Source organism: Sparus aurata, chromosome 17 (assembly GCF_900880675.1).
Source record: "Sparus aurata chromosome 17, fSpaAur1.1, whole genome shotgun sequence".
NCBI lineage: Eukaryota > Metazoa > Chordata > Actinopteri > Spariformes > Sparidae > Sparus > Sparus aurata.
The window spans coordinates 28,612,365-28,738,406 of NC_044203.1; the positions used below are offsets into that span (position 1 = coordinate 28,612,365).

Here is a 126,042-nt window from a genome sequence, read left to right on the forward strand (position 1 = left end):
TGGAATGTAAAACTCCACATGTCCCAGTTATCTCTTTCATCATAGCATTGCAAAAACCCTAAACTGAAGACAAACAGTGCTTTAAACGTGCTAAACGTTGATGTGAAGCTATCCAGTGTGGCCGTGATTATACATCAGGGAAATCTGATCTGTCTCGTCCTATAGCTCTCCTCCTCCTCCTGGTTTTGATTACCATGCACACAGTTCGACAGTAATGAAGCTGTAAGTTCAGGCCCATCCATAAGATCAACCCTGAATTATGAATGCACTTCTATGGACGACACTTCCACGCACACAAACTGATGGATGCCGGTTATTTGAAGAGCAGCCAGTTTTTTTTTTTCTTTTTTGTTGCTGTGGCCCCGGAGGAGCTCGTGTTTCAGGGCTGGAAAAGGACACACCCGAGTATTTAACACACCACACCAGAGCGGCCGATTGTTTGTGGAGGCGGCGCGGCTTCTTTCATGACCTACATGTGGGTCTGTGAAGGGCTTTGTTGTGAAGCAAACGTGCCAAACAGGGCTGTGATCGAGAAGACCCGGAAATGTAAGTTCATAACCAGACGACACAGGAGAGTAAACAGGATTCATTGAGCACTGAGGCAATGAAATGCAGTTTAACATCCAACCACAAGTGCAAAAAGCAGTGGAGTGCAGTAATATACATGTAAATAGGCAGGGAAGGGTTGAATATGTTAAGATATATAGAGTATGAACACGAGCAGCAGAGACAGAAGGCACAATATACAGTCAAGGTACAAATAATGGCCATAGTGAGACATTATATGCAGAATAAACAGCTGGAGGTATGATATGAATACACGTCATGGTCTCAGTACCTCTGTATTTAAAGAGCGTGGATGTATTTGCATAGTGTGATCTTACCTCTCCCTGGAGGTCACAGTCCAGCCTGCAGGCAGTGGTGGGTATAATATTCAGATCTTCCTCCTAAGCGAGAGTTTATCATGTTAATGTTGCCGCTGTTTGTTCAAGGTGGAGCTCGATTCAAATATTCATACACTGCTTCAATTCTAATGTTCATTATTGTGAAGTAAAATCTCAATGTGTAAAGTAACTTAACTTGACTCATATTTCCCTCTGAAGAGTAGTTAAGCGGAAGTATAAAGGTGCATGCAAGTGAAATAGTGATGTAAAGTACAAGCAGCTCAAAGTTATTTTAATTTGTGAAGTGTTGTTTAAAAGTATCCAAAAGTCAGACTTGAGTAAAGATATCAGGTTTAAAAATGACTTTGGTAAACGTGAAAGCCACCTATACTATACTTGCTAACAAATGCTGCTACGATTTTCATCACTTTAAACAGTGTTACACTTTACCCAATCGCTCCTCATTACTCATTTAGGTTGTACTTATTTTATTTCGATTTTGCACTGTGTATTGTTGTATATTGTATATACCTACGTTTTTACGACAATTTTGTTACATGTTATATTGAGTTGCTGTTTGATTTATGTTAAGTTATTAACTTTATTTTATTTTATTTTTTATCTTACTCTATTTTATTTTATTTATGTTATCTCTACTTTCTCTATTTTCTTCCTCCCACTTTGTATTGTAACTGTTGCACAGCAATTTCCCTCGGGATAAGTAAAGCTTCTTGAATCTTGAATATACAAGTAGCACTGGAGTAAAAAGTCTTAAAGTGTCTGATATTAAATTAACTTATCAAAAGTCCCAGTAAAAGTAAATTATACATGTATTTACATGTATGTACTGTATGTTATGCGTACTGCGTCTCTGATGCAGTATGCCACCTGCATAAGTAGTATCACAACATTGTAGTTAGTGCTTGAGTAAATGTTGTAAATGTTGGGACTCAAATAACGTGCATCTTTCCAAAAGATCAGTGAAGATGTTTGACAAAATTCCCGTCATAAATGCATTAATGCAATCAATTACAGTGAACTTAAATGTGTGCGTGTAAGCTGAACACTGGTGGGCATGAAAGCACTGACAGTTTCAAGTTGAGCGATCTTAGTTTTATGGATGTGATGAGTCGATGTTCTTGTTTTTAATCCTGCGGACATGTTTGTGTTTGTTATTCTTTTCTATTCCCTTTTTTTCTTTTATTTCAGCCACATCTTGTGTCCTATATCATCAGATTTCTTTATTGTGAGCATGTGTTACATTTCTGCCTACTTAAGAGTTTATACATAGTAGGAATAAAAGATACATATTTGGATTAATTAAAATTGTTTTGCTGTTTTGTTGTTGTGATTGCTTGTTAGGATGAATCTTTGCTCACCTTGAATCAAGGCCAGTTGTCCTCGCATCACCTCGAGGCTGCCACCACCTCTCTGTGTAATATCACTGTGATGAATGTTGTCCAGATAAAAAGCAAGAAACATCACATCCAGTAAATACTTTCACAGGTTGTAGCCTTAGATAACCACAAGGTGGCTCAAGAGTCCTTTCTAGAGTTGAACATCTGGCTTCGGATACCAAGAGGAGGTAATCAGTTTTAATACTGCAGGCAGTGATTATAAAAATTAGATTTTACTACCAGGAAACAGTTTGTTAATGTGTATATAAAGCAGTGATTATCTGTCATAACTTAGATAATCAGTGGCAACAAATACAATATGTGAAAAGGTGCCATTGCAGCAAACAGATGTTTATTAAAAGGGAATTTAAAGCTTGGAAAGACGCAACAAGAGACTGTGAGACATTGGGTTGCTGTTTGAAAATGTGCTTTTTCCATGTAGTTGGTGAAGATATCCAAATTGTGATTGCTTCATTTGATCTGAATTAACTTGATGTTATTTGGCCACATTCGTCAAAATGAATTATGGTATTTATTGCCATAACTACGCTGGTCTCTTGTCGGACATTCGACAGCATCAAAACCAAACACCTGTCACTGTTTCAACTCTTCCAGGCCAAAGCTTTCTGTGACGGTGGCTCAGTGTGTGTCTCACAGGTGTTTTCTTGGTTTCCTCGTATATTTGCATGCTTCCCTTTATGCTCCAGAATAAAAGGAGGTGATGGAAGGATAGTTTTGATTCTGAATTATTGATCTACAGGCTATTTCTCTTCATGCAAACACTACAAGACCGTTAATGAAACCTGATGAGACGAAAATAATAATAATCTGGGGTTTCATTCATGACAAGGACGCAAAGAACGATTTATCTTTGGTCGTTACTTATGTGGAGCTTCACAAATACATCCACATGATGTCTGTGTCCATATACAGTACGTCTGTGCATCTTGCCCAGCCTTCTTTGGTGTTGTGTTATCACCCTTGCCTCTTTCTTGTGACCACTAGAGGGTGACAGTGACACAATCCCGTGCTCCGGGCGCCGTGCTCAGGAGAGAACACAATGTACAGAACACAATGTACAAACGCATCCCAACGCTGTGTTTATCATATACATGCACATGTACGATAATGTCAACACGTAGGCTGGTTCAAAGTCAGCTGGGAGAGCAAGCAGCTGCTGAACCTCCTCTGAGGTCAGCCTATAGGATCAGCTGAATGTAAAGGCACACGAGCTGCGTGGTTCTGAGCAGACTCTGCTGCATCTTTAGAGTCTCACAAAGTAGTAATGAAGATTTTGGCATAGTGAAAGCTAATCCTGTGGAGAAAAGAAGTTTTCTGCACAAAGAAGGGTGAAGCAAATCAATTCAACTTCTTACACACAAGCTTGGCGCTCACTTACACAGCAGGGAGCTGGATGAGGAGGGTGAGGAGGGTGAGGAGGGTGTGGATGGAGGGGGAGAGAATCATTGCTGGCAGATTCTCCTCACCACTTAATCCAAGACCATGGAATATAACCACAGGAATGTCACCAGATGAGGACATTATCACTTCAGCGCCATGAAGACAAAAGCTGTCATTCATTGGGCTGAGTTGTGTAATGTTGCACTGGTCCATTATCAGGCTGACATCAGCGGTGATTAAAGCGCATGAAATAACGGAATCACACATGAAAACATAGATTTTTGTGAAACACAACCTGAAAGGAAACCTGTTGTCAGCTGTATTTAGATCCTTTTCTTACACGAGCAGGACAACAGAGAAAAGGTGCCGCGTCACACGTAGTCTGGATCATCCGTTCATCACTTTACTTCAGTAAGATTGAGTATTAAGTACTCACTGTGCAGAAAAATGTTTGATATTCTATATTATTTTAGCCTATATTTTTTAAACTGATGTATTTACATAGTGACAGATGAAGTGTTCAGAGCAATTAAAGGGTGAATCCAATAATTTTGCATATTAAAGTGTGTTTACAGGTCTTGGGGAGAACTACTGCAAATGTAAAAAGAAAAAAGAAAAAGAAAACAAGTAGTATGAAGCCTTTTGTTGCACCAGAGGAAGCTGCATGTGATCTGATGAATTGTCTCCAGTGATGCATTATGGGTAATATAGGCACCAAGCTTTAAAACGGATGCAGAATGTGTGGAGTAAACAAAGCGATACCTCTGGTTCTATCGATTTCAATCAATCATTTTTAAACTGCCCATAATGAGTCCAACAGTGTTACAGGAGTGCTGTGTTGGACCAGTGGACTGCTTCTTAAAACCTGTTCAAGGTTGCTTGATAAAGCTAAGAGCCATCTAGCAGCCGATATGCACATTGCAACCAACTGAACACACCTCGCCTCACCCTCCCCTGAGAAGGCTGCTTAAAACTTTTTTTTTCACAAAGCCCACTCCAAAGGCAGAGTTAGGTTTGTCCATTCTGGGCTACTGTAGAAACACGGCTTTGCAACGTGGTGGCTCTGCTCCCTCTCTAGATTTAAAAGGCTCCTTCTATGGTAACAAAAACACACGATGCATATTATCTGTTGATTATACACTCATGAAAACACAATATTTTAATCCCATTGTTGCCTAAATCCTACACACTGGACCTTTAGATTGAAATTAAGTTGAGTTTTGCATTAAACTTTAGCAAAAAGCTGTTAAATAAATGTAGGTTAAAGGTAACAAGTACAATGTTTGCCTCAGAAATGCAGAGGATACAAATATAGAGTAACACAAAATGAAGATACTCAAATAAAGTACACTTGGCCCAAAATTATTATACTATATTGGATTGCTTTTTGTTTCTATAAATCTTTGATCTTTGAGATGAGACGTCTTCCTCCTAAACTCATCACCCTCATCGCTAATTTTGAGTCGAGGACCTTTACAGCAGATAACAACTGTCATCTGTGCTCGTCCCTCCTCTCAGCTCCCCGTCTACAGTGTCCGACCCCTCCCCTCCCGCCCGCTCATGTCCACTGGTGTCCGCTCGACGCCCGTTAATTTATCCGCCTGTTGTTCGACCTCCTGTGGCGAATTGGATTGGACGGTGATATTCCACCGGCATGTGATCGGTTCCTGGACTTTATAAACCTGACACATGTGTAAGCCATCTCGGTGCAGAATGTTTCCACCCATAAATAGACCCGAATGTAAAGACGGAGCCATGGGAAGCACAGAGCCTGCTGAACTTTGCTCTACATACTCCGATGCAGTGTGTAGCGTCGTACAAACACAAGTTATTCAGCATTTCTGGTTAAAAACATCGATATCCACCTCCAGCTATGAACTGATCAGTGTTGATGAAATTTTAGTGTGCAGGTCAGTATGTCAGACTGTGGGACAGCTGCTTGGCCTGCATGTCCATCCTTATGCAATACGGTAGATTAAATTAATAGCTTGACATTTTAGAGTCAGATGAGAAGATTAATCCAACAATCGTGTCTGTACGGTGGACATGAAGACACAACCAGCAGCTGTTTGATAGGGAACAAACAGCTAAGTTCTGTCTGAAGGTAAGACTCCTCTCTCTAGAGGGTTTTATCTCATGTGTTTAAAGGGGCAAATTGTAAAAGATGGCTCGAATAGTTTGAAGAGTGTGAAGAAAGGACAGTGTTGACGCTATGTCGGAGACGTCCATGTATTGTTTTACAGGGATATCAACTGAAGTTAGCATGCTAACCAGCTAGCACTGGCGGGTCCTATCTTGTAATACCACTTTCAGCCGATAGCGTAATAATTCTACTAGTTTCAGCTGAGAAATGTGGGAGCTGCATTTCAAAAGTTTTCTAAAGTTTAAGAATTTGGCTGATTAAACTCACAAAATGTCGAGAAAGAATACACCTACATTTAAGTTTCTGAAGTTTTTAACACGGTTTAGTGGAGCCTTGGTGCCCACAGCGACTCCCCCTGTGACCCGAAGTTTTGGTCCAGGAAAACTCTTGGGTTACAGCTCCACTGATAACTGACAACTGAGCCATGCACTTATTAGCTAAGAATAGGTGGCTAGGATATTTGGCAAAAAGCAGGTAAAGTGCTGGCCCCTATTTTGTTGGAGCTACCTTTGAATTCAAGCCATATCTTACAAATTACACCAAGGTGTAAAAACCAAGGATCACAAATGATAGTGAAGTGGTTATGTGCTGTACTATTTCTTGCCAAAGCATATTTTGTAACCTTTGGACAGAGCCAGGATACTTGTTTCTGTGTCTTAGCTTGGGTTAGCATCTGTTTTCATGCCCACCTGCTGGCTTTAGCTTCATGTTTAACAAAAACAGTCAAAATGCAACCTAGGGTCTTTTTGTGAATGTACCAGTCAAACGTTCGTTTAAAAGCATAATTACGACGAAAGCACCACTTTTAAGATTGACCGTATTTATGTTTTTGGGTCAAAATCATTTTCATTGGAGTGCTATGGGCAAATGCTATGTTAGCATCAAAAATCGCCATTTTTAAAACACCAAGAAGGCTCGACACAACATGAAACTTTACCTCTTAACAACCTTAGCAGTTGTTTTGTCCACTCACCGCCGTCCTGCCGGTGGGGAATCTCCGAATGCAATGTTGCTTGGAGGAGAGTTAAAGCGGACCGCTACTGGCTCCCGGCAACAACTATCCACGCGAGATCTCACGTGACCTTTCCGGCTTTTGATTTTAGTACTGATTCTTATACGAGGCTCCTTTTTCAACTTCAAGGTCAATATTGTTTTTCGCTAAAAAAAAAAAACTAATTATTTTTGCATTTATGTGGAACTAAACTTTAGGAGTGTTCCACCTTAACTGTCCTCCATGCAGTGTTGGGAAGATTACTTTGGAAATGTAGTTGGTTACAATTACAAGTTACCCTGTTGAAAATGTAATAGTAGTGTAACTATTTCAATTACTTTCTCAAAGTAATGTAACTAATTACATTTAATTACATTATGATTACTTTTCTTAATTTTGAATGAAATCTCTCAACTGCTAACCATTTTCACATTTTAAGACCTATAGTGTGCAAACCTTTCAGTTCAAAGGTTTAACCATATATTATGAGTCTGACCTTTGGCCTGTACTGCGAAGGAGGCTCACTTCCTCACTAAATGGAGCGACAGCGGGCTGATTTCAGCCAAGAGGAGCAGGTTGTTTTAATGGAGAGAGTATGAGCGATACAAAAAAGCCTGATCACAGCCTGAAGCAACAGTGTTGCTGCAAATATGACAAGAGGAGGCTGATTTTAATTTCTGACAGCTCTACATTGAGCTGCTTTTAAATATGAAGCTTTAGAGCAACAACAACTGTTGTTTTAAACAGTTTTATATTGTTTTCATATATTTCACTGATCGCAATTATAAAATGCCAGTGTGTGTTTTATTGAAAGCGAGGCTGGTGTGTGTATGAAAATAGGTTACAGTGGGTTTTTTAGGTGCTGTAGCTACAAGCAAATCTCATGTTGTCTCTGTACAAAGACCTTTTTAAATGTGAGAAAACAGAGTAGACTACTCAAGATTTGCGTTTGGGCAACACGCGGAACAATTAATATATTCATGGCCACATTAAGTTAAATTATCTGTCCTGCTGCGAGCGCACAACTTCTTTCAGTGGTGACTGACTGTATATAAAAGTAAATAGGCTATAGCCTAATAAATGACCTCCTGAGGCGAGTCGGATCAACAGCTGAGCAGCGTATCCCCTCAGCTGAACATCTGTAGGCGGAGACGCTCAGAGAGAAAGTAAACAGCAGCGGATCAGCGCGATCTCTCCCTCCGTACAAATGCTCCGTTCTGATACAGCTCCACTGGACTTTCAAAGTAAAGGTCACGCCAGCTGTAAATTAGTTAAATAGTGAAACAGCGGCGCTTTTCTAGCCGATTTTATGATTAAACTCTGAACAGAACCTGGTCGGGACCAGGTTATGAGCTAAGCATAAGTTACCATGGTGATGTAGTCGGGCTAAAAGAGAGCCACCTTTGTAATACAGGGAAGCCTGGCTTCTGTCTGTATGAAGTGTTTTTTGTATTTCCAGCCCAGGAACATCTTGTGCGCCGCCGACACTGTTGCTGCTGAGTCTGACTGCCACCGTACGGTTTGTCGGTTGAGTTGAATGGCACATGACCAGAGAGAGCCAATCACAAGTGATAGTTTTGGAAGGAGGATGTTGATATGAAAAAAACTAAAAACAAACATGAATCCAGGGGGGCGAAAAACTATTTGATAAATCCGAGCTTTTGCGCCGATTTTTCAAATGTAACTTAAGTTGTAATCATTGATATTTCCAAAAGCAACTGTAATTTAATTACATATTTTCTCCCAGTAATGTAACGGATTACAATTACGTAAATTTTGTAATTAAATTACGTAACGTCGTTACATGTAATTCGTTACTCCCCAACACTGCCTCCATGTTATGTTGCATTTGGAGATCGACACTTCTTGGCTAGCAGGACGGCGTCCAGCGGAACAAGCAACTGTTAACTAAAGTGAGGGCCTCTAGTCGAGTCAATCAAACTTATTTTCCTTCCCTCTGTGAGGATGTACTGTCTTAAAATGTGTCAGGTGAAAATTGTCCAATGAAGTTTGTTTATGCAAATAAAGCTGAGGCCTAAAGGTAAATGTTGTGTGTCACATGGTTTGTGGGCTCATTTATTTATTTATTTAGCTTCGGGTTAAACGTGGGAAGAAACGTCCCACTCAAAAAGTAATAAGTTAACACAGACGTGCTAAATAATTTCTCATATGAAGTCACATTTTTGTCCTCAATAAACTAATCAAACATAAGTGACAAACCACAAGTCTTCTTAAAAATAACAGACTAGTGGGATCTACATTTGTATTAGTGTGTATGTGCAAACCATGGGTTTATTTATCTCTTTGTGTACTTGTAAGCATGTTCAAAAGCAGGCTGTTGGATAGGTTAATGGCAACCATGTTGCATAAACACCTCGACTCGCGCTGACATCACACATCCTTCTACGTTCTACTCATGTTTTACGAGGCCCTGCAGATGTGCCGGTTCCAGAATGGATGCTTCCTGTCATGCCAACTGTTGTGTAACGCACAATAAAATGCCCAATCTCAGCTCCTCTTACCTCCCAAAACAGGATTTCACTGTTGTTTTGTTTCCATCAGCATCTTGGCTTCAAACTATGCTTTTACGTAAGAACTCCCAAGGTTATTAGTCCCCTTTGTGTTTGCTGTGGTCATCATCTCATCATGCGCTATTGTAGGCACGCAGTTTAAGAAAGAAGGCGACAATCCTCAGGACAATGCTGATGAACGTTAACGTTTTCTTTCTCTGAGCACTTGAGATGTCGCTTTTCTTATTGTCCGACCCTTGATTAAAGCAATATGTTGAAGGGTGAAGGTGTTCATGTTGGAAAAAAAGTCAGCAGGGCACAGGTTTAACAATGTGTTTATTGGCAGCAGCATCATCAATGCAAATGACCATCTACTTACTCACGTTGCAGAACAAAGGAATGCAGGAACACAAATAAAACTGGGCTCATGTCCTTACAAGTGCATGCTGGGAGGCTTGCCTATACATCTAACCCCCTCTTTGTTTTATTATACATGCACTCAAGAGCTCATTGGTTAGGGACCAGTACGCCCTCTGTCCTCTTGATGTAACGTTAGCTAGTGTTTTGCAAACATGTGTCCACAAAGATCATGGCATCAGTATAATGTGACGTCACATTAATGTACCTTGGAACACATGTTGGTGGCCATTTGACCACCTTGTTAATTTGTTTTCTTTGTCAACATAGACGAACTGAGCGCACAGCACATATAAGTTTAACATGAGAAGGCAAAGTTCACCGAGTTCATCCTGGTACCAAGCTTGCTCAACTGTTATCAGAGCACACAGAATGGGCAGGACTGAGGAAGGGACACACTTGTCTTGTCCAGTGACTGTGAGGTACGAGATCAACACAGTCCGTCCACCAGCGTCGCTCAAGTCTTTGTTGCGAGCTGCGGCTTGACAGAGTTCCTCAGGTCCTGACCTCTGAGTTGTCTTTCAACACACAAACAAAACTTCTTCTCACACACAGGTTAGCCCTCCAAAAACACACCACAATGAAAGGTTGATCTCTCTGTAAATAGAGAAGCATTCCAATGGCTGACTTGAGACGCTCAGGTCTAAGACGGACCTGATTAAATCAAATCGTCCTTTCAGGTCAAGCAAACCCTGCTGGGCTTAGATTAGACGGTTAAACAGTGGAACTGATCAAACATTCTTGCTTTTCATGACTGTGTTGACGGTAAGGTGAAATTGGAAATGATCATCCTGTAAAGAGAGCTGGATAAGATAAGCTAAAGTGATCATGGTTCTGCTTTTAGAATTGAAAAAACATGTCATTAATCTCATCTACTGGACAGATACAACCTCAGATGAACTGACTTTTGGACATAAATAAAGCTAGAATATAAGAGCAACCTTGAATGTGTTGGGGAGGGGGGATCATGTCAGGTGAAGCCACGGTATGGTTTACAAGGCCTGATGGTGAGATAAATATATACAGACCTATAGTTGACTTGAGGTGATGGACTCACTGAGATGATTTACCGTATCAGAGATGAGAACAGATTAATGCTGTTACCATCACCAATGAAGGACTTTCACGTTGGTTTTGCATCTTTTAATCCATGAATTATAAATGACGTGAACATTAAACTTTTCATAACATTAATGGAGACTGGTTTCCATTCATTTGCACAGTCAAACTACACACTGTAGACTGTTATATGACTGTTATTGATCAGATGCTTGCAATGAAATGTTGTACACATATTCATGGTCCCTACAGGATGCATCTTACTGACATTGCTGATACCCTGAGTGACTTTACCTCCAGTGCCACCATGAGGTTAACTGTTTTTTAAGTTTAATTTGTGCGAGACACAAAACATACATCAAAATGTCCTGAATCATCGCATCCAGTGTGCTATGACTTTTGGTAACGATTCACCGACCAGTTTTCGTGAAAATCGCAAAAAAATTGTAAAAATCTCCCATAAGAATAAACAGTCCTTGAGAAATCACCATGAAATTAGCACGAACCCAACCCTCTTTGGTGCCTTGTTCCCTCACCATACCTTAACATAGAAAAGTGTTTCAAAGTTTAAGTGTCAGCAGGTGGCGACCCAACTGGTTTCAAAAAGGAGTCTGGTTGTATATAAGCTTATGATAAAATGACAGTACTTCTCACTTAATTTTTTACCTCTGTAAACATTTTCCAAATAAGTTTATGGCCTCAATCACTAGTTTTATTTCTTCTTTAATAGAGCATGATGTTCATTTCGTAATTCATGCTCCCTTATAGAGTAAAATAGACAATGAAGGTTCTGTCTACATTGTGAATGAAGAATCGCCACCACAAGTTCACGGGTGCCCAGTCAGATCCAATCAGCGAAATCCTCCCCAGCCCCACCCACTCACCCAAGCACTCAGTTATGACCGTAAATATCAAAAAGAAAAAAGGAATGCCCTCTTGCTTTCCAGGACTATTGACTGTGTCTATATCAGAGAGCAGAAAGTATGGCGGTGACATCTACATGCCAAGATAGCTCTGGATCAGGGTGGGAACATTTTAACAAGAGGTCACATGAGTTTAAAGGTAAGCAGAGCTGCTTGTGAGAAAATACTAGCGACAAATAATGCATTTGCATTTACATGTCTGCGCGTGCGTTTACATATAATTGCAATTTTGTATAATTACACGCTGAGGAGCTCTTTTTAAGGTGGTGCCCCCTCAAATTCCGACCCTCTTTCCTCAAACTGCATATGTGGCGTGTGCTTGTCTGTGCTCTTATTTTGCAGGATATAGCCTGTTCAAACCGGCTGTGAGGCGGTTGCACGCAGGTTTTTTTGTTGCATGGCTGGAGGCAGTTCCCCAACGACAGGCCTTTCAGTTTTCACTCAGCAGGAATTTAAAGTTCAACACCAAGAAGAAAAACACATGCACTGTGTACTCTCAATACTGTGATGTCGTGCAGATGTGACAGGCTCAGACATCCAAAGATTTCCAGCAGATATGAAGTTAATGGAAGCAGAAACACGTGGACGAGGTCACGATCATCTACTGCTTTAAGAGGTCATAAAAGGGAACATATATGAACGCAGGGACAGAAATCATCTCCATTCTTACTGTATAAACAGCACAAACTTTGTGATGTTGACTTTAACTCTCCCATAGTTGACTTTATAAAAACCCAACAGCAATACACCATAAGCAAAACCACACTGAGCATGCTCAGTCACAACCCATGGATGAATAACACCAGAGAAACAGAAATTCAGTCTGAATGTATGTGCGTGTTGTGCATGTATGTATCCTTGTGTGCATGAACATTTTTGTCATGTGTGAGCAGGTTCTGCAGGCTAACCAGCTGTGTTCATGACAAGAGCCGTAAATTATGTTGTGCAACAGAGTCAAGTGACCACAGCGACGCCCAATCGCAACCTCCCGTCCTGCTTTTGACGGAGCGTGTTCGACTGCTTCCTCTCATCCTCGCCATACCTCAAGCTTTGAACAAGAAGTATATCGATCAGCGGACAGCTATTTTGACCAACCAGGAGCCGCTTTTGGTCTAAAGAAAGGTTCACAAGGCTGTAAATCTTTCTGGTGCCAAAATGTCATGGTGGCAAAGTTTACGATCGGAATGCACATGCAGCGCCACATGCCTCAGCAGCCTCTCTCGCAAATAAGGAGTCTCTTAGATATCCATCCCTGACATCCATACCTGTCTTCAAATGTTCCCTCCAAAATTAACCTGCACTGACCTCAGTGAAGAAGAGAGGGTGGGGGACGCTGCCAGAGGAAGATTAGATGGAGGGATTCGGGGATGAGATGAGTGGATTAGGTAGTAATAGCTACCGTCCAACTCTGCATTCTCTTTATAGCAGTCTTGGGTGTGAAGCTTCTGGTGTGAGTGGAACTCTATCAGGTGCTGGATTCGTTATAGATACAGCAGTGACAGAAAAAGGATATAGGGTAAGGTGTGTAGACAGAGATAGTAAACAGAGCGGTGGGTGTTTTATATGGACACAATGAACTCGTCAAGCAGCAAACAAGACATGTGTCTAATGTAAGCTGAGTTACAATCTGTTTTTGAATTTGCTTTACTCACTAAATACACACTCGAGCATGCAAGCCCACTAAAAAAGCTCATGAAGGTGCAAGATGAGCAGTCAGTGACATTCTTAAGGGAGTCCGGAGAAACCAAACAATACCGAAGTTTACACACAAAAGCTTTGATGCCATAAATACTTGTACGTGTTACTTTGCTGGGTCAAATTCCTCGACCTGGTGGTAAAAATCTAAGTAAAGACTGAGAATATCTTTCTCAAGACACTTCTGAGCAAGACATTTAAACCCATGATTGCTCCCAAGGGGCAACTGCTTGGCTACTAGTGGAACACTGTTGCTGCACTGAGCAGGAAATGTGTCCTATAATCTACAACCAATGCTTTATAACCAGGTGATAACTCACAAAGCCAAAACCAAGTGGTTTATGCCATGCTGTGATGCTCTCCTAAACCTAACCAAGTGGATTTTGTGCCTAAACCTAAGCAAAGCATAAGCATGGCGTTGCGACAAGAAAGAAATAGAAAAGTCAACCTAACCAGGCGTAAAGTTGCAACATATAGATACGTCCAGCTGTGTTTTTGCATAAAGGTACTTAGTGATTGGGTTGTTAAAAAGTCATCAGAATGTAGGAAACACGAGACAAAAGGTCCCTGAAACTTCCCACTTTGTCCTACTTTTGACTTTGCAACGTTGGCATTAATGTGCAAGAGCTCTAAAGTATAAAGTCTAAAATATCTAGAGTATCTCAACCACAGAGTTATTCCTAGAAAAGGTGCTACTAGATTACGTGACATGAGTCAGTGATAAGATAAAAGAGTTTATCGTTAGTTGACCCAAGAAAACTTGTATGGGTTAATTTCACTGACCCAGATTTTTTTTTATTTATTTATTTTCTTTTTTAAAAAAAAGACAAAACAAAGATCAAAAAACAAAAATCTTTTTCTCACTTAATAAAGATTCATATGTAAGACTGCATCATTTGAGTTCAACAGGTGCACAGTGCATCTGTAGACATGAGTGCACGTGAGCACTGTGTCATGTCACAACTTACAGCATATAAGAGCCTCTTTACTGCTGGAAACTAGGCCACATGGCCTGTAGGTTATCATCAGAGTGTGTTCTGTATGTCTAGGCCTGACACTGACATGTAGCTGGGTAAGGTGATATATTCCTAACAAGGCGCTGCCTCCCTCAGAATGATAAACGATATCTGAAGAGCTGAACAAAGCTGAATAGATTTAAAGAAAGAGTGACAGAAAACCTCCCACGCACTTCCTCAACAATGGATGGGACTGTGCGGTTTAGAGAGACATAACTCTAAGACAGAGAGCAACAATGATGAGAGTATATTCAGTGTTAAAAGCTCAGGGACTCTGAGTCTGCCATGCCCAAACACTATTCTCAGACTCTGGCTCGCACAGCCGCGGGCATTCTCACAAACATCCCCCACCGACACAGACAGGAAACCAGCGGCTCACCGTGCCTGCTCCTCTCATACGAGCGGCTCAGCAGAAAAATGTGCCCATCAAAACTGTGCGGGGTGTTGAAACAACATTCTCAGGCCGTGGGTTTAGATTAGCACAAAGAGCGATCCAAGCTCAGATTGTGAGTGATTTTAAACAGGATACACTGATGCAGAAAACACTGAGACAGTTTCTTACTCCATTTCTCAAAATAGGTAGACACACGTTCTCAGCACAAACCACTTGTTAGAGGTAAATGTTTGACTCAAAAACAGCTGAGCGTGTAGGAGGAGTATTGAAAGACCCTAGCAAAAGATGCTCCTAAAAAGACTTTCACAATAAAAGCATTCACTTTTGATCAATGTTTTATTCTTTTAGTCTTTGGTATGTTGCCTCCTGTTTTTCAAATCATTCCAGTCCTTACCCACAAGGCTGAATGATGACATCCAACAATCAAAATACTGAACTCAACATCTGCCCTGAAATGAAATGTGTCCATGAATATAAACAGATTATTGCATCACACTCTGTCATGACAGTGCAGGCACCAGCTTTTGCGTGACGGTGCCACATAGCTGCGGCTTACCAGTCACTGCTTCCTCCCTCTGTGATTTCCACTTAAGTTTTGAAACAGGTTCTGCAAATGGTTTCCTCTATGTGTTTCCTAATGCCACGAATAAAGATGAGCAGAAACAAAAACTGTTCTGAAGTTTTAAACTACGGCCAGCAGCTCTGTGAGGCTATTCTACATGAGCTAAATGCATGCGTCTGTGCATGCTAATGTGCTCTTAATGACAACACTAATGATGTATGTCTTGTTAACTAACTCAGTTTAGCGTGTAGCTAACATTTGCTTACCAGCATTGCACACAAGTAACATCACCCTGCTGGAAAAACCAGCACAGACCAGCATGATTTCCATGCTGGTCTATGCTGGTTTGGTGCTGGTTGAACTGGTGGACCAGCAAGGTCAGCAAGGTCCCCAGCAAGGTCCTATTAATTATGCTGGCCTACCAGCATAGTCTTCCTGGTGAATTTGCTGATGAAGCTGGACACCAACATCCAATTACCAGCATCCCATGCTGGTGCTGGTATGTTGGTCACCAGCATCGCATGCACCAGCATGCTGGCAGGGAACACCTGTGCCTGAATCCTGTTCAATCAGCATTTTGATTTGCTACACCTGTCAGGTGGATGGCTTATCTTATTGGATTTTCACAAATGTGTGCTCAAAATCTGAAAGAAGTAATTATTTTGGGTACATAAAAAACTTCAACTGGGCGCAAATTGTTGCATTTATATGTTTGTATATTTGGTGCAGTATTTACAGTTTGTTTCAGGTGCCCTCAAATGACCCCAACATCTTGCTGGTTTAAAGCTTGTGTTCAATAAACTTGGTGTACTGTGACACCTCACTGACTCTGTATCCTGTATTGCGCTTTGACAGCCAACTTCACTCCTCCTCATACTCTGCAATATGAAATAAGTTGTAGACACATCCCAGGCTGGTCACCAAAACAAAACATATGCTAGTTTTGCTGGTCACCAGCTATGCTGGTCTATGCTGGTTTTTCCAGCAGGGCATCACTGATGTTATTAGCCTTTTCCAGCCAAAACCTGGATGATATACTTGACATAGTCCATCAGAAAATTAAGCTAAAGTAGCCCTGCTGGAAAAAAAACAACTGGTCACCAGCAAGACCAGCTTTTTTTGTGTTTTGTTGCTGGTTTTTCCAGCAGGGAGGTGCTAACTGTAGCTGCAGTTAGCTCACCTAGCCACACAGCTAGCCGTCTTTTGCTGGCTCTGCCCATACCAGGAGCTCAAAGCTTCAGCAGGGTCAGTTGCGTGGGAGCCAGGAGTCAAACCTGGCAATAAAACCACCTTGGTGTAGTTTGACTGAGGGCAGACGGGATGCTGAAGTCAGACAGGCCAAGGCCAGCTGGTTAGCATGTTAGCTTCAAGAGATATCTCTAACACTACAGCGTGCAATCATCCGGAAGTCAATGGATTTTTCTGAATTGACTGAATTTGAACCGATTTACACAAGCTTTAGAAAATGTTCAAGTTTTGTCCTGTGATATAAAATGTTTACATCAAACAGCGTTTACAGTTTACTGTTTAATTTGGAAAAGTTAAACCTTAAATCCTTGAATATATCAGTTTGAATGCAAATTTTTCCTTGCAGTACCCTTGTTCTACATTGTTTTCCGTTTCCCAGGATATTCATAAAGTAAAAGTGAAGCTACATTGATCTCACATTCGAGACAAGTTTTCAACATACGAAATCCACATATTCAAAAATAGCCTATATTTCACTGCACACCTGTCTGTTTTGCTCTGAAAGGATGACTTCAGCTAGCAACAGTCATGAAGAAAAACACTCATCATCACTGCCCTGTGGGAAAAACCTTTGAGCCCATAAATAGAGAAATAAACAGCCTTCAAGTCCGGAGATAAGCCGCTTTCAGTAAATCCTAATGAAAAGCGAGTCATGGGAGATAGAAAAAAAAAATAAATCAGAGTGCGATTAGGAGACAGAACATGGCGTCCTACATTACTGGCCCAGCAGGTTAAAGGGCTGAGATATAGACGCACTAACAGCTACAGGAAACCTATAAACCACAGCTTTACAACTGACAGGTTCACTTATAGAGAACTTTGAGTTTTACTTATTTGTTTTGAGGGCATGGCAGTTTTCACATGGATAACAATAGACTTTTAAAATAGATGTTTTTCTAGATATTCGGAGCTCTGATGATGCAGCAGCTGACAGTGGATGCTGCTGATTGTGCTGCAGGGCGGGGGTGGGGAGGGAGGGTGTCTGCCATCTAAGAGACATTGTGTTCTCTGCAGTCTGCACGTTGGACGCCAGTCACAACAGCGGCTCCCCGGGCAGAGGCCATCCCAAAGTGAACCTCCATGTGCTCCAGCCGGGCACGTGCACCCCGCCGTCTCCTCAGCCCGACTGTGCCGAGGATGCTGAGACGTGACCTGATGTGGTCCGTGACACATAAACTGGAGCGGGCACGGCTTGTGCTCGCCGTGCTATTTGTCTACAGAGAGTTATTTCCAACATGCTGTTCTAAGCGCACCAGCTCCACCCACCGTGTCGTATATGTTGATATACAGTACACAGGACAAATGTGTTAGGCTGACAGTATGCTATGCCCTCCTGAGGATTAATGATGAGTTTAGATAAGATTTATTACAAACTACCTTCTTAAACGACCTAGAAAATGACACTTCCCATCAAAATCAGCTGCAGCTAAACACAAAAGTAGGGCTAAGAAATGTAAAGGAAAAAAGAGAGAGAGAGAGAGAGAGAGAGAGAGAAGAAGAAGACAGTGGGATAATACTTAACAAGATGGGAAAATTAAGGACATATTTCAAGATCAGTGACTACTGGTGCTGAAAAGTCAACGAAGCAGCTTTCGGACGACGGAGCCTTGAGGTGAAACTAACAGAATTAGCTCTCTCACTGACAATAACACCACTGTAGTGGTCAAAAGGGTCAGTCAGCTAACATTAGCGCCCAGAACACTCAAAAATAACCTCCTCTCTTTTGTCAGAATTGAATTAAAGACCCAACTGCTGACAATGATCATGCTCTATTTTACAGTACACCCTACTGTACTGGATTTCTAGAAAACTTGAATGCAGGATGGGTCTCGGCCCAGAACAGACCCCATTAACTTTTGGTGCGGATTTCTGATAAAGGGAATTCTGAGATACGGCATATTTTTTCCGTCATTTTAGCTAATTTTTTAGGGAATAACACACGGAACTTGACGAAAATAATCTGGTTCATTTAGGTGTCTGGTACTTGTGGTTTAACTGTCATTTTCTTCAGCATGTTGGTCGCCATAAGCAGCATTTAAATGTTTTCTAGAAATAAACTTGACTTCTTTTGTGCCTCTAATGCCCCTTTTTCTGTCAGATTGTCTAACTGCTGTGCTTCTTAGCCATCTGTAGAATGGACTTGAACGATGAAGGTGATCTATACGATTATTCAGCAGTATGACAAGACAATAACACAAAACACACGATGCATATTTTACGTCTTATTGTCTTTATTGAACATAAGGCAGCAACAAATCATAAAATATGATCACTCATGGGACGGAATGCCGTGTGAGGCTCAAACACTTCGTCCCCATGAAAGGGGAATATATATATACACACAAGGTACTTTGAGACAGAAAACAAATCAAATTCATAAGATATACAATCTGCGGAAGGTGCTAGTATGCTTCATTTCAGTCAGCTGAATCAGTTCAAATATCCTAAACAATATATTTCTATTTCATACAGCCTGTCAAGAATAAGTTCATATCTAATATACAAGATGATACAAACAGGAGCTACAGACTCCTCTCACTGCCAAACAGCACAAAGATTTATAACTGCACACACAAGCTGAGCAGATTTCTCAGAAGAGCGAAGGATTGTGAACTCAGTGACCGAGAAAATTAAAGGTGACAGCTTCACAGCCCTTTTTGAGTCTCGCGTTCACACCTGCTTCTCCAAATTCCACCAATTCCTGGATAATCGTTTTGTTTTGTTTTTCACAAGAAGCCTCCCGGAGCCATCTACAGAGACATCTCATCTGTAGAAATTCCCTCTTTGCATTTTGTCGCCCTTCCCTCTCTCTGATCTCACGCGCCGTTCTGACAATTGTTTCGGCGATGATACAAAATAAAATCAAGCGAAAGGAGCCCCCACTCCTGTCCCCCGAATAACGATCCTCCTCTTCCACATTCCCCACCAATGACCTTATCCCCATCCTTTTGTCTCTGCGGCTCAGAATGAGGCCGATTCTGGTGACGCATCACCGGTTGGCCAATGGGCGCCTGTCGTTAAGGGTTGTGTCCTGAGCCTAGCATCACTGAAACGGCAAAGTGAGATTTTTGTGCAGGGGGGTGAGGGGGATAGGGAGGTTGACGGGGAGGAGCTTGTTGGCGTGGGCAAGGGGAGGGGGCACGTGGCGCCCAACGAGGTCTCAGCCTGTCACAGGGCATCACATCAGACGGCGGGCAGGCATGCGCACTTTCTAAACTCCACGCCTTGCGAGGGAAAAGGGAGGACGTGCAGAAAAGCAGTCGGCGATGCGCCTCGAGCCTCATCAGTGTGTGGAAATCTCTCGCACTTAGTGATGAACCCCATGTTACTGAGGAAATATAGAAATCATGGGGAATGATTCATGGATATTCTGGGAGGCGATTAAAATGGCTGTCGACGACACTAAATTCTCTCTTCAAAAACACTCCTGTCTGTATTGCTAAAAGAATCATGACCATCATGTCTACCCGGAACTAAAAGACTTTCTTCTACACCGTCCTGCTCACTCCTCGTGCCATCAGAGACGTTCATGCTCAAATGTCTTTATTGCTTGAGCCTCCTTCTTCAAACTCATCCCTACACAACCACATTTCTGCAAATTCACCACAAATGTGGGCTTGCGTGCGCAGCGGGCACGCTAGCATCAGCCTGACTGCTTCCTATCGCGTGCCGAAGCCACCGCAGATTCTCTGATACAGGAAATACTCTGCAGCTTCCAACTCAGGAAGCGCTGAAACTCTCAACTCGGTTCCACTCGACAGGAGAAGGTTTTGATTAAAAGGGGAGTTAGCTTTCGACATTTCAAAACCATAGACCACTAAAAACCTGCTGTAGATCTTGTTCAAAATATTCACAGCTTTATTAAATCATTACAAAATAAAGAAATACATTCATTCATCAATAAAAAACAAACGAAAAAAGACAGACTCGTGATTTGTTTTGCTTGGATTTAAAAGTCTGCACACCCATGCAAAGTTCAGTTAAAGTTAAATGTCTGTGTTAACATGTGTACAGATACTGCGGGAAGGGTTCTCATCGAGGCGGTCACACGTCTTATTAACAGGACTTCATAGATTAAATGTTAAAACGGAAGAAAACAAAACAAAAACACCATAAAAATAGGTAGTGAGTAGATTTTAGTCCCTTCGCAGATCTGACGTAACATTTTAAAAACCATTTCTGTGCAAATGTCCACTGAACCTCTGACACCTGACGGACACTTTTCACGAGCAGATATATTGACAGTTTGTGAAAGCGGCTCCCTACATGTTCACATGTGAAGGACAAAACAAATACAGATAAACTACAAAAAAAAAAAAAAAAAAAAAAAAAGGGTTGGGCTTACTTTTCATCCCCTTTAAATCCCATCCCGGGCCTGACATCACTTCGTTACAAGGTACAAGGTGCAGTCAGCCTTCCCTTTAAAAGGCGTCACTGTTCATGTTAAACTCCAAAGCTTTGAGCTCTGGCAAAATTCACAGTTATTTAAGAGTTTTTTCCCCCCTCTTGTTATCGATCAGAACAGTACTGAGAGCATCCTGCAACTATGTACCCTTGTAACGACTAATAATCAGACCCTACTGGCGATCAGCTGGTTCTGATCACCCTTCCCAAACCAGTCCAATGCACGACCCCGTATGAGTGAGCCATCCCCACAAACCCCTCAAGGTCCCGACAACAGAAATGACAGAAAACGTTTAAACAGCAGCCCTGATATCTCGGCGCGAAGTGAAAGAGGGATCCCAGAAATTCAGTGTCCGAGTGTGACTATGACTGTGAGGTGAGAAAAGTGCGGTCCTGGAAGACATCGTCTAATGTCTCTGCTTCTGCCTCCTCGCTCCACCTCCTTCGCTTCTCATTGGCTCGTCCGGTAATCTCCGGAATCGGAGTAGTCAAACATCTCTTCAGGGCGCGGGCTGGGCCTGGACCTTCTCCGTCATCTGCTTGGCACTGTAGTAGGACAGACTCAGGCCCATGATGGCCAGCATCATGGCTATCTGGTTGACGGCGCGGTCCTGCGGCTGCGTCTGCACCTCCCCAGCAACCTGCCTCTGTAGCGCCGGAAAAAAAAAACAGGACGAAAAAGGTCAGAGGTCAGAGTTCAGCTTTTAGTGGACACAAAGGGCCATTCAAGGCATGTTTCTTGTCAACAACATATACTGAAGCCTGGACATTTTTGTCCTTCATGGAAACATCTGCACCTCTGTGACCAAACCTTTGGCAAGAACAGACATTAAACATTTAAGAGGGGAAAGAGTTTAGCGAAGGAACACGATGTTCTCTGCACAGCAGAATAATAAACTTGTATTGTATAGAAACACTGCCCACAGTATTTGGTGTCTTAGTTTGGCTCCATGTCCTGCTTGCAGCCTCGGGCGGTGAGATAGGAGTGTCAGCATTTTATTAAAAAAAGGCTTCAGAGACAGCTGCCGACACTCACAACACCTCCTTCATGTAAAGAAACGTGCGTACACACCGCGACAGACATGACTTCTGCTGATGTTGGTAGAAAGCAGTGATGGAATGTAACCAAGTAGATTTAAGCAAGTACTGCAGAATCCTTTAGGTACTTTAATTGTGCATTTCCATATCCTGCTACTTTATTCCTCCACGCCACAACATTTTGATGGCAACTGACGTACTTTTACTCCACAACATTTATTTGATTACTTTAGTCACTAGTTACTTTGCAGATTACCTTCCGCATCAGCGCTAAAGGAGCACATTTTTAAAATGTATCTATCTGATCAGCTAACAGATTTATGAACACAGATTCTGATAACTTACATTTTTACTTCAACTGTTGTCAACACGAAATTTGAAAATACATTTGTCAAGTTTGGTTTTAGCGTTCCTCACACTTTTTTGAAGAAGTTTAGCGAACATTCGTCTCCCTATAACGGCGTACAAAGTCAAGCTGTATGTTCAAATCTTTGTCAAATCAAACCAGAGGCCTCTTTTCTCCTCTGCCGCTTAAAAATGAGTCCTGTTAGTGGACTCCCCTTTATACAGCAACAACTCAGCATTAACAAAAAGGAAAATTTACTGTCGCGCCAAAGTGTCAGATCTTATGTAACAGCCAGTCACTTTTCTCCGGTCTGTTGAACTTTCACATCATGTGACGGGACGGCTTTTTGTGTCCAAATTAGTGTAAATAAGCGAACAAAGACTTTTACACAATGGTGGGGACGTATGGAGGGTCACCACTGATGAGTGGATTATGATGACAGCAGGAGGAACAAAAGAAAGGGCGGAAATGATATCAGTGATTAGTGTCACCCCCAATTATACCGGTGATGAAAGCGGATTGTGGGTCACAGGAGAAGTCCGGGCCCCCCTCGTCGGAAAGCGGTTTAGTGTTAATGCCTAAAGTGAAGTCGACGGCACAAAATTCATCGTTGGTGGAGGAGGACGTACCTGGAGGAGGCGGAAGTATCCAGGAGTCAGTCTTCCCAGTCTGATGATCATGTCTGCAGTTGTGTTGGTGAGAGGTGGCTCGAAGAGGAGGGAAGAGCTGGGGAGGCTCCGACGACCTGCGAGGGAGAGAAAAAAAAAAGAAGAGAGAATTCACTTAAAATGTGCAGCGATCAGACAGACAAATGCTGAAAATGGTTACAAAGTTAGAAAACACAGAAATAAAGTCGGAAAACTAAAAATATCCACCAGGAGCGATCGGGAGCTGCGACTCCACAAGTAATGAGAAGGATAAATAAATTAAAAAGTCAAGCAGGAGATTAAATCAACTGTCCGTGTCCAAGTCAAACTTTCATTAAGTTTTTGCGTTGTTGCCAAAAGAGGAAGCGAACATCGCCTCCGGCCTGGCACATGAACTAAAACCATCTGATCGATGTATGAGGAAGGAACGTCTCTCGCCTGCAGCCGCTTCTGCGTTGCCGATCCATTCCCAACCCCATGCAGAGACCTCCCCATATAAGTGCCTATAAGAGACGCTTCACATCTGGATTTATTTTAGATCTGACCTACTTCGGCGCCACTTTCACCCAGAATGCCCTAAAAAAGTCCTCCGTTATTAAATTATTTTCTGAACCGAAGAGCAACAGAGCATCTTTTCATGCTGCGTCATGACGCGGCGCAGCAAAGAAAAGAAGCGATTTCATTCATCTGCGGATCGGACAATCCCATATTTAATTGATGAAGAATGTGGCGTTTTGCGCGTAGTAGTTGAACGCCAAAAGAAGCAGATGGAGGGATGGAGGTCCGCCCAACCATGAAATAAAAGAACACAAAGTACCCAACGGGGAGAAGCCAAGATTGAGCATGTTCAAACTTTACAGATGGGATCGTCTCTACTGGTGCAAAGATTAAGAAGAGATCTTTAAAAAAAAAAAGCCTCCCAGATAAACTGGAGGAAGAAGGTTTTGCAGGTTGTGCATCAATACACAAACTCAGAAGGTGTGAGCTTCATGAGCTACGACAACCAGGGAAGTCCCCTCCAGCTGAGACCGATTACTCATCTGTGATCAAGCTTCCAGGGAAGGGAAGGTGAGGAGAAGGAATGTGTGGCAGGTAAAACATATGTAAAGCATTAATGTCTAAACCTGGTTGGAGTTACAACCCCCTACGAGGAAAGAAATGTAAGCCAAGCTTCCAAAGTTGCTCCTGGAGTGAGAAGTCGGGTCTTAAATCGTGTAAAAGAAACCAACACTTTGTGAATCCTCACCTTCCAGAGGCCTTCTGACGGCGAAAAACAAAGACAACAGCCGGGTGCCGATCAGTACGACCCTTTTACTTCGCAGCCACGCTGACAATCCCAACAGATGCCAAACAGAGTGATGGTTTCAGAACTAGTGAGAGAGCGTGTGCCCAGCGCTCCGCCTTTTTATACAGCCCCGCTCTCGCCCAACCAGATCTGCGGGCTCGCCCACAACACACACGCCCACACCGCTGTCGGGACGCATTACTCTCAGCGGGTCGCTCTCCCCGAACACACCCCCTTCTCCCAAAACAGGAAGAAACCTTTGTGGACCGTCTGATATGATTTACTCATTTTGAAAATCGACTCGAGCAAAACAATACAAGCGTGACAGAGCGCTATTAAAAGGGTAGTGAGCATGTTAAAAGTGTTGAGTTACATAACAGCGTGATGCATCCGGTTAATCTCAAACTGGAGCAGCAATTAAATGTCACAGATGTCAGGACCGGCCGCCAAGAACCTGACAAACCGCCACATCAGAAACGAGGGCGGAAAAAGTTCCACCTGTGTAAACATTTGTTTGTATATGTTGGGTTTTAATTGGCTCCTTTAGCAGCATGTGTTATGTAACCTGCTTCCATTCCACTGAACTAATACCTGCACTGAGTCATCGCGCGTCTGTGCCAATGTTTACATTGTGCGATTTGATTTTTCAGAGTTTTGACAAAAAAAATAAATAAATAAAAAAAATCCACCGATCCTGAAGTGATTCCAGAGATGAGCAGCGTAAACACAGCGTCACTCGAGGTGATATAAGGATACCTGGGCTGTGTCCAATGAAGAGCTTGGTGTACATTAGCAGCTGCATGTCACACCTTGAACACACACACACCACAAGAATTTGGCTCGAATTCAAAGATTTCGCTCCAAATTGGTGTCTGATCCACAACAAAGATGTATCCATTGTCAAACAAGCACTGACTAAGTCACATTAACAGGAAGCTAAGCTCATTATCGGACGTCTTTTACGCACTGTGATTAAGAGATTAAGTAAACGCTTGGTATGTGACTCCAAGCAAGAAATCATTGGATGCAACAATCGGATTTTATACTGCAAATAAAGAAGACATAATGTGTTTATGATTTAAAGAAGGATTTCTGTGTTTGTTCGAGGCGCCTCGGGAGTTTAAAAACTGCTGGCAGTGCTCACCTGGTGGATTTTCCACCAGGTTTCACACACTGACAAACTGCATGTGAGCTCAGGTATCACCTGTGGCCCTTTTCCATACATGCTCTGGCTCGACTCTGTCAAGGACGTGCATTCTCATTATTAACAGGGTCACCCCACTTGAAAATCTTTAACCGACACCACTCGTGTCTAGTCCATGAAGAGCTGCTCCGTCTTTAGTGCCGTCCACCATGTCATTGTGTGACAGTTGTTGGTCGTCAGCTGATTCATCATCATGACTTTTCAGAGAGCCGCCACCGTTTTGTTTGGCATTTAACAGTTGAAGAGCAGAGACAGGATCAAGAAATGGATCTTGGCGAGGAAGCTACCAACCAGACATGATGCTTCATCGCCGGTGTCACTCAGCGCATGTTAACTGGTAATGGAGATGCAAATCAACGTGGCACGGTTCGACTTGGCGTTGCCATGAGTGCCGATGGAAAACCCCACTGCTGTGAACTTTAGTTTACTCATCGTGCGGAGCCTGTGAACAGAGTTCAGAGTGTGAAGTCCTCTGTAGCTTTGTTAAGTTGAAATAAGTTTGAGACTTGAGGCTTTGAACAGAAAGTTTTACAAGCATGGCCAGCTGGAGGTGTGGGGTTTGAGAGAAGTGGGTATTTACCAGGCATGGTGGGGCTGATAAAAGTCACTATTGATGGGGGAATTGTGGGAACTGTAGGAGCCAGTGCTTTTGTAGTTTGACGCATTAAAGTCAGGACATCCTGCCACCTGCTGCTTCACTTTTCACCAGATTTCCTTAGAAAGCTGTACCCCAATTATACAGATGTCCATTGCCAAAACACAGTAATGTAAATGGTACAATTTACAGATTTTCTGTGATTGCCTTTTATTCAGCATTCCTAAAAACAAAACACAAAAGGTGTCAGTATTGTCACTTTTGCAACAACCTTTAATACGGAGTAGAAAATCTGACTTTCTTTAACTGATGTGGAAATACTGGGGACTTTTATCATCTTTTTATTAGGTTCAGTACCAAACATTGTTTGAAACTTTTTGAAAGCTTGTTACAAATGCTAATGGCGTCTAAATGTTTGCGGAATTTCACGCTGAGAGATTAAATCTGTATGAGTAATAGGGGGTGACGGTCACAAGTTGCCCGTCTGAATGCAGAGAATCCTCCCTGCCAGCTGACCGAGGAGCTGACTCAGGGTTTAGGAGTGGTTCCCTACATGCTTCGGCAGGAGTCCAGGTGAATCACCTGCAAACTATTCAGGTTTATCTGAGGCATGAAGGCGAGAGGGCGTCTCCACCTCCATGTGTGTATCACCTGTGACCACATTTCAAAAACACCCGCTGCAGACAGACTCAAGGAGTGACTGTCAGTGAGCCAGACACTAAACAGCTGTCAGGCAGAACTACTTCCTACTCATCTTCAGTTTTCTGATCTGAAGCAGTCATGGCAGAAACATGACAAGCCTTTCCATTAAAGGGTTAATTCACATCATCTCTCTCCCACACCTGAGGGATGTCATTCAGTTCACCGGGCCCAACAAAACATCCATTTGGTACACCGTGTACTTAACACCAAGCAGCCAATGAAATATCATCAGCGCTCCTCTTTGCCACTCTTGGTCCCGCCTTCTCATGTCACTTTTTCACCTCCCCTCTGCTGCCCACCGCCTCCAGCCGGGGATCTCCTGCGAGTGAGCGTGGACGACAGCCCGAGAGAGAGGGAGGCATCCGTCGCTGCAGCGGAGCGGCCCATAAAGCCTCAGATCAAGATTACATCATCATCATCATCAAGATGATGAGCTATAGAGTTGCGCAATCGCTCCACGCTGCTGTCTGGGCACCCTTCACATTCATGACAGTGGCATGTGCATGACTGTTGCCATGGTTTGTGTGTGTCACCGGGGTGCTCAGCTCTAGCGCTCGTCATGCGATGCTGCAACTGAGAACTACTGAACAGAAGCCTGCTCATGCTCTCCAACTTGATATGAACACTAGACCCCAAAATCTGAACACACTGTGTAGCTAAACACTGTTGACACCCACCAGAGAGATGTCAAGATACGGAGACACCAGACAGTCGTAACGAACACCACGGACATGCATGACAAAATGATCCGAACATGTAGACTTTTTCCATCTTGCAACATAAGAAACAGACGGGAAGGTCAGAGGTCAAGTAGTTCATACAAATCCCCCTTTTCACATTAGTGTCTTGTGTACATGAGAATGAAACACAAGACACCTCCTCCATTTTGGGGCCCCAGCTGTTAAAAGAGCCAACATGGCTGATCCACAGAGACGAAAAGACACAAGTTGAATTTGGGAGAGTGATGCGCTGCTGAATGGAGCTTTGTCTGGTAAATGAGGCAGATCTCAAGCTTCTTAATTAGCATTGTGCTAAACCGTTTGACCACCTACTGTTAAAGCCCCCCCTGCTGAGATGACACACAAGTGTAAATCTAATCAAGGTGGGAAAGTGACCCAAAAGTCCAGACAATCCGATCCCAACCCTGTGATATGCAGATGCCAACAGCTGACTGAACAGTGCAAGCAAAGCAAAAAAAGGCTTTCTGTGTCATTTGAAATGTTAATTCAAAAATCAAAAATCTTCATCCAGACCAAAATCTAATGGACATTCAGTTCTTTTTGTCCCCAAGCGCAGACGGGCTGCACTTCCAAAAAACACCACTGAAGAGGGAGTCTGTTTCCCAGTCTGCAGACTGCCAGGGTACAAAATGTACAGATGACATAGCATACCCACACCACCCTGCATAAAGGTCAGATAACATCCAGCTGCCAACATACAGACAGACTGGATGCAAACAGCAAAGCATTTTTAAAGAATCAGGTTTTGATATTAGCAGGTCTTTAGATGAAAGAAAAAGCACAAAAGCACAAGGTTTTTATAGAATGTTAAGCTCTTAGTTGCAACTGTAACCATGAAAATCATCATTAATGATGGAAATATTAAAAATATACAAGGAAGATGTAACAATGATTGGAAAGCATAATTAATGAGCATAATTGAATCTATAAAACTCTCCCTCTGGTCTGTGGGGGCTCTGTCTCTACATGGACACTTTGTACAAGAGAAAATTGGAGAAAAAATACAAAGCTCACCTTGATCTGGTCCAAATCAGCTGCATAATATGACCAAATAATCTCAGTCCTGAATTATTTAGCTGCTTTTAAAAAGACACCAATCATTTGTTCAATTATAAACCTCTTGAGCGCAGCTCTTACTTTGAAAAGCACTCAGCTATAAATTCAATTATAAGCCAACAATTTGTTAATGCACGATTTGCTCATCTTGTAATTTTCTTTCCCTTCTTTCTCCTCTCCCAACCATCGCATCAGCAAAAAGATCTCCACAATCAACCATCTGAACAAACATTTCTCACCTTTAAATAAAAAAAATAAAAAAAAAAAACAACTTCACCAGCATTCACCGAAAAAATACCAAAAAAACTCAAATTAACAATATCCTGCTATTTTTAAAACACGTGGTCACACCCTAAATGTGAATGCTTCAAGTTTTAAACAAAATAAAAAAATAAAAAAGTGCTGCAGACAAAAACCATCATCACACAAGAAGAACAAAAAAGAGAGGACTTTCTGTTCTTGTTGCAAACTCACGCAAAACCCAGCAGCAAGACGCTTCCATCGATTCAGTTATCAGAGATTATTATCTAAAAAAAAAAAAAAAAGAAAGAAAAGTTGTAAAACAAAGCTTTTACCTGCAGCTGTTCGGGGTTCTGGTTCGGGTGGCGGTGCGGTTCCGTGTGTGTTGGATTGTACGCCGTGTCCGCGATGTAAAGGTCTTTATAGGAGGCCGGCCGGGACATGTTCTATACGTGCAGGGGGGTGGGGCTGCACACACAAGGCATGCCAGTGTGCATGCGAAGCACATGGACCCCTACAACCGCGAGCAGAATGAGCTCGTCCACTCTGTGCTCACGTGTCTCTCCTGCAGAAAGAGTTAATTTATTGTTTATCGCCACTTTTATAGTTTGTAGGTTGTTTTTGCTCTTCTTTTTTTTTTGGAGGGGAGTTGGAAATGTAGAATGACGTGTTGGGTATGGTCTGGATAAATGAACATCCAGACCTTACCCAACACCTCGTTCTACATGTTGGACTGAGAAATAAAATCAAAAGAAGGAAGAAGTGGTTCAGGTTGGTTTTACCTGCAGATGCACAGGAGTGTTTCCTTAGTGTTGACTTACACTCTTTCAAAAACCAGGATGCTTTTCCAAACTATATCTTTAAAAACAAAACAACAAAAAAAAAACTTTTGGTCTTTGGTCTTAGTTCCTTAGTCAGCCAGGAGAGATGAGCTGAGTAAGTCAAAACTGCTTGGGTGGCGGAGGCTCATCGTTTACAAGAGGGTCGTCCACCCGGTTGGTGGCCCGACACCTCTGACACGGCTGAGTCCTAAATCACAGCCAGTGGGCTTCCAACACTGTGTATGCATATGTGAATGAGAGGCACATTTTAAAGCAAAATGCTATATGTACGCATACGTTCAAAGGTGTAGCACTGACTTGACACCCTTTAGCAGGCACTGTTGTCTAAATCAACTTACAGGAGCTCTACATTCATACACTGATGGCGGTGGCTGCCACGCAAAGCGCCAACCTGCACATCAGGAGCAGTTTGGGGGTTCTTTATCCTGCCCAAGGACACTTTGACATGCAGGGGAATCAAACCAGCGACTTTCAGATAACAATACGCTGGCTCTAACCCTGAGGCACAGCCATCACCATGAAGTTCCACGCTGTAAACAACCAGAGCGGCCCCATGTTTGTTAGGATTTTTGTCCTCTACGCTTGGTATGGAAATGAAACTTTCACTGGGACTACAGATGAGGAACCACTCGAAGGAGGAACAGTTGAACCAAACAGGAAAATTACATCTATTCTCAAGGTGACTGTAGTAAAACACTCCATACTTTTGGTCATGGTCGGGCTGAGTGGACTCACATACAAACGTGAGGGAAAGCGACGGTGTCCTCCACACTACATGCTGAGTAAACACACACAGAGTTAACTGGTATGTCACTCCACATGTGTTAAAGCACCCGGGGGGGGGAAAGGTCACACGGAGCATTTCTCCTCTGTGTTGGCTTAAAAGCAATCTGTGTAATGAGAATAACTAGTGAATGCATCTTCTGGTGAGGCTGTTTATGGTCTTATTTATGCTTTTGTCCACATTTTCCGACATATTAAAGAATCAACCTGTATTTCTTAGCCGTGCTGTGATGCTGTGTCGTGCTTCTCTGGTGTCACCCCCCCAATCCTCACCCCCTTGGGTTACTACATGCGGAGTGACACAACAAGTAACTAATTTAAAGTATGTGTTAACTCCATGGGTAGGCTATGAGTTGGGCTGCATAAATTCTCACCTTGTTTAGGAATGCATATGAACTCACTGACCCCCCCCCCCCCACCCATCAGCACGGTGGGTTCACAGAAGGATGTTTTCTTTTTCTTCTTCTCAGTCACCTTGAATGTACTTTGCATTTACACCTCCCTCGTCTACTTGTGATGCTAAGCGATGCTATTTTGTCACCTATAGTTCCAATAAACCTTGAAATGGCTTTCTGTAGGAGCGAATTACTGTGGGGGAGACAACCGGCAGTCGATTTATAGGTTTTTTTATCCTGTTTAATTTGTGCCACGAATTCGCTTTCACATATTCTTTTAAAAGATCATTTAAAAGATGAAATTGCGAGTCAAAAACGCTGAAGTTCATCGTAAAGATAGTAAAAGAGAAGCACAAAGTTTGGTTGTTTGTAAGATCACTCAGAGAACTACATCATCTCGCTGACCATACGTAACCAAAACCAACATGTCTGTCACCTCGAAACAGAAATACTATTAAAAAAGTTGAAAATCACATTAAATCTGGTCATACTGACGGCCGCAGTTCTGTGAGCAAGCTAATATACAGGACAGGCTCTACAAGGTTTAAGTTATTGGTTCTGGTAAAACGAGAGATGTCATTTATGTGATTATTAAATATTTCACAGTTCTATTTCATCAGTTTTATTGCAAAATGCAACTTTTCCTGAGTTGAAAGCAACCAGCAACTAACTGCAGTTTCCAAAGTTGTAAAAATCACTGAGATAAAAGTAAGAATAGAAGAGAATAAGATAATTCTGTGCTGCCTACAGTATATTCTTCAACTTTATTAACAACGCCAATGTACAACAGACACAACGGTTCAAAAGATGATGGGAAACAAATACCTCATCAAAATAAATAACAAGCAAATTGTGTTTCAGATAATCTTGACCTTTTTGTTAAAAGCTTTCAAAGGATCCTTAAAAAAACCCTGATAAAACTCACACGCTATAAAATTGTTTGCAATTTGACGTTCGCACACAAAACAGGCGATAACAGCGTTTCTTTATCATACTTCCACCTGTACCTCACTCTATACTGTTTATTTGTATTAAAAAAAAATTACAAACACATTCAAATTTTAATTTGACACATTATTGTCACTATTGAATCTTAATTCGAGTGTGTGCAATGTTAAATAGACCTTTTAACATCTCACTCATTGATCTGAAACAAACACTCTCTCTGATTAAAGGTTTCAAAACAAAGCGTGTCATATTTGACCCAGTTTCCCAGGCTGCAGCTTGTTAAAGGAGAGAGTGACCCCCGCTGGAATGAAGACGAGTAGTTCGTGTGTCTGCAGTGATGTGACGCCGCCCTCTACCGGGGCTGCTAAGCAAAGACACTGAGTGTTTTCTCCACAGCTGGGAGGTCAGCAGGAGGAGAACATCTTTCACACATTCCCCCTGATGGGACACTCAGGTGTTACAGCCGTATGAGGACAGACATGAGCGCAGGTAAACAGAGAGAGTTAAGAAAATGAATAATGACAACGATCAGTGGATGAAGAAATGACCTTTGCAATGCCCTCTCAAGCAAAGTGACACAGACGGTGTTCTGTTCAGTAGCTGCAGAGACAGTAATGTATGAGGAATATGATGTCATCAGCTCCAACATCTGTGCATCAGAATATTATATCATGTGATTATGTAATTCTACGTTGTTTATATATGTACTTTCAGATATTATGTAGCACACAATGACATAAACTGTTGCATATTCCTACATAACTTTACAATATCATGTAGTATAATATAAAGTGAATAATTTTATAAAATATTATATATCATAATATACAGTAGCATATAGTAGATACTATACATATTGTAATATAGTACAGAATTTCTGTTTGGGAGATTTGCTCAAGACTGATTATTACAGAGACATTTACACCTGAATATTTCAATTTTTAACTTTATTTCAACTTTATTAATCACATCCAGTGTTTCTAAAACACTCATTAGAGTCATCTGTTGACACATACAAAGTGTACACTGAAAATATAAGTTACTAAATTATGATGCATTGGTAACAATTTGTACCAGGGTAGACAGATTGACCATCAACTAGTTTTTTTCTTTCATTAGCATGCATACTAGTAGCATACTGGCTCCATATTAGTTATTTTAAAGCACTTTAAATACCTCATTCTACATCTACATCTATATTTACTCTGTATGATACTGTATATTTTCATTATAATGTACATCAGTAGGGATAATGCACATTCTACATATTTTTAAAATCTTATTCTTGCTGTACTTTTCTAATTTTTAAGTTTTTTATTGTGAAATGTTATTCATAGTGGGAGGCAAAGGAAGAATTTAACTGTAAAGGGAGTTTTTTTTTTTTCTCATTAATTGTGTATCAGAAAATGAACCTTTGGACTTCAAATTCTAGGTCATTGACTAATAGATTTCCCACAATATCCTTCTAATTGCTAATTACTGAATAACATATTAACAACAGAATTCATATACAACTTCCTTCCCTATCAATAAGAAGTACTAGGAGGATATAGAGGGAAAATTCTAGTCACAGTCAGAATAGGGCATTTATGAGTATTTTATAGTTATAATTAACAACTAATATGCACTTATACGGAACTAATTAATGTTTAACATGTGTACTGTAATATCAAGTGTTTCTGATGATCGTCAACAACCTTCAGTGTGATAATCTGACTTTCACATCAGTAAATTCAAAGATGATCGTTAACGTTGGCTGACTAACTCCAACTACTGTGGTTTTTACCAAAGTGTTGTTTCATATGCATGATTTTTACTTACTTGGTTGAAGCATTTAAATAATTTCAAAGAAATTAAAATTTTTTATTTTATTTTAAGTCAATCAGCTTCTAGTCAAACACATTTATAGAATATATTGACACTTCAGCAGGTTGAAAACAAAAGCAAGAGCCGACTAGAGCCCACAGTGGTGATGAGTAAACGAAACCTTGGGGGTGTTGTCTTAAAATGGATGTCCTGCCAAGATGGAGGGGCCTGCAGTAGGGTTGGGGATGACAGTTGTCAGCAAAGATCATTGTCTCACAACACAATGGGTCGTTACGTCTATGTGAAACAAGGTTACCGCCATTTTTTTGTGGTGAGGTATTCACGTCACAAAAAAACTGCCAAAGACGACATTTTGCAAATTTTTATTCAAGAACATTTAGATCAACCATTGAAGTCAGAAAAGCTTCCTTTTCTTCTAACAGAAACATAACTTAACGTTTCATTAGATGACCAGGTTCACATCTTACATGTTTTTTGGGTTGTATCAAACTTTTTGACCTAATGACAGTATTTTTGCTGTGGCATTCTCAATGACTAGATCTCATTTCAACATACAGTGCTTCAAAACATTTGGTAAGCAATTTCTTATTAGTTCAACATTAAAATATAAAGGAGATAAATAGGCAAAATTCCTGTTCTCCCTCATATTTTAACAATATGCTTTAGCTGCCTTATAATGTTTAAAATTAGAATCAAAGTCCAACTTCTTGGAAAATATCTATCACTCAGCAGAATTAGACTAAACTAAAAATGCCACGTCTACAAGATATGGACGGTATCATTTTAAATGGATATGAATGTGACAACATAGTTTTGTTACATCAAGTGCAAGCCCAAAACAAACCTATAAATGACATTTGTAATATAAAACTTGGTAAAAAATACTTATTTTAAAACTGTACAATCACCAAGTACACAGAGTGAGTACATCAACTGTTATTCATTTGGCTTCAGTGGCGTCAGTCTTTGCCTCCTGGGGAGAGAAAAGGAAAGAAGAGGAAAGTAGCATGTTACATACATTGATAATTCAGGCAGTAAACTAGTACATACCCCTCTACTGTGATCACCACTGTGCTATGATTTCATCCACTTTATCTTATATGGTTTATTAGAGGGTACCTGCAAGTTTCATCAAACTAAACAGCCTTTCAGATCCTTTTATTAACAAACTTGAATGAAAAACAATTGACCAACTTTACTGACTTAGGGATGACACCAATTATGGATTACATTTTCAACAAAGTGCACCAAGAACCATAAATCCAGTCTTTTTTAAACATTATTTGAAGATGTATAATTGGTAATTATTATAATAAATTTAAGGACTTGAATTTGCAGACACCCTGTGTTGATTTTCAGGAACTTTTGTTTAAATCGGTACTGTTGATGACATTCAATCTCGTCCAATTGACACTCTGGAGATGGGTTAATTTAAAACATTAAGTATTCTGCTAAGAGCACAAATGACCTGCAAAAAATTAAGAAATATCATGTAGTGTAATATTTGTGATGGAGACACTTTCTCATAGAAGAAACAAACCTGAGCCTTGGCGCCTCCATTTTCGGCTTTGGTCTTCTTCGGTTTGGCTGCCTTCTACAATCAACATGACACATGGTTAAAAAAACAGATAAGAGCTCTCCAGCACATGCTTCAGACAATGAACAAAATGTAAGTGTACTGAAAACATCTAAACTGTTTCTCAAATGTTCCTTTCCCATTTGCACTGAAACTTAATTTCCCTTCAAGGAACTCCAGGCCATGAATCAGTTGATCATGTGACAAACAACATAAAAAACATCTGTTTAGCTTTTGTTAAGAGTTACATACCTTTACGGCCTTCTTCTTCTCAACCTGAGCAGGTTTAGGTTTCTATAAAAGGAAAAAAAGGATAGAAGTTAAAATGATATGTAAACAGTGTTAGACAACAGCTTTGTGGCCACCTTTCAAACTAATTTCTGTTTCATACTGTAAGCACAAAAGACAATAGAAAGAAAGGCAACTTTGATAAACTAAACAAATGCTGCATGCATGTCTGAGTGAAAATGATTAATTGTGTTTCTAAGAATCTTACGTTTGCCAGCCTTGTGGAAGTTCTTCTTTCCTATGGAAACAGAAGGAAGACAATCTTTAACAATAATTATACACGTAAACAACACATAACCCTAAAAAGGTATGATGTATACAGCCCTAAAGTGGGAATCAGTCTTGTCATAAATACTTAAAAAGGGTCACTATATAAGAAACTGAAACTCAGAATTGAAATATTTGCAATATTTATAAGGTAATAACACAAACTCAAAAGCCCCCCCTCATAACTGAAAAACAAGCTGTTCTCAAAGAAAAAAAAGTCGGCAGAACACCTTTTGAAGCTAGAAAGATGGCACGGTCCGTCACATATAAACAAAGTAAAGCAGTATGAAATCAAGTTGTCCTTTAAGGTCAGTTTGTTTATTCACTTTATGAGTCAGTCATGAAAACTGAGTTTTTTCAGGCATAAAAGTCACCTAAGATCTTACTCCTTTGATTACAGCCCCCCCCAAAACTACAAAGTGCACTTTTAAACAAAAAAGAAAATTATATCAAAAGCAACATTTAACCACAAATCGCAATTATCAGTCGACTACCCAATATACTTTATGAGAATGTGCAGGTGTACAATATTCTTGCAATAACAAAATAATATAAAATAATATAAATACTGTAAACAATTAGAATATGCTACATACCCCAAGGGCCGCGTTCTTCTGCAAGACAAAAACAGAAAAACACAATATTACAATTTGAATGCAAATATTTTTCATGACATGAAAGTCAAACAACAGCATAATCTCTTAATCACGGAGCATCAACATTTCTGCAATAACAAGGCTTTATTGGCAATAAACAAATAAACGCTAGACCTAAAGACTAGTAAATAAACTTAATTTTTTTAAACGTCTTCCCGCCCTTATTTGAATTCAAACTGGGGCTGTCCCGTCACCATGACAGCGCCTTGGCGCCCTGACAGCTTCCTTTGTTTTGTATCAGTGCGCGCCGACAGACAGCTGTTGGGAAACTGATAAGATTACTACTCTACTAATCTGTAGCGACCGCCTTACAATACGTGCAGCCAAACGCAGGTCTGCAGAGATTGCACATGCAATTTAATTTGATTTGCTGTCAAATTTCATTAAGAAAACGCATTTATAATTTGTGTCTTTTTTTTCCCACCATTTTTTTTTTTTTGTTAATTCGTTTTATTTATTTATTTATTAAGATAAACACATTTATTTATATACCACACGCTGCTTCGGGGCATGTTATCATCACACGCAAAAAAAAAGGGAAAAAAAAAAATCACGTTACTCCTAATTAAACAGATGGAAACAAACATTTCGCAGAGCTGCATTAAGCCACTCGCTGATAACGTTACGCACCAGTTAAACCTCCACAGCGCGTTAATATCTACGTTTCTTTTTTACAATTTAGAGCCATTGTTGATTTAACTCGAGAATAAACCTAGGGGTCGACGTGCATGAGCAAACGCCTGACTTTTCATATTCAAAACAGACTGAAAAATAAATAAATAAAAAATAAATTCCGCCTCCCCTCCCCCAACTCCTTCCTCAAATTTGCAGTTCGCGCTCGAACTTAATATCGCCAGAAAAAACACGCTCGTCTTCGGTTCGTGTGTGCGGCGGGCTGTGCGTTTATATTCAGCTGATAGCCACGAATTTAACGTAACTGTGTGTGTTGAAATTGTGTTGTTGCGTTTAGCCTAGGGAGACCCCCTCCCCCTCCACCCCCTCTGTCAAAGAGGGAAAAGACCAACGGTGCCAGACAATTTGCACAGCGCAATGTCAGCCTCTGCACAAGCCAGGGCTTTGGCGCAGGACCGTGGAAATAAACCCACGAACGCTATCAGCCTCGTTAAAGATACATTTTACGTTACGCCCCTGTGTAGATACATTATTGGGAGGATGCCCGAGCAGGTCTTTCCTGCCCGCCCGCCATGGCTGTACCGTTCGTTCGGGGATGATGACGTTCCTCTGATGCACAAATATCAAACGCAAGCCCAACGGTAACCTCAAGCGAACCACACAGACATCGCAGCGTTTGTCTAAAAAAAGCAAAAAAAATAAAATAAAACTCTTACCTTCGATTTGACCATGTTGTTGGCTGGGAATGAACGGAACGCTCACAAAAATAACCGTAAAAACGGGGTGTTTTTCGGAGAGATAACACACGGCGACCGGGCAGTTGCAGAGTAAAATGGCGAATGTATAATGCAAACGAATGTTTTTGTAGTTTATACACTGAAATATAAGAACGAAACCGGTTCGAACCAGTTTTGTGTTTCTGAGGCTGCCATTGGATGCGAGCGCGTCACGTGGTTACAGGCACCTCCCCATTCGTTAAAGAGGCAGGAAGCAGCCAGGAAAAATACCGCGCGGTGCCGCAGGGAGGCGCTGCGGCGAAGGTCCCCGTTGGATTACCGCTGATGACGGTTGAGAAAAGTAGATCCAGTTCATCACGTCTCATTTAAAATCCGATTTGTTTTGCCATATCGTGTACGTGACGATTTAAAGGCGCACTATTTAGTATTGGGGAAGACATTTTAATAAGAAGAAAAAGAGTTGTCATGTTTTATGTTGGTATTTAAAACGTAATAGTGTTTTTTTTTCTGTTTTTTGTCTTTCAGAAAACCGTCCCCCTTGAGGTACACCTAATGTTTACAGTAGGCAACTCATATTATTTTTTGAAGATCTGTTATTCTGTTACATTCTCAGAAAATTGATGCTAGATGTAGACTGATCATTGAGATTTGGGCTGAATGTTGCTTTTAATATATAGTTTTGTTTTATTTAAAGCAGCACTATGTCATTTATTCATTGACTGATTTTTATGTCTACAAGAGTCATAGTTTTATTGACTGAATAAAATGAATAAGCAAACGGACTTTAAAGGACAAGGTGATTTCATTCTGTTTTCACTTTGTTCATATGCGGCGGACCCTGCCACCTTTCTAGCTTCAAACAGTGTCCTGGGGACCTTATTTCCCTCTGAGAACAGCTTGTTTATTCAGATACGGAAAAAAAAGTATTTATGAGTTTGTATCATTACCTCATTAATATTGTAAATATTAAAATTCTGTGTTTGAGTTCCTCTTCTCCAAAACCGCATAATGCTCCTTTAATGTGTTATTTGGCTTCTTTACATTCTCCTCGACCAAATCAAAACTATCTAAGCTGTATATTTAGCATGTCAATTTGTGGAACAGTTACTCGTAGAAATTAGAGACGTTGATACTTGTATGGGGTGAAAGCTTTTCCATTTTTGAAAGGCCTCAGTAATCTAATGTGAAACCAGAACAGTGATTTTCTGAGATACTACACCTTAAGTGATATTTGTCTGCTGCACAAGTTCAGACATTCATTACCATCATATTAAAAGCTAGATGGAGGCAAGAACTGATGTCAGGCAACTGATAAAAGACGACCAAAATGTGCAACAGAAGTACAAAAGAAGTGGATCACACATTATTTAATCACATCTGACATACAGTTACCACTTTATTCTGTTTGAGAAAGCTGGTCAAAATCTAGTTATGTCATCAACATCACACTCAACAGACAACACCTCCTTTGGGACTCGACAAAAAAAAAAACGGGACTGATTTATATCATCTGGATGATTTCTTCTTTGCAAACATCTCCACAACACAGAATCCCTGGCGTTCACTCATAAGATTTGATCTTCCACTGGCATGCATTTGACAGACGAGTTACACCATTTAACTACATCTTGACCAGACATTTCCACGTGTTAGACTTTTTTTAAAATCTACAATCATAAATATCAATTATTCTACAGCCCCATAGGGGTAAAACTGCCCTCTCACCTTGCACAAACCAGTAACCCAAATGAAACCGTTCCCAGTTACTGCTCACTCTTCCCACTTTTCCACAAAAAGCCCTTTGGGGAAGAGCACAGGAGAGGTTTCATCCCCACTTCAACATGGGGTTCGCTTCTTCTGAGCCTTCCTACGCCACGACGGCTTCGCTCTCTAAATCATCAAAGAAAGAGTCTCTCTTGTGCTTCAGCGCGTCTAGGAAGTCCTGAATTCGTTCTTCCCGGCAGGTGGTGTAGTGCAGCAGCGCCTCTTGTCTTCTCTGGGCATCGGCCGGTTTTCCATTCCCATGGTGCTGCAGGTACTCCGCCACGCAGGCTCGATCCGCCTCTAGCTGCAGTAAGGCCTGATGCTCTCGATGGAGGTCTCTGGCTTTCTAAAATTCAACACACATCGACATTCCCTTTAGTCCTGTTTAAGTGGGAATTGCTATTCATCTTTGTTTTGGTGACAATAAGGAAGGTGTAAACTGAAGCCACATTACTGATTACATGCACAACAGAGAGTCTGTGTTGTGTGGCAGATGGTGGCGAACACAAACTGTTTCACTGTCACACTGGCCCAAGTTATTTCCCTCGTCTTTGAAAAACATGGCAGTGCTAAACTGATTCATTCAGGGTTTGAATCCCAGGATATTTGTTAGAAGAAAAACATCTACGCCATTTCACCAGCATAGTTAAATCCATATTGACTTATCACTTATTCCATCATCGATATAATTTTATTTTGTGCGCAGCAGACTACCATTTATTTGTACAACCCTCTGTTGTATAGTGACTATTAAATGAATCTTGTATCTTGAATAAACAAGGTAATAAGTGTATTTACGTTTTGCGACAGAATAACAGGATGACGTGCAGTGGTTGAACTAAATAATATAACCATCTTAGAAATGTGGGGTAATAAATGTTGAACCCTTAAAACCCTTTTGATAGTCAGCAAGCCATTTTTCAATCAGAAATGTCAAAAATGTGCTTGTTCCAGCTTCTTAATAAAGGATTTGCTACTTTTCTTTTGCTATCTATGACAGTCAAGGGAGAGACTTTGGGTTTGGCACCGTTGGTTGGACAAAAGAGGCAATTTGAAGACGTCACTTTGGGCTCTGGGAAACTGCGATGAGCATGTTTCACTGTTATTTGCCATTTTATATGTTATACGAAAAGAATCCATAGTTGTTGCCCTACTGACACAATAATAGCTGGGAATTGTTGGAGTTTGTTAGGGTTGTTGATTCAGTCCTTTTGGATGGAATGTGTAAGAATCTTAGTTTAAAACATTCAAAAATGAACTAAAATTATGAACAGAATGTGAAGAAATAACAATTTCTACATTATTTCAAAGACACCCATGTATTTTGTCATGTAGAGATATTTAACTGACAAGCTAGCCTCAAGCCTGAAAACCTCCTTCTCCCAGCGACATGCTCCTGTGCTGAACACCAACACCTCCCTGGTAGTCTGGTTAGCTGCATGGCTATCTGAGCTAACAGTAGCCAAAGTTATGGATGTATGACAAAAATACAGTTAGTAGTTACTCTGGTGATATAATGCCCTTATTTGTTGGGAGTATGATTTGAAGGTGGCCAATTCTGACATACTGCACTTTTAAATACCTTTTATTAATGTTGATAAATACATGTGACCGGTTATTCCTCATTTTCTAAAACAGTCCTGCATGTGTGGTTGCATTTCAACAGAGATCTGACAATGACCGTTTCATTGGTGAGCTTTCAAATCAATATATAGCAGGCTATGAAGGTTCAAGGAGGCCTGATAGGATCTGTGACTGTATGCTTTAGTACAGTCTGTCTAAGTTTCCTATGCACCACTGGCAAACAATGCAAAAACGTTCAAACGTGGCAGGGAGCTGAAGTCCCACACAGATCCTCACCTGCACGGACCCCAAAGACCCCGATGAGGACATTTACTCAAAAAAATGACGGCCCAGTGGAGTTAAATCAATACATTTGGCAGGGTGACAAACCAAACACTGTAATCTGAGATATTCTTGTTATTTTGCCCGTGTCCCTGTATACCCTTTCCAATACAACGTCCTTCACTGGTCTCGATATAAACCTTACCTGGATGGATTTGTAATTTAGTTGATATTGGAGAATGGCTTCACACAGGTTCCAGAATGAGTACTCCGGCCACAGAACTGACTGAAACACTATACAAGAGTGGGAAGTCTGCGGAATGGAAGAGAAAAGAAAATCAATACAAGTGTCAGACGAGGAGCTGTCAAGTGTCTGACAATATGATCAAATCATTATATAACTGTGTCTCTTTTGTGAACGTCGATCATAGATTGTACTAAAAATTGGTGGATAACCCTTTGTTGCTGTATTTCAGAACAAATAATCACTTTAAAAGAAGTTCTTTGATCAAAACATGATAAACTGGCATTAAAGCGAAATGTAAACTACCAAACAAGCAGCTGTGCTTGGTGACAGTCTTGATAAAGTTAAGCAGCCGAGACGGTCAAAGCTGACATGAATGAGCTTTTTTAAAATAAACCTTAACTAATGATCTAATTTACTGGTAAAAATCCAATGTTCAAATCTAATCTATGATGGCTGCTACATTACAGATAAAGGCAACGAGACACAGAGTTGCCACACCCGTGAATACTGAAGATCACCACAAAGTCTTACTCTAAACAAAAACAGTCTTGTATCACGTCATCTGACACTGTGGAAATCAATAATGGTGATCACGGTTACAGTTATCAACGGCTTGTATGCATCAAAAAGCCTGGGAAAAAAATCATTCTTATACAAATGCTCTTTATATGGTTTGTTTATAATAATCAGTTGGCCCACCTAGGGTTTTCATTTTGGGTCTTTTCATACAGGACAACATATGGGAAAACATTTTACACTAAAAATACTATAATGATCCGTCTTGCGGTACCCCGTTTGCTTCTGACTGAAGCTGTTGTTGTGTGCACACAGGGAGGAAGAACTGCAGTTAGCTGTACATTATATTCAGTACTGTATTATATTATATACAGTACTGTATTATATTATAGTGCATTTGAATTATAGACAGTACTGTTATTTAATTTGTACAGTAAAAAAATGTTTGACACAGCCTTACTTACTTTATTTATCAACTTATGCTTGTCCATCTTCAATGCTATCTGACTGTTAGCAAAACTGAAAAAAAGACCATGATAATATACAGAATATGATGACTACCTTAAAAACATGGTCTGTAATGTAGGGCTGCAACTGATGATTATAGTCATGCTCAACCGATTTGTTGACTGTTTTTCCCTGGGGAATCGATTGGTTGGGTCTGTGAAATGTCAGGGAATAAGGAAGGATGTTGATTTGCGCTTCTCTGAGCCCTGGATGGCGTCTGAGGGTCTTGTTCTTTTTTCCTCTAGACAAAATGCTGGTTTGTTTGTCGTTATGGAGGAGTGGGGAGGCCAGAGGGTGATGGACTGAAATCAAAGAATGGCAACTTTCTTTTGGAGGTCACTCGGGCCGACTGATCGGTGGTCGCCCGGTCAACTGAAAATTGCAGCTAAACTGTGATGAGTACCTTGACCATGTGTAATGATCATAAATGAAACTAAAACCACGATTAATAATATGAAGGAATAATAAGTATAAGTATAATAAGTATCATGAGCACCTGCATAATCAGTCAAGACAACACACATGTAGATGAGATCAAAACTAAGTACCAAGATAGAGATATTATTTGATTTGACTTTTCTTGTGAAACAGTCAACAAATTCCAGTAAAAAGCAAAACTAGTCATTTAATTTCTTTATATTTATGTAATAAATAAAGTCATCTTCATGAGAAAGAGATAACAAATGTCTACATAAACGAAAAGCCTTGTTTAAAAGGAATGCTTTGAGCTACAAAACCTGAAATACAAGTCTAACTGCCGTGGTTACAACGACTGCGTCTGTTTAAGAATTCCTTCCAATGATCTCCAAACACTCAAGCTTCGGAATTCTGACTCGGAATCTCCAATCTGACTGAGTGTGAGTTATGACTGAGTGTTTTTTTCTGAGTTTAAGAGAGATCTCTCAAGGGGGCATGTGAAAGAAACAATAATTTTTCCATGCAGTCATTCTCATCCTCACCTGCCAAAGAAGGAAGTCGCTGAGGCGAACCTCTCCAGATGTGCGGATGAGCAGATCAGGATTGGGGGAGTTATTGCTGTACAAACACTGACTGAGCAACGCTTCTGAAACATCGCTGAGCACAACAGAACAACACAAACATTAACTTATTAATGCATCAGCTCCCCCGGTTATCTTTTCACATTCTATGTTGCACAAGGGCTGGGCAACATATTGATATTATAATGGTATCAACAAGATCAGCTCAGTGCTTGGCCATCGTTTACCTTGCTTTGATCAGGCCCTGCTCCACTCCCCAAGCCATCTCTCTCACCGCGTTGGTGATTTCATATCTTGATGTGTAGGCGAAACACACATTCAGGAAACATCTGCAAAACAAGCATTTGTTTATCACTGGCCAGTTATAATCCTTATATATATATATATATATATATATATATATATATATATATATATATATATATATATATATATATATATATATATATATATATATATATATATATATATATATATATACATATATATATAATCTTCTTATGTTATGTTGTATGGATAATGCAGTGGCAAGATTGACTCACTAATGATAAGGGGTCATAAAAGCAGAACTACAGATTAAAGGCACAATAGGTAGTGTTGGGGGAGAAATTTTAATCAGAAGGTTTTTTTCATGACTCAATTAATTGAATAAACAAACACGACTTAATACTGTTTTACTCTGTGTATATGTGGCGGACCATGTCACCTTTCTGGCCTCAGTGTTCTTGGGACTTTACTCTCCTCTGAGAACAGCTTGTTCATTCAGTTATGAATAAAAAAAAAAGAGTTTGTACTATTACATCAACAATATTATAAACAATAAAATCCTGAGATGGAATTTCGTCTCCACAACTACAAAGTGCCCTGTAAATAAAACACGTACTTATTGTGCGCCTTGGTTGTGACCACAGCTTTGGCGATGATTCGCTGGAGGTCGAGTGGCAGCATGTTCAAGTCACCCAGCACACGGATACACACACCGTGTTTCTCCAGGTTTTCCCTAAAGACAGGGACAGACAGGCAAGGGGTATGGAGGAGGAAATGCATTAAGAAAAACTTGAAGACTAAAAGGAAGAACAAGACTTCATACACAAGGCATCCACACAAAGGGATTTCCACAGAGAAGTTGTTTGATACAGGCTCTCTGAAGCAATCTGTAGTCCAGCGTCTAGTGTGAGGCAGGTTTTTCAACACTAACCACATTTTTGCTGCAGGGAATAATGTACAGTGAGGAGGTTAGCGGGAACAACTGGCTAATACCAACGCTGACAAGTGACAAGTTACTCCCTTTCTTCAGGCTAATATGCTGATGAAGCAGCGTGGCAATGCAAGCCATCATTTTTCTTGGGCCAACATCTAGTGGCTGTTTGTGAAACTGCAGATAAGCGCAGCCCAATATTAGATTAAACATCTGTTGATTGGTTTAAGTAAGTGCTTTTGGCATCTGTATTTGCACTATAGACCATAGTTATAGGTCATATTTATAAGATTTTTATGCAGACAAATCATACAGCGATCAACAGTCTTGGTAGTTGCCAGCTTATGATAATGTAAGACTGCCTAAGTTCAACAGTATGTTATATATTGCAGGATGAAGGCAGTATCAGCCAAAATAGTGATGGAAATAATTGATATTGTGCACGCCTATTTATAATCAGCCTCTCCTCCTCTTGGCCGTTCTGGCATCAGTCCACAGCACATCTTACTCAATGGTCAAAGCAGCGGTAGGCGTTTCTGTGTCAGAGTTGGCATCTGTCAACTCTGTGTGCAATTTCCAGCAAAAAAATCCCAGTATTTTTCCTCAGTGCGTCTGATTTGAATTGCAACTGTAAAATATGTTCATGTTAAAGCCCATAGGAGGTCATTTCAATTCATTTTAGCAAGGCCCAGGACAAAAAGGTTTCAGTCTGACAAGCAGTGCCCGGGCACAGCATTTGGCTCTTGTCAACTTTACTTTAAGGAAGCTGTGAATCATTTGTGCAGAATGTGACAAGCAGAAACAGTGTTATAAGCTATTTTTAATCGTCAGACGCTGGATTATGGTACTTTTCTCTCCCCCTTGTGGCTGTTAGGTTTCTCTGCCATAAGCTCTATATAGTTGCTGTAGCAGCTTCCCCCTTCAGTTCTGGAATTCAGATAACAAAAAAAAAATGCAGCTACACCTGAGCCACAGACACAACATCTTAAAACTCTGTAAATACTGCAGATATAGGCTTAATCGGCCATGTGTGAACTTGTTTTGCAATGGTTTGAATATTAAAGATTTTCATTTGTGTGTAAACGCTCCATACTGCTGCTTTAACTTGAAAACTCACCTTTCATCCAACAGCCGCTCAAATTTCTGCTTGGCCAGCTCCATCAGCCCGTCCACCTCGTCTTTAGTGCGCTTGAAGTTCTCGATGCTGAAGGCGTACACCGTCACCTCTTGGATATTCAGATGTTTACACCAACGTAGTGTCTGGTGTGTGTAAGGGACAAGGGGTTATACACACATGATTATCCTACTTCCTGCCCAAAGGACATGTGTAATATCCTAAATGCAACCTCACCTCTGCCAGCTTGTTGAAGCCCTGCATATGCCCTTCCTGCCGCTCAATGTTGTTCTTCAGTGCAAAGCGGCGGTTACCGTCCATGATGAAGGCCACATGTTTGGGCATGGGTCCAGCCTGGGAGACACAATGCAGGAGATTTAGGAGAGTCATGTACATAAAGTTAAATAGAAGCATCAGGCAACTATTGTGATGATGGAACGGTCATTTTTCAGTTGTTTTCTTTATACCAAATTATTCTCTGAGTCCAGCTTAAAAAATTTGACGATTTCTCTCGCTTTTATGACAAGATACTCATTATTTATGTTCTAGGTTTTATTCTTGACCTTGGGGCAAAAAAAAACAAAAAAAAAAAAAACACTTTAGCACAAGGTCCACTTACAAGCTTTGGTTAGAGCTTTCAGCTGCATCTTTGGGTAAGTGGATGACATTTTAGCCACCTCCACCAGTTTGCTCAAATTAATCTTAAATCCTGATTAGACTCTCATCAAGACAGTGTGACATTGACAACATTCTGGTTAAACCTCCACAAATGTTTAATGTTTTTTTTCCCAAAAACATCTCTTAGTATTACTTTTAGGGAAAAAGTGATGCTAATCTACAGTTTTTATCGATTGCTTTGACCTGTTTAAACAAACTGGAATCCACTTGGTTTTCATCATCACTCTCTCAGCAGAGCCCAAGACACCTCTTGCAAATGTGTTAACCCCTTCTCATTGGATTGACACATTTTCCCCGCCCTTTTGCAGAACAGTTAACACGGATGTCATTCAAGCAGTCCAAACTCCATTGTTTTAGCTATGGTAACCAAACAGAAACCATCTGTTCCTAACTATTAGAAACTACCTATATCAGTATGAAATCACTAAAGCACCTGTTTGACACTCCTAAAAACAAATCTTCAATGAGCAATCAGTCTGCAGGCCTTAAAAAGTGCAGCGGCTGTGTTGTTTTTTGCCAACATGGATTGAAGAGGTCTAAGGCAGGTGAGAGTGAGAAATAGGTGCAGAGGAATGTCAAGGTTCGATGGCATGCAAGAAGATTTTTCCCTTGGTTCATTGCAAGAGAGGATAATGAATGTGATGTGGATGAGGCCATGTGGCCCCATCGTCAAGACAGAAGAGACTGAGTATCAATAGTGGCTATTTCTTATACTCTACAAAAATTGCAGCCGTTTCATCTGAGACAAGCGAAAGAAATACTGCTGTTTTTGTTACCTGGAGTTCGCAGATCCTTCCATCATCACAGCCAGAATTACTGGTCGTTCTTCCAAGAGAAGAGAACGAATTGCTGATGAAATTTTTAGTAGAGTCACAAATGGCGCTGGAAATGCAAATAACGCAGCTTGTATTTCCAGAACCAGAGCACAGAGTTAAGCTGCTATTTCCAGGACCAGGAACAGGGATTTAAGCTGTGTTTGCCACTTTCTGACAGAGAAATAGAAGTGCTGTCTAAATCAAATGAACAATCAGTTCAAATGATGTTCCTGGTTTTTCAAGAAACACATCAAAAATGTATGCTGATCCAGAGGTAGCGCTTTTGTATTGCAGAACAAGAGCAGTTCCTCCAGGATCACAGCTGTCTTTTCACTCAGTGTGTAAACGATTACTATTAATAATATGAAGATATAATATTAAGTGTAATGAGCACCTGGATAAAGGCCAAGATGGCACATATGTAGATAGGATCCTTCAGTACCAAGATGGAGGAGATTTCATTTGATATTGACTTTTGTACATTTGGGCCACAAGCCAAAATAAAAATTTAAAAACAGCCTAAGTTGACTCAAATGAATCTTAAGTCTTCATTAATTTTGGCATCGAGATGGTTTCAAGATTCTGGGTAAACCTCCACAAATGCTGCAAGTGTTCTTTAATGTTTATTCAAACATCTCTGAGTATTACTTTTTGGGGAAAATGTATGCTATACTAAAATCTTATGGCAACACATGGGAGGCAAACACTGGGGAGTATGTAAATGACAACCATTAATAATAGGAAGATATATCATTAGGTGTAATGAGCATCTGGATAATAAGATAGAATCATTCTGTGTCAAGATGGAAGAGATATTATTTGATGTTGTCTTGAGTTTTGTACTTTTGGGCCAAAAGCCAAAATATATATATTTTTTCAAAGGAAACAGCCCAAGTTGACTCAAATCTTATGGCAGCACACGAGAGGCAAACACTGGGGATAATAAGTATGTAAACGACTACTATTTATAATAGGAAGATATAATATTAGGTGTAATGAGCACCTGGATAATAAGCCAAGATACATATGCAGATAGAATCATTCAGTGTCAAGATGGAGGAGATATTATTTGATGTAGTCTTTGAGTTTTGTACTTTTGGGCCAAAAGCCAGTATAGGTAGTTAGGTAAGTATAGGTTTTTTGTTTTTTATTTTAAAGCAAACAGTCCCAAGTTTACTCAAATCTTATGGGAACACTTGAGAGGCACACACTGGGAGAGGTGAGGAGGAACACACAGATTCAGGCTTACCTTCAGGATATTCGCTGAAATCTTTTCCAGCAGGTTCAGTTCTCCTTCTCTTATCCACGACATTTTGTAAACGGTCTAAAAATAAGTGGGAGTGAAATGGTTTTTATGGCTGTCGACCTCGTGACCCACCCTACACTGGACAGAAGGGGAAAAAAATAAAGCTAACGTGCCGCTAAACCAATCTGAGTGTGTTATCAGAGTGTCATTTTAAAAACAACATCTCGTCTTCGATGCAGCAGAGTGCCTGACTCGTCCGTTAACGGGCAGCTCTGCCTCACGAGACATGCAGTCAACTTCAAACTGCTGCGAGGCTTTTTAAAAAGGCACGAGGCGACTCACACACCGTCCGCACAGCACCGACCGTGGACCGACACCGCTCCACTCATTCAAACCACCGAACCACACGCTGGTCTTAACGCAGAAAAACGCTACGATCTGATCCCATCTCACAGACCCTCCAACTCACAGCCTTTTTACGATGACGATCGCTTCCGCATCGGAGTAAAGTGACGTAGCGGGAGCGATGACGACTTCCTGTCACGGGTCGGTAGATTTTGAAAGTGTGTGGATGGAGGACGGATCAACGTCGGAGGGTCACAGTCGGGTATTTGACCCAAAGTGACACGAATAGTCCAAACAAGCGGTGGTACGCTCAATATTTACTGAGCCAAAGCAGTGAGGTCATGTCCTCGATATTTATTTCTACGTCTTTGATATATTTTTAAAAAAATATTTATAGTTAATTGAACTTAAATAGTTAGTAAATAGTCATTTTTTATTTTACTTATTAAATGCTTTATAAAAATAGAAAAGGTAAATTCTGGAATATTTTTAGTTTTTTTTCAAGAGCTGACACTAAATGCACATGGCTGGCTGTGAAAACTTTGTAAACCTGGCTGCAGTTCTGCCTACAGACACCACCATGTAAATAAACTAAAGCACTGCTAGTGTTGGGTAAGTTACTTTGAAAATGTTACATTACATATTACTAGTTACCCTAATTTTAAGTAGTATATTGCCTCACAATATTACTGTCTGCGTAGAGTAATAAATTACTTCCTGCACCACTTTTAAGTTATTTTCAAGAAAATGCACAAAGCACCTCTACAGAATAATTAATCAGCCTCAATCTTTTTAGATAAACAAATGGACTTGGACACAGGGGGTGAGCAGGCGGACAAATGATCAAAGTCTGATATACAATGAGACAGAAATAAATATATTCAATTGCAGGCTCAGTCATATGAAACACAACAGACCAATACCTTTAATAATGTAGCCAATAATGACATGACACGACAAAAAATAATTTTTCTATGCCTTTTAATGTTAGTCCGCAGAACAAGGACTGCATGGGCATATGTGATTCAAGAATGTAGATTAAAGTCAATCCGAGGATAAGGAGGCCTATGAATGCGGCTCATTTCAGACACACAGAGACTGAACAAAGAACTTAAAGGTTTATATTATTGGTAGTATGTTATATTACCCCATTACGGTTATATAATTATATTTCTGTGACACGTTGCTTTTGTAATGCGTTACAGTAAAAGTAACTGTACTGCAACACAGTGGCTATTTCATGGTGAAATTCTCAAAAACAAAGAAAACAAGCTGAGTTGTGCTGCTACACGTGTGTTGTTACCCAGGGAGACGGCTTATGGCCGAGCGGAGCTTCGGCTCTTTCTTCTTATTTAAACTTTTATTACCACCAAGGCAACAAAGCCTGAAATGTCCATTTTGGTGAACACACAATGAGTGACATCCATGCTGTGCAGCTGTTTTCGTGGCAGAACTCCTAATGATGAATGCATATGCAAAAATAAATGTGTGTGGCATTAGTACACTCATGAAAGGGAAAGGTGGATAAAGGTAAAAGATCAACTTAGAGCAAAAACATGCAAATAATCACAATTTTCTTAAGAGAAAATGTATTTATTTATGTAGGAGAAAGAAAACCCACAGTTGCTCATCCCTACGCCACCCTATGTTGTTACACTCCTGCTGCAGGCTTCTTCTCTCCTGACTGACTGATGGAGAGTTGCAGTGACAGCTCCGGTCCTGGAGAAACAGCTGTAGTTCTGGAAAAAACAGCTGTAGTCCTGGAGGAACTGCTCTTGTTCTGCAATACAAAAGCGCTACCTCTGGATCAGCATACATTTTTGATGTGTTTCTTGAAAAACCAGGAACATCATTTGAACTGATTGTTCATTTGATTTAGACAGCACTTCTATTTCTCTGTCAGAAAGTGGCAAACGCAGCTTAAATCCCTGTTCCTGGTCCTGGAAATAGCAGCTTAACTCTGTGCTCTGGTTCTGGAAATACAAGCTGCGTTATTTGCATTTCCAGCGCCATTTGTGACTCTACTAAAAATTTCAGCAGCAATTTGTTCTCTTCTCTTGGAAGAACGACCAGTAATTCTGGCTGTGATGATGGAAGGATCTGCGAACTCCAGGTAACAAAAACAGCAGTATTTCTTTCGCTTGTCTCAGATGAAACAGCTGCAATTTTTGCAGTGGGTCCTTCAAGAATCAGCTGCAGTTTTTGATCAGATTCTTTTATAACCATGATCAGCATTTGAAGTGATCGTTTAATCGATTCAGGAAACAGTTTTATCTCTTTGTGGCAAATAAAGCTCTGATCCCTGTACTAGTCCTGCACGCAGCCACATTTTGGGTTCTGGCAGTTGAAAGTCAAACTGCACTTCAGTGTGGCTGAATTTCTGGCTCTTTAAACATCAACATCAAACTTAAAACAGCAATTCTGTCTCTGCTCTTGGAAGAAAGGTCCGAAATTACCAATCTGTTCCTGGTATAACCTTCAATCTTGGGTTTTTCTGGTGCAAGGAGCTGCACATTCCAGGTGTAACAGACAGCAGTAATTCTCGCTCTGGTCCTGGAAAAAATGCCAGCCGAAATTTTTGCTACAACTGTGGAAACAATCGTTGTGATTCCCTCTGATGTTTATCTCATAATTTAGATGTATTTATCATTTCATTTGACTTTTTCTCTTTCAATTTCCACTTTCTAGTTCATCATTTGAACTTTTTAGCTCATAACAATGACTTTTATCGTGCATTTTGGATCCATTTATCATATAATTTGACTTTTTACCTCATAATTATAACTTTTTCTTGTGCAATTAGTCCAAGAGGTTACTGGTGATCTAGTAAGATTCAGAGAACTTTATTAATCCCACATGTTTGAACAGCTTGCCTTGCACTCATAGTAAAACATACAGTGACATGTAGATGCAAAAAATCAAACAAAAAAGAGATATAGAGATAGAAATAAGATAAAATAAAAATAAATTTAACTATGCCCAGGAGTTCAGTGGAATAAAGAATTAAAGAAAAAATAGAGTGGCATAGCAATGACGTAATTTGTAGACTCACCCTGAAGTTAGCATCGGATTTTCGAATATGAAGAAAATCACCATTACATTCTAAAAAGCTTGTTATGCATTTCTATGTCACAATGTTATTTCTCCCAGTGAATGTTTGTGTGAATGTACATGTCAGTGTGTGTGAGCAACATGAAGAGTTTAAAAACTGTGAGTCGAATAAAATAACTTGACATTTTTATTAAGATAGAAACAGTTCCTTAGCCATCCAGAATTTGATGTCCTGAAGACAGTTTTTTGAGGTCGAGTAGTTTGCTGTGAAAATTCAGTCCTAGGAGAAGAATGATCACGTCAATCACTGAATTTCATTAGCATAACAACAAAAAGAGAGCTTGCGTTTTTTTGGGTGATGTGAGCAGACGGGAGCATATGGAGAAAAGAATGGGACCAAGTATAAAACTTTAATGGAAGCAGGGAAGGATCTGTTAGATACATATGAAGACAACCAGTCTCGAGTGTCTGGATGACTCACATACGCTCTGTAGAGTGGAAGATACAATGAGTTTGCCACTTTGTGGTGCCATCTGAGTGTGTACATATTATAGTTATTATACCCTATATGTTTGACTCAAAGTACCCCACAGTGTGTCGTGAATTAAAGGATGTAAGAAGTGTGCTTGTAAAAGAACATCCCCTAACAAACAAACAAATAAACAAACACACAAACACACAAACAAACACACAAACAAGGAAATCAAAATCTCACTAAAAACAATAAAACAACAATAAAATGTGATTTAAAAAAAAAATATATCAATTAATAAGAACAATCAGATGACAATAAAACATATTTGTAAAACTAACAAAAATAAATATGCCCTCAAAAAAGGAACAATAGGAAGTGATGGAAAGTAACTAAGTACATTTACTCAAGTATTGTACAATTCTGAGGTGACTGTACGACTTCATACTTCAACTTCACTGCATTTTGGAGGCTTATATTGTACTTCTTACTTGCTACATTAATTTAACAACTTTGGTTACTAGTTACTTCTTTTATTTTACTTATTTGATCTAAAATCTGATTAAAATATACACTGATTCCAATAATCAGAAAAATGCTAAATATTGGATCAGATCATTGGACAGGCTGAAAATCAATCTACTCATACTCATACAGTAAATGCATGTATGTAAATATATGTATAATTTACCTTTAACTTAAGTTTATTTTTTGCTGGAAAGTTACCTTTAATTCTCTTTAATATCAGATCCTTTTAGGCTTTCACTCAACTACTATTGGTATGAATGACTTTCACTTTTACCAAAGTAAAGTTTTGACATGCACTTCATCTTTACTTTCACTCAAGAATGACTTTCGGGTACTTTATACAACACTGTAGATAGCTTGTATGTACCAAAAGGTGCTCTATGTAAGAATTGACCACCTGTTGAATTCCCACTCCAAACATAGCCGGTTACTGCTGCTAACTGTAGCTTCCATCAGCTAGTAAGCTAAGTTAGCCGTGCAGCTAGCAGTCGTCTGAGCTGACTCTGCCTGGACGGGGAGCTCAGATAACCAGGGAAGTGTTGGTGTTGTTTAACCCTCCTGTTAACTCCACAGACTCAGTTACAGACTCCAAAACAAACAAACACACACATACACACACACACACACACACACACACACACACACACACACACACACACACACACACACACACATTTGACTATTATTGGACGTGCCTTCAGTAAACTGCATTCAAAACAACTTTCTGCACATTTGTGATACTTTCTTGGGCTATACAAGTACTATTTCTCGATAAAAAAATAACAGATATGTTTTACCACCTTTGCAGTACCTTTAGAAATAATAATGATAATAAAAATCTCCTTTAGTAAAGAAAACATATATGACATCTGTGTTGAAATAAAATTGAGGGGTGTCCACTGAATGGATGCAGAATGTCTTTCTGCACTGTAAAAAGGGAAAACTCTGATATTCACACAGTTTCTGATGGATGACAGGTTGTTTCTTCATGCAAAATAGATTTGGCATTTAAAGTGAAATGAAATGGAAAAATTCTTACATAACGCGCCTTCAAACCTTAATTATAGGGAGGAAAGTTGCATAATATTTCATAATCATATAATTAGTTTTAATATATACGGAATTGTTTCCAGTTCTCTGGCTATATATTCTGTTTCTTGTTATTCACATGATTAATAATTTCATAATTCTCTGTTTTCTCCATCAGCTTCTGAACACACTTGTCTACATTTGCATATCTGCAGTGCAGTACCGCTGTCGGCCTCTGGGGTGTGACAGCAAGTTCATCAACAGTTCCAATGCACTTTTTTTAATGGCAAAGAAGAAGTTTGGGATTTTTCGGGGTGAGGGGCTGGCCTTTTTTGTTCCGCTGGAGAATCCTGCCTGAACGGTGAGCAGGAGCACAACAGACCGACGAGAAATCACAGCGCCGCGGACAATCGGCCAAATCAACGGCGCCGGGAGGGACCGCACCGCCGCGCGACGGAAGAGCCGTTAGAAATCACACCGTCTCTCTGTCCAGCTCTGCCGTTACCAGCTCCAGGGTCAGCGGGCAGACTGGCAACTGGCAGCTATCGCCGTTAGCCTCAACTCCTCTGCGGGTCTGGGGGGTTCTGGTTGGGGCAGGGGGCGGGGGTACACCGAGAAAGGAGAAGACTACACGCCGAGAGGAGGGGGCTGGAAGTCTGAGACGCTTCCAGCCTGAAGGGGCCGGCGGTTTGGCCACAGCACCCCGGACTAGCTAGCTTGTACCCGCGCGGCTAAGTGAATGGGATGGAGCCGGGACCGTCTGGCGCTGGTAGGTGTAATTTTTTTTAGTCATTTTTTGTACTATGTGGTTTCACATGCTATCAGTCTGAATAGTTATGGGTGCACACATAGACGGCGGTTATAAAAATCGGGGCACCGTCGCCTGGCCTTAGCGTCAGGGGGATGTACGGGCAGGCTTGGTGACAACGCCGTCTGTTGCATCGCAACGTGAACAGAAGAGGGAGTGGGAGATGGATGGGGCTCCCTCTCGCAGCCTGCACGCACAGCACTTCGAGGAGAAAGATACTATTTCCCCGGATTTATAGCTGTAGACAAGCCTTTTTGAGCGCTCACAATGTCCTCAGCCATGCGCGGGGGCAGGGAGGTCGTGGGAATCTCGGTGAGGAGGGACGAGGTGAAGCCCGCCTTCAAGCAGCGGCGGCAGCAGCAGCAGCTGGCTGCACCCCACACAGCAGACCAGCCTCCCCTTTCACTGACAGCTTACTGTTGCTGAAAGAGTGTTTAATGTCTACACCTTACATGCGCACATGAGGGACACAGGCCTAACATCTGCACATGAATTATTTATGTGAAACCAAAAATAATCCTCAGTGATGTCTGCAAATCTGCTGTTGTTAGAGGTGATATAACCAGTTTATAGACCTAAAGACTTAGATGCATAAGCAATGTGTTGCATTGGTTCCATGCTTCATTATCAGCACTTATCAGTGCTAGTGCTGATGTTTATTTGGCCGTTTCCTTGGATGACACCGAGGTGTGAAGGGAGGCCAGTCAAAGCACAAACTAGATAGTGTCCAACTTTATGCTCAGGTCTGAAGTCCATCTATTGTTGAAAATGCTGAACCCTGCTATTTATAATCCAGCCTTGAATCTGTACTTTTTGTATACAGGGGTTCACATATTGAATAGTTTCTTTCATACTGAGGTGGTGTTGTGAACTCGTCGGATATTCAGGCGGTTTCTATTTGCACAAGCAGGCCTGAGTTTGAAATTACATTGTCAATCTCGATACTGAGCCTTGAATTCAGTTGAATAGGCTTGTTTTTATTTTTTAGGATGGATGAAGGGCCCCCGGGGCCCCTCATCTCAAAAGTCGCTTTTGTGTTTGAAGTGTGATTATTCAACGTGCTATTTTCCAAGATTGAGCTGATTGCCATGTTTAGCTCATGGTCAACAGCCAATTAACCAGAGAGCCAACTAGTTTGGCCGAAACAATTGATGCATAATTGGCTGTTCCTTTTCATTCATGTATTGGCCTGATGAGAGAAGGGGGTCTCCCAGTAAACATCCACTACTGGGACTCATTTTGAGATTTTAATGGCTTGCATTGAAGCCTCCACCAAGGCCATTAAAGAACCAAAAGTGTGCAAAAATGTACGTATTCCCCCAGATATAACTTTAAAGTAGTCGATCCCATGTGAGTTGGGCTTATTGTTTGTAACGTCATTGTAAAGACAGTAAGTGGTGAGCGTCCTCATGTTGTGATGCAGCACTAAAGCTCAGCGTTAAGACTTACCGCCCAGGAAAGACTGCTATTGTCTCGGGATATGTGTGAGCGCTGGCTCCGCTTCTCACCATCTGCCTTTACTGGCACGAGGGCGAAGTGTGTGTGTGTCATTGTGTGAGTGTGCAACGATCACAGCGCACCCCAGACGCTCACTTATTCACGAAACATACATGCTTTCTTGCACATAGTGAGAGGATGTGTGTGGCCAGCACATGTCTGGTGTTTGTGTTTATGTTGTTTGTAGATAAGTGTGATTCAAACATGGATACACACACACACGTGCTAAGAAGAGCATCTTTCTGTGTGTTTTATGGCTAAAGTTACTCCTCCCGTCAGTTTGGCATCATCTGAAGACTGATGGCGTAGCATGTTTGACCCAAGGATTTCCACAGTAGCTATTTAAAGCCGGGCTTTTCCACTTCAGGATACACAGGCGCCTTTGCCCGATGTGGGAACACGCTCAGAGCAGGTCCAAAAAGGCCAAGGTCTCTTCAGCATGACCACAGCAGCACCCTGCCTCCTCCCATCTCCTAACACACACACACACACACACACACACACACACACACACACACACACACACACACACACACACACACACACACACACTGGTCCCCTGATATCCATGACAATGCTGTGTTGCCGTGGTGTCTCCATGGTGAGGCTGGGAATGTAGAGGGGGCCCCCTGTGTTTGTGTGTATGTGTGTGTGTGTGTGCGTTTGCTGTAGCAAGGGCGCTCCCTCCGTCACACACCCGTGTATTAGTGAGTGTGAGACGGAGGAGCAGGGCAGCTGGGGTCTTTGTTGTGGTGGAGGAGGGCTGGTCTCTGGGGACCAAGAGGTTAAGGCACTGGGCCCCTCTCAGGCAGGAGTCACAGCTAGCCTCACATCTAGCACCCAGTCTCGGACCCCCATCTGTAACACACCTCCTGACTGGCTCAGACTTGTTTTGAAGCCATGATGCTGGTAGGGCTGCAACTCGCGGTTCTTTTCTTACTCACGGTTCTTTTCTTAATGATTAGTCTGTAGTTTTACTGCGGATGATAAAAAGTCCAAAGAAAATTGTGAAAAATGCTCATCAGACACAAGTGCCCATCGTGACATTTTCTTTTGTCCAACCAGCATCAAAAACCCAAAGACGCTTCTTTTACTCTAATAAATGACAAAGAAAAGCAGCGAGTGCTCACTAATTTAAGAAACTGGATCCAGCAGATGTTTGAGATTTTTGTTTGCAAAATGACTTCACTCAAAGTGGTTGGAAACTTATTTTCTTTCCATTGGCTGATCCATTAAACGTTGCAGCTCTAGATGCTAGGGTGGACACTAATAGTCACTTAGCAGTGAGATCTCTGTATTCTGTGGGCTGACATTTGAAGTGTGCGTTGGATGAATAAAGTTTCAGAAATACAACTTATTTTGAAAGCGAAAATATGTTCAGCGCTGCGACTGATGATTATTTTCAATATCGCTCTAATCTATAAGATCAAGCTGAAATGTTAAAAGCTGGAAAAAGCTTTTTTTTTGATGAATTTCTCAACCAATCAATCAATTATCATAATTGCTGTTAATCTGTATAGAGGGGATGTGATCAGATGCACAAGATGAGTTATCCAGAAATCTTTGCTACTTTGCTACATAAAGAGGCATTTTTTTCCTAACTTGTTCCTTTTTTTTCTCCCTCCATAATTTCTCTTTTTGTCATCCTCCCCCCTTCTGTCCCTTGTCCCCCCTCATCTGACCTAATCTGGTTGTTTCTCCTTTTCTTTATTCCTCACCAATATCCTCCATCACTCTTTATCTCACCACTTATATAACATACTTCTTTTCCTTTCCCCCGGCCCAAATGCACATTTTGCTGTTTAACTGTTCCATTCTCATTGTTTCTCTGTTTTCACATCTTCCTGTTCCTGCCCCTCGCTCTGGTTTCCACCTATCGTGTCGTCTTGGCCTCTGCCTACGCTTCCTTCCCGACTTATGCCATATTTCTCGCCCTCTGCCCACAACCGCTTCCCCTAACACCTCCTTTCTTGACCGCTCTGTATCTCCTGTGCGCCTGCTCTGCCAATGCCCTGCCTCTGTTCTTCCTCTGTTCTCACTGTTGTTTTATGCACATCCAATTTCTTTCATTGCTACCTCCTCCCCCCCATCACCTGTCCCTGCCCATTGCTCCCTATCTTCTGTCTGTCCAGTGCCCATGGGGGTCTTCCCCCCACCCCTGCAGCAGGTGTTCCATGCCCCCCGCCGGCCAGGCATGGGTACCGTGGGCAAGCCCATCAAGCTGCTGGCCAACTACTTTGAGGTGGAGATCCCAAAGATGGACGTCTATCACTATGAGGTGGACATTAAGCCCGACAAGTGCCCACGGAGAGTCAATAGGTAACAAGACACGTGAAGGCAGCGGTCACGCTTTCATCTTGTATTTCTTGTCTGTGATGTTGCACATTACTCTGAAAGATCAGTACCTGTCAGTTGTCATGTGTCGTAAATGGTGAACTTGTGGCAGCGAGGCGTGCATTTTAAGAAGTCAACAAGCAGCTGAAATGCCTGCAGTGTGGAACAGTTTTGAAATTGGATAATAAAAGCCCAACAGTCACTGGTAATCACTGTGTTGTCAGTCTTTCAGGAGGCAGCAGCAACAGCCTCTTTGAACGTGAACAATGCAGCTGAGATTTAAATGTAATTCTTTGTAACAACTATTTATTATTCAGCTTGATTATCATGTTTTGGGGTGGGGAAAATAATAGACAGCTTAAGTGGAGCTCTCAACTATTACCTCGATTGGTCATGCTTCATGTTTTACATGAAACTCTGTTGGGTAGGAAAACAAATACTTCATTGGGGTGCACTTGAAGTAGCTATTTAGTCGTATGTTGCTCAAATTAAGGGCAAAAAAAAACTCAACCTCATCACCATATTCTCAGATAAATAATCAAATTCTCCAAACTTCAGACATTACATTCCTGCTTTATATTAAAGGACATGCATTTATGCCTTCTTGGATGTGAGAAAAGTCTCTGCAGAATCAGGCAAACACTTAAGTATGCATGCGTATGAGATCACATCAAGCAGTAGGAAGCCTTCTCTCGCTGCAGTAGCTGTGCCAGAGTGACCGGACTGGACAGATGGTGGAGTCAAAAGTGGATCTAACTTAACTGACCCTTTCACCTTGGCTGGTGTTTATGCATGCTTGAAGAGGCCCTTTTATTGGATGGTTTGACCGCTTGCTCCCTGATGCAGCTTATTTAAAAAAGGCTGTGTTGTAATCTAGATGAAGTCACCAATATGAGGCAGGATCCTGAGGATGTTATTGAATAGAATATAAACCAGTCCACCAAGAAAAAAGGTGATCAATCAATATTCTCTTATAGTGAAGAGAGTGAAGAGTCTTCTTTTGGTTCTCAGTCCATATACAAGTTAGCAAGGATTTAAGATTGTCAAAAGTATTGATTTTGACTTTTTCTTTACCAATTGTTCAAAATAGTACAATATATACAGTTGATAGTATTGAAAGAAAGATCTACAGTCAGATTTTCAACCTAAGGCTGCACTGAACATTATCACAAATGTGATGTGTTTGCGCTTGGTGCCTTTTCTGTAATAGTGCTGGTAAAAGAGAAAAATAATCACATTGTGTGTGACTAGGAAATTTTTGTTTTTGCTGTGTTATGAAAAGATGTATCATTTTTTAATACTAGAATCAAACTTTTGTTTTCTGGTTTTGTGGCAACTTTACATGGATTGCCGTGTTAGTTTCTGTGTGCTTCATTCACTTTTCACTTTTTAATGGAGCTATTACTCCCTTGACAGTTTTTAGTGGGCCAATCCAAATATTCTGCTCAGCTGTAAGAAATTATAAACACAAAAGAGCTGCCATGGTGGTGATTTGTCACGTTTATTACTTTAATCCAAGCATCAAACAGAACATAAACAAAATTCAGGGGGGGAAATGTGGTGTCTGTCTGCCTCGCTGACGTTTGTCATGCCTCTCCAGAGAGCCGGTCTCTTTAGAAAAATAAAAAGACTGTCTTGTCTGCCTTCAGAAAAAAACAGCAACACACCACACAATACATATTTGTTAGCTCATGTTTGATCCAGAAGAATTTATCCTTCTGTGAAGCACTGAATGTAAGTTTTTCTTTTACTCTGCCTTTAATTCCAGACTGAAATTGTAGTGTCACACTGTGATGACTGTGACAACAACAATATGACGGGCTATCATGTTCCACATGTCTTTTGTGTAGAGTCATGGGTGAGGTATCAGGGACAGGCTAGAAGCAGAAATAAATATAGGCTGTTTTTGTTTTGTTTGTCCGTTTCTTGGCACTAGTCCAATTTGTGTCACTGTCCCAGTGTGTCTCACTAATAGCCTTGTGCCTCTGGGTAATCATCAATAATCATTTAGAATGACAGTCTGTAAAAGGGTGAGAATCGGTCTTTCAAGCTAGAAATCTTGACCGAGGTAGAGCAAGTGATCTTTTTCAAGGCTGATAAAATAAAACTGGTTTGGAGGAGGAAAAGCCAATATTCGATTGATAGACTGATATCACACTCTAACCCCCCTGCAAGAAAAAGTTGTTAATGAACAAGCTTTTATTTTGTTGGAAAAACTGCATAAATGTTTAACTGAACAAAGTAAAATTGACCGAAAGTAGTATATACATTTTGAAACTTAAAATCAAACTAATTGTAAAAAGATGGGAGCAATTTTGTTGGGTAGGATCCCGACAACGCTGAACACCATCAGAGCAGAGTTCCGCCGATAACCATAGTTTGTAAAATGTCCAATTGGTTCTAATTAGTCAAACTAAGCGGTTAATAGGTCACCCTATCATAGATATTTTGTGTTTCTTTCTGTGATTGCTATATATGAGGGGTGTCACTATTTCCATTTTTGAATAAAAAGATTTATCAAAATGACTTTTCAGTTTAATCATCGAAATGAAAAGCAGGGGCGGTGATCCAATGAACTATGAACCCTTTTTAAAGAAGAATTTGGTAATGTAAATGAAAGTTATCGGGGCATATAACCAATGAGCTATTCATTTTTCTAAAATCAAGACTTGATAGTTCAACAATGGCATTGCCACCAGTTTCTTCAGACTTGTGCGGCTTCAATTAATAAACTTTTTGCATGTTTCCTTGAGACAAATGGATTATTCTGTCTTTTTAAAAACAAGCCCGACCCAGTGCTGGTGACCTCATATAGCCCTCTGTTTTTGATTTAACAAACAATCTTTTGTTCAAATCATGGAAGATCTCAGCAGTAAGGAAAACGTTGTCTAGAGAGCTTTTCTAGGAGAGGATGTGAAGAGATACAGAAACAAATATACAAATCGGTACTCTATTTGGTATTCGAGTTGTGTTTGCTCAGAAAACCTGAAGTTCCTAAGCAGGATCCTTGAAACGTGCATGCGTTAGGGACCACCGTCTCCAACATCCAGAGGGGCTCTCTGAGCATCAGCCTCTTTTGCTTTTAGGGTTTTAGACAAAGGTTTCAAGAAGGCATGCAAAGGTCGAGCCCTTTGACCTTCTCTTTTCAGAGCCAATCCTCATCCCCCACATTATTTGAAGGCCAAGGCACCGTTCATTGAAAGGTGGCCCCCTGCACACACCCTCACTCCTTTTGTCCTCACCACTCCCCCTGTGACCATGAAATATTGCCCACACCAGCTGTATCCTGCTTGATCAATATTCCATCATCTTGAGAACTGCTCCCCCCGGTCCTGATCACAATAGAGCATCCTGATCAGAGGATGGGTTAAATTTGAAGGGACTCCTTCTGTTTCTGGTGCATGTTAATCTCATCTTGTGTGCATGTGTGTGTGTGTGTCTCTCCACAGGGAGGTGGTGGAATACATGGTGCAACACTTCAAGCCCCAGCTCTTTGGCGACAGGAAGCCTGTGTACGATGGCAAGAAGAACATCTACACGGTGCTAGCACTTCCTATTGGGAGTGAGAAGGTAGATGTTTGCAGTGGTTTTGTGTTGCACTTTTGCACAGTGACATAATCAATCACTGATTTTTCCTCAGGGATCAATAAAGTCAGTCTTAAACCCTGCTCGGATGGGTATTTCTCTATGGGAGGAACAGTTATCTGAAAACCACGAATAAAGGCACTACTTTATCTCCTGCAGAGCACATATGTCCAACCCAGTATTCTTTACAACCACGGACACCTACTGTTTTATGTAACATTGTTACCTTACAGATGGAGTCTTCTAGTTTTAATGTGGGACTGTTTGAACAATTCTGACTTCTGTTATTTCTTATTGTGAAAACAGTTTTTTGTTTTCTTACGTGCTTTAAGAAGAAGTGTACGTCAAATAATGTCTTCAAGGGCTCAGACCAATGTGTTGCTCCATATTAAGGAGCATATGCAGTAACATGGAAATGGAAACAAAAACATTAGCTCTGATTATTTTTCATCAATAGTTGATTAATCCTTTGGTCTATAAAATATCTAAAAGTGTGAAAAAAACACAAACTGATGCCTTCAGATTGCTTCTTCTGTCTAATACTCAAAGATTTTCCATTTATAATTTAAATATAGAAAAGAAAATAGTCACATTTAAGATGCTGTAACTAGCAAAAGTTTGAAATGTTGCTTTAAAAAAAATCACTGAAACAAATAATAAATTATTAAGATAGATGACGAATCATTTTCTCCCAATCGACTAACTGATCACTCCATGCAAAACCATGCAAGCTCATGAGCTGTTGTCACGTCAGCTTTAGGTAACCAGGCTGTTAGCTGGCACTATTTTGACCCGTATGTAGGAAGCCCCAACTGTAAAGAGAAATGCCTCCTTGAACAATGAATCCTTTACGAAATAGGGTTTCCAGTATACTGCACTACCTCATAATCCGCTTTTCTCGCTAATACTCCATCTTTTGGTTATTGTTGTCCTCCTGCTGCAGCCTTGTTCTTTACCTCTCCCCTCCTTTTCCGTCCTTTCTGTCCTCTTATTTCTCTAGGTGGATTTCGAGGTAACTATCCCAGGTGAGGGTAAGGACCGCATCTTCAAGGTGTCCATCCGTTGGCTGGCCAAAGTGTCATGGCGCCTGCTGCAGGAGACTCTAGTCAGCGGCCGGCTGCAGGTCCCCCTCGACTCGGTTCAAGCCCTGGACGTGGCCATGCGCCACCTGGCCTCTATGAGGTAGACGACATGCACCAGACAGACACAAACACATACACTGCAACAAATAATTTACATGTACATCCTCGGAAAATCACACTTTTGCCAAATTCTTTTTTGTTGATTTTCTAACTGTGCAGTCTAGCGAGGTTAAATGGGTTGTTCCATTCACTTGCGTCAGACCATCCATAGCTCCAGGGGTCAGAGTCGGTAAACAAAAGATGCTTGTTAGCTGAGACCTGTGTGAAAGTGTCCACTGAACAATGCTGAGCAGCGGAATAATGATAACTGGCTTGAGGACTTGACCTGAAAATGGTCCAAAAGGATTTCAGAGACAGATGCTCCTGAAAAAAGAAGTCAGTTCAGTGATAATGTTTCCAAATTTTTCCACATGCCTGTTCTCAAAAAATACAGCACTGTTCCTTTATGACTTTAGGTATTTTTCCGTGCTAGTTTTCCTGTTTTTCTTGGTCGGTCACAAAGAGTTGACTTATTCTAAAAAAATTCTACATACTTATCTCAACTTAACTGGACATGAAGTCACGATGAGATCATGCTGTAAATTCAGTAATTTTGCACATTCATCACTTTCCCCTCCCTACTCCCTCCAATTAGGTACACTCCAGTGGGCCGTTCATTTTTCTCCCCACCTGAAGGATACTACCACCCACTGGGTGGGGGCAGGGAAGTCTGGTTTGGCTTCCACCAATCTGTGCGCCCCGCCATGTGGAAGATGATGCTTAACATTGATGGTGAGTCACTGAAGACACCCAGAGAGTGTGCAGTCAGTCAGTGATCTCATTGTTTTTTGCTGACTTTGCATGACTGGGCAGAAACAATGAGACAGAAAAGGTGAAAAAGTAAAATAAAATTACTCTGGGACAAAAGAGGATTTAAACCACCAATCACTTTAAGAATCATGATTACGACGTCATAACTATAGATTGCTTCTCTTTCTATTGACTGCTTTATTTTACCAAATAACATTAATTACGCACCGATAAATGACTTAAATGGTGTCGTAAAAGTTTTGTCAACTTGTGTCTTGTCTCACTTGCATGGACTTTTTTTCTGCTCTCTGTCTCCCTCTAGTGTCCGCAACGGCCTTCTACAAAGCTCAGCCTGTAATCGAGTTCATGTGTGAGGTTTTGGACATTCGCAATATCGACGAGCAGCCCAAGACTCTCACCGACTCACAAAGGGTCCGCTTCACCAAGGAGATTAAAGGTGGGCGAATGGACAGTGGGACACTGCCTTTCAAACAACACACCGTTTAAAAAAAAAAAGATTATTTGCTCACTTTACACCTGCCACATACATTACAACACTCCCTCGACATTAAACATAAGTTAGGACTCCATTTTGACATCATGATAATGCTGCTTTATTTCTTGAGACGCTCTTTTAATTACTCATAAGTTAGCTCCCCACTTTTTGTCATTACAAGGCCTGAAGGTGGAGGTGACCCACTGCGGCCAAATGAAGAGGAAGTATCGCGTATGCAATGTCACCCGACGACCTGCCAGCCACCAGACGTAAGTACACCGGCGGCATTATATGAAATATGACACTAATTTGGCAGATGCTTTTGTAAGTAGCTTATAATAAGCAGCCAACCGCATGTATGATTGCTATTGACAAGATCAGTTAATTATACTAATCTTTATTTATACAAGTACATTATTAGGATCTCCCCTGATTTGCTATACGGACTTGAATAATCCATGTTTGCCATTGGAGATTGTCTTGTAGCTTGTTACAACCAAAGAGTGCAGGTGCTAAGGAGCTGCTGGAACAGATTTTAGGAACTAAATCACCACGTTCTCCTTCGCACATTCCAGTTTTGGAGAATGTAACAACACAGAGTTATTCAGTTGCTCTCTGTTCCTACTGTTGCATGATTCTGATGTTTGAATGAGTGGAAAGTTTCTCTTGTGTCTCTTGTTCACTATCTTTGCTTTTTTTCTCTCATTCACTCACTAGCAAAATGAAATTCAAGGCCATAGCGATTGCTTTCACATTTTAAAACCATACAAATACAAATCTTAATTTCACACTATGTACTCTCTGCTCTGCTGTCAGCTATCTTTGTACCACACACTCAGCATTCTGCACAACTAGATTTACTGGCCCAACGTGGCATATTTCTTACCCAAGGGCAATCTTTATTGTTGAGCCCTGCTTTTTATCTTATTTTGTTGGTACCATGAGCTCTCATAGAAGAACTATGTTCATCAATAGTTCCCGTGGTTGAAAGGCAGGTAGGGGATTTTCTGCTGCGGAAAATCCCCTAGGATCGTTCCCTGGTAGAAATACCACATTAAATAGTAACAAAGGTTACAAACAAGTACTCATCAGCATTTTAGCCCAAATAATGTATTTTTTAAGCTTTGAATGCATTTTGAAAGTCGTTTAGAAGAGAAGTTTAAGAGTTTGGTTAGAAAAATAAAACAGCCATTTTGTTTAAGAAACAGTGACTGTCCAGTTACTTGTAATAGAAGTCCATGCTCTTAGTTGGCAGTTAGACAAAGAATCCAAGGCACTCTGATGATGTTGATGAATATTTTGTAAACCATAATGTTTAAGAGAACTTCTTGGTGTTTTCTTTCACTAGATGTTATAGTAGTTCAAGTGTCTTGTCTTTTCTCCTAGGTTTCCCCTCCAGCTCGAAAGTGGGCAGACAGTAGAATGTACAGTGGCCCAGTACTTCAAGCAGAAGTACAACCTGCAGCTAAAATACCCCCACCTACCCTGTCTACAGGTGGGGCAGGAGCAGAAGCACACTTACCTGCCCCTGGAGGTGAGGAAGAAATCAAGGATAACTGAGTTCATTTTGAGATGCACCCATAATTTATCTGACTGATGTCTGCACCCTGATGACTCTGTATTTTCTCGTTTTAGGTATGTAACATTGTAGCTGGTCAACGATGCATCAAGAAGCTTACAGATAATCAGACCTCCACTATGATCAAAGCCACAGCTCGCTCTGCCCCCGACAGGCAGGAGGAGATCAGCAGGCTGGTGAGTTGTCGAGAAAACTGCCGGGTGGAGGCTACACAGGAGTGTGTGACTCTGTGATTTCTGTGAAATATGATGCATGTCCTTCACTCTCCACAGATGAAGAATGCTAACTTCAACCTGGACCCGTACATCCAGGAGTTTGGGATCAAGGTGAAAGATGACATGGCTGAGGTGACGGGCCGGGTGCTTCCAGCCCCCATCCTGCAGTATGGAGGACGGGTAATACATCACTTATTATTTTAGGAAAATCAGCAGGGACACTCCAAACGAAAATCCTTCAGTTGCATTTTTTCACACAAAGTTGTAGTCCTGACCTGATTTAGTTTACACTTACTCTCCTGTGGTCTTCTCTTCTACAGAACCGTGCCATTGCTACCCCCAACCAGGGTGTGTGGGACATGAGAGGGAAGCAGTTTTATAACGGCATCGAGATCAAAGTGTGGGCGATTGCCTGCTTTGCCCCCCAGAAACAGTGCAGAGAAGAAGTGCTCAAGTAAGTACTAATGAGTATTAACTTTTTCTCCAGAACATCCTTTGGCTGCTGTGCATTTTTATAGTGGTAACTCATTAGATGCTAACAAGAGACAAAATGTGCATCCACAGCACTATTTGTGGCCTACATTTGGTTTCTCCAAACTGGTGATTCATTTCAATATAATCAACAATATTTCCTAATGACAGAGGGGGGATAGAGTGAAAGACAGAACTCTGAGAAACTCTGAGTCACTGCTTGCTGACTTTTGTCTGAACTGCTCTGGTTTCCTCTCAGGAACTTTACAGACCAGCTGCGTAAAATCTCTAAGGATGCTGGAATGCCGATTCAGGGCCAGCCGTGTTTCTGTAAATATGCCCAGGGAGCGGACAGTGTGGAGCCCATGTTCAGACACCTGAAGAACACCTACTCTGGACTGCAGCTCATCATCGTCATCTTGCCGGGAAAAACCCCTGTCTACGGTAGGCTGTGTCACTATTATTTTGACTTGGATCTACTCTCAGTTAATATTTTTTGTTTCATCAAGACAGATTGTTAAAAAGTTGAACTTCCAGAAACTGCTACATCAGTCCTCAGACTGTTCCTCATGGCCCATTTTTTAACTGTCCCCCTCAGCCGAAGTAAAGCGTGTGGGGGACACGCTCTTGGGCATGGCCACGCAGTGTGTCCAGGTGAAGAACGTGGTGAAGACGTCCCCTCAGACCCTCTCCAACCTCTGCCTCAAGATCAATGTGAAGCTGGGAGGCATCAACAACATCCTGGTGCCTCACCAACGGTAAGCTTTTGTTTCGACTGCTTTTCAGTTAGTTGTACACATTTATGGCACGACAGCAGTGACAATTATAACCTCCATATTGTAAAAAAAGTAGAGTTTATATTTACAAATCTATCATCTCTTAACACCTACGATGCAAGTGTTGTATCGTCCTTTATTTGGTCTCCTTTTGCCACACCGTTACAGTTTCATTGAAGCCAACCAAGTCCTGCTAAATTATAAACTGTATATTGACTCATCTCAGCCTGTGATGATAACACAACCCCCCAAAAAGCAACTCTGTAATTTACCTCTCCTCCTCCATTCGCTCACTCAGGTCAGCAGTGTTTCAGCAGCCGGTTATCTTCCTGGGAGCAGATGTCACGCACCCCCCTGCTGGAGATGGCAAGAAGCCCTCCATTACTGCTGTAAGTCTTCATTAATAAAACACTACTTGACCTTGAACATAATCTCAGGAAAAGGAAGGGAATGTGCAGCTCCTGCGCAACAAAGTTGGGGTGTGCAGGATGCGTCAATGCGTGGGGGACACTGGAGTGCTTTTGTCTCTCAATCAAAACAAAATCCAGGTGATTTAACAGTGGGAATATGTATTGCAACAATACATTGTGCAAATATTGTCTACATTTTTATTATTTTGTTATTCAAAAGGGTTGTATGTCAAAAAGGGAACTGTCACTCCTTTATGTATTCATGCTACTGATCAACATGAAATACAAATGAAATTACGTACTATAATTGTGTATTGTAGGAAAAACATGTTCCCCAACCCAAACCACAATAATATCGTGAATCGAGATATTTTGGCGAGACAGTATCGTAATTTAAAATTTGGAGACTCTCATCTCTTTTTATATTATATTGAGGTAAATATTGATTGTCTAGTGGATCGGAGTAGTATTTTCCTTAGACATCTATATAGTCAGGGTTATTTATTTTTCTTAAGTCAGCATCTATAATACAAGTTTATGACAGGAACAGCAGCTTAGGGCAGTTGGCTGCCGTTGATATAGATACACCAACAAGTCAGAGTAATGCATTTATACACTTTTAATCAGCATGTTAATCAGCATTTTAAACAGCAATCTGTTTGTGTTGGAAACGGCAGTTCTGTGTTAGCTCTGATACACAGATGGCTAAAAAGGAAAATAAAAGTGGATTAGACCTTTACCTGGGGAATAGTAGCCTCTAAGAGCAATGGAAGGTGTCCAACACAAATCTTTCAACCTTGGTCTCCGTGTTTCAATCCTTTTCAAAGCCATGAAAAAACTTTTCCTGTCATCTATTTATAAGTCTATCGTTACACAATGTTAAAAGTATACACGTCCAGATGCTGTGATGTCAGGAACACTCCTTTTTTATAGGCAAATCACAAAACAACAAGGGCATGGAAATAATGCAAACGACCTCGAGATGTCATAGACAAGCCGACGCACATGGTCGTGGTTGCTCAGTGACAGCGGCGCCAGGTCACAGTGTTCATGAATGTTGCTAAGAGAGAAGAATCCCACAGCCAAAAGTAGATATTTGAGGCAGCAGCGCTTTAATCTTACACACATAAAAAAAGGTAATTAAAACACTGTAGAGTAAATCAATAAGTAAGTAAGTCAATGCACGTGGCTCATATATGAGTATTCATTATCATTTTTGACTATTCTAGCAACAGAAGAAGGGAAATAGTTTTATGTTTGCTGGATGGATGAGATCACCTATTGGCTCTTGTATCGGGTATCTGCACATTTGTAATTCATTTTGGCATTTTCATTAGTCACAGCCTTTATTTACAGCTTGTGTAATCACTAGCCGTTCATAACACTTACCAAGCAATTTAGCCTGAAGAACTGTTGAAGTATTTTGGCTGATCAGAACATTTCATCAGCACCAACTTGTTCTTATTCTGATGCAATAAATCAATGGTAAAGGCCCGGACGCACCCTGCTTTAAAAGTCCGTTTCATGAAACCCGTCTGTCGTCAGTCTGACTCGGATACACCATAAATGAGCCTGAACAAAGAAAAAAAAACTGTAGTAAGAGAGGAGTTCGTGAAGGAAGAAGGGAAACAAATGGCTCATCACTGACTCACGTTCAAAAAGGAAATGACGTCAACCCCCGTCCGCCCTTGACCCCAGCTCGGCTGTGGTTGGCTGCGTTGTTGCCTAGCAATTATGACAAATGCTTGAGTCACACACGGAGAGGATGGGAGAGGAGAGTGGGTCTGTCTGATCCTCCTGACTGGCGAGAAAAACTGGTGAAATATTACAATTTTAGTGCAACCCAAGGATTTGAGGGAAGAAAAATAAAAGGTGGATGATGAGCATCCAACATTTCCCAGTAACAGCCTGTAGGGGATGCTAAGGTGCAGACGTACACACTGGGGCAAGCGACTCATAACAGTGAGAGCAAAATGAGACTGTGGAGGATTTCTATCGCATAACAGATCATTTGATCATTTTTTATATTTAGCTTGGGAACATGTATTTGTCTTGTAAACAGATTATTCTAAATGCAGCAACTGAGGACTAATACACAAATTTTTTTTTCGTTGTTTCTCCATCATATCATCACTTCCTCCCCTGTCTTCCAGGTGGTAGGCAGTATGGATGCTCATCCCAGCAGATACTGTGCCACAGTGCGTGTCCAGAGACCTAGGCAGGAGATCATTGAGGATTTGTCGTATATGGTGCGTGAGCTGCTAATTCAGTTCTACAAATCTACCCGGTTCAAGCCGACAAGGATAATTTTCTACAGAGATGGAGTTCCTGAGGGACAGTTGCCGCAGGTAAGATAGTGTTTTGGTTCCTGAAATATGGGAAAATGTATTATTTCTTATTACTTTTGCATAATGATGTGAAAGTGCTTTTAAACGTTGGTCTATAAAATTCACTAAAGCAGCTTGAGTGCTAAAAAAGAATGCTCTTGTGTGTAGATTCTCCACTACGAGCTCCTGGCCATCAGAGACGCCTGCATCAAGTTGGAGAAGGACTATCAGCCAGGCATCACCTACATCGTCGTGCAGAAACGCCACCACACACGCCTCTTCTGTGCTGACAAGTCTGAACGGGTGAGATTTCTGTTTTCTGACACAATAATTTGTTCTCTTTTCATACCCACATCTTTTAATACATATGTTTGATAATTATCATCTTGTGTTTGCCTCTGATAGATTGGGAAGAGTGGCAACATTCCTGCAGGGACTACAGTGGACACCAGCATCACTCATCCCTTTGAGTTTGACTTCTACCTGTGCAGCCATGCAGGCATACAAGTAAAAATATCAAACACAGAATGTTTATATCGCCCTACATATCCAATTTGTTTGTTTTACATAGCCATTTATCGTGTATGTGTTTCATCTCATTTTTACCGCGTCTCTGTCTGCAGGGTACCAGCCGACCGTCTCATTACTACGTCTTATGGGACGACAATCGCTTCACGGCTGATGAGTTGCAGATTCTAACTTACCAGTTGTGCCACACTTACGTGCGCTGTACCCGCTCAGTCTCCATCCCTGCGCCAGCCTACTATGCTCGTCTCGTGGCCTTCCGTGCCCGCTATCATCTGGTGGACAAAGAACATGACAGGTGAGTGTGATTATGTAAGATTTAGCATATATGTTCATAGATTGTGACTTTGGTTTTAGTTCCCCAAATTCCCATCGGGGCTTTTCAGTGTAGCAATATTGTGTTGGTATTATGATATGAGTCTATGTATCATCTAAGAATGTTGATATTTTTATGCAAAGGTGCTGACTTTCTAGTTTAAAGGCAACATTATGGTAAAGTCATTTTCAGGACTTGAACTGATGATTTCTATCAAAACCCTTTGTTGTTTTAGTATTTTATGAAGGTACCAATAGTCAGCCCTACAACAATGTCACAAATTGTAGTTTTTGGTAAAAATATCATGAGTTTTGATTTTGTGTCTCAGTCCTAAAATTTCTTAAGTGTTTTAAGTGTAATTTCAAAATATCAGATACAAATTGTCCATCGTGATACAGCCTAAAAACTATAGCTATATTATTTTAAGGCTATATCACCCAGACCTACAGGACACAACAATTGGAAAATCCCTTTTTTTTTTTTTTTTAAGTATTTTTTGGGCCTTTTTATGGCTTTATTGATAGCACAGCTGAAGATATGACAGGAAACAGGGGGAGAGAGAGGGGGAGTGACACGCAGCAAAGGGACCCGGGCCGGGAGTTGAACCCAGGTCAGCTGCAGAGCCTCGGCACATGGGACACACGCTCTACCAACTGAGCTAAACGGCGTCCGGAAATCCTCATTTTTGATTGTGTTTTAAGAAGCAGTAAAATAGTTAAAAACATGTACTTTTCAAAACCATCACACAAAGTACATAAGTCTTAATGTAACAGTTATACAACTGCCAGATTGTCTGTATATGACGCGATTCCATGTGGGGGATCCCAAGCCTGAGACTTTATAGTGAGACTAACATCAACAAAAAGTGTCGCTGAATTTCGCTCCGTAACTTCTCCCCTGTTGTCTCTCTGCAGTGGAGAGGGCAGCCATGTGTCTGGTCAGAGTAATGGTCGGGACCCCCAGGCGCTGGCCAAAGCTGTTCAGATTCACCACGACACCCTGAGGACCATGTACTTCGCCTGAGCTCCTCCAACCATCACCACCATTGATCCCTCCCACCTCATTTCTACCTGAGCGAGCACATTGCCCGCCACCACCTCATCCCCATCCCTTATTCCCAATGACTGCCCACCACGCATACTCCACAGACCTGCCAGTCATTCACCCAAATTCAAGAAGAAACACAAGGCCCTTCACCTGTAAAACACAGGCAGACTCTACAGCCTCATGCACTCAAAAGGTTATGAATATTATTATTATTATTGTCATTTTATTGTTTTTATTTTACGAGGACTATTGCTCTTTTTATGTTGAATTTTTAAAACTTGGGTATTATTATGTAATTGTATTGTACGCTACCTTCACACTCCAGTGTATGTAAGTATGCAATACGGATGGGAGGAAAAAAGGCGATGAAAAGAAAAAGAAAAAAAAATCACAAAGAACTTTTTTAACTGCCACCACGATGCTGCCTCTTTACCCATCCGAACGCCGGATGCCAGTGTTCCAAGCCCCTTAGTATGGGGATCCTCCAGAAGGGTGGTACTGGGCACGCACACGTACATGTATCATTTTAACGTTGTCATGAACTACATTCATGTTTTTAATGTTTTTTGAATAATGTTATTTTTTTAAACAGCCTTGAGGAGTCTGAGGTATGGTACATTAGCACTTAGTGTTAGCATGTAGGTGCCACCAGTCCTGCACATAAGAGTTTGTTAGTACATGTGAGGCTAGCCCTCTGGTCTATATATTAGCAGACAGGAAGAACAGGTGTAGCATATCGTAGATACAGGAGAGAAGTCCTGCCGCACTCTCTGTGCTGGTCGGCCAGTCCCTTAGAGATTTAGCCTATAGAGGCAAGCTTAGCATAACAATAGAGGGACCATTTGCATAGAGTGTATCAAATATACTTGCACCCCATGCACCTAAACCAGCATTATTAACCAGCCAAAAGTGATGCCAACCAATGGAAGGGGCACTTAAACAGGAAGATAATTTTTTATTTCTGTAATGCTCTTTTAGGATATACGAGGCACTTTTTTCTTAATTTTATTTACTTATTGTTTTATCCTTCTTCAAAAATGCTGAGACTTGTTGGTCCCCAGGCTTGACACGGACTTCTTTCGAAGTTTCCACACCCGCACTCGCATAGCTTTCAGAACAAAGAGGTAACTAAGGCAATAGGCAAGGTCAACACTCCTCTGTAGATTTGAATGCAGGCAAATATGAAGTCTGTGATCACTTAAGTGCTGCGAAAGCTGAACTCACATTCAGCAATTGACCTTGTGCCGATCATTCTGCACATTCCGACAGGTATCAGTGAAGACGACGCCATGCAGTGCACTCAAAACTTCCACCCACGCATGTCTTTGCGTAAATACACGCACCTCTCCCCGTTTTTTGTTTTCTTTACACGAAGCTCTTCCCTCTGCAGGCATTTACAACTCATAGCCTGGATAGCAGAAGCACACACACATCTCTGCCCTCCTAGTCTCTTTCTAAGCATGTAGAGACCGACCTCTTCAAATGCACTTGTCCCCTTATATCCCTCCAAACTACCGCTCATCTCCCTTTCCATCATCACCTTCTATCCTTGATGTCGATTCTAACTTTTGAACATCGCACATATGAAGCATCCCCTGCCCCGATCCCCTAGCTTGTGTTAGCCAATCCCCATTGGTGCTCTGTGTGCATGGGCGGCACAGATAGGGGATTGCTACATTGGACAGGGTGGGCCACTATTACTACTACTTAATATGCCCTGCCTATACATCTAGTCACTTTCTGGATTGATGAAAAAAATGCATGTGATTATTTTTTATGACTGGATATTCTGAGCCACCTTATTTTGGTTTCCGTAGCGGTAGGAGCACTGCGCTCACCACTGCCTGTCAGTCGTTTTGCCTCGATTGTGTAATGGTTATAAGGACTGCTTTTTCCTTTGTCATTATTATTATTATTATTATTATTATTATTATTATGATTATTATGATTATTGTGACTAGTGTCAGAGTGTATCCTCAAGGGGGCACTGTGGAGACGGTCTCAAAATTCCACCTCAGTTGCCCTTTAAGCGCCTCAAATCTTGTCTGATGGTCAAAAGCCCCTTTGAGCTGAAAGGGATCAAAAGATAAGAGATCAGATGAGTTTGATTTTTAAATCATGTTTATTAACTTGCATAATCAATATGCCTTTGTACACCGTTTTACTGATCCTTCATTGTGTCCAAGGTGATTTGTATATATAAATATATAATATTAACCTGTTATGTATTTTGGCTCACCAGTTGCCGGGCCTTTCACAGTTGGGGTCAGTGTTCTATCCCTCATTCTGTGCTGAAATAATAATAATAAGAAAAAAAAAAATCAGTCTAGGGGCATTTCCCAGCACCACTGAAACCAGATGCAGTTCTTCACTCACTGAAGCCACAAAGCACCTTGCAAAGGGGGGAGACGAAATGGCAGTCACCCTGGAAATGCATCATGTGGACACTGGAGAGTCCACTCCTCTCCACACAGCCTCACTGTCTGACTAAGCAATATTGAAGCCACTGATCAAGAACAGTCCTTATCATAGCACTTCCCAATAGATTTGAATGAAAGGACATGGAAGCATATTATTTTGGCTCTGTATGTGATAGTATGGGAACTCTGTTGGGGCGGGTTATTTTTTAAAGAAAATAAAATTGTTTTTTATTACGCCTGTTGTTTGTTTGTTTCTTTTCTTTTACTAGCTTATCACTTTAATCCTGTGCTGTCGAATTGAATTTTAACTTAAAAGGGGCGCTGTGTCCTTTTTGAAGAAAAAAATTCAAACTCAGAATTTTAATATTTACAACTTTGAGTGGTGTAGCTCCCTCCTCTCAAAAGTCTGAGTTCTTTGAATACGTTTTCGGGGAAATGCCTGAAATAAGGTCTGTGGCTACATCAGATATGAATGAAGATATGTAAACATTTTGTACATCATTAAATGTCCCAAGTGTCTCAAAATCTTCAGTTGCTAACAAGTGTCTAAACGAGACTACAGAAGTTATCAGGGGCATTAAAGCTTCATCACACAGAACACAGACACTCATCTACTCACTTGTCCGTCTTTACAGGCCGACTTTGTTTACAAACTATTCCAAATCTAACTTTACAACTTGTAGATTGATCGGTTCATTAAAAAAAATGTGTACAGTAATTGTGTAGTAAGACGCTCAGTGGTGGTGACGTTTAAATCATGCGACCACAATGCGGTCCATCTGTGTTTGTCTGTTCAACTGTGAAGATTATCTCACTGAACAGAACGTTTAAGTATCATAAACTTGTGTTTGACACACCTTATTTTCGGCAATAAACCAAAATCCAATTCCAAAATCACACAGGCTTTTTGTCGAGGGGAACCAAGGTGAAGGTAACTTCCGTGTTGGCCTACGAAAAACATGTCATTGCTACACCGCTCTATTGATGAGGCAATAATATGAATACAGAACTATTTATGAATAAGCGAGGAACGAAAAAAAAGGTCCTCTGAACACAGTTTGAAGCTAGAAAGGTGGCAGGGTCCGCCACATGTAACAAAGTAAAACTAGGAAACTGTTGTCCTTTAAGGTCAGTTTGTATGTTCAGTTTATTCAGTCATGAAAACAAAGAGTTTGTTTCAGGTGTAAAATTTCAGTCAATGAAGATCTTTCTCTTGTGCACCTTTAATCTAATAAACAAAAAATACTAGTTGGAGCTGAAGACGAGACTGAACTCACATTTACACATTTTACATTACAGCAGAGGAGATGTGGGCTCAAACTCTCAGTCTGAACACAAATCTAACCAACAATTCATATATTGTTCTGAACAAATTAATCCACTGTAATCTGTGACTCCATGAATGCAGCCCCAGTGTTGTAAATGTAGGGTTTACCTTTAGGTGAAGGCGGAGTTGATGTTTCTGACGTGCGGTGACACAGAGCCCACCTCTTCCTGTCGGTGTCAGAAAGGCAACTTCACCATATTTAGCTGGCTCGCCGAAGCCCCGCAGAGTTGATCTGTCAACCAGACTGAAAACCCCCGACACTTATCGGCGGACGCTGCCCGGCGTTGACAGCTGTTTTTAATCACCGGGACACGACTTACAGGGGAGGACGTCGTCGGGACATGGTGCTGGAGGAACGGGGCCGTGTCGGCGGCTGTTTTTAACGCGATAAAAGTAGCCGTTCGTCTTGTCAGAATCCAAACTGTCCATCCGCCGAGCTAGCGGGCTAGCTAATTATCGCAGCTACCTCCGACGCTCGCCGTGTCGCGGAGACGAATTTATGTCGTCTCTGTTCGTGCCCAGCTGTCGGTAGGGATTCGTTTGGACTCGCTGACCCCGCTGTGATGATATCCTGACAGCTCCTCTCATCCGTGCCTGCCACTTTCCCGAGCCTGGCTAGCGAGCTAACGTGGCTAACTAGCGGGTTTTTCACTGCCACAGGGTCGCGTACAGCAACCAGTAGCCTTCGCCGTGGCAGCGGACTCCGATTGGATACGTTGACCGTGTGCGAAGCGGCGGTGTGCGGAGGGGGGTGGACGCCGGAGACCCCCGGCCGGCGAGACGACCGTACCGAAGGGCCCCTATCTGACAGCCCGCAGAGAGAAGAGGGATAGAGGGAGAGAAGGAGAGAGGGGAGAACCAGCAGACATCCACGGGACTTGACCGTTCAGCGCTGCAGAGGCGGTGCACCGCTGAAGGAGACACCGGATTGAACGGAGGAAGAGTCCCACACGTTTTTTGACAACTGTGATCCGGGAAGTGAACCGGGCAGGGACCTCATGAATGGAAATCGGAACTACAGGTAAATCAATCCGGTCATGTCTCTTTGCTAAGTTGTCGTCTGGTTTACATTACATGTGTCGGTGGAAGTTACATTCCCTCGGGGGGGATGAGAGAGGGGGATGATGGCTGGATGTGACATCCCTGAGTGGAGCTTGATGGCGTTAGACTGTAACCAGGGAGTCTTTTATTTTTTGCCATAACATGAGTCACAGTTGATGTACTCCCCCCTTCATATGAGACCGGCTTCTTTTGGAATGAGAAGCAACATATTTGTCTGTCGTGATCGTTCATTGTCCAAGTGCATTGAGGACAAAGACTGTCTCGAACTCGTTATCCAGGTGTGTGGGCTGTATTGAGCAGGTGTTGAGGTCAAGTCTGGTATTCCCCTGCATTACCAGGAAGACTCCCACCATACTTACTCGTTGTATTAGTGTTGTTGGGGCAAAATGACATGTGCTGAGGTCAAACCTTGCCCGGATTGTCACTTGAGATCTTGTAAAAGTCGTTATACTCCTTTGTCTTTGGGTCACCCGCTGACCCCAGACTGACCTTAACACATTTAGCAGTAGCCTCTGTCACAACATACAGTCTGAGGTTTAACCAGTTTTGCCCTGATCGATGCTACGTGCATGAAACCTTAAACCTATTCTGTTTTCTAATCTCAGAATCAGCGATGTACATCTAATCTCAGAATCAGCGATGTACAGTATTATTTAGGTAATAACATGAACGTGAAAAGTGATGAAAGTCCTCCTCTATATTTAGCAGATGATCTTTAACGTACCGTAGGACTTATTTTCTTGGAGGTTTACATGAGAAGAACAATGTCACTCTCATATCTGTCATCATGTAGTGTTAGAGATGACATTCAAACACAGAATCAGACATTTGAAATATTAATGAGATAATGGTACGAACTCATAAATATTTATTTTCTCCATGACTGAATAAACACGTCGTTTTCAGAGGAAAATAATGTCCCTAGGACGCTGTTTGGAGCTAGAAAAGGTGGCAGGGTCCGCCACATATAAGCATGGTTAAACAGCATAAACTGTGTTGTCCTTTTGTAAGGTCAGTTTGCTTATTCAGTTTACTCAGTCATGAAAACTAAGAGAGTCTGTTTTGATTTAGTTTGTTAAGGCATAACAAAGCAGTCAATGAAGATCTCTCTCTTCTGATTAACTTTTCTTCCCCCCCAAACTACATAGTGAGCCTTTTTTAATATAAAGAAACAAAAGCTCTTTAAAAAATTAGTCAGAACAGAAAATGAGTTGCAACTACGAGGGGATTTGGACCTGAAATCTCAGTCTTAACACTAATGTGACCGATAATTTGAGACCTATGACCTGTAAAATTTTCGCTTACATATTTGTTTATCCAACTACACAGTATAAGTATAAAATAACAAACACTGAAAGCCTTGTTACTGATCTACACCAGTGACCTCATGTAACCTTTTACAACGCTGTCCAGTCAACCTCAGCCAACAAAACTGCTTCTTTCTTGGTCATAGTGGCAGTTAAACAGTCCGGACCACCCGGCTTTGTCTCAGCTGTAACGGAAGCTATCCACTTATGTGACCATAAACTGAATGCCAGGTACTCTTGATCAGCCAGCGACACATGATACAACGCTTGGTTCTTAACCCCCCCCCCCCCCCCCCCCCCCCCCCAAGAGGAGATCCCTCTCTGCTTCCTGCTGTCTCATTAGACTCTCTGCTACTCTCAGATGGGTTACTTCCCAACGTCTGTAGCATAAGGGAACACAAGGTATTTTCCCAGTGACCCAGCGTGCCAAACAGACTGCAGCAGCTATGTGTTGCAGTTGGGGCAGATGTGTGAATTAAGATTACAGTATCCTCTGAATGGAATTTGGTGTGTTCTCACATGCAAAATGCAGTTTTCGTCAAGAGGAAGCACCAGATTTGGTCTTCCAAATTGGAAAAAAGCTGTTTTGTTAAACTCTTAATGTTGACTTAGCCTTGTTGGCTTACTCCCCAACACTCTGGCTGCAACTGTGCATCAATATTATGCGATTAGGTTCAACCAGATATAATCATTTTTACTCTTATAGCTACACAGGACTCCAGACTTCCTTTTTCACACTGGATGCATTCAAACGTTTTAATTCAGGTGCACCAGCGCGTAATTCATTATACATTTATATTTGATTTCTTGACACATTATATAAACTATTGTAAACTGGTATGAAGGTGCAGATAAATGTTTTTCCTCTTTTCAATCATGGCGCACAATATGATAACCTGTTTTAAAAAAAAAAAAAAGTTTTGATGTTTAAAGAAACCTGGCATACTCAACAATCAACCTCAATTTCACCTCATGTTGTTGGGGAATCAAAAGCTAACTCACATGTCCATCGTTATAGCCTATGTCTCATGTCTGAAATGTCTGTATCCTTTATAAACTATGGTATGGTCTAGTCATGGGTATCCGTTCCATCCTGCGTCCAGGCGCTGTCTCACTCCCTCTTCTTTTGAGTAGCTCGTGTTGTCTGCTTCCACCACTCAACACTCAATCTCCTTAATCAGCATTGACCATGAAAAACAGACCTTGGGACTCACTATGAGTGTATTGGTGTTTGCTTGCAGCAAAATCCTCCACAGCCAGCTGAGAGCACATCAAATGCAATTTCATGCAGAATATACTTCTGGCCAGCCTTCCATTGAGTGTTGATGCTTTCACAGTGAAATATATTAAATCATTAATATAGTCAGTCAGAGGCAGGTTCTATCTATATTTCTGTGTCATGACCATGTAGGTCACTGCAGGGACTTGATATTTTGTTTGTTTGTTTGTTCACGATCACATATTCCTAATCAATATAGGCCAACCACTGAATCCAAAGCTTGGGTGAATGATTAGAAGGGACCAACAGTGCAGGGAGCGGGTATAGGAACGGACTCACTCTTCTCCCTGGTAGTAGTCTAAGCAGCAGCATGTGGAATGGAAACCAGGGCTCTGGAGAGCTTAGCACCAGGCATAAAATGAGTGCAAGGCTTTTGAGCCCTCAGCAAATCAAATCTATTTTGATGTGCTAACCCTGAGGTATGCCCACAAACTGTCCATCACTCGAGGATGTGAAGGTACAAAGTTGCAAACACAAACTAGTCAGAAATGTCAAATACATTGACTTAATCTTGTTTACCTCCAAAGTAAAACATAACCTTGAATGGAGAAGTACATATTTTCTCACATATTTTGTTACTTCTGGGTAGAGTGAGACCGACAGAATCCCCCTGTTTCCAGTCTGCTGATGTGCAGTGTTGTGAAAAAGAATTTCCTCCCCTGGGACAATTAAGTCTAACTAACAAACTCACTAACATTAAGCTAAAATGAGCTAAATTAAGACAGGATAAACCAAGCTAAGATGGGCTAAACTAAGTTAACCATCTGCTGGTTGAATTTTCCTATTTATCCTACAACCATGAGACTGGTGTCTATCATGTCATCTAACTCTTGGCAAGAAAGAAAAGATCCAAAATGCTGAACATTTCTTTAGTTTAATGGCCTTATCACAGTGCCAGTGGTGCACACTAGGGCTCCAACTAATGATACTTTGATTATCGATTCATCTGCATATTATTTGAATGACTGATTAATCATTTGCCCAGACAAAGGTCAAAAGGTTCTTCATTTTATGTCACAAATGACAAAGAAAAGCATCAAATCTGTTTATTTCAGATGCTGGAACCAGGAAGCGTTCAGCATGTTTGCTTAATTTTCTTTTGGGTGATTAAGCGATTATTCAACTAATGATTTCAGCTCTGTACACATTAACTCACTTTACATATTGAGGGATGCAGCTTCCTGGAAGACAGTGAGATGGCACATAGAGAACAGCAGGGGGTCTTCCCCTACCCTCCACCTGCCACACTACACTGTGTAACCAGGTGGGATTTGAGTTGGCTGGAGATGACTCATCTCTTCACCGGGGGTCTCTTTGGGGTGTTTTTTTTTTTTTGACAACATCAGAAATGAGCTTACTTCCTGTACTGTGGCTTGTCCTGTTGACGTCTTTCTCACGTTCATCAGCCAGTGTCTCTCTTTTATACCCCCTTCTTTCTCACACTCCCGAGTTTCCCGCTCTTTTTTTGATTCACAGACAACACCCAACCCCCTTTCCTTGGTTACTGCCTCTATTTCCCTCTCTGTGCCTCAGTGGGAAACTCTGCCTTCCCTGTCAGTCACCTTGTAGGTTTGTCCTCTGTGGATTTTGTGCAGACAGTGGGGTCGGCTTTGAGGGGAAGGCTTAGTACTTGATTTGCAGTCGCTCCCCATAGTACTCAGTTCATTCAAGAAGCCTGCTGACAATAGACAACCCCCATCTGCAACTCCAGCCACCCATATGGCTAACCATTGGCATATTGTTGCAGGTTTCTATGGAGAATGCAGTTTGCCGTTGCTCTGTAGGCCCATTGTATTTGAGAGATTTACCCAATTGCTGTAATTTTACTGAAGAGAGAAAAAAAAAAACAGTTCTGAGTTTTCATGTGGGATACTTTATTCTATGCCATGAAATAAATCTAACCAGTGTTTGGCAATAATATTCAATCAGTCAAAAAACTAGAATCTACAGGGAGCTGCTGTGATAATACTCGAGTCTCAGTGTGTGATCTTTGTAGGTATTCGGCTTCTTTTTTATGAACATTCAATTACCGCTGTCAATGATATTCACTATTGTAAGTCGAACAACAAAGATAGTGTTCCTTCAAGTATTTTTAATTATATATATTTCTGAATAATTAGAGCATTCCTGTCTCCTGGCTTTATTTGGAATGTAGCAGGTTGTCTTTTATTACCATCCTTATTTCTTTTGATGTTGAGCCTGCACGCTTGCTTGTTGTATTATCACAAAATGTGACTTTTGCTATGACGATATTTTCAGATGGCTTGACTAATCATGCTTCATTTCATCTTTTAAGTTTTGATATACATTTCAGTGCCAGAATTGAGCCTGGGCAGGTGCTGCTTGATGTAAAATCTCCACTGATGTATCACCATTCCTGTTTTTTTTATTTTTTTTATTTCTGACCTACATTTACCTGCTCCTTAAATAGGATGAGAAAGTGTTGTTTCAGCTCAGCGCTTCAGTGAAGTTTTTACCCAGTACATTTGCCATCTTGAAGCACAGTCTGTATTGTGAACCCTGATGCTCTGTTCCTCATGTTTGCAAGGAAGTCTTGATCATGTGTTGTTGGAGTGGACTGAAAGAAAACCGCTGGCTGACACATGCTGCTGTCAGAGTCTGGGGTAGACGGCAAACTCCTGCGAGTGGGCCGGGTTCGACAGAGTGGAAAGTCGAGGGATGGAGTGTGTGTGTGTGTGTGGAGTGTGAGGGGGAGGAGGAGGAGGAAGGGGAGGAGGAGGAGGGAGGAGGAGGAAGGCTGGAGGTTGTGATGTGTCACAGAGATTAGAAGCTGGAGCAGCCAGACCACACTCCTTTTCTACCTCCGCCTCCTCCTCCTCCTGCTTCTCCCCTTCCTGAGATCTGTTTTTTGGGGAACTGCGAGGGGCTCATTTTAGGGGGGAGGTTATGGACAGGAAGAGAGGGAATTGGAAGGGGAAGTCGGTGCGTTTTGTTTGGGGGGGCTCACTGGAGAACAGAAGTTTGTCTGTTTATTAGTGGCAGAGGGAGATGGCAAATATCTCTTCATTATTCCAAACAGTCTTGAAATGAGGAGCGTTAAGATGGTTAAATAGCAGCTACATTTCCTCACATTTAAAATGAACAATCAGTTATTCTCCCACACATGAATTAAAGTTAGAATTGTTTGTGGTTTGATTAAAATATTTCTCAGCTGATTGTAATTAAAAATCTCGCCTTGTTTTTTTTAATGTTTAGTTTCGACATCAACAAACAAAATCCAGAGGGAAAGTCTCCCTTTTATCCATCTCCCGATACATTATTCAGACATCGTAATTGGCTGTCTCTTTGCCAAATATCAAGTGCACTTTACCACTCGGTGAGCTCACTACTTGATATTGTCAATACCATGAAACTTTAACCGAAAAAAAGAAGTTTCTTCAGTGCTTCTGTGAAGTTTAAAGTCTGCGTCAGTCTGTCTCTGGCTTTTGTTCCTCGCCTCTATTCAGGTTGTAGAGCCTTTTGTCTATGCCTAGGCTATTATGAACAAAACCCAACATGTCGTAGTTAACTTGGATAGATGAGCTGAAAGATTTAAAAATTCAGACTATTTAGGGACAATTTCTTATGTGGGATATAGTCCAAATGAAGCTTTAAGCAGACAGAGACTAGGACTGTTGAATTAATCGCCATTCAATCAGTTTGAGTAATTTTTTAGGGAAAAAAAAAAGAAATCTAGTTATTGAATATCTTTGGGTTGTCGATAAAACAACACATTTTGATGTTATTGCAGGCTTTAAGAAACAGTGGAATTTTTTTTAATTATTGGGACATTATATGGATAACTAATCGATCTGATGAAGAAATTATCGACAAATTAATCGTCAGTAAAGGTAATCATAATTTGCAGCCCTAATATTGTCTTGGAAAGACAGTTGCACACACACATTTCACACACACAATCTCTTAAATGTGGTTAACAAACACTTGCGAGAAAGATATGTGATGGAGGCAGGACATTTTTTATAGTTTAACACTAAATTTGTCTAAAATGACATGAGCGCACTAAAACTGTAAACTTTACAGATAGTTAGATAATTACAACATATCCCAACTATCTTTTTCTCCATTATAATCTATACAAAGAAGAGTTTTGATATCAGTGTTTTCACTTATATACCAATGACGATATATCTGTGATCGGCCAATAGTGGCCAATAATAACGGACAGATGAGCCTCTGTAAAAATAAATCGCTACATAATTAATTCATAAATAAATAAATTCCTCATTTCCACTTTTGCAAGTAAGATGTTCTGGTTAAGATGTTGACATGACATTTGCAGTAATCTGAGGATCACCTTGTTTTGATACTTATTAATTTATTAGAGTGCATGTAAACTCTGAGTGACAGAGCAGCCATCCTGCCCAAGTCAACATTAAAAGTCAACAACTCCTGGCCCCCGTCCACTGTTCCACTCGGGCCCGACTAGCAGGACTTGAGGACAGAAGGTTCCATTTAACCTGCTGAGTAGAATCTGCTGGTCGGTCTGACAGAGCGAGTACTTTGTCTGAGTGAATATATATGTGTGTGTGTGTGTGTGTGTGTGTGTGTGTGTGTGTGTGTGTGTGTGTGTGTGTGTGTGTGTGTGTGTGTGTGTGTGTGTGTGTGTGTGTGTGTGTGTGTGTGTGTGTGTATCCATCCATCAGCTACCTGTGTCAGTAAGACTGTTCGGCCTTCCATAATGCCACTGAGTCATAACTGGCTTCTCACTACAGTCGATTCCTCACCACGTCCAAATCCCTCCATCAACTCCAGTCCTGCTCGCTCAAGATATTTCTGTCACGTTCCTTACTTCGCTCTCTTCATTCTCACACATGCACTCAATCACGGTGCCTCAGGTTCGCCCTGAGGGGGGATTTCAGCATGTTTGCGTGTTGTTGTGACTGACCAGGCCCTCGTCAGCCTGACGGCGCGCGGCTGCCTGCTGGTATTTATCCGTGGCAGAGAGTTGCATTGACTCCCATGGGTGCAGATGCAGCACTCTCGAGGTTGATGAGGTGAACAGTTAGGAGGAGTCCGACTGTGTGTGACGTGCATCAGTCCTTCCTTGCCAGCTATCAGTCTTTCTGTGCGTGTGTGTTTCTAGGTTCTGCCTGCTGTGACTGACGCCATTGTGCCTCGCCACTGAGCACTCGCCCTGTTCCCACAGCTCAGGCCTCTCAGGATTAGAAACACAACAGCTGTATTGTGTGTGTGTGTGTGTGTGGCTGTGTGTGTGTGGCTGTGTGTGTGTGGCTGTGTGGGCCTGTATATGTGTGGACATGTGCACTCGTTAGCAGCGTGTACATTTGCAGGGATGTGGCTGAGGGGGTTAACAGGGACTGTATGTCAGCCGAGCTTCTCAATATCCAGTTATTCTGGCCCGCAGCCGGCTGTGTACAGTGTGACTGTGTTGTGTTGGAAAGCAGCAGAGTGGAACGAGTTCACATTTCCTCCTCAGATACTTCTGAAAAATATTCATGCACTAAGGAAGACATCACAGTTATTGGTGTAATTTAGTACTTATTTGATCTATTTATTCCATGTGCACTGTTGCAGTGATGCCTCACTTGCTGAACGGTATTGCTCAGCTTTGGTTGGAATTAATTGACTAAATTCAACCCTTGTGTTCGCCTCCAAGACCGCCAGTGTAACTTATTTAATTATACTGGCTACGCATACCACAGATTTGCGTGTGAATTATTAAGGGGTGCACTGAATATTTAGAAGCTTCAAAGCTTCATTCATAACGTTGACATTTTCATTTCTAAGTCAACATTGTAATTCTGTACAACTCTTTTTTGTTGCACAGTTGCAGACAAGGTTGCGCTAAAATGTTGTGCTTCAGTCCATATTTGTTGGCGTGTTGCCTTTTTAAAAACATCATTGTCGTTACGGTAAAAAAACAAACTATTTGCTCTCCCGCTTACCACATGCAAATGAAAGTGCATACCTGTATTAACGAGGTGGTCTGACAGCAGTCTTACAGTGTCATAAATTACATTTATAAAACCACAGTAACAGGAAATCTATTACGGCCCTCGCACTATAATAGTAAATTACCTAAATCATTACTAGAGCTGCAACAATTTGTCATTTATTTGATTCGTAGTTCAAAGAAATTTAAGTGGAAACTATTTTGAGTATTAATTAATCATTTTGGACATCTTTCAATAGTGATTTTTCACATGTTTTTGTGATTAAACAATGTATCTTTGAATCTGTGAAAGTAATTGGAAGATTATTCAATAATGAGAAACAGTTAGTTGCAGCTCTAGTCTTTACAAAAATGATATTCTGTATCTGCACTTGCTCGGCCCTCAGTGCTCTTTTTTTTTAAATCCGATGAATCATTTCATTCAAAGTAAGGTTTTCTTTTTCAAGGGCAATGACGGCATAAAGTAAGACATCAGATATTCAAAGCTTCTTTCAAGGAAGTCTGTAGAAATTTTAAGTGTAAAAATTTTTTTTTACATTTAGTGCAGCCCTTGAATTATCTGAATCTATGTGGCCTTGAAAGAATAAGACTTTTAAACTACTTTTAAATAGTTTTAAATTCACGGTTATGCCAGAGCTGCATGTGGATCAAATTGCAGAAATACAGAAAAATGCTGATAATAAATGATAATATGTATCAGACTGCATTTCAATGGCACCATAAAAGCATGTCCACCCTTTATTACTATGTTATACATGTTTTGGAGCTTTGCTCACACTGTAAAAGGCGCCAGAGCCAGCAGACTTGTGTTAAAACTGATTCGCCAACAAGAAGTGGAGGAATATGTCCAAAAGGAGGGTTGCCAGCTTAACCGCACAAGCGACACACACAAAATCAGCAAACTGAAGCTGTGTATTCAGCAAAAAATTGGCAAAAATATGTGGAGCATATTGGGCATGCTGTTGGACAGCGGGAACGTGGATTATGTTGTAGGAGTAGTTTGAGAAGTTTCTATGAATGTTTTGTTGCTGTAATGCTGCCATGAAACTATGTTACTATTGGAGTTCAGTGTATGTGACATAAATTCAAACTGACGACAGAAGCTGTCCTATGAGAGGGGAAAATACAAACGTTTACGAGCCACCTCTCGAGCCCGAAGGGTTTAAGCATATAAAAGCGCAGATTTTTAGTTGGCATATCCCTTTATTATGGTTATCTGCTTTATTTGAAACTACTGTATTTGGCCAAGAAATAGATAAACAATTCTAGATATTAAACGAGGAAAATGACTTTAATGCAAGTTAACATGAATTACTTCACATGTGATTGTGCATCCCTCATATTAAGTGATTGTCCATTGTAGATGCAAAACCCATACTGCTTTTAGGCTCAAGTTCTATGTTTAGTAACAGTTTATTTTCAGCTGCTGTGAATGAAAGAAATTGCTGTTGCTATTGCATATCTTCATAACAGCAGCTTGTGTAATGATAAGCCAGCACCAGACTTGGGTTATAGAATGAATGACTTGCTGCACAATAAACGGTAGCAAGGAAGCTTAAGCTACTTGTTCAGCAGGAGTCAATAAGCCCAAGGCTCGAGTGGCAATTTCCATCCACAATGTGACTCGGGATTGTCGCACGTTCACTAGAACACACTAATGGAGTTAATTTTAATCATGGTCGAGGAGGGTTTGCCCTCCTCAGTCGTTTTTCACCGTCTGAATGTACAGGCTCAGGAAATGAGAATCATACTGATAGACAAGGGGGGGGATTACATCTACTCTCTTCTGTTTGTTAAAGCATGTCCTTCCTGTAATTATCTGAAAGTGCGCACACACACACACACACACACACACACACACACACACACACACACACACACACACACACACACACACACACACACACACACTCAGTGCGGCATATTTCAACAAGTGGAGGTTTCCATGAATCCTTACACTCACTGTACACGGATCCCATAAGCCTTTTGATGTGTCTATGCAGATTTGTGGTCGAGTTTTCACTATTTGTCACACTCAAATAAAACACGTCACCTTCCAACAGCAGAGTTCATTGCATCCCTGATGCGTTCCTCATCAGTATTCTGCATTTAGTCTTACAGGATTTGGGTGTTCCTGTAAACTCATGCAAGCATCTTCATGTGTTAGGGGTTGTTCAGCTTCCCAAACACACCTACCAACAACCAGGCAGTTGGCAGCTATCAGACAGACCTGCCTAAATGTGTTAAAGCTTGAGACTGAAGTACTCTGCTTTCCCCGTAACAGTTAAACCTCCCTCTCTGACCCCCTTGTGCCTTTGGACAAACACACTTGTTATGTCTGATTTCGGAGCAAACAGTTTCCAAGAAGTGCAGATAACAGGGAGGTGTCCGATGTGTTGCCAAATTATCAGGATCGGGTTGGCTGTTCAGAAAATCCTTCAAAAACACATGGCTGGTTGATTTTCAACTTCACAGCATGTTGCCTGCCATGCGCGCGATGTTGTAAGGTCCCATCTGTGTTCACAGCGAGCAGTCATCACCATAGACGATTGCTGAAGCCAAAGCGAATTTTCTTAAGCTCCAGGCTGCTCTGATGGCCATTATACTATATGCTGGTTTAATTAAGAAAATCAAACTGTACTACATGAAAGAAGAACTCCTCAAATATTTTTCCCCCCCACACTAAAGTTTTTTTTCCCCACAAGAAAAGTCAAGTTTTAGACTATTTTAACCTTTTTACATTTCTGGCACATCCCATGGAGAGACGTTTGCCCTTGAAGAAATATCAAAGCTTCTTTGCATGCAGAGAGAACCTAAATAAGCCACCGTCTCAATGTCTTAAAGCATTTCTGCGAGCGACAGAATCACCCAGAGGTCTGTCATAATCGCAGGAAGCCAAAGAATGCTGCAGAGGCAGGCCAGCCAAATATCATGGCGATGGGGCCAATGTTTTGATGAGTCCCACACAAGTTGTTTGTTTTGATGCCCGTTTGCATCTTGTCAGATTGCCACCAGCCAAACACAAATCAGGACAGCGGGTGGTGGGTTAGTGTGTGTGAGCAGGCACTCTTGGCCGCGGAAATTGCGCTGTGTCAGGAATAATTTGTTTGTGCGACTTAAGAATTTATAGCAGTTTGTCAGTGTGCGTGTGTGCGTCTGCTTTTGAAAAGAACCACTGTGTGTGTGTGTGTGTGTGTGTGTGTGGTCCTGTGTTTATGTGAAATGCCAAACGTATTAACTCTTTGTTTAATATGGGAAATATAAACCCATTCTATCAGGATGTCTGTGCAAAAACGACACCACAAGTTACTGTACGTCTTGTGTGTGGGTTTTATACTGAAACCAAACCAACTGGCTGCGTGTGTTTGCGTGCGTGCAAGTGGGTGTAACGCAAGAACTTAAGTGTGTGTGATGTGTTTTTTTTTTTGTTTGCGTAAAGTTTTATTTTCTCTCTTGCTGTGACACCCTGTCATTCTTACCATAGTTCATCCACTACTGAATCGAGAAGCTTGGACTCAAGGATGCTTCGCTGTGTGTTCCTCTGTCCGCGGTGGCTCTGTGACTCATGCTGAATGGGAGCCAGTTGCCAGAGGCAGATGAAAGCCGGAAAACACCAACCCTGCCCACTCTCTAATCCTGCCACTCCCTGCTAACCTCCTCTTACTTGCCAGGACCATCACAGGACAGAAAAAAAAGTTCTCTGGATAAGGGAAACCCTGATTTCAAAAGCGATCCAGGCCCTCCAAAAAAGAAAATATCAGGAGACGAGGAAGGAGATATTAAAAAGTCTTTATTGTTTGGGCTAAATCATTAAAAGGGCAATAATTAAAACATGTTTTGACCATCAGGGCTTCGTAAGGGAAATCCTCTTGAAATTTGTATCAAGGGCTTCTTCAGTGAATTCTCTCCGGAAATTGTCTGAATGAGAGCATTTTTCAATCTGTGCTAGACAAAGCTTGTTTCTGTAGCCTTAATGGTGATTTACCAGAATATCTGTCTTCGCTCTTTTTCTCACTTACCTCAAGTTCCACCGAGGGCCCCCAAGGGAATTACCATAACAAAAGTTTGTGTGCGCATAGATTTGTGTGAGGGGGACAGCCGTGGCACGATTTCCAGACTTTTCCTCTCGTTTTCATCATTTGATCCCAGCGGGGCTATTTCAAACACGAGGCCCACAACCTCTCAGTCAACTCACTCCGTTAGCCTCAATCTACAGCCCACCAGAGGAGAAACAGAAAATGAGAGCGGGGTAGAAGGTGCATACTTCCAAAGGCTGACTGTAAACAAACATGTTGTCTGCCGCTACCTCACAGAAGGTTTCTGTTCTGGTGTTGGGAGGTTTTTTATGAACTTCCCCTCAACAGGGCCCTCAACTCCAACTTCACCCACACATGTGCACCTATGAGTCAAATCGGTGATGAATCACACTTTGCTATGACTCGCGTTTATCAGTGACACATTTGGGACAGTTTTTTTTTTTTTTGGTAGCGAGTGCTGTTGAGACACAATGAGACAGTTGAATAAAAGTGAAAAAATGCCATGGGACGGAGGGGGATAAATAAAGTAACACTTGCCAGACAAATGACTGAGTCTCATCTGAGTTTTCGTGTAAAAACAAAAGCAACATTTAGGATGGCATCGTAATTGTAATCGAAACGTCGCACTGGCACAGGAAATCCATTTGTTTTGTCATGTGTGATGTGAAGGGCAAGCCTCAGCAGAGCCAAAAACATCCCTGACACGAGTTGTGGCACATTAAGTTGAGCAGAACAGAACTCGCTGTTTCTGGATCAAAGTGACTCATGTCTGAGACATCTCATGGTCTTTTGCGTGTGAGCATGTACAGTGGGCCACTTTTCAGAAGAAAAGTGGACACAGTAAGTAGATTGCTAGATGCATGCTCACACACAATGTTGTCCTGTATGGGTCAATTCAAAGAGCATTTAACACATTTAGCAAATTATTTTGTTAAGAGCTGTGGAGATATTTAATTAATGTTTTGCCGTTGAATTAATTATGATTATTTTTTAAGAAAAAAAACATTGTTTTCGTCATCATCAGCATTCATCAATCGCCTGTCATCTTGGAGGGAAACTACAGTTGTATTGAAGAGTTCTAGTGACCAAATTACATTATTCAGCGCTTTCCTATTTACGTCTGGCAAGGAGGTTTTTCCCCCTCCGTTTGTTGCTTGGTTGATTTGTTCGTCAGTAGGATTACACAAAAAATACTGATCAGATTTCCACTGTTGGGTCTTGGTGGAGGAATGCGCTGTTTGCCATTCAAGTTTTAAATGTGGCAGTGATTATGTTTGTGGCATTATTTGAAAGGCAGAACTGCAGTGGAACGTCATCACGAGCATTTGTTTTACACCATGAATTTACTTCTTCACTCAGGTGCTGCACATATTGGTCCGTGCACCTTAGTCATGCGTGTGTGTACTGTTTGTTTTCATTATTTGTGTTGGTCCATGTGTAACACCCGTGTGCAGTTGTTTGCTTTAGAGCTGGTGCCCCACGACACACATTTTTTTTTTCTTTTTTCTGATGGGCGTCTTGTTCATATTGAAAGTGGTTTAATTCCCCTGATACATCTGTTATGATCTCTGTACTTTTCTCAGATCATATTTAAAGTTGTTGTTTCATAGAAGTATGACTGCGTGTTTTCATTGAGGGTTTTAGTGGGGGTGTGTGTGTGTTTGTGTTTGCATGTGTGTTGTATAATATTTAACACGTTGAATTGAGATGTGTTTATTTTTGGTGGTTCCCCTACACAGCACCTTATCTTGACATTTGGAGATCACTGTTTTTTCCACCCTCAGGCACTTGTTGCTTTGTTGTCTAACAACCTACTGACAGAGTTGAAAGGGTAGAATAGAAAGTAGCTTTTTTAATAAGCTGGAATCATTCACTTCTAACTTTTTAATAATGTCAATGTTTGTTCTTTTGTCAAGAGAGGCCAACAATGAATGTTTTTTTATGTTTATGTGTTTTAATAATAAACAAATATACATCTTGTGTTGGCAAGGATAGTTAGTTGGATATCCTTGCCAAGGATAGTTGAATATTAAAATGTTTTGACAAAAATATCTACTTAGACAGGATATCATCACAAATTACTCATTTTTGAACTGTAAAATTCAACAGAAATGAAATTATAAGTAATAAACACGAGCGTGTAAGGTAACATACGTTAAATATACAGTCTAATGGAGAACATACAGTATCTGTGATAAGCAAATCTCTTCGAGTGTCTGTGTGCACATCATGTTTAAATGAAAATGGCCTGAATCTGATCTACGCTACATGTTATCTTTAACATTTATCTTCCCCTCCTTGTTGTTCTCTCAGGAGCCGTTGGGGCCCAGTCCCTATTCGCCATGCCTCGGCGGCCTGGCTATGGCACGATGGGGAAGCCCATCAAGCTGCTGGCCAACTGCTTCCAGGTGGAGATCCCCAAGATGGATGTCTACCTCTACGAGGTGGACATCAAGCCTGACAAGTGCCCACGGCGAGTCAACAGGTAGGCTGGACCCACTGAATAGTTTTATAACTTCTCATATATTACATTTATAAATGGGCATTCAGCTGATGCCTAATATGGAGCATCTTGCAGTGAGCGAGTATACAGAGTTATAGACTCTTGCTGAAGGAGAAATGGGTTGAATTTAATGATTTGTTTGCCGATAACTGTTGATTTAACAGTTTTCGAATGTATTCTGAACCTCAGTTTGTGTGTGTGTTATGCAGGGAGGTGGTTGACTCGATGGTGCAGCACTTTAAGGTGACAATCTTTGGGGATCGCAGGCCAGTCTATGATGGAAAGAGGAGCCTCTACACAGCCAACCCACTGCCTGTGGCACCCGCAGGGGTGAGCTGGAAAAAGACAAATACACACAATCCTAACAACCTCTCACTGAATGCATTCGCCTTGATCTCATCATTGCTGTCCTGACTCTTCCCCCCCCCCACCCCCCCTTCTCAGGTGGACCTGGATGTCACTCTACCAGGTGAGGGAGGGAAAGATCGCCCCTTTAAAGTTTCCATCAAGTTTGTGTCTCTGGTCAGCTGGCACATGCTCCACGAGGTGCTGACTGGCCGCAGCATGCCTGAGCCCCTAGAGCTGGATAAACCCATCAGCACCAACCCTGTGCACGCAGTGGATGTGGTGCTGCGACACCTGCCCTCCATGAAGTAAGCTCCAAAGAGTTACAGGCCACTGTGTTCGCACTTTTCATACGAGCTGGGGGTCAAAAGGTAGATAGTTAATTGTTGTTATTATATAATTGAGAGATGATTTTACAGAATCATAAGGTAGCAGCCTTATTTATCCTTTCCTCATCTTCAGTCAGCAAATAAAGCCTGAAAGATAAAGAACACATGACCCCTGTGATCCTCATGTAAATACTATATGTTTGTTTTGTCACAGCGGCACCATTATCAGCACTCTGATCCCAACGGAAATCAAACGCAGCTTATATGGGCTCTCTTGACCTCATACCATCTTCCACTGGCTATCACTTTCTTAAGCCTCGGCAAGAACCCAGTCGGACACAATATCACCACAACTTTAATGAAACTGTCTGTCAAAGCATTATTAAAAAGTGGTGATATAGGCACCTTTCATTTAGCTCTGTTCGCAGCCAGCAAGGGAGTGATAGTGCGGTGGCATCGTGACACAATGTCAGTCGAGGATTCGCCAAGAAAAATGTATCCTATGTGTAATTATTAATGTGTCGCCTGAGCAGAGTAATAAGAGGACGCTGGGGCCCGGCGGTGTCACCACCTTCTCATTTCACCGATGTAGTTTCAGGCCATATTGAAGAGCAGCTGAATGTGACACTGTATAAACACATTTTGACCTACGTTCTCAATGCAGGATGTGTCAACTAATCTTACATTTCCTGTCATCTTGTGTGCCCCGTGTTCTCCTCCTTCTCACCTTGCCCCTTTTTTCACCACCTTTGACTGTTTTTACCGCCACGTTATCTTTCCTGCCTGCAGCCACTTTGCTTTATTCTCATAATTGCTGCTTTTTTTCCCCATCCAGGTACACTCCGGTGGGTCGATCCTTCTTCTCGGCTCCAGAGGGCTATGACCATCCTCTGGGAGGTGGGAGGGAGGTTTGGTTCGGCTTCCATCAATCTGTGCGCCCAGCCATGTGGAAAATGATGCTTAACATTGATGGTGAGAGCCAGATTCTACCTTGTATTTATTTGGCTGTGCTGGTACCTCGGGGCTTCAATATGGCCTCAGTGTAGATACAAAAGCTGTTGTTTGCTCATGTTTGCTAATGCAGCTGTCCATGTTTAAAGAAAAATAAATAAAAAAGACTCAAACATTTGCAAGATTCACTATGTTTTCGCAGAGAAAAACACACACAGAGAAATTGTTCGTCTGTTCCTCTTTCCCAGCCTGGGAAATGAGATTTTAATAATTAAAAAGATAGATTAGACGGAGATGGAGGCTCCATGATACATGCTATTTTTAGAGATTTGTGCATGATCAATTTGCCTTCAGTGATGTTATGTTTGAGGAAATTTAATAGCTTTATTTAACATAAATCTAACTCGTCTAGCTGTCACACTGATGAGAAAGCTGCTTAATCGTCTGGCAGACCTGATTCAGCTCCAATCGAGGCTTTTCATCCTTGTGGTGCTTTTTTATGGGCTTCAGGGGAGAGATAGATTTGCTTTTTGATTTTAGTCCTTAAAAAACCCAACTTGAAGCTCTTCTTCCATTGCTTGTAAAGGCTGTTGAATGAGTTAAGCTTTACATGTGTGATGGCAGCACTCCCACCCTGACATCACGCATTATTGAGTTGTCGACCAATTTGTCAGAATAGAGCCAAATCGGCTGGCCGAGAACCAGTTTTTCAGAAAACGAATGAAACGGTTCAAGATGCAGTTCGGTATTTGGCTTCTGCTCTTTGTCAGCCGAAAAAAAGTCTGTTTGTTGACCTGGAATAGTGAGCTACGATTTCAGTCTGTTATTATTTGTGCAAAATAATAGGCGGAAAGTGTGGTGGAGAATGTGTTTGGCCATATGCACACCGCAGGAGGTTGTTGGAAACCCAAAGAAACTGGGAGGAAGGTGGCTTCTTGGCTGGATGGGAACTGACTAGTCGGTTGCTGTGGAGACAGAGGGCAACTTGTGTGTGCCTGCATGTGTGTGTGCCTGCATGAGTGAGACTGGTGGGTGTTGCTGGGGTCAGGAGGGTAGCTGTGTGGAGCATTTCCGTGAGACGGCTTTTGTTTTGCTCCGAGTGCTTGAAGCCTCTGTCTGTATTTGAACCTCTCCCTCTCCACTCTCTCATTCTCTCTTTGTCCCATTTTCCCGCCTTCTCATCCTTGGAAATCAATTGGCCGGCTCAAGTCTCTTGTCTGCCCTCCAACAACAAACTAGAACTCCCAAGTGCTTTCTATCTTCCGTATGGCATTGTGTGTAGGCAAAGCCAACTGTTGAGCCTGTTTGAATACATGTTTGTATTCAACAGCTTATTTGAGAACTGCTTTGGTATTGTGTGTTTAGAAAGGCATATATCGGATAATTATAACGGCAGAGAAATGAGGGCATTCAATTTTGCATTTGCATGAGTGAGTCACACACTCTTCCAAAAACACTGCCATTACATCACAATGCGTGGGGAGAACAATCAAAAGTGATGTCACTTCCTTTTCCAAGGTGATCCAGAGGTGTAAGAAAGTCAAATTCATTCTTCTGATTTCTTGTTAGTCATCACTCAAGGAGATGCGTCCTACGCAACAGCTGAGCCAGATTATTCTTAAATCCTCAACACAACGCTCTCTTCATCTCTCCGTGTCCATTTTGCTTTGTGTTGTGTCTTACCTGTTCTTGTTTTTTCTCTGATGTCTTGCTTTCTTCTGCGTCACCTGTCATATTTTAAATGTCTCAGACCTTCCACTTATTGAGAAAATATATCTGTCAGAATAAAGGGAACTGTGCTTCATGAATTGCACTTCCTGTGTTTAATGAGTGACCACGAAATGATTGAGCATGGTAATCTGATTACACAAACATGGTGTGACAAAGCCTCTACAAGAGCTCTATAATGGCTACATTGCTCTGTCAAGAACACCTATTCCACCCGTGTTAAAGTTTAGCTGGTATTCATGCTTTTCCTTTGTTAGCTGCGTGTCACATTGTTATGTGAAATGTTTAAAGTAGGTACCTTTCTGAACATACATCTTCTGAACACGTTGTGAGGACAGTCTTTGATTTCTCTGCACACTGCCAGACAACGTGTCCATGAACCTAAAATGTCAGACAGAATTTTTATTCTTTTCAGGCAGACTCAAAGTGCACACCATCCAATTTAAAGTTATGTAACTGCACTCAGTGGATAAAAAAACAAGTTATTAGCGTTTAGTGAAGTGTTATAGTAAATTGTTGCCGTTTTTTTGGTTTTGCCTCAAATGTCTCTTGTCTTTGTTTCATCTTGCAGTGTCTGCCACTGCCTTCTACAAGGCCCAGCCAGTAATCCAGTTCATGTGTGAAGTGCTGGACATCCACAACATAGACGAGCAGCCTCGCCCTCTCACAGACTCACACCGGGTCAAATTCACCAAAGAAATCAAAGGTAAATATGGGGATTTAAAGTGTGCCTGCATGTGAGATGGAGAGCTCAATCAGATGAATGCAAGTGCATTACGTGCGTGGGCTCGAGAGAGAGAGAGTCTGAGCAGGAACAGACAGCACTCATGTCGCAGCCATTCACACACAGACACATGCTCAGTGCTACTCCAACACTTTATGTTATTCACCAGGTTTGAAGGTGGAGGTGACGCACTGTGGAACCATGCGGAGGAAGTACCGTGTCTGCAATGTGACCCGTCGGCCTGCCAGCCATCAAACGTGAGTCAGCCTCGTGGCGGGCGAAGGAACAGGGCGGAGTGTGTGGATGGGACGGGGGCGGGGAACGTGGACCGCAGAGGATGCGATCACCAATTCAGTGCCAAACAAACCAGATAATGGCTGACTCATCTGGCAACCATGCAGCCAATATTAGTCATCCGTTAGTGAAGAAGCCGCGGTGTGCGGCTGCTGATTATTTGTGTTTGTGATCCAGAGTTGAAAACCCTCCTGTGTGTTGTCCTTTATACGTGGCATTTATATCAACATATGGCCTTCAAAATGTGCTACCTAGCAACATTATGTGAGAATGAGAGCTGTGACGATTAATCAGTTCATGACTAGTTTTCAGCTATTAAATTATTTGCTAGAAATTCAGATTTTTTTTGTCATTTTTAGTGAAGAAAATACGCATTTCTAAGATTCAAGTTTCTTCAATGTGAATTTTGTCTTGTCTCTGCAACAGCAATAAATTGAATATCTTTTTGACATTTGAGGACATCATCTTTGGCTTTGGGAAACACTGTTTGACATTCTTCTAATTTTTCTGTAATTTTATAGACAAAACAATCAGAAAATTATACAAAAAAAAAGTTAGAATACTAAGGGTAAAGGAATCTGATTTATTTCAGTTGTGGTTATGAAGATTGCTGCACACGTCATATCTACAGCATGCATTAATAACACTAAAGCGTAATTAATGCACGCTGTAGCTCTGATTTCATACGTGGTGACTGGCTAACATTCAGTTTAATCAGTCTAATTTAATTGTCCTCATTTGCAGTCTAGTTTCTGACATCCCTCTATCTCTGCAGGTTCCCTCTACAGTTGGAAAACGGTCAGACTGTAGAGCGTACTGTAGCCCAGTACTTCAGGGAGAAGTACAACCTGCAGCTTAAGTACCCACATTTGCCCTGTCTACAGGTGGGCCAGGAGCAAAAGCACACCTATCTGCCACTGGAGGTGAGACAAAAGAACAAGTTGCCTTTTCTCTGTTCTTTTTGAGTTTCAATTTAAACACAACTCCGAGGTATGAAATCTGCAGTATCTCATCCACTGGGCAGCTCTCATGTGTGCCTGTGTATCAGCTGTACAAATAAGAAGCAGAGCAGCTGCAGAATGTCTAAAACATTTTTTTTGCTGGTTAAAAAATGATTAAAAAAAAATCATTTTTGAAAAAAATAATTCAAGCTTTTGCCCTTCTGGTCTTCTTGCAGGTGTGTAACATTGTAGCTGGTCAACGATGCATCAAGAAGCTGACAGATAATCAGACCTCCACTATGATCAAAGCCACAGCTCGCTCTGCACCCGACAGGCAGGAGGAGATCAGCAGGCTGGTGAGTTAAAAGTTAATGATTTAAGTCAGCAGTCGAGACTCTGAGTTGACTTGCGTTTTGTCAGTCGAATCACACAGGAGCAGTTGCACGCTGTAAACTTTACAAACAGAGTCTCAAAATGACCACAAACCACTAAACTAACTGTGATGATGTCAGGGAAGTTGGCTGAACCACTTTTGAACCAGGCAGCTGTACAACCTCCTCTTCTGTCGTCCACTGGATTGACTTGGCTGACAGCTCCGTCCACAGACCGGCAAGAGTGACGCATCATGGTGCGCTGAGATTTTATAACTGACCGGAGAGCAGGACAAACACATCATTACTCCGTCGGACTAAGTGGAAATATGACAATATGACAAAGAAATAACATGTATTACCTCAAATTTCAAATATTCATGTTGAACAGCCAAATCCGACTTGACTGACAAAAATGCAGAGTGAGGTACAGCCTACAGTGAACAAAAAGTACTTGTGCATAATATACTCACCAATTTTTCTACTAAAATGTGTGTACAGGGCCCTGCGCAACGTCACTTCATTTTAGGTTTAGGTTAAAATGTGAATGGTTGAAATGATGATGGCTAAATTCAGTGACAAAATATATGACTTGTAGCATTTTAGACTTCTACAGGTACAGAGAATGATTATGTCGAATATTTCAGCCGACATCCGTTTATGCTGATTTCAACGTGTGACATTTGGATAGCCATTCAATTGGAGACCCAACAGCTTTATGAAATGCCCTCGTTGCTAAGCTTGTCAACACTCTGTTGCCATGCTGCTTGTCTTGATATTAAATTGCTTGTTTTGTAATCACCTCTCCCAGATTCTCATTTTATATTGTTAACGGAGGCATGTCTGCATGCTAGTCCATTGCATTTGGGCTACCCAGGGTCATCAAAATGCCAGTCATAATGGCTTTAATGTGTGTGTGTGAGGCTGCTACTATGTCTGCAGCACATTGTTTATGGAAAGATTGACAGACTGTGCTCTCCCTCTGGCCACTATCAGATTAGCAAGGCACATTTAGTACCCATGGTTGCCTTATTAAACCGCGTCTCTCTATCTTTTCACCCAGGAGCAAAATGACTGGACTTGCTTACAGGAAATCATTGTAGACATCACTGTGGTGGCGTTTTCATTAAGACGCACGGTTGCTTGAAACTGACGGAACAGTGTGGGTGGAAAAGCAGAGGTTGAGAGACAGAAAAGGACAGAACAAGCAGATAAGCGGCTTCTGTCAGAACTACATAATGACTTCTCTAATGAATTTGGATATCATGCCAGCTGGACGGATCATGGACCGTGTGCTTGCAGTAATTTTGGATTTCTTGGCATGTCACCATTTGTCTTATCTACCGACATCATCTCAAATAAAATTCATATCTAGACATATGCCAGTATGTACAGAGGCAGTGCCTCAACAATCATAGACATACGGTCTGTCTAAAACAATGCTGTCATGAACACCAGGAAGAGAGGCAAGCATTACAATCGCTGCACTGTGGTTCCTTCAGACAAATCTGCGCTGTCTACCGACCTGCTGATTTTGCTTTCTACTGTACAACATCTGAGAAATAACTGTCTAAATCACAACAGCTCAGTGATGAAAGTCAACTTCTATATTTAGCAGATGCTCTTAAAGTTACAGTTGGACGTTTTTGGGGAAATATGCTTTTCTTTTTTTGAGATTTAGATGAGAAGAACAATGTCATGCTCATATCTGTCCATTAAAGGGGCACTATGTAGTTTTGGAGAAGTATTTCTAACTATCATATTAATGAGGTAATAATACAAACTGAGAAATATATATTTTTTCATGAAGTCCCTTGAACACTGTTTGAAGCGAGAAAGGTGGCAGGGTCCACCACATATAAACAACGTAAAACAGTAGGAACTGTGTTGTCCTTTAAGGTCAGTTTGTGTATCCAGTCATGAAACGAATAGAGTTTGTTTATTTAATTTGTTTAGGCATAAAAAAGAAAATCAGTCTTGAAGTTTCTTCCCCAAAAGTAAAGGGTGCACCTTTTTTAATATTAAGTTACAGCCTCCAGCTGGTTAGCTTAGCTCTGCTTGGCGTACAGACTGAAGACGGGGAGAAACGGCTAGCCTGACTCTGTCCAAAGGTAATAAAATCTGACTGTCATTAATCGATTAGTGGCCGTTAAGAATTCCACAGATTAAATATGTATTAATCGGCAATCACAGTTGGGCACAAATGCATCACAAAGTACCTTAAATTAAAATACAAGGTCTTTAAGATTCAAGAATGTTATTAAGTTTATCAATCAAGTAACTAGATGTTTACTTTATCTGTTCTTTTAACTTTTAATGCAACCTACACTAATTGAACACAGAGCATAGATCATGTCAGTGGAAAAAGTCGTCCAACATATTTCTTTATCAATTAATGATTAACTGATAATTGATTGTTAAGGCATCCGACTATCGATTAAAGGAACTACTAAAAATTTGCATCCCTAGTCAGCACCTCTAAAGCTCACTTATTAACACACTATATCACATTGGTTTCAACTGACATGTAAAAAAGAGCAATTGTCAAACATTTCCTTGAGCCAAAATGGGCCACAGTGAGTGAGTCGCTAAAGGCAGAACCTGACCATGAGTTGTAACCATTTTTTTCTTCACATCATGCTGTCATTAACTGACCCTGTGTCCCATTTTCCCACCCACCCCTTTCTCCGCAGGTGCGCAGTGCCAACTACGAGGCAGACCCATTTGTGCAGGAATTCCAGTTCAAGGTTCGCGACGAGATGGCCCACGTGACGGGGCGAGTGCTACCCGCCCCCATGCTGCAGTACGGCGGCAGGGTGAGCACAGAGCACTTTATGGTACCCTTCCTTTAAATCACGCCCATTCTCTCTGTTTGTCTGACACGCTCTCCCCTTCCTCAGCCTTTGTTGAACTGTCTCAGAGGGGAACTAACTCACTGGCTTCTGTTTGTACTTCATGGTGTCAGTCTTTGCTCGTGGTTGAGTCTCAGTAGTGCAAACTGTTACTTTCTGAGAGGGACAAATATGTCCCTGTATCTGCAAGAAGGAAAACCCAAATAATAATTGCCAAACACTTTGCCAGCAATATTTATTTTGCCATTTGAAGCGAAGAAGACGTGGATTTAACAGGTTTCCAAGTATTGGATAAAGAAGCAACTTACTGAGACTGAACCACAGCGACAATTAACATCTGTCTGTTGATCCTCTCCGAGGAGACACCTTCACTATTGTACATTTGATGTATTACCAAGAGCTATGACACCATTATGAACATTGTGCTGTTTGTGATACACATACCAAATTGCATCTAACCTAGCTTAGATGCATCACACAACCTTTGTAATAAAATGTAAAGTTCACATCAAAACCACTTGATGATATTTGTCATTCACTTTGAAAGTCAAATGTTCCTCTGGTTGAACTGCATGTTTCCTCTTTTTCAAATTGTGAATTGGTGTACAAAAAATTAGTGTTAATTCATTTTGGTATGGATGAAGAGTGTGTGTGGGTTCTGTGGGTTTTCAGAAAGTAAGTCTGCGTTTGTGTGTACGTACGTGCGTGCGTGCACACTTGTGTTGCTGCCCGCTCAAGCGTGAGTGTGTATGAATAGTATGACTGCGAGTGTTTGCCCACACAATCATGAGTACATGTGGTGAGACTGCAATGTTGTTTCAGAACCGCACGGTAGCCACGCCCAGCCACGGGGTGTGGGACATGAGGGGGAAGCAGTTCCACACCGGGGTGGAGATCAAGATGTGGGCCATCGCCTGCTTCGCCACTCAGAGGCAGTGTCGGGAGGAAATCCTCAAGTATGATTAATTACAAATGTTTTTCCCTCATGGTCCTTCCTTGAGATTCTTTTTTCTTTGTGCTTTTTTTTTTGCCCCCTTAGTATATTTGGAATTGTTTAAAATACCTTTGTTAGACCACCATTTAAATCACTGATCTGTTTTGCCTTTTGTTATTAATTTGTAATGATGTTAGAGATTATTTTATTTGTATAAAACTAGATTGTACCAGAGAAGCGGTGCATATTCATAAAAAATACCGACAACTATATCAGAGGCAGTTAAAAGGATGGTTTAAATCCGTAGTCTTGCCAAAACATTAAAAATTTACTCTACTTTACTTTATGCTGCACTGCAGAGATATTCTGCTAAAATTCTGATGCCTTCTTGAAACAAATCAATGAAACTTTTAAGTGTGATTGTTTGCATTGTAGAATCATTAAAAACATGGTCAAACATATTAATTTGAAATGTAAAATCTCTACTGAAGATAACAGAATAATGTCTGCGTCAGTTTTTTATTGTAGTTGACGCCACCATCCTCCCCTCCTGCATCTTCCTCTTGTAGGGGTTTCACAGACCAGCTGCGTAAGATCTCCAAGGATGCCGGGATGCCCATCCAGGGCCAGCCATGTTTCTGTAAATACGCCCAGGGAGCGGACAGCGTGGAGCCCATGTTCAGACACCTGAAAAATACCTACGCCGGACTGCAGCTCATCATTGTCATTCTGCCGGGAAAGACTCCAGTTTATGGTTAGAAAACTGCTTAAAAATGAATATTGTATCAGAATCCAGAGATGTGCTTGTGGTTTAAGACTGTGTGAACTCTAATGCTGTTCTGGGACTGAGTGATGGTGTAATAAATTTCAGGGCACTCTCCTCAATATGGTTCTTCCACTTTGACAAAATGTTCTTTCCATTGCATTTTTATCTTTTTAAACATTTTTTGTCAGACTGTTTTTACCTTTGTTTCTTTGTGAACCTGAAGGTGTTTCCAGGGATTTTGAGAACAGAAAATAGATTTTAACAAACTGTTTCTCTTTTTTCTAACCATCCATAGCGGAGGTAAAGCGTGTGGGAGACACGCTCTTGGGCATGGCCACGCAGTGTGTCCAGGTGAAGAACGTGGTGAAGACGTCCCCTCAGACCCTCTCCAACCTCTGCCTCAAGATCAATGTGAAGCTGGGAGGCATCAACAACATCCTGGTGCCTCACCAACGGTCAGTCATCCACTCACTTCTCGACACTCTACTGTAGCAGTGCTGGTTTTATATTGCGTTTCATAGCTTGGACTGCTGTTTTTTTAAATGTTTTTTTCTTTGTTTTCTCTCTCAATAAACAGACCATCAGTGTTTCAGCAGCCTGTTATCTTCTTGGGAGCAGATGTTACACATCCACCTGCTGGAGATGGAAAGAAGCCTTCAATCGCAGCGGTGAGTTTCTTCCTCATTTTCCACCTGACCTGTTGCTAAAATCTATAACCTTATCGTGCCTATATCTGACATTCACTGTTGATCACTGCTCCTCCCCTCTCTCTTCCAGGTGGTAGGCAGTATGGACGCCCACCCCAGCAGGTACTGTGCCACTGTGCGGGTCCAGAGGCCAAGGCAGGAGGTTATCCAGGACCTGGCCTCCATGGTGCGGGAACTGCTCATTCAGTTCTACAAGTCAACCCGCTACAAACCCACCAGGATAATTTTCTACAGGGATGGAGTTTCAGAAGGCCAGTTCAGACAGGTCAGCTCCAAACTCCCGTTAAGTTTCATGGGTCATAATTTAGAAATGTAGATTTATGCTGCATTCTAGTGCTCCACGTATCCTCCCACTTCCCAAATAAAGAAGTGGATCTTCTGACTTCTGTGTTCACGTGTGTCAAGTTGGTATGTAGGAGCAGCATGAACTAAATATTTGAAGCAAAATGTTTTCTTTTGCTTCCTCAGGTGCTGTATTATGAGCTGCTGGCCATTCGTGAGGCCTGTATAAGCCTGGAGAAGGAGTACCAGCCAGGTATCACCTACATAGTTGTGCAAAAACGCCACCATACACGCCTCTTCTGTGCCGACCGCAACGAAAGAGTGAGTCCCCACCACTCCCACACACGCTCTTTGAGTATGACACGGTGATGGTACCCATTAAAGTCGGTACAGTGTGTTATGTGCTAGTCCGTATTCTTTTTTTTATGCCCTGTGCCAGCACGTTAAGTACTCGAAATGGGTCTCCTTAATTACCTTTTGTTGTCAATTGGACTGTTCACCCTCCTAACCCCTGTAATTAGCTTCGATTAAAGCATTAGGGCCCAATGCAAGCGGAGAGCTCTGGAGTGGCTCTCAAGGCCCCAAGAGTGAGACTCGGCTAGTAACAACCTTATATGCAGTGCAGTCACACCCGTACAGAGCATTAGGCTCTCTAGAGCATTACGCTTTTAATTGGTTGATTGGGAAGCAGTTGGTAAACCCTAGCCTGGGTTGGTCCATCAACTCTTTTTTTCACTTAGTGCCTTAAAAGCTTTATTTTCTGCTGCTCTTTTCCTGCGTCTTCCATTTTCTGTTATTATTGTAGTCATGGATAAAAAATAAAGGGGGGGGGAACAGTCCAAGAGCATTAGTAGAGACCAACTGATTTTAACTTTGCTCTCAACAGGTTGGACGCAGTGGAAACATTCCTGCTGGTACTACCGTGGATACGGACATCACGCATCCCTACGAGTTTGACTTTTACCTCTGCAGTCACGCTGGAATACAGGTCAGACTAACCTCTCGTCTTCTCTGAGGGGCATGCTGCCTTTTTCAGCAGTATTAAATCACACCAGCTCTCACTAAAATCTGAATGAATCTGAAACGAACTCTGGCCACTTCTTTTACACCAGTATGCTTCACAAAAAGCGATATTACATTCTACAAGACTCTTACCTTCCAGTGAATTATCTTTTTTGTATGTACTTCCTCCCTTCTCTTAAAATAAAGCACAGTGAGGTTCCGCAGCAGCACTTACACAGAAGCAGGCTGCTTTAATGGTCCTGCTCACTTTCACCTGAAACTAAGAATCTTTGAGCCAAGAACGGACAAACCAGACACCAGAGAAAGAGGCTCCAGAGAGTACATTTTGTGTCTTAAGCATTTTTTATGTTTTTAGTGCCTACTGTAGGGGAGAGTGAGGTGAGCGGTGTTCAGTTGGTTCCAATCTGCGACACCACCGCTAGATGCCACTAAATCCTACACACTGGAACTTAAACTCCTAAATCACTTTTACCTTGTTGTTATTCTTGTCCTGTGGCACCACAGTGAAGTGTTTACAGTGATACATATTATACTTGGTTGTTGAAGCTATGTGAATGGTTATGTTTATTTTTTCGCACTAAGGTTTAATTGTTTGATTTGATGATGTTTCATTTTTTTAGTTTTAACACTTCTTTTATGTCTCGGTGTCTGTGAGGTTTCCTTTTTCTCAAACGTATTGTATCCTTAGTCTGAGTCTATTAATAACACGAGTGTGTCATTTGATTCCCCTCACGCAGGGCACCAGTCGGCCCTCCCACTACCATGTACTGTGGGACGACAATTGTTTTACCGCTGACGAGTTCCAGCTGCTCACCTACCAGTTGTGCCACACCTACGTGCGCTGTACCCGCTCAGTCTCCATCCCTGCGCCAGCCTACTACGCCCACCTGGTGGCCTTCCGCGCCCGCTACCATCTGGTGGACAAAGAACACGACAGGTGAGGAAGGGAGGGGGTAAACAAGAGGTTCTCTTTTTTTTTTTTAACAGGATGTAAAGGATTTTCCTGTAAGCCTAGCAGAATGCTTACTCATGTACTGTATAAGTTTAAGGTACTTGTAGTATTTTAATCTCATGTCACTTTTTGAATGAAATGTACTTTTTCCTCCACTGCAGTGATGTTACAGCTTTAACTATGTGCTGCTTTACAAATTAAGATTTTTTCATTCAGAACATATGAAAAAGTGCAAAGTATGAAATTATAAGTTAAGTTATACATTTATTGATAATAAAACTGAATGAACTGTTTTGATAATTTAAAACTGGAAGTAAATTTTCCAGATTATACTCACAAACGTTTACTATTGGAATACTTCCTCCACCTCTGGTCATGTGTAATAACTGGTCCTCTCCACTCCGCAGCGCTGAGGGCAGCCACGTGTCTGGTCAGAGTAACGGTCGGGACCCCCAGGCGCTGGCCAAAGCTGTTCAGATTCACCACGACACCCTGAGGACCATGTACTTCGCCTGATCTACATCAACCTCCCCCAACCAATGCCACCCTCAACACACACACAGAAGACACACACACAGACACATTCATGCGCACCTGGCCCGCCAGTCAAGGAGTCCTCATATGTGCAAGTCCCGCCCCCCACACGCCTAGTCAATCCGGACCTGACACTGTGCAGAGGAAAGCAGGGAGGAGGGAGGGAAGGAGGCACCCCCACACTGGACTGAGGATGCAAACGCTGCTTTAAAAACAAACAAGAGAGAAACTCAGCACTATTATGCAATATTAAACCAGCCAACTAGTTTATTTTCACCCTTATCAGGCTCCCGTATGTTGCCCCTCCTCCTGTTCTCCCCTGTATGTCTCCTTTACTTGTGGCCTAGTTTGTTTTTTTTTTCTCTTCCTTTAGCGCACATTCTTTATAGTCTACTATCTGCTCCTTTGCCATCTACAGTACCTCAAGTCAAATTTGAGCAGCAGCACTTTTACATTCTGTCAGTTTTACTGTAGTTTGTTGTTGATTCTCCCCAGTGTTAGAAATAGGGGGAGCGGAGAAGGAAAGGTCAGACTCTGGAGTGGGAAAAGAGTCATTTCATTGGACCAGAGGTCCTCCCAATTGCCACTTTTAATTCTTCCTTTTTTTTTCCTCTTGTGTCTTCTGTTCTGTCACTTTTCTCAAGTGTGTCACCAGTTACTTGTACGGAGCAACATGTTCTTTTGAGCACACTGCCACCTGTTGGCGACGAGGTATAAATGCCCCCTTCAAGTCACAACGCAGAGTTGTTGTCTTGTAAGGTTTCCGATCAGTTTTGATTTATCTTTAGCTGTCACATTTTAACAGGGGCAGTTTCTATTGGCTGATATATCATTTGCTCAGCTGCAGCCATCTATGAATTTCATTTAAAGTATAACACTGTTATTTAATTCTGGTTGTTATTTTTCTTTCTACATTATGTGAAACATTTTATGATTCTGACTTTCTTTTTTATTTTTAAATCATGTAATCTTATGTTCTTAATCTTAGTAGTCGTAGTGCATTCATTTCCCTCAGTGCTTTATCTCATGTTTCCCTCTCTTGACTTTAAGACGGTGGGTAAATCGAGATTACGTCGATGGTTTCCTCTAGTGCAATAATCAGTTGAAACGAAGGGAAGAGGATTTTAGGGGACTTAAAGAACGGTTACACATTTCTTTTGAACGTGAGTGTCCTCGACAAGAGAGAAGTTTGCCACTTCCGCGGCACTTTCACATGTTGCTCCTCTGTGAGACGATCAATCGGCGCGTTTCATGAGTTTGCCCTTGCTGTCGGACAAAAGATGGTGCAACTGCAGCGTTGGTGATTTTCGTGTTTTTACTTGAATTGAAGGATGTTATGCGCCTCTGTGGTTTGTGAACACTTTATCAGAATTCCTGATTATCAGTTTGCTAATGAGGCTGATTTTCGCCTGACCGCAGCAAAGTGGAGTACAAAGGCCATAAAGAGGTAGTATTCAAGTGCCTGGTGGAGGTGTTAGATGGTCCAAAGCTGCATCGTGGGGATCCTATTTCAGTGTGGTAAAATAATCAAAGAAGCATATTCCAACAAACGGACAGCATAAGATGGTTTAAAGCGAGAAAGTTTCACCGGTTGCCTCTTATTCTTCTCAACAACTGTCTACTGACTTTTCTATACATCTCATTCAAATCATCCTGAGATCAATATATTTATTGTGTTGCCTGTTCAGCATTGTTATCTGTTGGCTTTGCTTTGGAGCAGCGGTCAAGCCAAGCAGGCAGTGTTGTGTTTTGTTTTTTTTTTGCTCAATCTTCACCAGACATGGATCCAGCTGCTACAGTGTGTTGAAAGGGCCGTGTTCATGGGCATGGGGTCAGCCTCACCGTTGACTAATTCTTTCAAAAGACTATTTTAGAGATGCACAGTATTGGATTTTTGTCGATATCTGAGATGCCGATAGTTTCCAACTCAATCTGACTGAACGCTGATTGAAGAGAAGTCTCTCCTGTGCTGAAAATATCGTTACACTATGCCTACTTTCATGTGAGGCTCACTGCCAGACGCAGACACGTGTTATTCAAAGTGCACACATTCACTCTGAATTAGGAAAATTACTTAGTTCACAGTCTACGACTCGCATGCACAAATGAAGAGTCATCTTATTGGCTTGTGATATCGGCAGCATTGTTCATTTTGAACTAGTACCGATATTTCGTGACTAAAGTGTTTATCGGCATACGGAAGAGGATGAGTTCTGCCCTTTTTTTTTATTTGTACAACTCTGACTTTTAATCTCACAATTTTGACTTTGTTCCTCAGAATTAAAACTTTTTTCCCAAAGAATTCTGATTTTTTTTTCTCCCTCAATTCCAATTTTTTTCCTAAAATTTTCGACTTTTTCTCCCCACAATTCTGACTTTTCCTCAGATTTCCGACTATATTCACCTTCAGAATGCCAACTTTTTTTCTCAGAATTACAATTTTATTTCAAGAATTCTCACTTCATTCCTCAAAACATTAAAATCTGAATCTGAATAGTGAGAAAAAGTCAGAAATGTGAGTGCAGTGCCCCAAATCCTCTTCCGTTTCAGCAGATTCCGATGACACTCGAATGCTGTTTCGCATCCCGAAATTGTTTGATATGATTGAAAGAAGTTGGGACTAGGTTCAACTCCATGTCCGTGTAACCGGCCCAAAATTGCGACTGGCTTTCAGAACAGCACTGAGGAGTTAGGACAGTGACTCATGTTTGCAGCAGAAGTACAGACTGACTGTTGATACGAGTCGTGTATCTAGGCTACAGTCGACGCTTAGCTCCTTTGTGCCTCTGAAGCTCGTTCGGGAGGTGTTTGTTAAAAGTTATCTGCACTAAAAGAAGCTGTGTTTCGGGAGTGAACACAGGTGTGGTGCTACTCTGTCTGAATTAGAATCTGAAGCTGAACCTCTATACGAGACGCTAGACGAGCAGGTGGGGAAGGGTCGGAGAAAGGAAAAAAAAAAAAAAACTTTAACGGTAAACCTCACTCACTTTAAGGACCGGAGAAGGTGCTGTGGCTGATGCGGGGGAGGGTACAGGGGTACAATGGCAGACGTTCCCTCGGACTTTGAGGTGTAACGTAGGGTCCTGCATCCGCTGCTGCACTTGCCTTTACGGCAGGCGAGCCCCTCCAGCGTGGAAGCCAGTGGGTTTGAGCCTTCGTGATTTCACTAGTGTCTGAAAGCCTTTTTAAAAGCCAGAACGAAAGTATATTTGTACATTTTAAATTATGTAATGCACACACCACTTATTTTTGCTAACAGAAAAAAAAAAAGTAAAATAATGTAGTCTACTTATTATTAATCTTAGTAATAAATGTATCATGATAAGTAACGGTTAAAAAGATATAATAACAAAAGTTTTATTATTGCAATAGACTGTTGACTTGTTCCTGTGTCACTATAGTGTATGTGTGAACAGTGGTGGGGTCGTTGAATCTAGTGACGTGTGTTTGGACTGTCATACTGTTATTGATTAGGGACGTGGACTTAAACCGCCTCTTGCATTGATGTTCGGGGAAAAAAAAAAAAGCTGCAAGATGTTGAATGCTTACTTCTCTCCTCTTTTTTTTTTTTGTAGATGTTTGTACAGTCGGAGGTTTGTCGCAGAGGAGAGAGAGGAAAAATATTTTACCCTACTCCGAAAGGCTTCGTATTGAGACGTCCCTGTCGTGGTGACTAACGGTAGAATAGAAAGATGAGACGGGCGGATGTATTGAATGTTCTCAAGTGTTCCTCAACTGGTGCTGCTCCTTATCAAGAGCGAGAGAGCGTGAGGGAAGTGGTTTTGAAAGTGCTGTCGACCCATTTCAAGGACACGTGTGATCAGACGGTATCGTGACGAGGGCTAGTAGTTCTCCGTTCCTTTTGTGTTAAAGCCTCTTGGGATTTACGTGGGGGATTGCAACCTCTGTTGCTTTCTTCCCTCCGACTCCTCTCCTTAGCCGAGCCACTTCATGTGCTCGCAAACACAAAGGGTTGGCCTCCCGGTAAATCTGCGGCGTGACCAAGCCTGTAATCTTATTGTTGCTCTCTCTCCCCTCTTCGCCCCGAACACTTACTCCCCTGTGCCGGAGAACTACATTCTACGGCTGCACAACCCCATCCAATCCCCCCCGGGAGGGGTGAGGAAGATTGCAGCTGAAGGACGATGGTGGGGTCTGGTCAGTGAAAGATATCGTGGGTCGTGTGACTTGGAAGGAATCAAAAGCTGATCACTTTACGCGGCAGGTCGTGTTGAAAGATAAACTGGAGGTTGATTGCATTTTCTAACTCGCTGTCTCTGCTGCCTGTAATGGATGTTCAGTTGTGTGTGTGTGTGTGTGTGTGTATAGACTACACTCTTGAGGGCAGTTGAACACATGTTTACATAGCAGATGTGTTTGCCTCGCTTACAACTGAAATGCCATCAGCTCTGCTTTTGCAAATATTAGCTAGTAGAGAAGTGACCTAACATGAGCAAGACCAATTGGGGCCTGTGGAAGTGGGACGCCCGGAGAGATGCGGAGATGTTATGTAGTCGGTCAGTTTTTCCTCAGCAGACGTCAGGGGAATAGACGCGTTCGTCCTTCCTGTTCTTTTTAAAACGACTTGAATGAAAGAGCGCTCCTCAGCTAGCTGTGGCTCTCCATTAGGATTGTTAACAATACGGACAGAAGAACAGACATCTTACCCACAAAGTCTGGCGAGGAGAAATCGCCAAATTAACCCAAAAAGGTCGGCGTCTCCCTTTTTCTAAACGGAAGAGAAAGGGTGGATTCCATTTTGAGTAACCGATCAATATCCCTGACTTTGGTTTTTATTTGCAGTGGAAGGTAGCAAAGGAGTGAGAAGAAGACGTCCACAGAAAGTGCCTTTCCTCTTGATGGTGCTGTCAACTGAAAGATAAAAAAAAAAAAAAGTCAAATCAAACTTAACAGAATCTCCTTTTCAAGAACACATCGCAGCGCAGGAGCGGCTGCGTTTACACACAGTCACTGTACACGTTTGTTTCGGTTGTTGTTTTTTAGAGACGGCAAAATGCAAACTCGTGTTTCATGTACTTAGATATTAAGCCTACGTAGAAAAAGAATATATGCCAAGTATATGGTTGTGGTTGAGCTTTTTTCGCTTCCTAGTGCATTTAGTGTCTTGGACCAATGGTGTCGTTGGTACAGTGGAATGTGCGTTTGGGTCGGAGGTTGGTGGGGTATTTTTTTTGGGGGGGGGGGGGGGGGGGGGGTTATAGCTGACACTAGCGTGGTGTGACACAGCCCAGCCCACGAATGACGAACATCGCACAGCACTTTAGAGACTGCCACTCTCACTCAGACACAAAGCCAAGAGGTTTTTGATCTCTGTCCCCTCCAGTCGCCCTTCTTCTACCTCCCGACCAGGGAGGAGGAGGAGGAGGAGGATCCAAACCTCAGCGTGAACGAGGAGTCGAAGGGATGCGTGTTACCAAACAAAGCAGTCAGTCATTAAAAAAAAAACAAAAAAGTGTGCCTCATGCTCTTGTGACTTTGGCGACGGCGGCTCGGGGGAGTCGGCCTGCCCTCGGGTGGTGGTGGTGGTGGTTTGCCACTCGACTCTTTGTTACAGCTAGGGCTGGGCGTCGAAAAAAACTAGGTCCCAGATTTTGGCGCCAGAATTTGAAAGCATCCCGAAAAAAAGAAAAGAAAAAAACATTACATTCTCGCACTGAGGAATCACGGGCATTTTTTTTACTAGAGAAATCAACATAAGTATGATCTAAAATTAAAAAAAGGCATGAATGAAAGTAGTTTAGTTTAGTGAGGTATGCTATCATTCAAGTGTCATTTTTTTTTACAGCAGGTGCAGAGAGATGCCGGCAGAACCAGTGTCAGTATTGAAGCTTTTTTCTCACGATGCCCAGCCCTGGTAGCAGCCCATGGCATTCTTTCATCCTCGTGCAATGCCCTGCCATGTGTCTTGTCCCCGATGGAGGGAAATGTGTGCCCAGCAAGTATCCCTGTCTTGAGCCGGTAGGGTCGTTCGACTGAAAAAACAAAACAAAAACCAAGGCTGGTCTTGTAGTTCCGCGGGTACCTTTTCAGTCCAGGGGGGGGGGCGGGGTGAAATCTTTCTATTACAAGAGATCTCGAAAAACACTGCACCTCACTTACCTTGGTATGCTGCATATGTTATACTACATGAAAGAAAAACTGCAAATTGCTTTTATTATGACATATAATGCTTGAGTAATGCCTGATTGCGATATTCTTATACAGTAACTATTTTAGAGTCAAAATAAGTATAACTGTAAAAAAAAAAAAAAAAAAAGTGGGGGAAAAAAAAAATCTGTTTTGTCTTAACACTTATCCGATTTTGAGAAATTGTTCTTGAGCCGACTTTTATTTTGTTGTCCTATTTAAATGTGTCGTTCTTTAAATTTATATATGATATATTATATGTGCGGAAATATTTTATGGTGTATTTATTGAGAGTGCGTTCAAGCGGCTGGAGTCTCCGCATCACATTTTGCAGCATGGTGGGGGCGGAGCCAGGGGGATGAGGCCTTTAGCCCCTCCCCCTCCATGTTGACGCCTTATCCTCCTAGACACGCAAGCACAACAATATGGAGGGGGGTGCGAGGTGGAGGAGAAGGGAGGAGGCAGGCTTGACCTGGCCGTGCAGAGCCGTGTATCGGGTTCTTGTCGGCGTTCTGGTCAGCTCTCCCGTCCTCCTTGTTTCTTGATAATCGTTGCCCTCCACTCTTCTTTTTAACACCTTAGAAGACCCAACGCCAACCCCCACATGTTGCAGCTCATCTCTGACGAAGGGAACCATTTCTGAACCACACTGACTTGAGTGTCGAATAGCTGAGTTTTTTTTTTTTATTTCATCCCGAGCTGCTAAATTGGTACGTCAGCCGCGAAACCCCCCTCCCAAGCCCGGTAAAGGGCAGGTGGGAGAAAGCGTAAAACATTTTATTTTTTGGGGGGTAAAAGGCAGCGAAGGAAGGAAGGAAAGATGTCGGAAAAATGTCAGAAATCTTCGGATCAAGGTGAAAACTTTAACGTAGGTGTCGCTTCTTTCCTCTTGAATCGTCTCCTGTCAAGTTTTTTTTTTTTTTTTTTCTTGTGCCAGAAGCATTTTTAATTTTAATTTTTTTTTACAGCAGGAACAGGTCTCATTCCACAAGTAAAGACTCGCCTCAGCCTTAAGTGCGTTCTTACATAATGGTCAGATTTCTATGTGACTTTGCAATGCCTGTGTTGGGTGGCCTACCAAGAAAAAAAAGAAAAACAAAAACAAGCCTACGTACTTGATCTGCTCCGATTCTCCTCGGCATCCTCATCTCTTCTTCATGTAAACCACTAACATTGCTACAAAACTTGGTGAAGTCTGATGTGTGAACAAGGGTAAGCTTGTCAAAAATGCTTTGTTCCAATTTCTTTAAGTGATGTCTGAACAGAAACCGGGTTCTGGGTCAAACTGCATGTGGAAGCGGCTCTTGACTCCTTTGAGCATCGTATGAATTCTGAATGACGTGAGAACATTGTGCCAGCTCGACTTTTCTACACTGTGTTTGTGTGAAACGTGCTGGCTGTCATTGTGCTGTCGAAATGACGGTGCCTTCAGGTGCAGTTTGACCCGGGGCCTCACAGGAGCCAGGAGGTTCCCCACAGTGCTGTATTACAGAGACCTGTGCCTGTACAATGAACCAAGGATGAGATGTGTTGTGATGAATTGCTGTTCTTTTCTTTTGTTTGTTTGTTTCTTTTTTTTTTTCTACCTTTTGTGTTGGTTGTCCGTCACCCCAGCGGAGGATCAGAGACATGGAGCTTTTGAGTATTGTCAATCCTGTTCCAAAGTAAATAAGCCCTCTGTTCGTTAAATCATGTTTGGTTTAATAAATGTTAACTCACATGCCTATCAAGATGTTTTCATCCCATTTGCATTCCAGTAAAGACTTTGAACCAAATATTGCGCAAGAGATTAGGCTCCTGATGCTGTACACACACACACACACACACACACACACGAACACACACACAGTGGTTTTGACGACAGATATCCGACAGTGGCCAAGGATTTCAAACGTTTTTCTGTGTGCGCCGATTGTCATTTTGTTTCAATGTAGCATCTCACTCTTGTGTCAGTTTTATTTCAATCTGAAGACCTTGGGCTCTGATACCTCTGAGGGAGGCACCAGCAAACGGATGTACGCGTTGAATAGTGAACCTTCACCACCAGATGATCCATGTCTCCGTCTCTCTGTGTGTTGCAAAGGCTCTGTTGTACCAACAGCTCTATTCCTTTCAGTTTTTAAATGTCTCGTTCTTTTGTAACTCTCTCTTATAGGTTGTTGGCCTTTTAGTGTTGCTTTGCTTCAGTTTGAAGTGTATCTTTGACTAATACTTGCAATAAAATGCTTTGCTTTACCCCTGGTTGTCTCCGTGGGATGAGTGTGAGGAAGACGGATAATAAATGTTGTTTTGTGTGAGTATCAGGTTAGGAGAAATACAAGAAACTTTAGGAATACACTCATCAGCAGACACATAGTAGCCTGTCCCAAGTCAAATTACATTTTCATCTTTACAGAACAGTTTTCCTTGAGTGTAACGCCAACAGCAACTTGCTCACAAGCTCACAATAACACACAGATGATTAGCAGGTTTACACTTTGTCACAAGCTATTTATCATTTTGTAAAATGTTTTTTTCAGCTTCCCCATTTCCTTTGTGCATTGCATTGTGGGAGAGTATTGTCAGATTTAGGACACTGATACCTGACTAACATCAGACTGATGTTAACCTCATTCATAACCATCTTTTATCACATTAGCATGCTGAAATGTACTACTTAGCATTAAGCACAATGTGCATCTGATGGGGACGCAATTAGTTCTGCAGTATTTGGTCGTAAATAAAGAAAGTTAAGAGACTGACCTCATGGTGGTGCTAGAGGATGAGTCAAAAAATCACCAGAGTCATGAGGATTCATCATCTGCAGACCACAAACGCTGCTACAAAGTGTAGCCTTTTGAAACAAGCATGTGAGAAATATCAGGTGAAATATGTTAAAAATACATTTTAATGTGAAGAAAGATTTGAAAAATTGCATGCCAACATGCTGTCAAAACCAACTGACTGAACTCAAGGAGCTCACTCAAGTGAACCGTCAGATTGTTTAAGAGATGCTGCTTTAAACACGACATCAATATGTAAAATCATAACTGTTATATTTGTTACAGGCACACAAAGAGATCAAAACAAGTCACGGCCGACTGCAAATATGAATGCACAAAAGAAAAACACAGATTTAGAGATTTGTAGATTTCTTTCTTTCTTTCTTTCTTTCTTTTATTTTAATAATAAATCTTTTTTTCCCCCTATTTTGGGAAAAAAATGTCTTTTATTTAAAAAAAGGCTTTTTTTAAGTTTCTATTGGTGATTTCATTATTTATGAATCTATAGGACCAAAGGCGGGCGAAAAAAAACAAACAAAAAAAACCAGAAGGAAATTGTGGTTTTTAGTCTCTTTTTGGAGTCAGGGATAATCTCAATTTCTTCTGCTTTTAAATATTTTAAAAAATGTTTTAGTCTTTTATTTTAGGAGGTTTTTACAGCCTCCAACACCTGAACACAGCGAGCGTGAGAAAAGTGAAAGTGGAGGATCACATCGGGGCCCTGGGATGGAGAGAGTCACGACATCTGAAGTTCAAAATGCTGATCTAAGCGGAATATTTAAACGCATGGAAACAGAAAGACAGAGGCACAATGTTGGGCAGTTCTTAGTTCATACATGCATTACTGATTGATTAATCTACAGCACTGGGCTGCTAGTATTTGCAGCTAATTTCTGGGAGCAATTGAGAGGCTCCGCTATCCCAGATTGCTCACAAAAAATGGTCCATTGGAGTGAACAGAGATGCAACTCTCTCTACTCAACGGACCACATCTAAGCAGGCGACCAGTGACAGTATTCAGCGACTGACACACAGTTTCCACTAATGAGCTGCAAGTTTTACAGGTGTGATGTGTGAGGTGGAAGTGAGCGGGGCGACTGTCAGCTCCATCACACTCCACATAGCCGTGGTGTTTTCACTTACGCTGCCTGGTTTTGACCTTTCTGATTGTGCCGGTGTGTAAAAAGCTGTCATTGATCATCGCGTCCTTAGCTCGCCACACAATACATTACACCTACACTATTCTTGTTTGTGCATAAAGCTTCCGAATAAAGCTCCACTCACACAGCATAAGTGTCACTGGAGGTCTGATCAGCTACAGTAACAGAGAACACCTGTGTGGGCGCGTGGAGCTCTTTAGAATTGGCCTTGAAAGGAATCTAGAATAACAATAATGTTTAAATCATTGAAATCCCTTGAATATGTGCGCGGGAGTTTTATTAGCAAAATATTAATGTCAACGTTGGGGGATTGGGAAATTACAGCCCTTTGGTAATATCATGGAGGCCATGAACAATAGCTCCTTTCTTCATTATACAGTAGGTTTGCCTTCAAGACAGAAGAATAGACCTTACACCATGCTAATTAGGGAAATTCACACTTCGAGGAAGGATCAGTTCTGCAATTTTTAGGTCTCTGACATTTATTCTACTTGTAAAAGCTTCTACACTTTAAAACAAACCTGTAAAAATAAACAGAAACATTCCAGCAACAAGACCCCAGCATGGTCGTTTTCTGTAATTGAAATACACTTTTTTATCTGTCATTGCAAATGAGATTTTGTTGATTTTTGTGGCCTATAAATGTTAAATCAATACAATGATAATATGAAAGGTATCTGTTTACATCTTAGAGGGAAGCCCGACCTGATGAAATGGCCTTGGTTGTCGCGCATGTAACTATTTACTACGTATCGGACAAAAATCCCAAAATGCAGAACCTGATTTGACATCACTGATTTGCCAGAAGTACAGAATGGCAGTAATTACAGACAGACGGAGCAACGCGTTTTCTGTTCTGTGTGATTAAGAGTCGATTTAGCTTTTTAACAGCGGGTTTGGTCACAGTGCTGTTGCACCATCATGAGCGAGAGACACTGGCAGCTGCATTCAGGCCCACAGAGGGAGGCCTGTCTGACTACACAGTGGCTCTCCCTCATTGAAATCATGTACAGAAATTAACTGCATCATTTTGTCAGTTGGGCGTCGCTGGGCGCAGGGGGACCGAGCTGTTTATGACAGTTAGGATGTGAAGATAATCAGTGTTGAGTCCCACCCTGCAGAGTGTCTGGTTTCTCACAGAGCATCCGTCACTATGAGTTTTAATGATGGGACATGTTTGCTGCTCGGGATGATAGTTTGCTGGTGGTTTTGATTCATTATTGACGCCGTGCTGTAGATTACTATGTCACTTTAGAAAATCAAAACATAAGCAAACAAAAAGTTGGGTTTAATGTTGCTTTAATCGAGTTCATGAGTGAACCCATACTGATACAAGAGTGGCCATGAGGACCACACTTTAAAGGGTAATTATGTATTTTTCATGGAGATGTTCAAACAATACACAAGATGTATGATTTTTTTACACTCAGTTTCACACATGATATCACAATATCTCTTGAGATTTTTTTAAAAGAATCTGTTACTTTTCAAAAAAATTTTTTTTGAAATATTCAGTTACTTTTCAAAAAAATATTTTTTTCAAAGATTCAGTTTTATTTATTCAAAAAATGCATTTTTTAAAAAGTCAGTTATTTTTCAAAAAGTGCATTTTTAAAAGGCAGTTTTTTGAAAAAATGCTTTTTTCAAAAAATAAGTTGTTTTCCAAAAAATACCTTTTTAAAAAAGTCAGTTACTTTTAAAAAAAAATGCATTTTTTGAAAATTGAGGGTTTTTTTTTCCAAAAATGCATTTTTAAAAGCCAGTCGTTTTTTCAAAACGTGCATTTTTTAAAGTGAGTTATTTTTTAAATTTTTTTTTTTAAAAAGCTCTTTTTTTCAAAGAATCAGTCATTTTTCAAAACATGATTTTTTTGAAAGACATGCTTTTCTTAAAAGAAGTCAGTTATTTTTCAAAAAAAGCATTTTTGAAAAACTGATCAAAAAAAGAGTCATTGTATGATGAAAAAAGCATTTTTTGAAAACTGACTTTGTAAAAGAATACATTGTTTGAAAGATAATAACACAAAAAAATTACAAAACAATACTATTTAAAAAGTTTTCTCCTCAAAAATATATTTTTTTCCCCAAATACTTTTTGTTCAAATTTTTGAAAAAAAGGAAAAAAAACATCTTTACTCGCCCTCAGGGTGAGCTCATGTATCAAGTGAAATGACAGTAAATATTGGGTTCTGTCTGTTGTCATCTTTCACAGCTACCCTGACAGGTTTTGACAACATATTCAAACTTTTTGGCCTGACCAACAACATAAAGTTTAAGTTATGATAAAATGAATCACTAAAGGATGAGGGAAATAAAAATCACGGCCAAGCCCTTCTGTCTTTTGACAGGAATTTCTTCATTTTTAAACTGTCAGAGGTATTAATTCAATCATGTCTGAGGGTGAGCTTTTTTGAATTGTTTGGCAGGCCCATTTAAAAGTCTTTCAGTCAGCGTGGGGGTGATCTGTCCAGTGTGTTGAAGAATTTCTCCCTTGCCACATTACACAATTTTGCAAAGTCGACTATTGATGCACTGGCAGCCAACACTTTATCATAATTACCAAAGCAGGTACATAAATGATTCTAATTAAAATGAATACCAGCTGAAAGTATGTGTCACTTCTAATACACCTCTGAATCACAGTTTTTATAAATGAGTTTACAGGCGTCTGAACGTACCAACAGGTCTGATAGCTGCTGCCTGAACTGCAGGTGTAGCTCATTCAGCTGATTATGTGTGCAGGATGGATGGCTACATATTAATTCTTTCTACTTTCTTTCTATCCCCATGGTAACCCATGATGTAGAGGAAAAGTCCTAATTCTGAGAAAAAAACAAGTAAGTATTAGATAATTGCTGAAATTGTGAGATAAAAATGGAAATTATAACAAAGAAAGTCCAATTTATGAGATAGATTTTTGATTTTCTAACTCATATTTCTAATTCAAAACATTATATTTATGACTTTTTATCTCACAGTTTGTATTTTTGTATTTCATCATTATTGCTGTTAATCTCACAATTACGACTTAAATCCTATAATTATGATGTTTCGGTTCATCCATTTTTGTGTTACCTGCTGATACAGTAAGCCCAAACTTTTGCCACTTGAGGTACTTCTTCCACTACTGTTAACAACACTACACAGAGATTAAAATAGTTTAACACACAGCGGTCTTAATTATATACCAACACAAATATTACATCACAGTAAAATATTAGCAAAGTCTCTTAAAGGAACGCCTGAGTTTGTTTTGCCGGTCATTCTGTGTCGATGTGAAATGTCCTGCTGGTTTTACAGCCATCACTGAGCTGTAGTTACATATCCTCTGCAGTTTCACCTCTCACCAGCAGGCGGCGCCGCTCACCAAGAGAAGGTCTGTTCTGAGGTGCTGCTTCAGGGCTCACTACAATAGGATGTGGAGGGTGTGTGTGTTTTGAAAGGTGAAGCCAGAGGTCAGGTACCAGAGTGAAGGGCAGAACTGGAAACATAAGAAAAACAGAAGGATGTGTGCACGTGTTGGGAGAAGATTACACCTGATGGCACTTTTTTTTTTTTCTCCCATCACAGGATGTCGACATCTATATTTCGGCGCTGTATCTTGAGTGTGGCGTTTTTTATTTTACCTTTAACCTCCAGCATTGATCCTGTCAGGAGGCTGGACGATGATATACAGGGAAAACAACTTGACTCACAGGCTGCACACCACTATCTCTTCTGTCCCATAGATAACAAATGACTCTGTAGCACAGAGAATTATCAGAGAAAGCCCAGAAGGCCCTCCAAGCGCAGGACTTGGCGTCTGCTGGGCCCAGTCAGCAACAAATATTGACTAAATAATACCACAATCTTTGTGTATGTAAGCAGAGTTTGTGATTGACTGTCTGCTGAGTAAATATTTGGCTCTGTTGAAGTCTCTGGGAAAAGTGATGACGTTGTCTAACCCACATCTGTCTCCATGCACTTTGATTAAACTTCTTGAACATCTTTGTCAAAATTTAAGCGTAATGAGTATCACTCAGGGAAGAGTGTGGCATTCTGGGAGTAGACTTACTCACATTCTTGTCGAGAGTTAAATTAAAATAAACCACTCTTGTGATCAGCAGCTGGCGCTGCCAACGCAACGGATGGTTTTCCTCCTTTTTCATTTAATTAGGCTGTTGAAATCATATAAAATTTGTAAAAGTTTACATCTGTTCATTAAAGTGAAGACCTTTTGATTTTTTGAAACTGTTAAATTACGGTTAATATTTATGGTAATACTTAAGACAAAGGCCATTTTTAAAAATTTAAACTGGAGTACATTGTCCCACTCACCAGCCGGTGGACCCTGAAGCCTGGTCAGCATTTCATTTAAAAATATTGTCTTTCTATCTCTTCTCTGACTTCTCTATCTCTTTGTCATTTATTTTGAGATATGGCATCATAAATTCAAAATGGTGGGAGGAAGATGAGGTACACCAAGTCCTCTCTCTGGATTGGCTCAAGAAGAAACTAAGTTAGATGTTAGAAATGCTTTTATCGACATTATAGATAGATATATAGATAGATAGATAGTTCCTTTGTTATGCTAAGCTAAGCTAACTGTCTCCTGGCTGTGGCTACATATTTACGGTATACATGATATAACTGTTCCAATCTCTCTAATGTGAGAAGCTCATAACAACATGCTCGGATTACGAAACTCTTGACTATTAATAGCTAATCTAATCACACCCACACCGCCCATTCACCTTTTGTTAACCCCCCGTTGGTTCCCCGTCTCTATAAGCATGAATACGTATAGTTCTGGAGAGGAAACCCAGCTGTGATAAGAGTAACTGGAATGCGCCGAGTAACGGTGAATAATTGCGGGTCAAGAGAGGGAAGACTGGACGCTGATGTTTCTCATGGATGTCTAATGGATCACTGCGGTGCTTCTTATAGCTCCAGAGTACAATGCATCCCACAAACAATAATCTGAATCTATGACTCAGCTATTGTTTGTGTGTGTGTGTGTGTGTGTGTACACCACTGAAAGCAGAGATGGTGATAAGATAATATTGAGCTGTCAGGAATCAGCAGGCAGTCATTTTTATTTTATGCACTGCATGAATTATAATGGACTGTTCTCACAATTTAGCTCTCAGCCAGTCTTCAGTCATTGTAGTCAGTCCTCAGAGTCTGCGTCTGACTCGTTAATGAATCTGATTAGTTTACAGATAATTTTAATTGAGAAGTCGGGCTAGAAAAAGAATTAAGAAAGTGAACTGCTTCGGTCTTTTCCCAAGCCAGAGTTAGCTAATATGGTGAGGAATTTAATGGATTGCAGTCAAACTTTGCATCTATAAATCCCAATAATGTTGGTGTTCCCATGATATCGTATCTATCTTGTGCCATCATCCAGGGGCGCCCCTAGAAATGTTCCACAAGTGGGGCCAGAGGAGGCTACTGAAAATCTTTGGATGGCCACCAAAAGGGCGAGGGCCCAGGGAAGGGTTTGGGGGAGGGTGTTAAAAGTCAAAAGCTGTTGGCTGGCTATGCACTTCTTATTATTGATTTACTGTAAATAAATATTACCTTAATATCAGATAGTATTTTCAGTGATATTCCAAAGCGGCGATGCTAACGTCTGAGTAGACCTACAAAAATATGTCAGCACTACACCACTCTATAGATAATGTGTCAGCTCATCAAGCACCATCGTGTCGAGTACAGCCTCACAGAGCAGCTGATGTGGCTGCAGACTCTTGGTCTTGTTTTTACAAAAACAGAATCCTGGAGCTGGCTAATTTCTGGGTTGGATATTTTTGACCTTTTCTCTGCAGACAGCTGGTCTGGGCTACAATCCTCCACACGGGCACGGATTGAGAATAATTCAGCTCTAACTTTTTGGGTGAACTGCTGACAGAACTTTTGTGGAAGACAGTTCAATTGTAAACTTTAAATTCCAAGTTTCTGACTTTTTTTCCATTAAAGGAAAAGGCTGTCAATATTCTATTCTGTTTGGCCTTTGTCAACAATTCCAAAAGACAATGAGGATGTCTCTCGACAGATTCGGCACTCAGCCCCAAACCCATTTCTTCTAACCGAAGATGAAAATCTTTAAAATTGGGTTATCAAAATATATACTTTCATGGGAAGTGATTTCCTGATCGAGATGGGCACAGCGTTTTAAAAAACCCCCATCTCAAACAGGAGTCAAGGCTGTATTTTCTGCCACTCTGCTTTAAGCCCAGCCTGGCCCTCTCTTTCTCCATCGCCATCAGCATGAGGGCCTTCATAATGATAAACTTCGATGTGGGAAATCTTCTTTCGTTGAGAGAGTCAACAAAAACTTGTAGGCCAGAACTACTGAGTGACAAGAGCAAACAAGTTCAGCTGTTGTGGGAAATAGCAGCACATAGCACGGTTCATTCGAGGCTGAACCGTAAGGAGCATCCTCTGCAGACGCCGTACTTTCCCCCCGCTGCTCTACTTTTTCTTTCCCCTGCTTGTTTCTGTCTTAGCCTGGGAAGTCCGGCCAAGTTGCGATGGTCACGACGACGCTAGCTGATATTAATTTCCCCCTCTCTTGACCTTTCCATTCATGGGGGGGAGGAGGATCCCACGATCCCCTCAATGTAGTGAATTTTCAGAAAAAAACGTCCATTGAACTAGATACTTTCGCCGATCGAGCCAGCTAACGTCCAGTTCAGCGACAGTTTAACATGAATAGGGATGAAATAATTTAATCGTGTGACTCTTCTGGCCCATAGTTGGGCGCTCCCTCTGGCATTAGCCCAAATTCAAGATGGCCAATCCATCACTGGTCCCCGGGAGAACATGCTTGCAGTTAACGTTCCTGCAAACCACAGGTACGTCCAAACATACGAGTCACAGGCTACAGACCATATTCAGATGTGTACAAAACATGTTACAGTCACATCACATTGATTGTGGTTCTATCTGATTCCATACCTTGTGGAGGAGTAGTCAGATTTTCTTTTTCCCCACACGTTTAACTTTTGTCATCCATCTTGTGCCAGCTTCAGCTCCACATGATGGATGTGCCTCTCCTGCACCTCCATCTCCTCTGGAGTCTGATGGGGACACACATGAATGCGAGGGGAGCACGGGGTAAGACCGACAACACAGGGCGAGCAGTGCTAATGGGCTTGTGACAGGGGGATTTGCCTTAAAATCTGCCCTCCTCTTACCTTTTATTTTTCAAAAGTGCTCTCGAGAGGGATAATCTGAACACGGTGATGTATGGTTTAAGTATTGCCTATACTTGCAGCTTTACACACTCACACAAAGCCGGGGAAACTATTTGAACGTGCAGGGAAACGTAGCAACAGTCTGACTTCGGCGGTGAGTGATCTGTATTCCACGCTTATCACTCCACAGCTCTCATTCCCCTTTTTCATAATATTTCATCATTGTCTTTTCCACCTCGGGGTACAGCCTCAGGGAGCTCTAAGCTGCACCTACTGCTCTTGAATCAGTTTTAAAGTCTGGAAATACAGGACTTTTGTAGCAACAAATGGAGCCTCTTTTCTTTGATATATTTTGGAATTATAGCCGTAGAAAGCGGAGACGATCTTTGGCTAGAGCGCCCGGAAGGCACACCTAAACTTTCATGGCAGATGTTCAATTGCTTTTTCCTCCCACACTCGATATAACTTGTCCCGCGTTTGGCCTCTGGCTCTCTGGTCCCCGTTTCCTCCATGTGGTCCCGCGTAGCTCCACACAGCACAACCATAATACGGCGGGGGGCTAAGGAGTTCATTTCTTGCGTGTCGTGACGGGTGTACTGTGAGAGCTAACCCTGCCAGGGGAAGATGATCCAGAGTTATGTTTTCTCAAACAACTTGCAGTTGCTGGAGGAACACCAAGAACATTTTTAACAAAAGGGGAACAAAAGAAAAAAAAATAACAGAAGTGAAATGAATCCCAGAAAATAAACATGCGGCGGAAAACACTGAGGCTCGATCCACAGTTGGTCTGGACCATATTGAAATGAAACCAGGACACATCAAGCCGTGTTTTTGGGCAACAAGTGACCAACGCACAAGAGTTAAATTTGGCGTTTCATGCACAGATCAACCCCGAATTCACCAAAAGTATTATTATAGTGCTGTTAAAAATGGTCTGAACGTCAAGAAATTGAATCTAAGTGATATACTTCTATTCCTGCTGCGGTTTTGTATTCATTTATGCTCCCTGTGCATGTTTTTTATGCGTGACTGTTTGATATGAACTTGGCTGTATTCACTGGCATCCAAAGAGAGACAAAACAAACAGGGCCGATTGTAACAAAGGCTATTTTCCTGAACATTTTGGGCGGAACTGAAAGGTTCAGGCACTGTGATCTTTTGTCACGTAAATAAATAACTTATATTCTGTATCCTTTTCCTCGAAACCGTTCATTACACAACAACCTCCAGATCTAAATCCACGATAGAAAACGACTTGCAGCATCGAAGGTGGTGTCACGGCACAGCAGCAGAGAGAAGTAGTTTTGTATTGGTCGTGATGCTTTTGCAAATTAATGACATTCAGTACTTTCTTTCCTGCGACCTTTAAATCGGCTCTTGTTAAGGAACTGGTGCGATGAGGAATCCTCGGGATGTCTCGTTTCTTTTCTCACAACGTGCCTGACTTCACCGTTAACTCTTCACCCTAACAGTGTATGGTGTCGTATATGGTGTCACTGTAATCCTTTACCATCAAAACAAAGTGGTAGTCATCACCGTTTCTGTGTTATCATGCTCAGCTCGGGAGATATGACGCAAAATGTACCTTGTAACCTTGCGAATACATAATTCAGTTACGGTGGAAAGTAAAATGGCTGCAACAAGGGGTCCCTATCGGATTATGTTCAGGTTCACAAACTGTACCAAGTATTTAAGATTGTAAGAAAAAGGGAGCGACTTTTTTCACATATCACCTGGAGTAGAAGTGGCTGCATCGACTCCGGAGCGTGTTTGAACAACATCAGCAATATGTCGGATTAACTGCAAGCTTTTATTCTGCTATTACAGATATTTGTTTTCATCCAAAACAAAAGCCCGGGGCTTCTAAGACTCATACGTGCACAATGATTCATTTCCTCTCTTGTAGGATATGACCCGCCCAGTGAAGGCCTACAGGCTTTTCTTTTTGAGTTCCTGATACTTAAATGGGCTTCAAACTAATGCATTTTTTGGTGAAATGCTCCGAACTGTTCAATAAGATGCACGACTAGGATGGAACCTTTTTAAGAGTTGACCGCTGACCCCCTAGTAAAGTCAGAAAGGTGGGTGACCTGGTTTGACTTAAGGTAAAGCACCAGTTACTTTAAGTAAAATTTGTGTTGTCTTACTTTTATATATTTGCTCATCCTGAAGTTCTTCTGACTGAGCTTCTTCTCACATTATTTTCCAGGCGAAGCTAGATTCTACAAATTCATATATAAGCCACTCTGAATCTTTACTGCAACTCTTCCGCATCAAATAAATCTTCATTTTCAAACAGTCTTGGTTATTCTGAAAAAGGAAAATGTGCAATTCCATTTGTGTCTGGAGCCAAGGCGGCGCTTTGAGGGGCTGATTAATGGAAGTAGCACAGACATGCAGGTTTTGGCCCGGGACAGAAAGGGTTCTGAACCGACACTGGTGCTTCCAACAGTCTGTCAGATCTGTGACCAAACAAATAAAGACGTATTTCCATTTTCCAAATGCCCTTGTTGGACCGGTGTAGCTGTTTTTCTTGATAGCAGTTAGCCAAGCGAGGAAATGTCTAACCCTCTGAGGCTGATGTGCTCTGAATACAGTCGTCTTTAATGTCGTGTCTTTCTGAGATGACTAGATTAACTACAGTGTTGTTCTTCTTTGGATATATAAATGT

At 41.4% G+C, this 126,042-nt stretch overlaps 3 protein-coding genes and 2 long non-coding RNA genes across 8 annotated transcripts; 2 read left to right on the forward strand and 3 right to left on the reverse strand.

The window, feature by feature from the left end:
• Nucleotides 1-34,038: 34,038 nt before the first annotated feature.
• LOC115567695 (uncharacterized) lies at nucleotides 34,039-38,069 on the reverse strand. The gene is made up of 6 exons (XR_003981246.1): nucleotides 37,829-38,069; nucleotides 36,420-36,437; nucleotides 35,765-35,794; nucleotides 35,521-35,562; nucleotides 35,233-35,286; nucleotides 34,039-34,665 (listed from the first exon to the last, which is right to left on the reverse strand). It is a non-coding gene; the product is annotated as an uncharacterized LOC115567695 (long non-coding RNA).
• A 1,121-nt stretch (nucleotides 38,070-39,190) lies between these two features.
• On the reverse strand, nucleotides 39,191-49,312 carry dhdds (dehydrodolichyl diphosphate synthase). Of its 2 annotated transcripts, none has more exons than XM_030393305.1 (9): nucleotides 49,124-49,312; nucleotides 48,781-48,855; nucleotides 46,276-46,392; nucleotides 46,042-46,184; nucleotides 44,610-44,726; nucleotides 43,954-44,055; nucleotides 43,688-43,802; nucleotides 41,664-41,771; nucleotides 39,191-39,959 (listed from the first exon to the last, which is right to left on the reverse strand). In XM_030393305.1, exons 2-9 carry the CDS (start codon nucleotides 48,841-48,843, stop codon nucleotides 39,717-39,719), a joined length of 1,008 nt encoding a protein of 335 aa, XP_030249165.1. In that variant the 5' UTR covers nucleotides 48,844-48,855; nucleotides 49,124-49,312; the 3' UTR covers nucleotides 39,191-39,716. The 2 variants fall into 2 exon arrangements, with proteins under 2 accessions (XP_030249165.1, XP_030249166.1); XM_030393306.1 differs by having other exon boundaries at nucleotides 49,247-49,265.
• A 5,147-nt stretch (nucleotides 49,313-54,459) lies between these two features.
• ago1 (argonaute RISC component 1) lies at nucleotides 54,460-75,173 on the forward strand. 2 transcript variants are annotated; one of them, XM_030393303.1, is made up of 19 exons: nucleotides 54,460-54,971; nucleotides 58,640-58,826; nucleotides 62,291-62,411; nucleotides 63,427-63,608; nucleotides 64,203-64,339; nucleotides 64,680-64,814; nucleotides 65,011-65,122; nucleotides 66,240-66,387; nucleotides 66,489-66,608; nucleotides 66,705-66,827; nucleotides 66,968-67,101; nucleotides 67,378-67,562; nucleotides 67,717-67,876; nucleotides 68,193-68,283; nucleotides 70,458-70,652; nucleotides 70,800-70,934; nucleotides 71,037-71,138; nucleotides 71,255-71,454; nucleotides 72,387-75,173. In XM_030393303.1, exons 1-19 carry the CDS (start codon nucleotides 54,947-54,949, stop codon nucleotides 72,493-72,495), a joined length of 2,601 nt encoding a protein of 866 aa, XP_030249163.1. In that variant the 5' UTR covers nucleotides 54,460-54,946; the 3' UTR covers nucleotides 72,496-75,173. The 2 variants fall into 2 exon arrangements, with proteins under 2 accessions (XP_030249163.1, XP_030249164.1); XM_030393304.1 differs by having other exon boundaries at nucleotides 54,462-54,971; nucleotides 65,035-65,122.
• Nucleotides 60,330-70,463, reverse strand: LOC115567078 (uncharacterized). The gene is made up of 2 exons (XR_003981130.1): nucleotides 69,957-70,463; nucleotides 60,330-69,876 (listed from the first exon to the last, which is right to left on the reverse strand). It is a non-coding gene; the product is annotated as an uncharacterized LOC115567078 (long non-coding RNA).
• A 1,207-nt stretch (nucleotides 75,174-76,380) lies between the features above and the next one.
• On the forward strand, nucleotides 76,381-111,020 carry ago3a (argonaute RISC catalytic component 3a). Of its 2 annotated transcripts, none has more exons than XM_030393773.1 (19): nucleotides 76,381-77,287; nucleotides 92,203-92,374; nucleotides 92,602-92,722; nucleotides 92,837-93,045; nucleotides 93,902-94,038; nucleotides 96,317-96,451; nucleotides 96,639-96,726; nucleotides 97,539-97,686; nucleotides 97,941-98,060; nucleotides 100,769-100,912; nucleotides 101,750-101,883; nucleotides 102,431-102,615; nucleotides 102,923-103,082; nucleotides 103,205-103,295; nucleotides 103,405-103,599; nucleotides 103,803-103,937; nucleotides 104,503-104,604; nucleotides 105,377-105,576; nucleotides 105,999-111,020. In XM_030393773.1, exons 1-19 carry the CDS (start codon nucleotides 77,269-77,271, stop codon nucleotides 106,105-106,107), a joined length of 2,604 nt encoding a protein of 867 aa, XP_030249633.1. In that variant the 5' UTR covers nucleotides 76,381-77,268; the 3' UTR covers nucleotides 106,108-111,020. The 2 variants fall into 2 exon arrangements, with proteins under 2 accessions (XP_030249633.1, XP_030249634.1); XM_030393774.1 differs by having other exon boundaries at nucleotides 100,769-100,891.
• Nucleotides 111,021-126,042: the final 15,022 nt, after the last annotated feature.

Excerpts from the sequence above, each read along its gene's own strand:
- dhdds (XM_030393305.1), bottom strand. The coding sequence starts at position 48,843 with ATGTCGTGGATAAGAGAAGGAGAACTGAACCTGCTGGAAAAGATTTCA. Across the intron at positions 44,727-46,041 it reads GAGCGGCTGTTGGATGAAAG|GGAAAACCTGGAGAAACACG; the intron begins GTGAGTTTTCAA and ends CCCTGTCTTTAG. Across the intron at positions 44,056-44,609 it reads ACAACCAAGGCGCACAATAA|ATGTTTCCTGAATGTGTGTT; the intron begins GTACGTGTTTTA and ends CTTGTTTTGCAG.
- ago3a (XM_030393773.1), top strand. Across the intron at positions 96,452-96,638 it reads ATTCACCAAAGAAATCAAAG|GTTTGAAGGTGGAGGTGACG; the intron begins GTAAATATGGGG and ends GTTATTCACCAG. Across the intron at positions 100,913-101,749 it reads TGAGCACAGAGCACTTTATG|AACCGCACGGTAGCCACGCC; the intron begins GTACCCTTCCTT and ends ATGTTGTTTCAG.
- ago1 (XM_030393303.1), top strand. The coding sequence starts at position 54,947 with ATGGAGCCGGGACCGTCTGGCGCTG. Across the intron at positions 63,609-64,202 it reads CGCCACCTGGCCTCTATGAG|GTACACTCCAGTGGGCCGTT; the intron begins GTAGACGACATG and ends CCCTCCAATTAG. Across the intron at positions 71,455-72,386 it reads GTGGACAAAGAACATGACAG|TGGAGAGGGCAGCCATGTGT; the intron begins GTGAGTGTGATT and ends GTCTCTCTGCAG.